The sequence below is a fragment of the Neomonachus schauinslandi genome, chromosome 3 (genome assembly GCF_002201575.2).
Source record: "Neomonachus schauinslandi chromosome 3, ASM220157v2, whole genome shotgun sequence".
Classification (NCBI taxonomy): Eukaryota; Metazoa; Chordata; class Mammalia; order Carnivora; family Phocidae; genus Neomonachus; species Neomonachus schauinslandi.
In genome coordinates, this window is record NC_058405.1 from 51,787,971 (window position 1) to 51,903,158 (window position 115,188).

At 39.7% G+C, this 115,188-nt stretch overlaps 3 protein-coding genes and 1 pseudogene across 3 annotated transcripts; 1 reads left to right on the top strand and 3 right to left on the bottom strand.

Annotated features, from left to right (window-relative positions):
- Positions 1-42,917: 42,917 nt before the first annotated feature.
- KBTBD7 (kelch repeat and BTB domain containing 7) lies at positions 42,918-45,475 on the bottom strand. Its single transcript, XM_021697913.1, has one exon. It carries the CDS (start codon positions 45,192-45,194, stop codon positions 43,155-43,157), a length of 2,040 nt encoding a protein of 679 aa, XP_021553588.1. The 5' UTR covers positions 45,195-45,475; the 3' UTR covers positions 42,918-43,154.
- Positions 45,476-48,363: 2,888 nt separating this feature from the next.
- LOC110587632 lies at positions 48,364-50,999 on the bottom strand (annotated as a pseudogene).
- A 4,488-nt stretch (positions 51,000-55,487) lies between these two features.
- MTRF1 (mitochondrial translation release factor 1) lies at positions 55,488-101,599 on the bottom strand. The gene is made up of 9 exons (XM_021697899.1): positions 101,114-101,599; positions 96,683-96,774; positions 95,200-95,281; positions 94,894-95,001; positions 83,999-84,171; positions 77,338-77,455; positions 63,665-63,801; positions 61,109-61,207; positions 55,488-56,025 (listed from the first exon to the last, which is right to left on the bottom strand). Exons 1-9 carry the CDS (start codon positions 101,526-101,528, stop codon positions 55,912-55,914), a joined length of 1,338 nt encoding a protein of 445 aa, XP_021553574.1. The 5' UTR covers positions 101,529-101,599; the 3' UTR covers positions 55,488-55,911.
- On the top strand, positions 83,191-83,589 carry LOC110587690 (U6 snRNA-associated Sm-like protein LSm3). The gene has a single exon (XM_044913175.1). The coding sequence runs from the start codon at positions 83,191-83,193 to the stop codon at positions 83,521-83,523; it is 333 nt and encodes a 110-aa protein (XP_044769110.1). The 3' UTR covers positions 83,524-83,589.
- Positions 101,600-115,188: the final 13,589 nt, after the last annotated feature.

Below are 115,188 nucleotides of genomic sequence, written 5' to 3' on the forward strand. Positions count from 1 at the left end.
CCCCGCATCGGGCTCCCTCCTCGGTGGGAAGCCTGCTTCTCCTTCTCCCACTCCCCCTGCTTGTGTTCCCTCTCTCGCTGTCTCTCTCTGTCAAATAAATAAATAAAATCTTAAAAAAATAAAAAAACAATTATAAGTCAGCAAATTAGACAACCTAGAAGAAATGGATGCATTTCTAGAACGTAAGACCTGTGACTGAACCTATGACATAGAACCTATGACTGAATCAGGAAGAAAAGGAATATCTGAACAGAATAAAAACAGGTAAGGAGACTGAAGCAGTAATCAAAACCCTCCCAACAAAAAAAAAGCCTATATCCAGATGGCTTCGTTGGTAAATTCCATGAAACATTTAAGGAATTGATGCTAATCTTTCCTAAACTCTTCCAAGAATTGAAGAGGAGAGAACATTTCCAAACTCATTTTATGAGATCATCTTTACTCTCATACCAAAGCCATATAAGGATACTATAAGAAAGGAAAATTATATCAATTTCCCTGACAGACCAATATCCCCGATGAACATAGATTCAAAAATCCTCAACAAAATTTTAGCACATTCTAGCATAATATACTGAGTTGTGAAATCACTGTTATATGCCTGAAAAGAATGTAACATTGTGTCAGCTATACTTAAAAAAATACTAGCACACTGTATTCAAAGCACATTAAATAGATGATTATTTATTTATATACAAGGGAATTATCCCTTGTATATAAGCCAGTTAAAGTTGGCTTATACACAAATCAATAAATGTGATACAACACATTAACAAAATGAAGGATTAAAGTGATACGATCATCTCAATCAATATTTTTTTGTCAAAAAAAAATTTGACAAAATCCAATATCCTTTTATGATAAAAACTTTCAACAAATTTGGATAGAAGGAATGCTCCTGAACATAATAAAAGCCATATATGACAAGCCCACAGCTAACATCATATTCAATCATGAAAAGCTGAATGCTTTTTATTTAAGATCAAGAACAAGACAAGAGTGCCCCCACTTATCACTTCTGTTCAAAATAGTACTGGAAGTCCTAGCCCGAGCAATTAGGCATCCACATTGGATAAATAAAAGGCATCCATATCAGAAAGAAAGATGTAAAACTGTCTTTGTTTTCAGATGACATGATCTTACATATAGAAAACCCTAAAGACTCCACCAAGAACTGTTAGAACTAACCAACAAATTCAATAAAGTTTCAAGATGCAAAATCAACATACAAAAATCAGTTGTAAAAAAAAACAACCAGTTGTATTCCTATATACTAACAACAAGTTATTTTTAAATGCAATTAAGAGGGGTGCCTGGGTGGCTCAGATGGTTGAGCGTCTGCCTTCGGCTCAGGTCATGATCCCGGGGTCCTGGGATCGAGCCCCATGTTGGGCTCCTGGCTCAGCGAGGAGCCTGCTTCTCCCTCTCCCTCTGCTTCTCCCCTTGCTCATGCTCTCTCTGTGTCTCAAATGAATAAATAAAATCTTAAAAAAAAAATGCAATTAAGAAAACAATCTCATTTAAACTAGCATAAAATGGGACACCCGGGTGGCTCAGTCAGTTAAGCCTTTGCCTTCGGGTCAGGTCATGATCGCAGGGTCCTGGGATTGAGCACCGCATCGGGCTCCCAGCTCAGCGGGGCATCTCCTTCTCCTTCTCCCTCGGCCTGTCTTCCCCCCCCGCCACTTGTGTACTCTCTCTCTCTGAAATAAATAAATAAAATCTTTAAAAATAAAATAAAATAGCATCAAAAACAATAAAATACCTAGGAATAGATTTAAACAAGAAGGCAAAAGATCTGTACACTGAAAGGTGTAAGATACAGATCAAAGAAATTCGAGTAGGCATAAATAGGTGGAAAGATATTCTAAGTTCAGGGATTAGAAGCATTAATATTGTTAAAACGTCTATACCACCCAAAGCAATCTATACATTCAAAGCAATCTCTATCAAAATTCCAATGGCATTTTTCACAGAAATAGAAAAAACAATCATAAAATTTGCATGGGACCACAAAGAACCCCAAATAGCCAAAGCAATCTTGAAAAAGAAGAACAAAGTCACAGACATCACATTTCCTGATTTTAAACTACAGTTGGCCCTTGTACAACACGGAGGTTAGGAGTGCCATGCCCTGTGCAGTCAAAATCTGAGTATAACTTTTGCCTCCCCAAAAACTTAACTACTAATAGCCTACTGTTCACTGGAAGCCTTACCAATAACATAAAGAGTCAATTAATACATATTTTATATGTTACATATATTATATATTGTATTCTTAAAGTAAGCTAGAGAAAGGAAAATGTTATTAAAAATCATAAGGATAAGAAAGTATATTTACAATACTGTATTTATTTTAAAAATTCTGTGTGGGGCGCCTGGGTGGCTCAGTCATTAAGTGTCTGCCTTTGGCTCAGGTCATGATCCCAGGGTCCTGGGATCGAGTCCCGCATCGGGCTCCCTGCTCAGCGGGGAGTCTGCTTCTCCCTCTCCCACTCCCCCTGCTTGTGTTCCTTCTCTCGCTGTGTCTCTCTCTGTCAAATAAGTAAATAAAATCTTTTAAAAAAAAATCTGTGTATAAGTGGACCTGTGAAGCTCAGACCTATGTTGTTCAAGGGTTAACTATATATTACAAATGGTATGATACTGGCATAAAGACAGATAAACCAAGGGAACAGAATAGAGAGCCCAGAAATGAACCCCTGCATATATGGCCAACTAATCTTTGACAACGGCAGAATACATAATGGGTAAAGAATAGTCTCTTCAATAATTTGTGTTGGAAAATGCATAACAACATGCAAAAGAATGAAATTGGACCCATACACAATTAACTTGAAAAGGATTATGAAGCTAACAAAGGATTAAATCCATTATGTCTATGTTACACCTTTTGTATTTGTCCCACAGTCCTTGGATATTCTATTCCATTCTCCCCCTCCTTTCACACCCTACCATCTTTTTTTCTTTGGTTTTCAGTTTTCAAAATTCTACTGATACATCTTCAAACTCAGAGATTCTTTCCTCAGCTGTGTCCAGTCTACTAAAAAGCCCATCAAAGGCATTCTTTATTTCTCCTACAGGTTTTTTGATCTCTAGCATTTCTTTTTGGGTCTTAGAATTTCCATCTCTTCACCTTTCAGTTCTTACATGCTGTCTACTTTATCCTTGGAGCCCTTAGAATATTATTTATAGTTGTTTTCAATTCCTGGTCGACAGTTTCAACATCCCTGCCATGTCTGTTTCTGATACATTGTCTCTTCAAATTGTGTTTTTTGCCTTCTAGTATGCCTTTTAATTTTTTCTTGGTAACCAGACATGATATACTGGGTAAAGAAAACTGTTGTTAAATAGGTCTGTAGTAATGTGGTGGTAAGGTGTGTGTGTGTGTTGGGGTAGAGGGGAGTATTCCATAGTCCTGTGATTAGGTCTCAATCTTTTAGTGAGCCTATGCCTCTGAAGATGATCTTCAAAAGTGTTTTTTTATTGTTTCCCTTATTCCTAGGTGGAATAGAATGGCTAGAGTGGGCTGGAGTTGGGTATTTCCCTTCTCCCACATGGAAGGTGAGAACTGAATGGAGTTTGGTATTTTTCTTCTGTTAGGTCAGTTAGGCTGTAGTTAACTAGTTTCTCCTGAGAGCAGACCCTTCACCATTAATAGAGCAATCTGGCATATTTCAAAATAATTCTTTTTCACCTCCCTCTGCCAGAAGCACAAGGGGATTCTCCATTATTTACTGTGAGAACCTAGTCCAGTTCCTGGAGGTAAAACTCACGAAAGTGAGGGGTCCCCTTTATGACTGGGTCCCCTGAAGTTTTAAAACTCTTGGGCTTGCCCATACCTAGGAGGTTAGGAGTGCCATGCCCTGTGCAGTCTTATAGATTTTTATTATTTAGGTCTTCTTTAATTTCCTACCCCTGCACTGATTCTTATGGTGGTTTGTGCTCCAGTATTTGTGAATCTCTGTATATTTGGGGGATAATAGTTTGCCCTGTGATCTCACTTCACTTACAAATCTAAGAAGAGTTGTTTTTCAATTTGTTCATCTTTTTCCTTGTTGTTAGGAGGGAGTTGTGACTTTTAAGTTCCTGACATGTGGAACCAGAAGACTGGAGGATCATTTTTTGCCCTCCTTAAAGATATTCAATTGGTAGAGCACCAGTTGGTTAAAAGACCATTACTCAGCTGCACACTTGTCAAAACCATTTCAGAATATTAGTGTGAATCTATTTCTATTCCATGGATCTTTATTCTGTTTCATTGATCCATAGACTGGGTGGTCCTCTGCTGGGACCTGGGATCCTGGGACTCCAGGATCATGACCTGAGCTGAAGGCGGTTGCTTAACCAACTGAGCCACCCAGGTCCCCCCATGTGTTTTAGTTTTAACTCATGTCCAAGTATCTTCATATTAGCCTTGTTGATTTCTTCTCTGACCCATTGATTATTTAAAAGAGTGTTGTTTAATTTCCACACATTTATGAATTTTCCAGCTTTCCTTCTGTATTTGATTTCTAGCTTCATTCCATGGTGTTCAAAGAAAATGCTTTGTATAATTTGTGGCCTAAAATATCTATTCTGGAGAATGTTCCATATATATTTGGTAACAATGTATATTCTGCTGTGGTGAGTGGAGTGTTTTATATGTATGTTAGGTCTAATTGATTCTGATTTTGATTTTATTATTTTTTTAAGATTTTATTTATTTATTTAACAGAGAGAGAGACACAGTGAGAGAGGGAACACAAGCAGGGGGAGTGGGAGAGAGAGAAGCAGACTCCCTGCCAAGCAGGGAGCCCGATGTGGGGCTCAATCCCAGGACCCTGGGACCATGATCTGAGCTGAAGGCAGATGCTTAACAACTGAGCCACCCAGGCACCCCGGGTCTAATTGATTTTTAGTGTTGTTCAAGGCCTCTATTTATTTATTTACTTATTTATTATTTAAGATTTATTTATTTATTTTAGAGAGAGAGAGCATGAGCAGGGGGAGGGGTAGAGGGAGAGGAGAGAGAGAATCTCAAGCAGATTCCCTGCTGAGTGTGGAATACAACCTGGGGCTCGATCCCACGACCCTGAGATCATGAGTTGAGCCAAAACCAAGTCTCTCACTTAACTGACTGAGCCACCTAGGTGCCTCGAGACCTTTATTTATTTCTAGACCTTTTATCTAGATGCTTCATCCATTATTAAAAATGAGTTATTGAAGTCTCAAATGATTATGTAGAATTGACTATTTTTCCCTTTAAATTTCCCTTTTAATGTTTGCTTCATATATTATGAGGCTCTGCTAGTGGTGTGTATATTTTTTAAATTGTTGTATCTTCCTAATGAATTAACCCTTTTCTCAATATATAATATTCTTCTTTTTCTCCTGCATTAATTTTTGACTTAAAATGTATTTTGTTTGACATTAGTATTGCCACTCCTGCTTGACTTTGGTTACAATTTGCATGGAGTATTTTTCCCACTCTTTCACTTTCAATGTATTTGTGTCTTTGTATCCAAAATTAGTCTCTTGTAAACATTATATAATTGAATTATTAATTTTTAAAATCTATTTGAAAATCTCTGCAAACCTCTGAACTCTGTGAGTTCAGTCTCTTTACATTTAAAGTACTGGTAGGGAAGCACTTCCTTCTGCCATTTTGCTGTTTTCTATGAGCTTTTTTGTTGTTCATTTTATTTCTTCCTCAATTTCTTTTTTGTTGATTTTATAGTTATTTTCCATATATTTATCCTAGTGATTACAATTAATGTGCTAAATTTATAACAATCAAGTTTGAATTAATACCAATTTGGTTTCTTTTTTTTTTTTAAGATCTTATTTACTTATTTGTCAGAGAGAGAGCACACGAGAGAGCAAGTGAGCACAAGCAGGGGGAGTGGCAGGCAGAGGGAGAAGCAGACTCTCCACTGAGCAGGGAGCCCAATGTGGGACTCTATCCCAGGACCTGGGATCATGACCTGAGCCGAAGGCAAATGCTTAACCTACTGAGCCACCCAGGCATCCCAACCAATTTGGTTTCAATAGCATACAGAAACTCTGTTCCCATACTGCTTTGTCCTTTGTGTTGTTACAGTCCCAAATTGCATCTTTACATATTGCATGCCTATTAGCATAGATTTATAATTACTGTTTTTTGCATGTGCTTTAAATAATATAGGAGGAAGGAAAGTGTTACAAACCATTAACAGAATATAATAATACTGGCTTTATATTTACCTATGTAACTATCTTTACCAGAGTTCTTTATTTTTTGGTATGACTTCAAGTTACCATCTAGTGTCTTTCAGTTCAGCCTGAAGGATTCCTTTTAGCATCTCTTGTAGGGCAGGTATACTAGCAACTAACTCCTTCAGCTTTTGTTTATCTGTGAATGTCTTAATTCTTAATTTCTCATTTTTTAAAAGATTCATTTATTTATTGTAGAGAGAGAGAGTAGCGGAGGGAGGGGCAGAGGGAGGGAGAAACTCTAAGCAGACTCCACAATGAGCATGGACTGGACACGGGTCTCAATCACACCACTCGGGATCACCACCCAGCAAAACCAAGAGTCAGTTGCTTAACCCACTATCCCCCCCCGCCAGGTGCCCCTCTCTCTAATTTTTGTAAGTAAGTTTTGCCAGGTAAAGAATTATCAGGTGACGGTTACTTTCCCCTTTCAGTACTTGAAATATGTTATCCTACTGCCTTCTGGCCTCCATGGTTTCTGATAATATATTGCATAGTAATTGTTTTGAGGATCTCTTGTATGTGACAAGTTGCTTCTCTATAGTTACTTTCAAATTTCTCTTTGTCTTTGTCTTTCAAATATTTGGCTGTGTCTCAGTGTCAATCTCTTTGAGCTTATCCTATATCAAGTCCATTAAGCTTCTTGGATGTGTAGATCAATCTTTAATCAAAGCTGGAAACTTTTTGGCCATTATTTCCTCAAGTATTCTTTCTGTCCCCTTTTCTCTTTTTTATTTCTGTCTGGGATCCCAAAGAATGTTGGTATTCTTTATGGTGTTGCAGAGATCATTTAGGTTATGTTAATTTTTCTTCTCTTCAGAATATGTCATTTCTATAGTCCTATCTTCAAGTTTGCTGTTTTTTTTTCTTCCGCCTTCTCAAATCTGTTGTTAAAACCCCCTAGTGAATTTATCATTTCAGTTATTTTACTTGTCAACTCCAGAATTTCTATTTGGTTTCATCTTATAATCTCTACATCTTTATTGATATTTTCATTTTATTCATACATCGTTTTCCAGGTTTCCTTTAACTCCCTGAACATAGTTAAGATAGTTCCTTAAAGTTTTTGTCTACTATATCCAGTGTCTGGTTTCCTCAGGGATTGTTTATGTCAGTTTTTTTTTTCATGCAAATAGACCATATTTCCTGTTTCTTTTCATGTCTTGTCATCTTTTGTTGAAAACCAAACATTTTGAGTATTATAATGTGGTAACTCTGGAAATCAGAATCTCCTCTTCCACATTGTTTTCTGTTGTTGATTGTTGAGGTGAGCAGTTGTCTTTCTTGTTTAGTGACTCTTCCAATCCATCTTTGCAAAGACTGTTCAGTGTCATGTGTGGTCACTGAAGTCTCTTTTCTGTTATTTCAGCAGTCAGCCGAGAAGGCTGACAGATATCCTTAAACACCTGATGCCAAAAGAAAAAGAAAAACAATACTCAACTGATCTTTGTAGATTGAGTCTAAGCTAGGGCACTCCTTCAACACTATACCAACTTGCCTTTGCCTTTACCTCCTGTCTGTATGGAGCTCAAAAAATCAGCCAGAGGTGCAAGACAATGGTCATCTCAAATCTTTTCTGACCAAACAGCTGACCCTGGGCATGTGTGTTGAACTTTGTATTCCATGGTATACACAGTAGCCCTTCAAAACTGTTATTCCCCAAGAATCTTCCTCCAAACCATCTTTTTTCAAGCTCTGTATCTTCCCAGGCCTTGCTACCTCTGCTTTCTCTTGACTCAGGAGTGGTATACACCTATAAGTGTTTTTTTGTCACATGTCTCCTGGATAGTTGCTCCCACCCAGTGGGGGTAAAACAAAAGTCAGCCTCTATGCTGATCACCAGGCAGACCAAAATGCATTACTACAATTTTTTTTTAACAAGGTCCAAATTGCCGCCATACCACCAGCAAGGTGCACCTGGATTTCAAGCTGCTATTTCCATAGCCACCGCTTAGCTGGGGAATGGGGATGATAGGTAGGTAAACAAGAACATAATGTTTTCTTACTGAAGTTTATCAGTCTCTTTCTTTATAAGCACTTTCCTGGTTGCCGTAAGATTTTGCTTAGATGCCAGAGTTCCAAAGAAGTTGATTCTGTCAGTTTTTGTCAGCTTCTTGGTGGCTTCAGTGGAAAGATGGATTCTTAGATCTTCCCACTCTGCCATTTCCATGATACCACTCCTCAGATTTTTTTTTAAAATCATTAATGGGTGTTGGAATTTGTCAAATACTTTTTCTGCATCAATTGATATGATCATATAATTTTTTCTTTTTAGCCTGTTGCTCTGGTGTATTACATTGATTTTTCAAATTTTGAACCAGCCTTGGGCGCCTGGGTGGCTCAGTCATTAAGCGCCTGCCTTTGGCTCAGGTCATGATCCCAGGGTCCTGGGATCGAGTCCCACATCGGGCTCCCTGCTTGGCAGGAAGCCTGCTTCTCGCTCTCCCACTCCCCCTGCTTGTGTTCCTGCTCTCGCTATCTCTCTCTCTCTGTCAAATAAATAAATAAAATCTTTAAAAAACAAAAAAACAAAAAAACAAATTTTGAACCAGCCTTGCAAACTTGGAATAAATCCCACTTGGTCATAGTGCATAATTCTTTTTACACATTGTTATGCTCACTCTGCTAATATTTTGTTGAGAATTTTTGCATCTATGTTCATGAGAGATATTTGCCTGTAGTTTTCTTTTTTTGTATTTGTTTTGTCTGGTTTTGATATCAGGGTGTTATTGCCCTCACAAAATGAATTGGAAAATGTTCTCTCCTCTTCTGGAAGAGATTGTGTGAAATTGGTGTTAATTCTTCAAATGATTGGTAGGGGGCGCCTGGGTGGCTCAGTCGTTAAGCGTCTGCCTTCGGCTCGAGTCATGATCCCAGGGTCCTGGGATTGAGCCACGCATCGGCTTCCTGCTCCATGGGAAGACTGCTTCTCCCTCTCCCACTCCCCCTGCTTGTGTTCCCTCTCTGGCTGTGTCTCTCTCTATCAAATAAATAAATAAAATCGTTAAAAAATAATGATTGGTAGAATTCTCCAGTGAAACCATCTGGGATTGTAAATTTCTTTTTTGAGGAGCTATTTAAATAAATTCAATTTTTAACATTGGTATAAAGTTATTGATTTAATCTACTTCATCTGAGTTGAATTTGATAGTCGTGGTTTTTGAAAAGAAGTCCATTACTTCTACATTGTCATATTTATGAATGTAATGTTTTCTGTAATATTCCTTTATTTCTTAGTGGCTACAGCATATGTAGTGACATCCCTTGCTTCAATACTTATATTGGTAATATGTGTTTTCTTCCTTTAGTTTTTTTTTTTTAAGATTTTATTTATTTATTTGACAGAGAGAGACACAGTGAGAGGGGGAACACAGGAGGGGGAGTGGGAGAGGGAGAAGCAGGCTGCCTGCTGATCAGGGAGCCCGACGTGGGGCTCGATCCCAGGACCCTGGGATCGTGACCTGAGCCGAAGGCAGACGCTTAACGACTGAGCCACCCAGGCACCCCTTCTTCCTTTAGTTTTTGTCAGTCTTACTAAAGTTTATCAATTCTATTGATTTTAAAACAAACCAGTCTGTTATTTCATTGATTTGCTCCATTGTTTTATTATTTTCAGTGTAATTAATTACTGCTTTGATCTCTACATTAGTTCTTCCTTATACTTACTTAGATTTATTTTCCTCTTCTATTGCTGGTGCCTTAAGTAAAAACTTATTTTATTTATTTAAGTAATCTCTATATCCAACATGGGGCTTGTACTAACAGCCCCAAGATCAAGAATCACAAGCTCCACCTACTGAGCCAGCCAGGCATCCCACCTTAAGTAAAAATTTACATTATTGAGTTGAGTCCTTTTGTCATATCTAATGTAAGCATTTAGTGCTACCAACCTCATTCTCAACAATGCTTTAGCTGCATCCAACAGATTTTGGTATGCTGTATTTTATTTTCAATCAATTCTATTTTAAAATATTCTTTGAGATTTCCTCTGATGCATGGTTATTTTAAATTACGTTGTTTAATTTCTGTGTGTTTAGAGATTGTCTTGTCATTCTGTTATTGGTTTTTAGTGTGAATCCAATATGGCCAGAAAATGTACACTGTATGATTTCAATTTTACATTTGTCAAGGTTTGTTTTATGGTACAGTATATGATATATCTTGGTAAGTGTTCCCTGGGCAAACAAAAAGGTATGTATTGTTATTATCTGGTGCGTTTAGTCCATAGGTCACTCTGTGACTGGTTGTGTTGTTCACATCTTCTCTACCCTTTTTGGTTTTCTACCTAGTAATTCTATCAGTTGTCATGTTGAATTCCCTACTGATAACTGTACAGTTGCCCACTTTTCCACTCATTTCCATCATTTTTCAGGTATTTTAAAGTTCTGGTTTTTTGGTGCATACACATTTAAGATCATTATTTCTTCCTAGTCTGTAGATATTTTTTTTTTAAAGATTTTATTTATTTATTTGAGACAGAGAGAATGAGAGGGGGGAGGGTCAGAGGGAGAAGCAGACTCCCCGCTGAGCAGGGAGCCCGATGCGGGACTCGATCCAGGGACTCCAGGATCACGACCTGAGCCGAAGGCAGTCGCTCAACCAACTGAGCCACCCAGGCGCCCCATGTAGATATTTTTATTATGTAATATTTCCTTCTATCATGTCCATTCTACTTTAGTAATTTTGTTTGCTCTACCATCTACTATTTCAGATGTTAATGTAGCCACTTATATTTTTTAAAAATTAATGTTTGTGTCATGTATGTTTTTACATGCTTTTATTTTAACCTAGCTATGTCCCTGAATTTGAAATGAGTTTCTTATCATGACATATCATGGCAAAAATTGCAAAATACACAGATAAAGAGAGAATTCTGAAAGTAGCTAGGGACAAAAGGTCCTTAATCTCAAAGGGTAGACACATAAGGTTAGCAGCAGACTTGCCCATTGAAACCTGGCAGGCCAGGGGTGCCTGGGTAGCTCAGTTGGTTGAGCTACTGCCTTCGGCTGGGTCATGATCCCGGAGTCCCGGGATTGAGTCCCGCATTGGGCTCCCCGCTTAGCGGGGAGTCTGTTTCTCCCTCTGACCCTCCCCTCTCTCATGCTCTCTCTCTCTCTCATTCTGTCTCTCAAATAAATAAATGAAATCTAAAAAAAAAAAAAAAAGAAAGAAAGAAAAAAAAAGAAACCTAGCAGGCCAGAAGGGAGTAGAAGGAAATATTCAACGTGCTACTACTGGGTATTTACCCCAAAGACACAAATGTAGTGATCCAAAGGGGTACGTGCACCCCGATGTTTATAGCAGCAATGTCCACAATAGCCAAACTATGGGAAGAGCCAAGATGTCCATCAACAGATGAGTGGATAAAGAAGATGTGGTGTATATATACAATGGAATATTATGCAGCCATCAAAAAACCCCCCGAAATCTTGCCATTTGCAATGACGTGGATTGAACTAGAGGGTATTATGCTAAGCGAAATAAGTCAATCAGAGAAAGACAAGTATCATATGATCTCACTGATATGAGGAATTCTTTTTTTTTTTTAAAGATTTTATTTATTTATTTGAGACAGAGAGAATGAGAGAGAGAGCACATGAGAGGGGGGAGGGTCAGAGGCAGAAGCAGGCTCCCTGCCGAGCAGGGAGCCCGATGCGGGACTCGATCCAGGGACTCCAGGATCATGACCTGAGCTGAAGGCAGCGGCTTAACCAACTGAGCCACCCAGGCGCCCCGATATGAGGAATTCTTAATCTCAGGAAACAAACTGAGGGTTGCTGGAGTGGTGGGGGTAGGAGGGATGGGGTGGCTGGGTGATAGACATTAGGGAGGGTATGTGCTATGGTGAGCACTGTGAATTGTGTAGACTGATGAATCACAGACTTGTACCTCTGAAACAAATAATACATTATAGGTTAAAAAAAAAAGAAGAAGAAGAAGAAGATAGTAGGAAGGGAAAAATGAAGGGAGGGAAAACGGAGGGGGAGATGAACCACGAGAGACTATGGACTCTGAGAAACAAACTTAGGGTTTTAGAGGAGAGGGGCGTGGGGGGGGTGGGTTAGCCCGGTGATGGGTATTAAGGAGGGCACATATTGTATGGAGCACTGGGTGTTACACGCAAACAATGAATCATGGGAGACTACATCAAAAACTAATGATGTAATGTATGATTATTAACATAACATAATAAAATAAAATAAAAAAAAGAATACTTTGTTTTCTTCAAAATCACTTATAGACATTTTCACTTATGAATTTTAGCAAACACATTTCTCTGGTGAAGAGAAATATAGACGTCATTATTTTTCCTATCAGTATTAGGATCCGTATTACTGCTGATTGCAATCATTTTGGTGTCATCATTTCTACAAAATCTCAGAATACTAAGCTATTACTAGCCTGCTTTATAAAATGTTATTTCCTATAAAAAATAGGAAATTTGTGCTAAGTGGGAAAAATATGCAAACAAAAATACTTTATCCAGCAAAGCTGTCATTTAGAATAGAAGGAGAGGTAAAGAGTTTCCCAGACAAACAAAAACTAAACAAGTTCATGAACACTAAACCAGCCCTGCAAGAAATATTCAAGGGGACCCTTTGAGTGGGAAAGAGAGATTAAAAGTAACAAAGACTAGAAAGGAATAGAGAAAATCTACAGGAATAGCGACTGTACAGGTAATACAATGGCACTAAATTAATATTTTTCAATAATTACTCTGAATGTAAATGGAATAAATGTGCCAATCAAAAGACATAGGATATGGGAATGCATTAAAAAAAACAAGACCCATTGAAATGCTGCCTCTAAGAGACTCATTGTAGACCCAAAGAAATGTCCAGATTGAAAGTGAGGGGGTAGAGAACCATCTATCATGCTAAAACATCAAAAGAAATCTGGAGTTCTTTATCATACTTACATCATAAGTATATAAAACACACTAGATTTTAAACCAAAGACTGTAACAAGAGCTGAAGGAGGGCACTATATCAATAAAGGGGTCTATCCAACAAGAAGATCTAACAACTGTAAATATTTATGCCCCCAACTTGCAAGCACCTAAATATATAAATCAATAAATATCAAACATAAAGAAACTCATTGATAATAATACAATAATACTAGGAGACTTTAACACCCCACTCACAGCAATGGACAGATCATCTAAGCAGAAGATCAATAAGGAAACAAGGGCTTTGAATGACACACTGGACCAGATGGACTTAACAGATATATTCAGAACATTCCATCCTAAAGCAGCAGAATACACATTCTTTTCGGGGGCACATGGAACATTCTCCAGGATAGATCATATAATGCGTCATAAATCAGGCCTCAACCAGTACAAAAAGATTGAGATCATACCACGCATAGTTTCTGACCATAATGCCATGAAACTTGAAGTCAACCACAAGAAAAACATTTGGACAGACCACAAATACATGTAGGTTAAAGAACATCCTACTAAAGAATGAGTGGGTTAACCAAGAAATTAAAGAAGAATTAAAAAATACATGGAAGCAAATGAAAATGAAAACATGACAGTCCAAAACCTTTGAGACAAAGCAAAGTTGGTCCTAAGAGAGAAGTATGTAACAACACAGGCCTACCTCAAGAAACAAGAAAAGTCTCAAATACACAACCTAACCTTACACCTAAAGGAGCTGGAAAAAAATGAGCAAATAAAGCCTAAAGACAGCAGAAGAAGGGAAATAATAAAGATTAGAACAGAAATAAATGATATATAAATCAAAAAACCAGTAGAACAGCTCAAAAAAGACTAAGCTGGTTCTTAAATGTATTAACAAAATTGATAAACCCCTAGCCAGACTTATCAAGAAGAAAAGAGAAAGGACTGAAATAAATAAAATCATGAATGAAAGAGGAGAAATCACAACCAACACCGCAGAAATACAAAGAGTTATAAGAGAATATTATGAGCTATTATATGTCAACAAATTAGGCAATCTGGAAGAAATGGACAAATTCTTAGAAACATATAAACTACCAAAACTGAAGCAGCAAGAAATAGAAAATGTGAACAGACCCATAATCAAAAATCTCCCAATAGAGTACAGGTCCAGATGGCTTCCCAGGGGAATTCTACCAATATTTAAAGAAGAATTAATACCTATTCTTCTCAAAGTGTTCCAAAAAATAGAAATGGAAGGAAAACTTTCAAACTCATTCTATGAGGCCAGCATTATCTTGATCTCAAAACCAGACAAAGACCCCACTGAAAAGGAGAATTACAGACCAATATCCCTGATGAACATGGATGCAACAGTTCTCAACAAGATACTAGCTAATCCAATCCAACAGTACATTAAAAGGATTATTCTCCTCAACCAAGTGGGATTTATTCCTGGGCTGCAGGGGTGGTTCAATATCAGCAAATCAACCAAGGTGATACACCATATTAATAAAAGAAAGGATAAGAACCACATGATTCTCTCAATAGATGCAGAAAAAGCATTAGAAAAAATACAGCATCCATTATGATAAAAACCCTCAACAAAGTAGGGATAGAAGGAACATAACTCAACATTATAAAGGCCATATATGAAAGACCCATAGCTAATATCATTTTCAATGGGGAAAAACTGAGAGCTTTTCCCCTAAGGTCAGAAACATGACAGGGTTGTTCATTCTCACCACTGTTGTTCAACATAGTACTGTAAGTCCTAGCCACAGCAATCAGACAACAAAAATAAAGAAAAGACATCTGAATCAGCAAGGAAGAAGTCAAACTTTCACTCTTCACAGACGACATGATATTCTATATAGAAAACCTGAAAGACTCCCCACAAAAATTGCTAGAACTGATACAGGAATTCAGCAAAGTCACAGAATATAAAATTAATGCACAGAAGTCTGTTGCATTTCTATACACCAATAATGAAACAGCAGAAAGAGGAATTGATCCCATTTACAATTGCACAAAGAGCCATAATATACATAGGAATAAACCTAACCAAACAGGTAAAATGTCTGTACTCTGAAAACTATAGAACATTCATGAAAGAAATTGAGGAAGACACAAGGAAGTGGAAAAACATTCCATGCTCATGGATTGGAAGGACAAATATTGTTAAAATGTCTATACTACCCAAAACAATCTACACATTAAATGCAATCCCTATCAAAATAACACCAACAGTTTTTACAGAGCTGGAATAAACAATTCTAAAATTTGTATGGAACCAGAAAAGACCCCAGTAGACAAAGTAATGTTGCGAAAGAAAACCAAAGCTGGAGGCATCACAATTCCAGACTTCAAGCTGTATTACAAAACTGTAATCATCAAGACAATATGGTATTGGCACGAAAACAGACACATAGATCAATGAACAGAATAGAGAACCCAGAAATGGACCCTCAACTCTATGGTCAACTAATCTTGAACGAAGCAGGAAAGAATATCCATTGGAAAAAGACAGTCTCTTCAACAAATGGTGTTGGGAAAATTGGACAGCCACAGGCAGAATGAAATTGGACCACTTTCTTACACCATACACAAAAATGAATTCAAAATGGATGAATGACCTAAATGTGAGACAGGAATCCAGAAAAATACTAGAGGAGAACACAAGCAGCAACCCTTTTTTTTTTTTTTAAAGATTTTTAAAATTTATTTGACAGAGAGAGAGACACAGCAAAAGAGGGGACACAGGCAGGGGGAGTGGGAGAGGGAGAAGCAGGCTTCCTGCTGAGCAGAGAGCCCGACGCAGGGCTCAATCCCAGGACCCTGGGGCCATGACCTGAGCCGAAGGCAGACGTCCAACAACTGAGCCACCCAGGCGCCCCAAGCAGCAACCTTTTTGACCTCGGCTGCAGCAAGTTCTTATTAGATATGTGTCTGGAGGCAAGGGAAACAAAAGCAAAAATGAACTATTTGGAATTCATCAAGATAAAAAGCTTGTGCACAGCAAAGGAAACAATCAACAAAACTAAAAGGCAACCTAGAGATATTTGCAAATGACATATTGGATAAAGAGCTAGTATCCAAAATCTATAAAGAACTTATCAAACTCAACACCCCCCCAAAAAAACTCCAGTCACAAAATGGGCAAAAGACATGAACAGATACTCTTCCACAGAAGACAAAGAAATGGCTAACACCACACATGGAAAAAAATGCTCAACATCACTTGGCATTAGGGAAATACAAATCAAAAGCACATTGAGATACCACCTCACACCTGTCAGAATGGCTAACATTAACAACTCAGGAAACAACAGATGTTGGCGAGGATGTGGAGGAAGGGGAACCCTCTTACACTGTTGGTGGGAATGCAAGCTGGTGCAGTCACTCTGCAAAACACACAAACACAATGGAATACTACTCAGCCATCAAAAAGAATGAAATCTTGCCATTTACAATGACATGGATGGAACTAGAGTATATTATGCTAAGCAAAATATGTCAGTCAGAGAAAGACAAATACTATACAGTTTCACTCATATGTGGAATTTAAGAAACAAAACAGATAAACAATGAACATAGGGGAAAGGAAGGAAAAGTAAGATAAAAACAGGGAAGCAAACCATAAGAGACTCTTAACTATAGGGAACAAACAGGTTTGCTGGAGGGGAGGTGGGTAGGAGGAAGGGGTAAATGTGTGATGGGTATTAAGGAGGGTACTTGTGTTGAGCACTGGGTGTTATATGTAAGTGACGAATCACTAAATTCTACCTCAGAAACTAATAATACATTATATGTTAACTTACTTGAAATTAAATAAAATCTAAAAAAAAGAGGAAAAATGAAATTAATTTCTTATGAACAATATATGATTACATTATGTTTTTTTATTCACTCTGCTTATCTGTCTCTTTTGATTGGTATATATAGACCATCTGCATTTAAGGTGATTATTGATATGTTAGCATTTAAGCCTCCCATTTTATTATTTATTTTCTCTGGTTCTTGTTCCTCTTTTTCTCTTTTCTTGCCTTCCTATGAGTTATTTGAACATTGTTGGGGATTCATCTGTATTTATTTGTAGTATTTTTTAATGCATATATTTGTATGTTTTTTAGTGGTTGCTTTGGTATTAAAAAATATATATGTGTTGGGATGCCTGGGTGGCTCAGTCATTGAGCATCTGCCTTCAGCTTGGGTCATGATCCTGGGGTCCTAGGATCGAGTTCTGCATTGGGCTCCTTGCTCAACGGGAAGCCTGCTTCTCCCTCTGCCTGCCTCTCTCTCTCTTTCTCTTTCTCCCCGACAAATAAAGAAAGAAATCTCAAAAAAAAAAAAAAAAGACTAGGAATAAAATGAGAAAAAAAAGTATCTTTTAGTATTAGTAAGGAAGAAGGAACAATAGAATGACCAGAAATAGGAATACATACAAAAGTATGTTATTAATTAAACAATGGTATGCTTTATAAATCATAATGTTTATAAATCATATTTGATTATTGAAGTGAGAGCAAGCACAAGCAAGGGGAGTGGCAGGCAGAGGGAGAAGCAGACTGCGCACTGAGCAAAGAGCCCCATGCGGGACTCGATCCAGGACCTTGGGATCAGGACCTCAGCTAAAGGCAGACGCTTACCTGACTGAGCCACCCAAGCACCTCTCTTTTCTAGTCTTTAAGAATAGTTCTGCTAGCGGGCGCCTGGGTGGCTCAGTTGGTTAAGCGACTGCCTTCGGCTCAGGTCATGATCCTGGAGTCCCAGGATTGAGTCCTGCATTGGGCTCCCTGCTCAGCAGGGAGTTTGCTTCTCCTTCTGACCCTCCCCCCTCTCATGCTCTCTCTATCTCATTCTCTCTCAAATGAATAAATAAAATCTTAAAAAAAAAAAGAATAGTTCTGCTAGCAACAAATTCTTTTATTTTTCTTTCACCTGAGAATGTCTTTATTTCCCCTTCATTCCTAGAGGATGGTTTTGCTGGATGTGGGCTTTGCAGTTGATAGTTCTTTCCTTTTCATATTTAAAAAGTGCTGTGCCACTTTCTTGCATTCTCCATGATTTCAGATGAGAAATCCACTGATGGATTGATGTTGTCCTATAGGGAATCTGTAGTTTCTTTCTGGCTTCTTTTAAGAGTTTTTGTCTTCAGTTTTAAGAATTTTTTTGACGGGCGCCTGGGTGGCTCAGATGGTTAAGCGTCTGCCTTCGGCTCAGGTCATGATCCCAGGGTTCTGGGATTGAGTCCCATATCGGGCTCCCTGCTCCTTGGGAGCCTGCTTCTCCCTCTGCCTCTCTCTCTCTGTCTCTCATGAATAAATAAATAAAATCTTTAAAAAAAAAAAAAGAATTTTTTTGACAAGATTTATTTATTTTATTTGAGAGAGAAAGAGTGTGTGTGCAAGTGGGGGAAGGGGCAGAGGGAGAGAATCTCAAGGAGACTCCCTGTTGAGCTAGGAACCCAAGGTGGGGCTGGATTTCATGGCCCATGAGATCTTGACCTGAGCCAAAACTTTTAGCGACTGATGCTCAACCTACAGAGCAATCCAGGTGCCCCTAGTTTTAAGAATTTTAATTATGGTGTGTCATGGAATAGATTTATTTAGGTTTATCCCATTTGGGGCTTACTCAGCTTCTAAATTTGTAAGTTTGTGTACAAATATGGGAATTTTTCAGCAATTATTTCTTCCAATTTTTTTCAGTTCCAGTCTCTTCTTCCCCTCATGGGACTTTAATGACACAAATGTTGGCTATTTTGTCATTGTCCCACAGGTCCCTGAAGCTCCATTCATTTTCTTCCTCTAGTTTATTTTCCTCTCTGTTTTTCAGATTGGGTGAATTCTATTGATCTCTCCTGAGGACACTGATTCTATCTTCTGTTATCTCCACTATAGTTTTGGGCCCATCCAGTAGAATAGTTGTTTTGCATCACTCAGCATCAGGGAAATATAAATCAAAACCTCGATGAGATACCACCTCACACCAGTCAGAATGGCTAAAATTAACAAGTCAGGAAACGATAGATGTTGGCGAGGATGCAGAGAAAGGGGAACCCTCCTACACTGTTGGTGGGAATGCAAGCTGGGGCAGCCACTCTGGAAAACCGTACGGAGGTTCCTCAAAAAGTTGAAAATAGAGCTACCCTACAACCCAGCAATTACACTACTGGGCATTTACCCCAAAGATGCAAATGTAGTGATCCGAAGGGGCACATGCACCCCAATGTTTATAGCAGCATTGTCCACAATAGCCAAACTATGGAAAGAGCCTAGATGTCTATCAACAGATGAATGGATAAAGAAGATGTGGTATATATATACAATGGAATATTACCCAGCCATCAAAAAATGAAATCTTGCCATTTGCAACAGCATGGATGGAACTAGAGGGTATTATGCTAAACAAAATAAGTCAATCAGAGAAAGACAAGTATCATATGATCTCAGTGATATGTGGAATTTGAGAAACAAGACAGAGGATCATAGGGGAAGGGAGGGAAAATCGAAACAAGACGAAACCAGAGATGGAAACAAGCCATGAGACTTTTAATCTCAGGAAACAAACTGAGGGTTGCTGGAGTGAAGGGGGGGTGGGAGGGATGGGGTGGCTGGGTGATGGACACTGGGGAGGGTATGTGCTATGGTGAGCGCTGTGAATTGTGTAAGACTGATGATTCACAGACCTGTACCCCTGAAACAAATAATACATTATATGTTAATAAAAAGAAAGAACAGTTGTTTTGTTATTGTATTTTTCAATTTTATAATTTCCACTTGGTTCTTTTTTTATAATTTCAATCTCTTTGCTGAGATTTGCTATTTTTTCCAGTCATTTCAAGAGACTTTATAATAAGTTACTGGGGCAATTTAATTTCAACTTATGATTCATGTATGTTGATTTCAGTTGATTATCTTATTCAAGTTACGATATTCTTGGTTCTTAGTATGACTGACACCTGTTATGGTATGTTGAACATTTTGTCTATAATATTATTAGATACTCATCTTTATTGATAATATACTTCATGGTAAACATTGCATTATATACTACATACATTATTTCATTTAAAAGGTTTTTAAAAAAGATTTTATTTCTTTATTTGAGAGAAGAGAGAGAGAGCAGGAGCAGGGAGGAAGGGCAGAAGGGAGAGGGAGAAGCAGACTCCCCACAGAGCAGGGAGCCCGAAGTGGGGCTGAGTCCCAGGACCCTGGGGTCATGATCTGAGCCGAAGGCAGACATTTAACTGACAGAGCCACCCAGGTGCCCCCCCGTTATTTCATTTAATGAGACGAAGATATCTGAAGATAAATTTTGCTGAAACTTTAACAATTTGGATAAAAAAACACAACCAAATTCACAGATGCTTGTGGAAAGGTGGAGAACCTGGAGGAAATATGAAAAGTTAGGAACGGAGATGAGGGTCATACTGTTATTTGTTTTTTCCCTACCATATATTGGATTGAACAGATTTTTTTCCCCTTTCTAGTTCTCGGCCATCTCATAAAAGATAAAGAGAAAACCTCTCAATGCCTTTTTATAGTATGACAAATGTGATTTATAACAGCGTCATTATTTCAAAACTGAAAATGCTGTTTGGTCTTCTGGGAAAATAAATATATCAGAATTAACTTGTAGCTCTGGAGGTCAGTGGGTTGCTATAACAACCAGAAAAAATGGTGCAATAATAGCTCTCTCCCTCAAAGATAGGTAATTTACTAAAGGATGAGATCTGTAAATGCAGATGTTTGTTATATAAATGCAAACAAGCACCAAACTCATTCGTTTCTTCAATAATGAGCACCAACTCCATGCATGATGCAATGCCAGGAACAGGTGAAAAAAATAGACATGGCTTTGCTTATGATGGAGTGCATATTCTAGTGGAGGAGACAGAAAACAAAGAGCATGTATATACATCAATACACTAAATATTTCCAACATGTGAGAAAAGCCCTATCGGAAAAAAAAACAATGGACCCTGATACTGGACAAAGCAGAGAACTGCTCTTTTCTCTATATTCCTGTATAGAATATGGATATCATAAATAGTGAGTTTAAGTGTATATGAGCTTTAGTAAAGTGAAGAAATAGAGAATGGAGTCTTACAGGCTATTTATAAAAATTATTTAAGACACAAAATTGCTGGGGGGCGCCTGGGTGGCTCAATTGGTTAAGCGACTGCCTTCGGCTCAGGTCATGATCCTGGAGTCCCTGGATCGAGTCCCGCATCGGGCTCCTTGCTCAGCGAGGAGTCTGCTTCTCCCTCTGACCCTCCCCCCTCATGCTTTCTCTCTCTCTCAAATAAATAAATAAAATCTTAAAAAAAAAAACTGCTGGGGCACCTGGGTGGCTCAGTAGGTTAAACATCTGCCATCGGCTCAGGTCAGGATCCCAGGGTCCTGGGATTGAGCCCCTTGTGGGGCTCCCTGCTCAGGGGGGAGTCTGCTTCTCCCTCTGCCTCTGCCCCTCCCCCCTGCTTGTGCTCTCTCTCTCTCTCTGTCAAATAAATAAATAAAATCTTAAAGAAAGAAAAAAGCTGCTAACTGAAGCATTATTATTATTTTGGCTCAAATTCCTGTCAAACTGGGTGGATTCAACATGAGAATAAGAGTTGTTTGTGGTGGCGCCTGGGTGGCTCAGTCAGTGAAGTGTCCGCCTTCGGTTCAGGTCATGATCCCAGGGTCCTGGGATTGAGCCCCGCATCGGGCTCCCTGCTCGGTGGGGAGTCTGCTTCCCCCTCTCCCTCTGCCCCTCCCCCCTGCTCATTCTCTCTCTCTCTCTCTCTCAAATAAATAAAATCTTAAAAAAAAAAGAGTTGTTTGTGTATTTCAAAAATGGGCATTTCTTCATACTAAGCAATCATTCCTTTATTAGTAATAGGCAAAAATTGGCAACACATCTAAATGTCCTTCAGTGGGTGAATGGTTAAACAAACTGTGGTACATACATTCTATGAAATACTATTCAGCAATAAGAAGGAAATGAATAATTTTTTAAATTACAGCTTTATTGAGATATAAGTTCACATATCATAAAATTCATGGTATTTATTTATTTATTTATTTAATTTTAATTCTGTGTGACGAACACACAGTGTTGTATTAGTTTCAGGTGTACAATATAGTGATTCAATAATTCTGTACATTACTCAGTGCTCATCAATGTGTGCTCTTAATCCCCTTCACCTGTGTCACCCATCCTCTATCCACCTCCCTTCTCATAACCATCTGTTTGTTTTCTATAGGTAAGAGTCTGTTTTTCGGTTTGTCTCTTTTTTTCCCCCTTAAGTTCGTGTGTTTTGTTTCTTAAATTCTACATATGAGTGAAATCATATGGTATTCGTCTTTCTCTGACTGACTTATTTCACTTAGCACTATACCCTCTAGACCCATCTAGGTTGTTGCAAATGGCAAGACTTCATTCTTTTTTATGGCTGAGTAATAGTCTATTGTGTATACACACACACACATATATATCTACCTCTTCTTTATCCATTCATCTGTTGATGGACACTTGAGTTGCTTCTATATTTGTCTATTGTAAATAATGCTGCTATAAATATGGGGATGCATCTATCTTTTCAAACAGTGTTTTCATATTCTTCGAGTAAATGCCCAGTAGTGGAATTACTGGATCATATGGTATTTCTATTTTTCATTTTCTGAGGAACCTTTATTCTGTTTTCCAGAGTGGCTGCACTCTTGTGAGAGTGCACAATTTTCACTCTCACCAACAGTGCATGAGGGTTCCTTGTCAACACTTGTTATTTCTAGTGTTTTTTATTTTAGCCATTCTGACAGGTGTGAGGTGATATCTCATTTTGGTCTGGATTTGAATTTCTCTGATGATGAGTGATGTTGAGCATCTCTTCATGTGTCAGCCATCTGTATGTCTTCTTTGGAGACAAGTCTGTTCATGTCTTCTGCCTATTTTTAAATAGATTTTATTTATTTATTTGAGAGAGAGAGAGAGAATGAGTGGACAGAAGAGCAGAGGGAGAAGCAGGCTCTCCGCTGAGCAGGGAGCTTGATGTGGGGCTCGATCTCAGGACCCCGGGATCACGACCTGAGCTGAAGGCAGATGCTTAAATAACTGAGCCACCCAGGCGTCCCATTCTTCTGCCCATTTTTTAATTGGATTTCTCTTGCTTCTATGTCATTTATTTCTGCTCTAATCTTTATTATTTCCCTTCTTCTGCTAGCTTTAGGCTTTATTTGCTGTTCGTTTTCTAGGTCCTTTACGGGTAAGGTAAAGTTGTATATTTGAGACTTTTCTTGCTGCTTGAGATAGGCCTATATTGCAATATATTTCCCTCTTAGGACCACTTTTGTTGCATCCCAAAGGTTTGGACTGTCATGTTTTTATGTTCATTTGTTTCTATGTATTTTTTAAATTTCTTCTTTAATTTCTTGGTTAACCCATTCATTCTTTATTTTTTTTTTAAAGATTTTATTTATTTATTTGAGAGAGAGAATGAGATAGAGAGAGCATGAGAGGGGGGAGGGTCAGAGGGAGAAGCAGACTCCCTGCTGAGCAGGGAGCCCGATGCAGGACTCGATCCCGGGACTCCAGGATCATGACCTGAGCCGAAGGCAGTCGCTTAACCAACTGAGCCACCCAGGCGCCCCCATTCATTCTTTAGTAGGATGTTCTTTAACCTACATGTATTTGTGGTCTGTCCAAATTTTTTTCTTGTGGTTGACTTCAAGTTTCGTAGCATTGTGGTCAGAAACTATGCATGGTATGATCTCAATCTTTTTGTACTGGTTGAGGCCTGATTTATGACCCATTATATGATCTATCCTGGAGAATGTTCCATGTGCCCCCGAAAAGAATGTGTATTCTGCTGCTTTAGGATGGAATGTTCTGAATATATCTGTTAAGTCCATCTGGTCCAGTGTGTCATTCAAAGCCCTTGTTTCCTTATTGATCTTCTGCTTAGATGATCTGTCCATTGCTGTGAGTGGGGTGTTAAAGTTTCCTACTATTATTGTATTATTATCAATGAGTTTCTTTATGTTTGATATTTATTGATTTATATATTTAGGTGCTTGCAAGTTGGGGGCATAAATATTTACAGTTGTTAGATCTTCTTGTTGGATAGACCCCTTTATTGATATAGTGCCCTCCTTTAGCTCTTGTTACAGTCTTTGGTTTAAACTTTAGTTTGTACTCTGGCTTTCTTTTGATGTCCGTTAGCATGATAGATGGTTCTCCATCCCCTCACTTTCAGTCTGCAGGTGTCTTTAGGTCTAAAATGAGTCTCTTGTTGGGAGCATATAGACCAGTCTTGTTTTTTTAATGCATTCCTATACCCTACGTCTTTTGATTGGCACATTTATTCCATTTACATTCAGAGTAATTATTGATAGATATTTAGTGCCATTGTATTACCTGTAAAGTTGCTATTCCTGTAGATTGTCTCTGTTCCCTTCTAGTCTTTGTTGCTTTTCATCTTTCTTTCCCACTCAAAGAGTCCCCTTGAATATTTCTTGCAGGGCTGGTTTAGTGTTCATGAACTCGTTTAGTTTTTATTTGAGAAACTCTTCATCTCTCCTTCTGTTCTGAATGAGAGCTTTGCTGAATAAAGTATTCGTTGCTGCATATTCTTCCCATTCAGCAGGTTGAATATATCATGCCAGTCTCTTCTGGCCTGCCAAATTTCTGTGGATAGATCTAACCTTATTTGTCTTTCCTTCTTTTCCCTTGCTGCTTTCAGGATCTTTTCCTTATCTCTGTCTTTTGCAAATTTTACTACAGTATGTCTTGGTGTTGGCCTGCTTTTGTCGAATTTAATGGGAGTTTTCTGGGCCTCCTGGGTTTGGATGTTTGTGTCTTCTTCCAGATTAGGGAAGTTTTCAGTAATTTGCTCAAATAAATCTTTTGCCCCCTTTTCTCTTTTCTTCTTCTTCTGGGACTCCTATAATATGAATGTTATTATGCTTTATGAAGTCGCTGAGTTCTCTAAGTCTACTTTCAAGATCCAATATTATTCTTTCCCTCTTCAGCTTCATTTTCCCCCACCATTTTGTGTTCTCTATCACTTATTCATTCCTCTGCTTCTTTCATCCTTGTCATCATTACATCCAGTTGTTTTCACATCTTGGTTATAGCATTTTTTATTTCAGCCTGACTAGTTTTTAGGTCTTTTATCTCTGCAGTAAGGGACTTCCTGGTGTCTTCTATGCTTTTCTCAAGCCTAGTTTGTATTCTTATGATTGTTGTTTTAAATTCTGGTCAGGCATATCACTCATGTCTGTTTTGATTAGATCCCTGGCCATGATCTTTTCTTGTTCTTTCTTTTGGGATGAATCCCTCTGTCTTGGCATTTTGTCTGGGTCTCTGTCTTCTGTGCATAAGGAAAGCCTGTTATTTTTCTTGCTCCCGAGAGTAATGGCTATTTTAAGAAGAGGTCATATACTGTCCAGGGCCTGGAGCTTTGGGAAGTGTTTCTGGTATATGCTGTGTGTACTCTATTGTGTTTTGGCGGCTCTTTACCTCAGGTCAGTCCTCTGCAGAGTTTCTCCTTGCCTGTAGTGGGGAGTGTTTGGACCTTGTCCAGTGTGTGGTGAGTTTTATTTTATTTTTATTTTTATTTTTTTGGAGGGGGCACCTGGACTTGAAGTATGGTGAGTTTTAAATAGGTGTGCTCTGGTTTGCTTGTTAAAAGAGGCTAGATCGTATTTCCACTAGAGCTGAAGCTTTGCATCACTCTATAGTTAGTAGACTTGGTGCATGTGGGGCGTTTGTGCTGGTCTTTTGAGGGAGGGGCCCATTGCTGCTCTGGCTCTCAGGCACACATGTCCTAGTAAAAGAAACACCTGCGGAGCACAGGGGGGCGGGGCTTGGGGTAAGCAGTTCAAGCCTCCGCGTGGGTCCTGTGCTGCTCACTGAAGTCCCTCTGTGCTGCTGGGCAAGGGGAAAACGACATCAGCCCGGCCTCTCATCCCGGAGAGGGGAGTTTGTGCCTGCCATTGTTCAGGAAGCCCTCACAGAAGAATGAACAATTTCCATTTGTGTGTTCCAGGCGTCCCTCAGATCCCTGTCTTAGCCCTGCCTGGGTCCGAGCTCTCTGCCCACCTGGTGGCGCAGTGCTCCTTTGTCCTGCCTCAGGTGCACAGGCTGAGTTTCAAAACTCCAAAGTCCAGGCACCCGGCTTGGCCTGGAGCCACGCTAATCCTCTGGGGGAGGGCCTCCCTGCGCTGTGGCTGGTGCCGGTCTGTCCCAGAAGGGCATTCCATGAACTCGCAGGGGCTTGGAGTTTATGGTAAAGTGCGGCAAAAAGCTGACATCCAGGTTGGCTGTCCTCAGCAGGTGTCTCTGCTCGTATGCTAATGAATGGGCAGTGCAGTGGCATCCTCTGGCTCTTTTGTCCCTTGAGAGGCAGGGTCACCTCTCCTAAATGCACTCCAAGAAGGGGAACAGTCTCTCCCAGTGTGACCCATCCTCAGACCACTCTGCCCACTCCCAGGCCTCCGCCCTCCTTCTCCACAGAAGGACTGCTATGCCCCCTAGGCTCCGCCCAGCAATGGCTTCTAAAACTTCAGTCTTTGACTCACTGCTTGCAAAACATAATCAGCCCTTCTCGTTTCCCATCAATGGCTTTGGGGAAGTGTTTTTCTTGTGCAATCCTCTGCACACTGCTCTCTCTTTCTCTTCCTCTCTGTCATCTCTCTGTGATCAGGGCTCCCTCCCTTCTGCAGCATGGGTGATTCGTTTGTCCCCTAAATCATGTATCCACACCTCCTGCCTTCCACAATGTGGCCTCTTTTCTTCCTCTAGTTGTGCAGTTTGTTCTCTCAGTCCTCAGATGGATTTCTTGGGTATTCAGAATGATTTGATATGGATCTAGTTGTTTGAGGGACAAGGTAAGCATAGGGTCCTCCTCCTACTCCACCATCTTAACTCCACCATCTTAACTCCTCTTAACATAAAAGAAGAGTTCTTTTATGTTGAGTGGTAAAAGTTCTTTTTTATTTGGATTTTAACCATTTATCGGCTATGTCATTGGCAAACATCTTCTCCGATTCATTAGGCTCTCTTATAGTTTTGTTGGTTGTTTCCTTTGCTGTGTAGAAGCTTTTTATTTTGAAATAGCCCCAATGGTTTATTTTTGCTTTTGTTTCCCTTGCCTCAGGAGACGTATCTAGAAAAATGTTGCTAAGGTCGAGTCAGAGAAATTACTGCCTGTGCTCTCTTCTAGGATTTTTATGGTTTCAGGTTCTCACATTTAGGTATTTAATCCATTTTGAGTTTATTTTTGTGTGTGGTCTAAGAAAATAGTCCAGTTTCATTCTTTTGCGCATAGCTATCCAGTTTTCCCACACCATTTATTGAAGAGACTTTTTCCCATTGCATATTCTTGCCTCTTTAGTGAAAGATTAATTGACCATAAAAGCGTGCGTTTAAATAGCCAAACTGTGGAAAGAGCCGAGGTGCCCTTTTTTTTTTTTAAAGATTTTATTTATTTGTCAGAGAGAGAGAGAGCACAAGCAGAGGGAGTGGCAGAGGAAGAAGCAGGCTCCCCGAGGAGCAGGGAGCCCGATGTGGGACTCGATCCCAGGACCCTGGGATCATGACCTGAGCCGAAGGCAGACGCTTCACGACTGAGCCACCCAGGTGTCCCCCGAGATGCCCTTCAACAGATGAATGGATAAAGAAGATGTGGTCCATATATACAATGGAGTATTACTCAGCCATCAGAAAAGATGAATACCCAACTTTTACATCAACATGGATGGGGCTGGAGGAGATTATGCTAAGTGAAATAAGTCAAGCAGAGAAAGTCAATTATCATATGGTTTCACTTATTTGTGGAACATAAGGAATAGCATGGAGGACATTAGGAGAAGGAAGGGGAAAATGGGGGGGGGAATTGGAGGGAGGGATGAACCATGAGAGACTATGGACTCTGAGAAACAAACAGGGTTTTAGAAGGGAGGGGGGAGGGGGGATTGGTTAGCCCGGTGATGGGTATTAAGGAGGGCATGTACTGCATGGAGCACTGGGTGTTATACGAAAACAACGGATTGTGGATCACCACATCAAAAACTAATGATGTATTGTATGGTGACTAACATAACATAATAAAATTTTTTTAAAAAATTGTGCCTTTATTTCTGAGCTCTGTATTCTGTTCCATTGATCTATGTCGATTTTTATGCCAGTACCATACTGTTTTGATTACTACAGCTTTGCAGTATATCTTGAAATATGGGATTGTGATGCCTTCATTTTTATTCTTCTTTTTTCAGATTGCTTTGGTTACTCAGGGTCTGAGCCTGGATGGGGGTGTTATTTAGGTGTATTCATGGGACAAGGTAAGTCTAGGATCCTCCATTCCACCATACTCCTCAGAAGTCTCCATAAAGTTCATCCTTTTAAAGTTTACAATTCACTCATTTTTACTATAGTCATGATATAAAAACTAGATATCTAGGGGTGCCTGGGTGGCTCAGTTGGCTAAGTATTTGACTCTTGATTTCAGCTCAGGTCTTAATCTGGGCTCTGTGCTGGCCATGGAGCCTACTTAAGATAAAAACAACCAGTATCTAAACTATTTAAATGTTATATAACAATCACCACAAATTTCAAAATATTTTCATTGCCCCCCCCAAAACTCCATACCTATTAGCAATGAATATCCATTTCCTCCTGACCCTCCATATCCCCAGTCCCCGAGTCCTCAGTAACCACCAATCTCCCTTCTGTCTCCATGGTTTTGCCTATTCTGTTTTTTTCATTTAAATGGAATCACACCGGGGGCGCCTGGGTGGCTCAGTTGTTAAGCGTCTGCCTTTGGCTCAGGTCATGGTCCCGGAGTCCTGGGATCGAGCCCTGCATCTGGCTCCCTGCTCTGCGGGAAGCCTGCTTCTCCCTCTCCCACTTCCCCTGCTTGTGTTCCCTCTCTCACTGTGTCTCTCTCTGTCAAATAAATAAAATATTAAAAAAAAAAAAATGGAATCACACCGGGGTGCCTGGGTGACTCAGTCAGTTAAGCATCTGCCTTCGGCTTAGGTCATGGGGTCCTGGGATCAAGCCCCACGTCAGGCTCCCTGCTCAGCAGGGAGTCTGCTTGTCCCTCTCCCTCTGCCCCTCCCCCCTGCTTGTGCTCTCTTTCTCTTTCTCTCCCTCTCAAATAAAAACAAAAGGAATCATACAATATGTTTCCTCTATGTTTGGCTTCTTTCGCTTAACATAATGTTTTCAAGGTTCATCCATGTCATAACATGTATCAGAACTCTATTTCTACTTATGGCCAAATGATATTCCATGGTGTTGATTTTGACATTTTTTCATCCATTTATCACTTAACAGGCATTTGATTTTTTTCTACTTTTTGTCAGTTATGAATAATGCTTCTATGAACATTTGTGTACCAGTTTTTTCTAGATGTACATTTTCAATTCTCTTGGGTATATACCTAAAAGTGATATTCTTGGGTCATATGGTAACTCTATGTTTAACTTTTTTTTTTTTTTAAGATTTTATTTATTTATTTGAGACAGAGAGAATGAGAGAGACAGAGAGCACATGAGAGGGGGAAGGGTCAGAGGGAGAAGCAGGCTCCCCGCCGAGCAGGGAGCCCGATGCGGGACTCGATCCCGGGACTCCAGGACCATGACCTGAGCCGAAGGCAGTCGCTTAACCAACTGAGCCACCCAGGCGCCCTATGTTTAACTTTTTGAGGAACTGCAAATGGTTTTTCAAAGCAACTGCACCATTTTTTTTATTTTTTAAAATTTAAAAATTTTTATTTTTAAAAAGATTTTCTTTATTTTAGAGAGAAAGAGAGAATATGAGCGGGGGAGGGGCAGAGGGAGAAGGAGAGAATCTCAAGCAGACTCCACACTGAGCCTGACATAGGGCTTGATTTCACAACCCTGAGATCATGACCTGAGCCAGAACCAGGATTTAGAGGCTTAACTGGGTCACCCAGGCACCCCAGCCACTGCACCATTTTAGATTTCCACCAGCAGTTAGGAGGATTTCATTTTTTCCATGCCCTTCCCAGCTCTTGCTATTTTTAAGTTTTTTGTTGTTGCTATTTATTTCATTTTGTTCTTTTTTATTTTAAGATCTTATTTTTAGGGCGCCTGGGTGGCTCAGTTGGTTGGGCGACTGCCTTCAGCTCAGGTCATGATCCTGGAGTCCCGGGTTCCAGTCCCGCGTTGCGCTCCCTGCTCGGCGGGGAGTCTGCTTCTCCCTCTGACCCTACCCCCTCTCAAGTGCTCTCTCATTCTCTCTCTCAAATAAATAAATAAAATCTTTAAAAAAAAAAAAGATCTTATTTTTAAGTAATCTTCACACTCAAAGTGGGGCTTGAACCCACAATCCTGAGATCAAAAGTCACAAGCCCCACAGACAGAGCCAGCCAGGTGCTCCTCATTTTGTTTTTGATTTTAGCAATCCATGTGGGTGTGAAGTGGTTTTGATTTGCATTTCCTTTAATGACTATTGATGTTGAGCATCTTTTCTTTGCTTGTTGGCACTTGTATAGTTTCTTTGCAGAGATGTCTATACAAATCCTTTCTCCATTTTCAATTGGGTTGTTTGTATTTTTGTTATTAAATTGTATGACTTCTTTACATATAGTAGACACGAGTATCTTATCAGATATATAATTTGCCAATATTTTCTCCCTTTACATTGTCTTTTCATATTATTGATGGTATCATATGAAGCACAAAAGTTTAATTTTTATTAAGACCAATTTATCTATTTTTTCTTTTGTTTTGTCACCGATTTTTTTTTTTTTTTTTTTTACAAAAGCCCTGTATGTCAAGCTTTTTTCACAGAGTGTACTCTGAAATAGGTCAAATGAAGACAAGTCCTGATAATGGAGCTTTTAGGTAAGCCATGAGAGAAGCAAATCTCCAGGGATAGGGCTTTAGGGATCTCCAAATCCATTATGTCTCCTCCAGTGGCTGCTAAACTGCTATTTTTTATAGGCACTATAGTCGTGAAGCTGTTAAATTTTAAGGCTCCCATAAAGCTGAGGTGAAAAGGATGGGATTAGGGCATGTTAAAATGTCACAAGGCTTACTGCTTTTACCAAGATTCATCTGTTTTTTTCTTGAATGAATACTTCCCGGCCTTTAGTTAATTTCCATAGTTCTAATAAATTTATTTTAAGTGTTTTTGCTAGTGTTTTCATTGCTTTTATGGAAAGGAAGATTTTGGGGGGATTGTTACTACACCATTTGGAATGTCTACATCTAGAGGTGAAGTACTCATACACAGAAAACTTGGACAAATCTCAAGAGAATTATACTGAGTGAAAAAAAAATCTCAAAAGGTTACATACCATACGATGCCATTTATATGACATTCTTTAATTTAAAAAAAACCCCACATATATGGATTACAGACTAGGGTTGGTGTGGATTAGGGAAGAGAGGAGGGAAAAGGCCTGTGATTATAAAAGCATAGCAATTATGAAAGTCCTAGATGACATCTTCTTCCAATAGAAGGCTTTTTAATCTACACTGAAAATCTGTTGTTTAGTGTAGCTATCTTCATTAATGATCTTAGCCAGATCTGCACTTGATCTTAGCCAAAAGGCCAAAAAGTGATTAGCCAGATCTGGATAACTTGCTGCAGCTTCTATATCAGCACTTGCTGCCTCACCCTGCACTTACATGTTATGGAGATGGCTTCTTTCCTTAAACCTCATGGACCAACTTCTGCTAGCTTCCAACTTTTCTGCAGCTTCCTCACCTCTCTCAGCTTTCCTAGATTGAAGAGAGTTAGGGCCTTGCTCTAGATTAGGCTTCGCCTTAAGAGAATGTTGTAGCTGGTTTGATCCTCTATTCAAACTTTCTCCATCTCAGCAATAAGGCTGTTTCACTTTCTTATCATTTGTATGTTCCCTGGAGTAACACTTTTAATATCCTTCAGGAACTTTTCTTTTGCATTCAAAACTTAGCTGTTCGGTGCAAGATACCTAGTTTTTGGTCTGTTTTGGCTCTTGACATGCCTTCCTTGTTGCACTTAATGATAATGAGCTCAAGCTTTTCATTTAAAGTGAGAGACATGCAACTCTTCCTTTCACTTGAACACCTAGGGGACACCATAGGGTTATTCAGTGGCTTAATTTCAATATTGCTGTATCTCAGGGAGTAGGTAGACCCAAGGAGAGGAAGAGAGACAGGGAAACAGCATCAGTGGAGCAGTGAGAACACATAAAACATATATTCATTAAGCTTGCCATCTTTTTTTTTTTTTTTTTTTTTGAGAGAGAGAGAGAGCACAAGGTAGGAGGGGCAGAGGGAGAGAGAGAGAGAGAATCTTAAGCAGGCTCCATGCCCAGCACAGCATCTGATGCAGGGCTTGATCCCACGACCCTGAGATCATGACCTGAGCTGAAATCAAGAGTTGGCGCTTAACTGACTGAGCCACCCAGGTGCCCTTAAGCTTGCCATCTTATAGGGTGTGGTTTGTGGTACCCCAGAACAATCACTATAGTAACTCAAAAGATCACTGATTACAGACTACCATAACAAATATAATCATGAAAGGGCGCCTGGGTGGCTCAGTCGGTTGAGCGACTGCCTTCGGCTCAGGTCATGATCCCGGGGTCCTGGGATCGAGTCCCGCGTCGGGCTCCCTGCTCTGCGGGTAGCCTGCTTCTCCCTCTCCCACTCCCCCTGCTTGTGTTCCCTCTCTCGCTGTGTCTCTCTCTGTCAAATAAATAAATAAAATCTTTAAAAAAAAAAAAAAAACCAAATATAATCATGAAAATTTGGAAATATTGTGAGAATTACCAAAATGTGACACAGAAACACAAAGTAAGCAAATGCTATTGGAAAAATGATGCCAATAGAATGGCTCGATGCAGGAGTGCCAAAAGCTTTCAATTTGTAAAAAGCAAAAACAAAACAAAACAAAAAAACCCCAACACAATATCTGTGAAGTGCAATAAAACAAAGCACAATAAATCAAGGTGTGCCTGCATTACACAACTATTATAATTATAACAGTAGTCACTGGCATAAAGAGAGACACATAGATCAATAGAAAATAATAGAGAGCCCAAAAATAAACTCCTGACTATAAGGTCAATCGGTATTTGACAAGGGAGTCAAGAACAGCCAATGAGGAAAGAACAGTCTCTAACAAATGGTGCTGAGAAAACTGGACAACCACATGGAGAAACACGAATAGACCCTTAGCTTACAGAGATCTTATTTTAAACACTTGGTTGTGCCTCACCTTTCTCCAAATGTTCTGAGTCTCATGACAAGCAATTCAGTTCGTTGATTCCAGCTCTCCATCTTGTCTCTTCTCTTGAACATTCACAGAGCCAGCAGACAGTCAACATGGGGGGGAACAAGGACTTGAGTTCCTAGAAAATCAGAAATTGACTATATTAAAAGTTCTTGACATTTCAGAGACCTCAAGCATTAAATCATATGGTTATTTTAATTTTGATTCCAGCTGTAATTCAAAATTTCATGATGAGAAATGTGTAGACTTTTTAAGATAAATTTATTGCATTTTGAAATAAAGTGACATAATCATATCTTTAAATCTGAACCTTGATACTGTGCAATTTGATTCAAATGTAGACTGTTTTATTGCTTCTCACACTTATATTCAAATGGTATTCAGTGAGTACACAGAGGTAGTATTTGAGAAAGTATACTTTATCGTTACCTTGACATATTTAATATCATAACTGAATTTTAATATAAAAAATCTTTGAAATTTATTAAGTTAGCTCAATGCTCTGATTTGAGATTACTGAAGTATATCTGAACTGAAATGTCAAAATATAATACTAAAAATATAAATAGTATAAATACCAAATACAATATTAAAAATAAAAGCATAATGTAACACTAAAAATAATACTGTGCATTTTATTTTATTTTTTTAAAGATTATTTATTTATTTATTTATTTGTTTTTGAGAGAAAGCGAGAGAGAGATTGAGAATGAGCAGGGGGCGGGGGGAGGGACCGAGGGAGAAGCAGACTTCCCACCGAGCAGGGAACCCAGATGAGGGACTCAATCCCAGGACCCTGGGATCATGACCTGAGCCAAAGGCAGATAGCTTAACTGACTGAGCCACCCAGGCACCTCTAAAGTTCTTTAGGTTTAAATAAGAAAAGTGGGCCCTAGTATTCTATGACTCTCATTAACAAAAAATCTAGAATCACCTAGTGATCAAGAACAATATACAGAAATTCAAGCTATTTCTTAAAATAAAAATTTTAGTAATATATCTTATATTGTTAAGATCTGGGATATGCGCAATCCTATTTTACAGTAACACCTCCAGTCTTAAACTTTTTTTTTCAACTCTGTTCAAAGCACTTTGATTGGTGTTATGAGAGATGTAAAGATGAAGTAGACCCTATCCCTACGAGAAGGAACCTGTCAAGTTTAACTCATGAAGCTTACCAGTGAATAGGTACACTCTCTCCTCCAAGCCACTCCCTTTCTTTCAGAGGAAAACCTTGCATCCTAATTCAAAGAAAGAATTAAGAAATTCATCTCTATCTCTATGAGCCTCCTTTTCTCCCTCCAGGTTTGGAAGAAGAAGGGTCGTGTTCCAGTATGGTCCTGACCCTTGGGCTTTGGTCCATCTCCTCCCTTCCCCTGAGTTTATGGGCCTAGGCTCTTCATTATTCTCTCAATAGATTTTGCCTGAGCCTAGTAAAGTGTTGAAGACTTAAAGCAACCAAAAACACAACCTGAGGTATTCTTTCCTTCACTAGGTCCTGTCTATTCCCTTCCAAAGAGTAGCCCACTCCTGCCCTTCCACTTCCTCACATCTTACCATGTGAGGGCAGAGAGTACTGTTGACATTGTGTTAGCTGTCCCGCTGAATGCCCCACATTCTGGATTTGGCTGATTGCTTCTTCATAGTGGTTTTACTTCGTCCTTCTGGCCGGTCTCTCCTGTAAACTGGAAGTTTGTTCTAATGGCTTAATTAGATTCAGGCTGAACATTTTTGGCAGCACATATTCTATAAAAACATGAAGTTTTTTATGTTACAGGAAGGGCTGTGAGGCTTGAACTCGCCTGTGCCCTTTCGCGGCTGGGTGGGTAAACCTGTCTTTGGCAGGTGGCTAATTAAAGCTTCATCTCACTCATTCTAATTCATTCTTTCTAGGCTTCGTGCCCCCAAGCAAACCTTCAGATTGAAACTTCTTTGCAAAATACCACCAATGGCCAAATCGTTTCTGCGATGTGACCCGGTTGGCCATACCCTGAAAGTGACACAGGGAAGAGGTGTTGCTGAATTGATTACTGTGGTGGGAGACTGGGGTTCAATCCAGCAAGGGACCCTCTGAGGTTCCATACAGAATGCATTTCAGAGCTGTCTCTTCTTAAAGTTGGGGTCCTGCAGCATGTATCTACCAAGTCCCATCCTCTCTTGCCCTGGGGTCATTAATTTCCCCTTGAACTCCTGTGCTGTTGCAAGAGCATTGCCCAAGAGAATGATCTTTCAGAGAAAGCCTCAAGCCAGAAAAGTAAAGTGGACTGTTATCATGGTCTGGGAGTATCTGCCATAGCTGCAGCTGAAATCAGAGGTGGTTGTGATGTGGGACACCACATGCATCTACTAATGTCTCCAAATCTGATCTGACACCTAGATTCTCAAACGCATTGACAGCACTATCCACTTAGTCAACCGTGACAGAGTCAGCTAATTGCCCCTCTTCATACTTCTCTTTTTCCTCTTAGTAATAGTGAGAGCTGTTGGGGTGTGGGAAGAGTGAGGGGGCTCAGCAGTAGGTTCCCAGAAAAGAGGGGAGTGGAAAAGAGCTTAGGCCTTCAGGGAGAGAACTCTGACACTCTGAAGGCTTAATTTCTGCCATTTCTAGGAATACTTGTCTTGGCAGAGACAGAACTGAATGACAAGGATGTGATGTGTGTGTGTGTGCGCGTGTGAGAGAGAGAGAGAGAGAGAGAGAGGAGAGTGTGTGTGTTAAAGGCATCTCAGGGGCACATTTGTTTGTGAAAATTATTTGGGATTATATGGAATTTAACTTTTGGGTGTGAATTTATTGTGGAAGGAGGATTAGGGAGATTTGAAATGACCATCATGGCAATAAAGCCTGCATGGTGTTGTGAATTGTTTGCATTTGAATACAGGAAGCCTGGACATGTCTATATTAAACTATATTAGTTTATTAGTCTATTTGGTAATAAAACACTGAGTTTTAGCTGGGTACAGAGCTACCCCTCTAATGACTATTTCCCAGTCCACCTTGCAGCTGGATATGGTGGTATTATTAAATTCTCCCCAGTGGAAAAATGGCAAAATTATGTAAAAGTCCACTAAAAAAGGAATTTTTTTGCATTTCCTCTCTTTCCCCTTTCCTGCAGGCTGCAACATAGATATAATTTTGGTGAGTGTGCTTTGCCTATGGGGATGAGGATGACTCACTAGGAATTGGGGGGAAAATGATACAGGAACCTGGGCTCATGAAGAATCTTCCTGGGCAGAACCACCCTGCCAGCATATGACTACTCACTTCTGGACTCAACGGAGAGAAACAAGTTTCCATCTTTTATCTTAGGGCCTCTTTGGCACAGAAGTTTGACTTATACACGAACACAATATCCAAGCAAGAATCTTGGGAAATAGCCTATAGTCCTTCCTTTCTCAGATCCCTACAGCTCCTTCATCCCCAAACATACAGTTAGAGGTCCAGCTCGATCTCTGCAACCTCTCATGTCTGCTCCTTCCTCATCAAGCCCACAACTACTGCCCCTACTGAGGACTGGATCACCTCGCTGGATTGCAACAGCATCCCTTTAACCGTTCTTGCCCCCACAGTCTTACGCTGTCAATATATTCAGAAGATGAATCCAAGTGTGTCAAGTCACTACTTAAAAATTCTCAGTGAATTCACACTGTATGCAAAAACAGTCAACTCCTTGGCACGGCATATAAAGTCTCCAAGATCTAATGCTAACCAACATTGCCAGCTTGTTCCCATTCCAAACCTCCCCTCCTATCCTAGGATCCGATCAAAACAAAATACATGCCGTAACTTGAACATGCCATCATTGGAACTCTTACTGTCTCCGTGGGAACTATAACTCTTTATTGAGGTTATTTCCTTATCGGTCTTCCTCAACATTCCCATCCCCCAACTTTATCAATTACAAGTGACCATCTACAAGTGGATACCCAGAGTCCCAGGTCCTCCAGGAATTATCTGCCAGAGATATCAGAAAATACTGCCTTGGGCGCCTGGGTGGCTCAGTTGGTTAAGCGACTGCCTTCGGCTCAGGTCATGATCCTGGAGTCCCGGGATCGAGTCCCGCATCGGGCTCCCTGCTCGGCGGGGAGCCTGCTTCTCCCTCTGACCCTCCCCCCTCTCATGTGCTCTCTCATTCTCTCTCTCTCAAATAAATAAATAAAATCTTTAAAAAAAAAAAGAAAGAAAATACTGCCTTTTTCCACTGGGGTTTCCAACCTGGTAGGATGTGGGTCTTGGGTGTCTTGGTAATCATTTTGACTGCCACGTCATAAAACCTAGCTTGACTGATGGTATAGTAGAGATTGCTATTTATACAGTATCTTTCCTCAGCATTCTACAAGAAGGAACCTGTGAAGTTTAACTTGATAAATGTTGACCCAGAATAAAGACTACCTCTCCCAGGCACTCTTGCAGTTAGGTGTGGCTATGTGGTTAAGACCTGGCCAGTGTCATGTGCCTGGAAGTGATGTACACACTTTCCCTTACAGGGAAGGGTCATGTCCTCTTCCTCTCCTCTTCCTTATAGCTTCTTCCCCTTCCTTCCTTATATAGTCATGGACATGAGTGTGAACTAGCTTGGACCATGTGGACCAGAACACTCTAGGGATAGCAGAATGGGAAGGCAGAAAGCCTGTTCTCAGGTGACTTTCTACATGAGGGGAGACATAACAGATTGTGGGATTTATATGAGAATCTTCTATCTTATTAAAACAACTATAGGGTCTCCACATACATACAACCACAGATCATAACTAATGTATAAGATGAGAGGAAAACATCACCCCGACATCTTCTCTACACAAAGAAAGCCATAAGGACGTGGAGACTCTGACCAGACTGTGCCTTGAAGTGAGGGCCATTGCTCTTTGCTAATTACCCAGGAATTAAGGAATAGTTTTCTCCCCAACCCCCAATATTCCCAATATATGGTGGTTTCAAGCAGCTATAATTGCTTTGGAGGTGAGACTCTAAAAGGTTGGTTCCACTGGAGAGGTGACTGTCCAGAGTAGGAATGGTTACAGAGGAAATATGTCTCAAAATGGGGGAAATGGTATGAAACAATGTCCGTCCCTTATTCTCCCTATGTCTTAGACCATTGTTAGTCCATTAAGGTTAAAGAAGCAAGGAACTGCACCTGATGGAATAGATATGGGTGACAGAATGGCCCAGAGTCAGGGAAAGGGCACAAACTCTATTGCCTATCTGGTACTCTAAGACTTGGCAGCTTCTGTGAACACTATTTTTATTTCTTCGTTAAATAAATAAATAAATAAATAAACCCAAAACAAAAAACTGGTTTGTATATATTTAACCACCTTGATGGTTCTAAAAACAGCTCATCAATTCTCTTAGGATTGCTAGTCACATTTTCTAGGAATAATTTTGCCTAATACTTCCCTGCTTTATCATATTTGCTATAATGAATATTCTTTTAAAATTAGTTGTAATGATGAAAAGGTGTTTAAGATGTGGGCGAGGTCTGATGAGAGGACAGAGGCAAAGTAAAACACCTAAGAAGCACACAACATAAAATGATTCCAACAGTTCAAATGTAAGCAGACTAAGGATGTCTACATTCTGGTTACCACACTTTAGGATTTCAAAGACAAACTTTCTTTTAAAATTTAGTGGACTGATATAGAGTTGCAAATTTTTTATATTTCCAACTTACGAACGTTAAAACAAATTCAATTAAATAATTTTAGTTTACGACTCATTTGTCATGTTTTATGTATTTTCCTTATATCAGCACAAATTGACAAAAATGACATCAGGCAAAGCACTGGTTCCTAGTTTAATGAGCAGCGAGTAGCAAATTGATTATATTTTAAATAGATTCCTTATGGTTAAAGGTCCTTTTCCAACCACCCGTTAACCTGGTCATTATGAGATAAAGAACTCTTGCCACTTAGGTGTATGTCTAATAAACAGTCGTGATGTTGGCAGTTTGAAACATCTAGAACCTGTATTTTGCTTTGAATTCTCATTATACAATCTTCCTAGACAGTAATCATATACATAACATATATGCATAACTCTTCAAGTCAAAGCTTTCAAATAGATTAGCTCATTTGATTAATTTCTTTTGATTCATTTCTTTAAATCAAATTTAGTTATTTAACTATTCTTGTGTTAATCGATCATGGAGAAATTTGAACTGCAGAAATGTCAACTCTGTCTCAGTTCTGAGGTACCCCTTCATATTCACATCCCTTTCAGATGGTAAATGTATGTAATTTCTTTAGCTCTATTTTAGGAATGACGTAATAATGCTCTTCTCCCTCTTACAAACATTTGAGCAATATGCCTTGTGAAAAAAGGTGAATTCCTTTTTGTAGAAGTGTTCTTGGGACTCTGTCACAAGTGTTATCCTGGGTGTGGGGAAGATCTTCAGAAGTGTCATAACACCCTTGAAATTATAAAAACATGAACATATACATTTTTCTGGGGAATAAGTCAAAAGCTTTCATCAGATTCTCAGTAAGATCCAGGTACAAAACAGAAAAAACACTGCAACAACAGAAGGGAACTATAATTTAAATTTAATCCTAAACCCAAATTAAACAAGTTATTTGCTAACTTAGTTTTTTATCTTTCTGAAAATGCCAACGACACTTACCATTTGAACTGTATAAGTATTTTTTTTTTTTTTTAAAGATTTTACTTATTTATTGATTAGAGAGCGCGCGAGAGAGAAACAGCATGAGAGGGGAAAGGGTCAGAGGGAGAAGCAGGCTCCCCGCCGAGCCGGGAGCCCAATGTGGGACTCGATCCCAGGACCCTGGGATCATGACCTGAGCCGAAGGCAGACGCCTAACCATCTGAGCCACCCAGGCGCCCCTGAACTGTATAAGTATTGAAAATAATTTGGGTTCTCTGAGTTTTTGACTATAGGCATAAACATACAAAAAAAAAAAAAAACCAATTAAGATCTTTCTAAATCCTACACAGAACAGCTTTGCAAACAATATTGTATTGAGCATTTGCTAACAGGTGTAATTGTAAAACTGAGACGAAGCTGCTTTCCTGTCAAGAAGGGATTTCAGGGGCGCCTGGGTGGCTCAGACGGTTAAGCGTCTGCCTTCGGCTCAGGTCGTGATCCCAGGGTCCGGGGATCGAGTCCCGCATTGGGCTCCCTGCTAGGCGGGGAGCCTGCTTCTCTCCCTCTGCCTCTGCCTCTCTCTCTCTCTCTGACTTTCATGAATAAATAAAAAAAAAAAAAAAAAGAAGGGATTTCAACATTGCTCGTTGTGTCCCTCTCTGCACAAGCAAGGGTTTTATACATTTAGCAGGAACACTAATTAAGAGGTCAGAAGGCCTGGGTTCCAGTGCCATTTTTATTTGTAACTAACCATATACAAATCACTTATCTATGAAATAATGGTTAACATCTATCCCCTAATTCACAAATATATCATGAAGCCAAAGGCTTCCCCAAAAAACTTCTTTTTAAAACCACATTACTGTTAATTAGCTTATACTTAACTCAAACGATGAAAATGGTAAACTGAAGAATTTGTCTTTTATCAATCAGTTGCATACTTTAATTCTGCAGATGGATAATCTGATTGAGATCAGCACTGTCCTATTTCAACCTTACAAAACAAAAAGCTATCAACAAGAAGTTACTGGTGAAGAAAAGCTGGCCAAAAAATAACACTACGAAGAAACAGCTTTCTAAGTTGAGACCAGTGCTTTTAGCTTCCTGATACCAAATGGAACAAAAGTTAGCCTTAGGCCACTAAAGCATGTTTGCTGTTTTGAGGGAACACTTTCTTAAGAACACACTGCTAGAGCAACAATCTTATTTCACTAGAAATAATGTTAAACAGGAATGTCTTATGAACTCTTCAGATGCCCAATCAAAATGGCTAAGAAAACATTTGTGTGCTTGTTTTTTTTTTTTTTAATCCTTTTCTCTCTCCCTCTTTTTTTCATTCAAAATTCAGTTCCCTATCCTGAGGCACACTCCTCAGTACTCTGATGTGGTGTAAGAAATGTTAGCATTATCCTGGGTGTGGGGAAGATCTTCAGAAGTGTCATAACACCCTTGAAATTATAAAAACATGAACATATACATTTTGTTCACTAGAGAATAAATATATAAGAGGAATTAACATTTTGAACAAAGATGCAAAAAGAGGATTCTAAGTCAGTATAGAAAAATTTATAGACTATAAGCATCTGTGTATGTACATCATTTATCATGGATATGTGTTGTGACAGTCCTATGTATTAACAGACCCTCAAAAGGTAAGCACCTCTATTTCTCTGTATTCAACAACATCAATTTTGTGTGATTTAGTCTCTAATTCTGGACATTCCCTTACTTTATGGTGACACAAAAACAAACAAAAAGACAAAAAACAAAGACTGGAGCATGGTTCACAGAGAAATACAGAACAGATACAAATACCCTAATAAAATAACCATGTATACCATTGCTAGGGAAATATTTTAGAGGAAACATATGTTCACTATTGGCCCCAAATGCCATCATCCACTTACGTTCTTTAACTATCAACTTTTAATACAAAAATAACTTTGAGATGATAATCATATACAGTGACTTACAAAACTTGACAGAACATTTCAATGCTACACAAAACAGTTCCATACACAGTTTGAAGTTTTAAAGTTCTCTGCTGACACTTGATTTTATAGTTGATAGATGCAGTAACTACTGACCTCAATGAAATACCCTTTTTAGCTTAAATGTATTTTCAAAACCAGTATTACCTCACAAAAACGGTAAACAAAAATCACTTCCTGCTGAAGAATCCTCTAAGATGAACACCAAAACTATACAGCCAAAATATTTTAGGGAAGCATATAAACTTTTTAAGACTAGGTATGACCAATAGATAAAAATGTACATTACTCAATCATATGTCCAGTGAAAAAAAGGATTGTTCCTTTGATTCGATGAAGCATGTATCAGGTACAGATGAAATATATGATCTCACAAAGCAAGTTACTTTTTTTTTTTTTAGTTTAGAAGGGTGTTTAAATAATTGGTGACACTACTGGAATGTTTTTTAAAATAGAAAAATGGTCACATTTAGCAACTACATGTTATATTCCAAAATTAAAAGTGAAATTTCTTTTAAAACAGTGGAATCCTGATTTTTTTTGCTTTCTGTGAGTTCTTAAGACCATTCTGCACATTATCAAAATGAAATCCCATTTTATAACACATATATATATCCAAATTTTTTTCTGTGCAGAAGGGGTGAAAACCAAACCAAATTTAACAAACTATACTAACTTATAATACTAAAAACTGGCTAGCTCAAAATTTGGGAAATCTACTACTTTCATTATTCTGAAGGAAAAGATAAACCTTCAAAACCCTACCAACAATTTCTAGTCCAATTTTCTATTTTTAAAAATTAAAAAGTTAAATTCTTTGTGGCACTAAATAGAATTAAAAAGTTAAAAGAAGACTAAAATAGATAATCAAAATATAAAGAGTATAACTAACCAAAACAATCCACTGGTGCAACAAATACTTAAAACAATGAAAAAAACCACCAAGCATTCTAATTAATTATATAGTTCATTTTTGCATATTTTAATCTCGACTTTTAGCACAGTAAATTATTATATAGGTTGATTTCATGGACTGTTTAAATTTTGTAACATTACATTAGTAATTCAAACATCACCCTTTCCAAACCAAATCTGCAGTCCTAATCAACATTTTTTTTTTCAAGAAAAGGACATCTTTTAAAGATACATCCATAGCAGTAGAAACATTTTAGTGCTTCAAAATATTTACAAAGAACCCTGCTGATCCTGTGCATTTCGCTGAGGTGCTACCTGCACCCAGACTTCATCATCAGAAAAAGAACTTGAACTTCCTGACTCTGAGTCCAGCTCACTGAATCCATCTAAGTCCCATTCAGTACTAGACTCACTCCGTGCATCATCTTCCTCAGTGATGAAACTCTGTCCAGGTTCCAGGCAGGAAGGATACACACGAGCACAGAGGCAAATAAAGCCAGAGTCAAATTGCAAAAGGCCTAACATGGTACCTATATTAATCCACTGGTCTTCCCTAGTATCGTATTCATAAACAGTCACCCGGTTTTTTTTCCATTGAGGGGTGGTAGAAGTGATGAGAAGCAACTTTTGGCCATGATTGACAATCTGGTAGTTGTGGGTCTCTGAGTCCAAGGGAATATTACTAATCCGCCTCCATTCTCCCCTGGCTGGGTTATAGACCTTCATGACTGGGATGTCACAGATACAATAGATCTCATCATTGAAGACACAGGCTTCCTGAAAGTCACTACGTTTAAGAGAAGCACAGTTCAGCCACGTATTGTGGCTAGGATCATAGTAGAGCATGCGCTTACTGTTCACAGCATAAAGATAGTTTTGAACCACTATTAGTTCAAAGGAATAGAAGGAATGGGGTACAGGAGCCACCAGTGCCCACTGGTTCCTCTGGACACTGTAGCATTCTACTTCCTTCAGTTTAACTCCAGTAATCGGGTCTCGCCCACCCAAAATGTAGATGTAGCCATTGAGGTAGGCCACATCCATGCCCTCCCGACACAGCAGGCGGTCGGCAAGCTGCTGCCAGCTGTTCTGGGCTGGCTTGTACACCCACAGGTCCTTCCTGGGCTGAGCGGCCAGGTAGATGTCGTGGTCTGGAGAGACACAGACAGCTGAGGAGGTGATAGTCTTAGTGTGAGCCAAGCTGGTTAAAGGGGATGGCATTGTGTAAATGTCCCCTGAGTATGGGTCATAGCAGAGAAAGGGATCTCTAGGATGTCCAAAGAAGATCACCATCTCCTTGGCACACATACCCAGTCTCTGGGGGGGATTTTCTGCTGTGGGTACAACAGAGCTGTTGCTGCTATCTGGCTTCGGCACCAGGGACTTGCACAACTTGTCACCATATCGCATCTGCAGGGCCCCTTCAATAAGGTCCAGACAGTACTTCTTGACAATGGGCTTGGTTAACAGCCCTTCCAGGTAATCCTGATCTTCATCTCTGAAGTGCGTCCAGCGGACACACTTGAAGACTTCCGCAGCGCTGGGGCCCCGCTCCTTGGGAGCCGCCTCCAACCACTGCACCGCCACATGACACACGGTCCGCTCACTCTCGATATCTAGACTATCCAGACGCAGGACGGCCTGCAGCTGGGCCAAGCTCAGATCTGCCAGACTCTCCTCCCTTACTGAACCCATTCGGCTGAGCTGCTTGAAATTGTGGGCTATAAAGGACTGGGCCTGTGATCGCAGCTTGTGATGGTCAAAGGCGTCGGCAAACTTGAGGATGGCGGTGCAGTTGGCCAGGTCAAGGCGGCGGGCTAGGAAGGAGGCACAGGCTTCCCGTACGTACTCGAGCTGTAACATGTCAGAGGCCGCGTAAAGGCGTTGCACGTTGGCCTCACTTAGCGACACGCGACCGGTGTAGCAGTAGTCGACCAGCACCTCGAAGGACTCAGCATCCACATCATGCATGGTCACGCTCGCCTGCTGGCTCTCGTACATGCCACCGGTGAACATGCTCTTGAAGTAGGGACACGCGGCAGCCAGCACGTTACGGTTGCAGGAAAAAAGGCGGCCGGTGCCAGGCCCGCTACCAGGCGTCACCACCTCGATGGTCACATCACATAACAGCCGCGAGTCGTAGAAGGACTTCAGCTGTGCCAGGAGGGCTGCAGAATGAGCCGTGTCCTTCAGCTCCTCCGGGCCCGTGAAAAAAGCTGAAACAGAAGGTTTGGAAATTCTCTTGGGCCGCCTTCCGCCGCGGGGACTGGCCAGGCGGCGAGAGCGCGGAGCTTCTTCCCGGGACTGCATGGTGGAGATGGCGGCGGGGTACGAGGGCGAGAATGGGTGCAAGGACCGGGTTCTGGCTCCTCCTCGCCCTCTTCTCGCTGGCGCTAGATCGCGGCGTCCCTGAATAGACTGCAGGGGCCGCACTTACTCAACTCAGCGCTGCGCCGCGGTGCTGCCTCCCTTTATCGCGTAGACAGTGCCTGACTCACCCTCTTCCAGTTCCGCGCCCTTTCTCCGCCTCAGCTCGTTTACGGGACCCGCTGGACGGAACCAAGAGAGCCACCACTGCCGCGCTGGCAAGACCGGTAGGCGTCCAAGAGAACTCCGGCTCCCAGGCTGCTTTTCGCGCCTCGAGGCATGCCGGGGCCCTCCAGACTCAAGGGGATCAGCGGACGGACCCAAGCCGCTGCGCATGTTGGGAGTGGTAGTTTGAGTAATATCGCGAGGTTTCTGGGGGAGGACTGTTTTAGCTAACAGAATTTGAAAGCGTTAGTTCTCCTGGATTTGTTGGTTTGGAGGATTGGCTTTGAAGTTCCAGGGTAAAATCTCCGTTTTAGTATTCGTTAATTGTGTGACATCTCTTTGAGAACTTTTCCCTCCTTGTGAAGTGGGGATAATAGTTTTCATGGGATTGTGTGAGTGGAATGAGATAAATTGCATAGGACACAGGGCGCTTCAATAAATATTTGTTGGTTAGAATAATTACATGCTTACACCGTGCCTAGAATATAAAGATTCAATCTTTGTTAGCTTTTTTTGGGGGGGGAGGAGGAGAATTTATAATAAAAAAAAATGAGGTACCCACAACATGTGAAACCATGAGCAATTTCTGCAAAAAAACTTCCAGTTTTTAATGTTGCTTCTTTTGAAGGGTTCTGAAGGTTATTACAATATTTTCAATACTAAACAATATCCATAAGTTCATTGGGATGTCTTAGACAAAGATGAGGTCCTAGAGAACAGCATTTATAGGTGAACTCAAAAAAGCATATCAGGCATATTACACAGGTGGGTCTCCATGTCTCACCAAATCAATACTTCCTCCAGGGGAGCAAGATTATTTTCATAAGCACTTAATATGAGTGTTTTTGTGTCATCTAACACTGCTCATTTGACTTCCTTTCCACAAATCAGTCGAAGATTATAGAGTTGTCTTTATCAAGGAGTTTAAACGGGAGTTTTAACACACAGACCTTGTACAAAAGCACAAGATCCTCAAAGCTCCGTATTCATGCATGCCCTAATATTTTGAATTAATATAGTTCAACCTATGCTTTACAAAAGTGTTTATATATGTATTGATCAATATTCTTAGTTAAATCATCAAAGTCAAGTGCTTAGAGGTTGGGTTTTGTGTCGTTTTTAATTTTTTATTTTTAAAGATTTTATTTATTTGAGAGAGAGAGATTAAGAGAGAGAGAGAGAGCACATGAGAGGGGGGAGGGTCAGAGGGAGAAGCAGACTCCCTGCCGAGCAGGGAGCCTGATGTGGGACTCGATTCCAGGACTCTGGGATCATGACCTGAGCCAAAGGCAGACGCCCAACGACTGAGCCACCCAGGCGCCCCTTATTTATTTTTTTAAAGATTTTATTTATTTGACAGAGAGAGACAGCGAGAGAGGGAACACAAGCAGGGGGAGTGGGAGAGGGAGAAGCAGGCTTCCCGCTGAGCAGGGTGCCTGATGCGGGGCTTGATCCCAAAGGCAGACGCTTAACGACTGAGCCACCCAGGCAACCCTGAATTTAACATTTTAGAAACCTAGCATTGGTATCACTGCAATTCAACGGGAAGAGGAAAGTCTGTTCAACAAATGGTGTTAAACAACCAGTTCACAATGTAAAAAAAAAAGAAAAAAAGAACTTTGACCCTTAGCTTATACCACACACACAAAATTCTAAATGGACCTTAACATTAAACAGAGAAGTGAAAACTATAACACTTCTAAAAGAAAATACAGAAGGCTATCTCTGACTCTGAGGTAGTCAGACATTTCAGGATACAAAAAATACTAATCATAAAAAAATGATAAAATGAACTTCAACAAAATTACAAGCTTTTGCCTATGAAAAGGCAGTGAAAAAAATAAAAAGACAAGCCATAGTCTGCAACTTATTTATTTATTTATTTATTTATTTATTTATATTTGTAGGGGTGCCTCGCTGACTCAGTCAGAAGGGCATGTGACTCTTAATCTTGGAGTTGTGAGTTCAAGCCCCTCACTGGGTGTAGAGATTACTTAAATAAATGAAACTTAAAAAAAAATATTTGTGATACATTATCTCAATAGTCACTAAAAACATGAGAAAGCTGCTCAATGTCATTCATCCTCAGATGAATGCAAATTAAATTCATGAGAAAACACTGCATACCTAAGAGAATGGCTAAATTTAAAAAGGTCAAAAATGCTAAATGTTGGTGATGATAGGGAGCCTTTGGAACCTTCATATATATACTAACAATAGGAATATAATTTGGTATATCTATTTTAGAAAATTGGTAGTTTCTTTGGATGTTAAACACTCAGTAATTTCCCCTAAGCATTTATTTGCCCAAGGGAAATTAAAACATATGTCCGCAAAAGACTTGTGCAAGAATGTTCATAGTGCCTTCATCTGTAATAGCCAAAAACTGGAAACAATCCACATGTGCATCAATAGGAGAATGAAAAAAATTAATTCTGGTATAGTCATACAGTGTAATACTACTCAGAAATAAAAAGATACCTTTGATATGTGCCAGTGTGAGGTTTCAAAACTTTTATGTTGATCTAAAGAAGCAAGATATGCAAGAGTACACAGTGTATGTGAAGTTCCAGAATAGTGAAAATAAGTTATGGTGACTATAAATCATATAAGAAAAAGTCGTATTAGAGGCTGCCACTGTTGGGGGAAGGGGTCTGGGCAGATTGCTGGATCAACTGGAAAGGAATGCAAGGGAAGTTTCAGGGGTGAGGCAAATGTCCTCTTCTTGCTTGGGCTGGTGGTTACGCGGGTGAAAGCAATTGACAAACTCAACTGTCTCTTAAGGTCTGTGCATTTAATTTACTATAAATTATACCTTCTCTTAGGAGCCACTTCATAATTGCTGGCACTAAAAGTTGCAAATTCTTTGCCAGGATATTGTGAAGATCATTCAGTCATTAAGAATCTCTTCTTCTAGAGTGTATCGATCAACACTGCTCAGGTTCAGTCAATGTGGCACTCCATATAAATGGGACAAAGGTGACTCAGGGCAATCTTTGAGGAATTCACACACTGGGGTCTTTCAAATTTGTAGAGTAGCTGAGTGCCCAACATTACATGCCAATTTTTAAAATTCCTGCCACAACTTCATTAATAATTAGCATAGTCCTTATTTTCTGTGTTTCCTCAAGATTTCTTATAATTTGCATAATCCTTTACAATGGAATCCATATTCTTCTTGACAGGAAGATAGAACTGTTTTTGCCTGGTAATTATGCCTCAGTCATTAACAATCCATGGTTTTATTTTTTTTAATTAAAAAAATTTTTATTAAAGATTTTTATTTATTTATTTGAGAGAGTGAGAGCGAGAGAGATCACAGAGGGAGAGGGAGAAGCAGACTCGCTGTTGAGCAGGGAGCCCGATGCGGGGGCTCAATCCCAGGACCTTGAGATCATGACCTGAGCTGAAGGCAGACACTTAACCTACCGAGCCACCAGGCACCCCAACAATCCATGATTTTAGTTCTTCAGAAATCTTTAACTTCAACTCTGTTCATGTTTCCAGCAGCAGGATCTACTCTGGCCCTTTTCTTCTTCTGAGGCTGAGGCTCACTGGTACTGCTCCCGTTTCCATTTCTGGGTGACTTCAATGTTCTTCTTACAGATCAGACATCCTCTTTCCTGGGGCAACCCCTCTCATCTTCCCCTCTGAATGTTGCTCCTTATTGACATTTATGTGTGTGTTTGTGTGTGTGTGTGTGTGTGTGTCTGACTTCTTGAAGTTCTGTTTCTGCACATGGTTTCCATGCATCTGAGTACTCGCTTTCTGGAACCCCTTCATCCCAACCACTGTAATGAATATAGTATTTCACTTGTTTGTTCCTCATGGCAATTTTTACACACTTTGTTTCATAAAGGAGCTCACACAAGCACAGCACTCACTCACCTCCCCAGAATTTAGGCTTCATGCAATTTATAAGTCTCCACTGCCACCTCCTCCCACCCCGCGAAAGTATAGCCCCTTTCCCTCTACAACCTCTAATTCAGGCCCGTTGTGCGCTCAGGGGCTGCTAGTTTGTCATCCTGTGCCCCATCTGTATTGTTTTTCACTCTCATTTCTATTTCTATTTTTTTTAAAAGATTTTTATTTATTTATTAGACAGAGAAAGACACAGTGAGAGAAGGAACACAAGCAGGGGGCGTGGAAGAGGGAGAAGCAGCTTCCCGCCGAGCAGGGAGCCTGATGCGGGGCTTGATCCCAGGACACTGGGACCATGACCTGAGCTGAAGGCAGATGCTTAATGACTGAGCCACCCGGGCGCCCCTCACTCTCATTTTTAAATAGAGTCTACAAACTGTTCACTCTTTTATTTATATACCCAAAATAACTTGCACTGCCCTGAGTCACTGGCTACTCTAAGAGCTTTTGATGGGTCCACTCTTGTTCAAGTGGAGAGGGCCTAGTGAGTGCGCAGCCTTGGACATGACTTGTGTTCCACATTATTTGGTAGCAACTAACTTGTTTCAAATCTGTTTTAAACTGAAACAATTTTAAACTTTTTTAAAAATTTGAAGTATAGTACACGTACAGAAAAGGGAGCAAATAAAAATTGTAAATGCAATAAATTAAAAAATTTTTTCTATTAACATATAATGTATTATTTGTTTCAGAGGTACAGGTCTGTAATTCATCAGTCTTACACAGTTCACAGCGCTCACCATAGCACATACCCTCCCCAGTGTCTATCACCCAGTCACCCCATCCCTCCCACCCCCCACCACTCCAGCAGCCCTCAGTTTGTTTCCTGAGATTAAGTCTCTCTCTCTCTCTTTTTTTTAAAGATTTTATTCATTTATTTGACAGAGAGAGACATAGCGAGAGCAGGAACACAAGTAGGGGGAGTGGTAGAGGGAGAATCAGGCTTCCCGCCGAGCAGGGAGCCCGATGCGGGGCTTGATCCCAGGACCCTGGGATCATGACCTGAGCTGAAGGCAGACGCCTTATGACTGAGCCACCCAGGCACCCCAAGATTAAGAGTTTCTTATGGTTTGTTTCCCTCTCTGGTTTCGTCTTGTTTCATTTTTCCCTCCCTTCCCCTATGATCCTCTGTCTTGTTTCTCAAATTCCTCATATCGGTGAGATCATATGATACTTGTCTTTCTCTGATCGTCTTATTTCGCTTAGCATAATACCCTCTAGTTCCATCTACATCATTGCAAATGGGAAGATTTCATTTTTTTGGATGGCTGCATAATATTCCATTGTATATATATACCACATCTTCTTTATCCATTGATCTGTTGATGGACATCTAGGCTCTTTCCATAGTTTGGCTATTGTGGACATTGCTGCTATAAACATTAGGGTGCAGGTACCCCTTCGGATCACTACATTTGTACCTTTGGGGTAAACACCCAGTAGTGCAATGCAATGAATTTTTTAAAAAGATTTTATTTATTTGAGCTAAGCAGGGAGCCCGGAGTGGGGCTTGATCCCAGGACCCCAGGATCATGACATGAGCTGAAGGCAAACGCCCAACTGACTGAGCCACCCAGGCACCCCATAAATGCAATGAATTATCACAAAATGAATACACCTGTGTAACACCACTCAGGTTAAGAAATAAGACATTACCAGCATCCCAGAAGCACTCTCCTCCCCATCCTCCTAGTCACTATTGACCCCTAACACAAGAGTAAGATGCTTTTTTTAAAATATTATTTTATTATTTATGTTAGTCATCATACATTACATCAATTTTTGATGTAGTGTTCCATGATTCATTGGTTGCATATAACACCCAGTGCTCCATGCAATACGTGCCCTCCTTAATACCCATCACTGGGCTAACCCATCCCCCTGCCCACTCCCCTCTAAAACCCTCAGTTTCTCAGAGTCCATAGGCTCTCATGGTTTGTCTCCCCCTCCGATTTTCCCCCCTTCATTTTTCCCTTCCTATCTTCTTCTTTTTTTTTTAAAACATATAATGTATTATTTGTTTCAGAGGTACAGGTCTGTGATTCATCAGTCTTACACAATTCACAGTGCTCACCATAGCACATACCCTCCCCAGTGTCCATCACCCAGCCACCCCATCCCTCCCACCCCTACCATTCCAGCAACCCTCAGTTTGTTTCCTGAGATTAAGAATTCCTCATATCAGTGAGATCATATGATACGTGTCTTTCTCTGATTGACTTATTTCGCTTAGCATAATACCCTCTAGTTCCATCCACGTCGTTGCAAATGGCAAGATTTCTGGGGGGTTTTTTTGATGGCTGCATAATATTCCATTGTATATATATACACCACATCTTCTTTATCCATTCATCTGTTGATGGACATCTTGGCTCTTTCCATAGTTTGGCTATTGTGGACATTGCTGCTATAAACATTGGGGTGCAGGTACCCCTTCAGATCACTACATTTGTATCTTTGGGGTAAATACCCAGTAGTGCAATTGCTGGGTCATAGGGTAGCTCTATTTTCAACTTTTTGAGGAACCTCCATACTGTTTTCCAGAGTGGCTGCACCAGCTTGCATTCCCACCAGCAGTATAGGAGGGTTCCCCTTTCTCCACATCCTCACCAACATCTGTTGTTTCCTGACTTGTTAATTTTAGCCATTCTGACTGGTATGAGGTGGTATCTCATTGAGGTTTTGATTTGGCTTTCCCTGATGCCAAGTGATGTTGAGCACTTTTTCATGTGTCTGTTGGGCATTTGGATGTCTTCTTTGGAAAAATGTCTGTTCATGTCTTCTGCCCATTTCTTGATTGGATTATTTGTTCTTTGGGTGTTGAGTTTGCAGAGTAAGATGCTTTTAAAGATAGTTTCTTTTAGTTTTTTGACTGTAGTAGTTTGTTGATCTTAGATTCCTTGACTAAATTTTAAAGTCAATTAAAAATATCTCGTTTATTTTCTAAATAAAGTTTATTATTCTTTGGTATTCTAAAGGTGCTGTGCATATGAGGCAATAAACTTTGGCTTTTCAAATTTTTTGCAAGAACCCTGATTTATCATTGGCTTATAGGTTGATTCCTAACATTTTTTTCTTTTTTTATTTATTTGACAGAGAGAAATATAGCGAGAGAGGGAACACAAGCAGGGGGAGTGGGAGAGGGAGAAGCAGGCTCCCCGCCAAGCAGGGAGCCTGATGCGGGGCTCGATCCCAGGACCCTGGGATCATGACCTGAGCCTAAGGCAGACGCTTAATGACTGAGCCACCCAGGCGCCCCGATTCCTAACATTTTTCTACTAACAGTTAAAAGATGTCAACTTTATCTTCGTAGTTTGGGAGATAAATTTGTCTATCTGAATGAAGTAGGATTACAAGTTTAACTGAAACTCATTATACAAAAATATGTATAACAACTGAAAGTACTCATTGAATAATAGGTATCCTATATCTTTGCCACTCCAAGTGCTGTTTGTGAGTCAGAAGTATCCACCTTCATCTGGGAGCTTGTGGAAATGAAATGAATTGTGGAAATGCAGAACAGGCCCCAGAACTTCTGAATTAAAATCTGCATTATGGTGAGATCCCCAAGTGATTTGTACATATACAGAGGTTTGAGAAAAAACACCACCCAAGATTTTTATAGGTTCATAGTTCCAACTTTTGTTTTGATTTTTTTCCCTCCAAATAAAGTGTGTGCTTTAGGGGAAAGCCAGAGCTGGAAAACGAGGGAAGGGCAAAGACCTTGGTGGTGGTAGGAAGCTCTGGACTTCCTTCCAGGAAGGCAGAGCCTCTCTTTGGCTGAAGAAGCACTTTTCCTTTTGTTCTCGTTCCCTCTTAGAGCCTGCCCTTCCTTGCCATGTATAGAATGTTAATACTGACCATCAAATGAATGAATAGAACATCAATGCCCCTTTCTCTTGCTTTCCCTCTTACAATTTTTCACTTTCTTAAATTAATGAATTTTTTGCAGACATCATATTTTGAGGTTTATGTATTGATTTTTTTCTGAAAAAAAAATTTAAAAATGACATGTCTCACATTTGACATCATATAGCAAATTAGACTATCTTCATTTTGCCTTGATTCATGCAGTATTTTAATTTACATTTCCTTGGATAAATGTTTCTTTTAAAAAATGTTTTTAAGTTTATTTTTTTTTTTTAAGTAATCTCTATGCCCAATGTGGGGCCCAAACTCATGACCCCTAGATCAAGAGTCTCATGTTCTTCTGACTGTGCCAGCCAGTCGCCCCAGGATGTTTCTGTTATGTAAACTACCCGACAATAAAAATCAGTTTCTAATGCTTACCCTGAAACTCTCTATTTAATTGAATGTTATTTCAAATTAAATCAGATTCTCCAGAAACATCAATTCTTTTAGAGGGCAATGTTTACCCCTGGGGGAATAATAATGATATTGATCCAAACAGGATTAAATTATCTCTCAACTTAGAGAAAGTGAGAGGAAAAACAAAGGAAAGCTTTCTTTAAAGAATGCCAGCTATTAACGTAGAAAGAACAAGAACATCACCATTTTTTAACCCCAGTGGAACAGGGCAAAGCAGGAATCATTAACTGATGTTAAATCAATGAGATGAAAGGCCACTGGGTATATTCATTACATACAATTTGGTATAACAAATTACCCCCAAATTTGCAGCAAAAACCATTAATTTACTCAATTTCTTAGAGTCAGGTATCCTAGAGCAGCTTAGTGTTGTGCCTCTGGCTCAATGTCATGTGGAAAAAAGGCTGGGGGATTAATCCAAACACTAAAGACATACAACCAAATACAGTGTATGAATCTTGGTTGGACCGTGGATTGCATAAAACTAACAAACAAAAACAGCTAAAAAAGACATTTTAGGGATAACTGAAGAAATTTTAATATGTGATAGATATTAGATCATATTATATAATTATTATTATACAATTAAGTGTAATAATGGAGTTTTGATTTGTAGGAGAATGTCCTTATTCTTAGGACATGCTGAGATATTTTGGTGTGGAGTTACAACGTCTGCAACTGACTTAAATGGTCCAATAACCACCACACATATGTTTATATGTACGGAGAGAGCAAAAGACAACTGTAGCAAAATGGTAATATATACTGTTCATTCGCACTATTTTTTTCCTTTTTTTTTTTTTTTGGTTTGGCTCTATTTCCTTTTTTTTTTCTTTTCAAATTTTTATTTAAATTCTAGTTAGTTAACATACAGTGAGATATTGGTTTCAGGAGTGGAATTCAGTGATTCATCACTTACAGTGCTTATCATAACAAATGCCCTCCTTAATGCCCATCACCCATCTAACCCATCCCTCACCCACCTCCCCTCCCTCCATCAACCCTCAGAATGTTCTCTATTGTTAAGAGTCTCTTATGGTTTGTTTCCCTCTCTCTTCCCACCCCCATATGTTCATCTGCTTTGTTTCTTAAATTTCACACATGAGTGAGATCATATGGTATTTGTCTTTCTCTGATTTATTTTGCTTAGCATAATACTCTATCTCCATCCACATCTTTGCAAATGGCAGGATTTCATTTTTTTGATGGCTGAGTAATATTCCATTGTATATATTACCACATCTTCTTTCTCTATTCTTTGATCTCTTTCCATAGTTTTGCTATTGTTGATAATGTTGCTATAAACACTGGGGTGCATGTACCCTTTTGAATCTTTATTTTTGTATCCTTTGGGTAAATACCTAGTAGTTCACTGCACTATTTCTTAAAAATTATTTTAAAAACTTTTTCTATGTGCTTGAAGATTTTCAAAATAAAAAACTGGGGAAAAATAATTTCACTTCTATGTTCACCTCCTAATTCCATTGGTCTTAAAACTATTTTAGGTAGTCTTTCCTGGGCACATAATTTCCTTCTGAGGAATGTCTAAAATAATAACCCCTTTCTTTTTTACTCAAGAAACTTCCTGAGAACAAGTACTAAATACATCATGTCACTTGGTATTACAGCTCATGGTTTCTATTTTGGCTCTGTCATTCAACTGGAAGCTCTGTAAGGTAAGGACTGGGTTCTATGTACATCACTGCACAAAACCAGGCATAGAGAATTACTCACGTTACACCTCATCTGTGGATGCTCATGTTAGGCCAAAGAAAAATGAGAAATAAAAGCCAAGCAGACAGTTCACTTTAAATACTGGTTTGTAGTTTATACTGTATAGAATTTGTTCCACTCTCAAAGAGCTCTACAATCTGTATCCTGGAGATGCTCACTGTTATTGACTCCTATTCTTCACAATTTTTATTTATTTTTTATTTAAAAGTACCAGTTCAAAACCTAATTTTAACATGATTAACAATACTTTTTCTTGAAACAGGGGTTTACAGAGTTTATAAACTTGTATCACATAGTCAATTCTCAATACTTTATTTCTCTTCAACAACGCATGCTTGTTTTCTGCTTAAAGAGTTGGATTTACTTTATAAGCTCTTAGGTCAAGAAATGTGACTTATTCATTAAAAAATATATTTGTACATACCGTGTAATTTTAGCTATACTTTATGAACAGCTTGCTTCTTGAGATAGGTCCCTTTCATTTATATAATAATAAATAATAAATCTGCATTTATTTTGCTGATTTAAGGTTTTCATCCAAAAATTCAGTAATGGCTTCTTCATCTGCTGAATGAAGCAGTCTCTGAATTAGCTGATCCAGACACTTCTCCCCACATAAAAATTCCTGGTAAAAGAGTTATTATTATTATTATTATTATTATTATTTTAAAGATTTTATTTATTTATTTGACAGAGAGAGACACAGCGAGAGAGGGAACACAAGCAGGGGGAGTGGGAGAGGGAGAAGCAGGCTTCCCGCGGAGCAGGGAGCCCGATGCGGGGCTCGATCCCAGGACTCTGGGATCGCAACCTGAGCCGAAGGCAGACGCCCAACAACTGAGCCACCCAGGTGCCCCAGTAAAAGAGTTATTATAAAAACCTGATTACTAGAAATAAAGGAGAAACAAAGCAAAGAATTAAATGTGTATTTACTTTGCTTCCTTAGAGTCACTATTTAATAGCAACAATGGATTACTAAGGTGGTTCTCTAATATAATGAACAATCTGCTTACTTGGGAGGATCCCCGGTTATATTGGCTTCTTATAAAAAGTGAATCCAAAAGAGTAAATGGAATTCTACTCTCTTTTAATTGTTTACATTAGCATTTTGTTTAAAAATCAAGCTTCTGGGAGTTGGATCTTTCCAACAACTCTGGAGACAACAACACAAAGGAGATCTGAATCTCTCTTTAAATTCCTTTGCTTGACGTTCCTGACAACAGGGTTCTAGGATCTCAAACCATCTTTGGGAGGATATGTTTGCTGAATCCCTTTTGTTCCCGAGAAGAGATAAGGCTTTTTTACTCTTGTCCTGAAAATTCCACCCTTGTCATTCATAACACATTATTTCCCCAGGGTAAAAAAGACTGAAATGCCTCAATCAACACCCCAGGCAGCTTGCTGCCACTTGAACCCGCACACCTACCACTCCCTGCCAATCTCTGCTCCCTGCCAATCTCTGCTCGCCAAATCCTCTGGACATCCCCGGGGCCATTCTCGCACTCGCACTTGTCATGCCAACCTTCAAATTTAGATTTTATTTCATCCAAAAGGGGCTTATACTAGTTCTGGTTCTTCTTAAATTGGAAATATGGCAGTTTTAAAATCTAGAAGCTCTGTGTGACCCCCCCCCCAAAAAAAGATTTATGCCAAAATATTTAGGGGATAAGCGTTTTGAGGTCCACAACTTGCTTTCAAATGGTTCATCAACACCACAGGCGGTAGAAGAGGAAGAGAAGGCAAATGTTAACAACTGCTGCATCTAGGTAGAGGGTGTATACTGCACCAGTCTCAATATATACTTGAAAATTTCCAAATAAAAAGTTCAGAAAAATAAATGCTCTTATGGTTACCCCAAAATAAGTCCTTTGGGTTAAAAGTGTTGTTAGACTTCCCTGTAGTCTTCCCTACAGTTCTTCTCTGTAAGTCACTAAAATAACGTTTAGTACCTGTGTTTTTTTCCTGTGTTATAGAAGTTCTGTGTAACAGAGTTGGGCACAGTGAATTAGCACAGTCTCGTATTTTAGAAATGTTCAAAATCTAGACATTGGCCTAATGGAAATATTTCTGTGTCAACATCTGGAACACAGAACATTTAAAGTTTTGATGTCGGCATGTTTAAGATTTTATTTGCCTTAGAGAGAGAGAAAGAGAGCAGGGAGGAGGGGCAGGGTGAGAGGGAGAAAGAGTCTCGAGCAGACTCTGTGCTGGGCTCGATCCCAGGACCCTAAGATCATGACCCAAGCTGAAACCAAGAGCTGGGAGCCCAACCGACTGCGCCACCAGGTGCCCTGGTGTGAACTAAACTTGTGTTTGGTCTTTCTTGAATGATCTTAAAGTTGAATTTTATTTTTTTTTTAAGATTCATTTATTTGACAGAGAGAGAGAACAAGCAGGGGGAGCAGCAGAGGGAGAAGCAGACTCCCCGCTGAGCAAGAAGCCTGACTGGGGGCTGGATCCCAGGACCCCAAGACCATGGAGGCAGAGGCTTAACTGACTGAGCCACCCAGGTGCCCCCTTTAAGTTGAATTTTAGGTTAAGTATATATATTCATCTTTTAAGTTAAACTGTAGCAGAAAAGATGCCTTAGTATCTTTGTATTCCACAAAACACCAGCATATATTAAAACCAATCAAAATTTAAAAGTAAAGCAAAAGCCCTATGATGAAGTTTTGAAATTAAAATTTATACCATTTTGAGCATAATATGGGGAATTGCTTATAAAATCAGCAGGCCCAGAGCTCAAATTATCATGGTATTGCCAAGGTGATTTCATCATTTGGAAATTATGTTAAAAGGATTATCACTCTTAACTGATAATCACATCACATTTAGAGTTTGATTGGATTAATCAGAGTGCTAGAGACACAAAGACCAAAGTTGAAGGATTTGGGATTCCTAATCTTCGGAAGCTCATAATCTAGTGACAGAGCTAGGCACCACTATCAGTGCAAGAAATTTAAAAAGAAGCAAGTGAGGGCTGTAAGGTTAATTTTAAGAAGAAGGTAGTATCAGGGAAGAGTTTAGGAAGGAAGAACGAGTTTGCATTAGATCTTAAAAACAGAACAGTGTTTTCTCCAAATAGAGACAAGCAGAGCATTTCAGTCAAAAGAATGAGGGTGAAGAAAGGCACAGAAACAAAGTATAAAGGGCAAGAGGAAATTTCCAGTGCGAGAGGAATACAAGGCAGGAGATAGGCTGATGTTAAGGAATTTGCACAAGGACTTTAAGAAGCAGAATAAAAACATAAAACAGTATATTACAGGGTAGTCTGTGCATATGATCTAGATGAATAAAAGTAAAAATACAATTACCTACAGGAGAACTCATACTAAGAATACGAGGTATCTCAGAGAACCCAAGGATAGGAATGGAAAGGCTACTGCCACTGCCCTGGGAGTGAAGCCGGCCACAGGAACAGATGAATGTGGGGATTAGTATCATCAAGATTCTTTCCATCTAGTTCTATTTTTGCTCCTTTCAATATCAGCTTCATCTCTTACTGAACATTGCCTTCCCCTCATGGTTTGGAAATGTGGCTTCTAACCTCATACATTTTACATATTTCAGTTTTATCTGAGAGAATGGCCCTCTTTGTCTCCAGTTTAAAAATGCTAGGAAGGAACTCATTGGTGGGGGCTTGTTCTGATTTCCTTCCCAAACAAACCAATTATTGTCTTGGGTCAGGACCATGATCCTGTAAGAGCAGAGCAGCTTCATCAAGAACTATGTAAATGGAGTAGGGAGAGGGCAGCCTCTAAGATAAAGGCGCAAAGCTGAGCTTAGCTGAGCTGGGTCCTGCAGACATCCACTTTCTTCCCTCTCCACTCCTTCCATTCTGTCCTGTGGCCATTGTCCCCGGGGTTAAGGCCCGTATCGCTCTCCCTGCCTCATCTACAACTATTCTCTTCCTAAGTTACTCACTCCTACTCGTCTCTTTACTGTCCTTCATACAGATTTTAATGTTTTACTACATTTTTTTCATGACATTTCCAAACTTTATCCTTTCACTAATATGGGATGCTTTTTTTTTCTTTCCAATGGGCTGGTTAGTCATTATGAGAGCACACAAGTATAATTTCCCTAATTATTTCTGAATCTGGCATGTTAGTTTAGTTAGTAATAACATGTTAGCATTCAGGTCAAAGCCAGATATTTTATAACTATAAAAGCCACTTAACCTCCCTCTGTTTCAACACTGAATACTAACTTGGGACCTAAGGGCTATTCTAAAAAATATTACTGGTCATAAGAATGCAGCCGTCTCAAGGAAAACCATCACCACTACCAGAAAAACAACTGAAAGAATATGGTGTAATCAGAACAATATGGCCAAACATGTTTGGTTATTACTGTGTGTTTCCTGAGGAAAGGGAAGTTAGCAAATATTTTCTCCTTTTTGACAAGGCTATTATGTTCCTATTCGAGACAGTCTTAAATTGCTAGGAAGACAGGGGAAGTGGCATAAGATACAAAGAAATTTCTAAATATTTTAAAAACACAGACATTTCCCTTGTAAAATTAGGACTTTAATTTTGAATATAGAATGGGACAGAATCAAGTGAAAGAAGCCCTAGGTATCACATGACATCAAGGAAAAAAATCAAAACCATCTACCTCTTGTCTTTTGTATATAGTCCTTTATGAGAACCAGTTCATTTTCCCCTTCAGGGGAAACAAAAGGGGAATTTTCTTGTGCTTCATCATTAATGTATTAATGCCAATGGTCTGGCCAAATGGGATTTAGTTAGGTTAATGTTCAAACCATGCTGACAGGGTCTTTACCCAACAGCATAATTGTAACTCCTAAATCTCATGAATAATTCATCGTGGTAGGCAGAACTCTAGGACGCCCCCTAGTGTGCACACCTTGCAGAATTCCCTCCCTTATGGGGAGGCAGAAGCTGTGAATATGATGGAATATCACTCCAGTGATATTAATCAGTTGATGTTGAGTCATTCAAAAGGAATATTACCGGGGTGGGCCTGACCTAAACAGGTGAGCCCTTAAAAAGGCTTGAGCCATTCCTGCAAGAAATTCAAAGTGGGAGAGGGTATATGGAGGGGCCACTTAGCAAGCAACTTGTGGGTGGTCTTTAGGACCCGAGGGAAGAGAACCCAGCTCTGCTGTGCCCAGATTTCTAACCTACTGTAACCATAAGATAATAAATATTATTTTAAGCCAAGAGGTTTGTGGTAATTTGTTACAAAGCAATAGGAATCTGATACATTGTATATATGTATATTGAATATACCTTAATACACTGTGATTGCACAGCAAAGAATTTGGACTTCAGAGAGAACTGTTTCAAACTGGCACTAAGACCCCATTTCTTTTTTTTTTTTTTTAAAGATTTTATTTATTTGAGAGAGAGAGAGACAGCAAGAGAGGGAACACAAGCAGGGGGAGTGGGAGAGGGAGAAGCAGGCTTCCCGCAGAGCAGGGAGCCGGATGTGGGGCTCGATCCCAGGACCCTGGGATCATGACCTGAGCCGAAGGCAGACGCTTAACGACTGAGCCACCCAGGCACCCCTAAGACCCCATTTCTTACCAACAAACTAATATGAATGTTTGCCTATTTGGGGATACTACCTTAAACAGGCTTAATGATTTTAAATTACTTGGTAATATTTTAGATATAACTCTCTAAAATTTGAGTACACTTTCTTTGAAAAGCAAAGGTACATAAAGCATATTGTTATATTACCTTAATATCACGAACTTCATATGCTATCCTGTGGTCAGTGACTCTATCCTGGGTGAAATTATATGTCCGAATTCTCTCTGACTGGGCTCTTGTTCCCACCTGTGCCATAACAAAAAGGTAATTCATATTTTAACTTTATAATTACCTTTATTACAATGGAAAACATACTTATAAATGACTTTCTATTATAACAGTTTCAGTTTTTTGAAAAGATTTTATTTATTTATTAGAGAGAGTGAGAGAGCATGAGAGGGAGGAAGGGCAGAGGGAGAGGGAGAAGCAGGCTCTCGCTGAGCACGGAGCCCGATGCAGGACTCGATCCCAGGACCCTGGGATCATGACCTGAGCCGAAGGCATATGCATAACCGACTGAGCCACCCAGACGTCCCTCACTTTCACTTTTTAAGGCTAAAAAGACGTTTCTGTAACTTATTTTCTTAGCCCCTCAGGCAAATGATATGAAACTGAATTAAATATGGCTGACCATCAGGAGAATTTTTTAAAATTAAAGATTTTAAAGTCTAATCTCGGATATACCAAAGCAGGGATCATGGATTTTTAGAACATTCCTCATGCCATCCATCTGCAACCAGCCAGGTATGGAAACTACTATCCCAAAGCACCATATTATTGCCCAGGCTCCCACCCAAATCAATTATGTCAAACTCCTGGGGGCTGGGGCCTGAGGCATATACAAAGCTCTTTAGGAGATAAATGGAGCCAGGGTTGAGAACCTGGCATAATGCCTACCTTATAAAAGCTACTATATGTATTAGTTGAAGCAAAAACTTCAACTAATTTTTTTTTCAACTGCAACTAATAGTTTTTTTCAACTAAAAAAACTAAGCTTAGAAATACCTACTAAAAAGTTTCACACAGATGAACAAGTTAATTGGGAGGCATGGAGGTCTTTTCTGGCTCTTGAAACCAGAAATTTCTGAAGAGGACACACACACATAGACACACACACACACACACAATTTGCACCAGGCCAATCTTGAATTACTTACTTTAAAAATTACTATGTGAAACATTTGGTACTAAAATGCCAAACAGCAAGTAAATCCCAATGTCTTTTTTTTTTTTTTAAGATTTTTATTTATTTATGTATTTGAGAGAGAGAGCACAGAGGGAGAGGGAGAAGCCGACTCCCTGCCGAGCAATGAGCCCGACATGGGGCTCGATCCCAGGAGCCTGAGATCATGACCTGAGCCGAAGGCAGACGCTACACGACTGAGCCACCCAGGCGCCCCAAATCCCAATGTCTTTTATTAATTCAAATGTCATTGAGTTCTTAGTGTTTATGTTATCACTTATGTGCCAAGAAGCAATGGTTTGTTAATGACCATTCCTATCTGTAAATGTATATACTGATGCTAGACAACAATCTAGGATTACCACAGAGGATTAATATTCCATTAATCCTGTCACTTTTACTACTTGGAAGTTAGAATGTGGGTAAGGAGAGCTAGAAGGGCAAAAGTGTGAGAAGATCAGGACATCTAGGCAAAAAGAATAATTAATGGTTAAGTTTATATAATTCATTATCCTAAAAGGCCACAAAGTTTTCCAAATTTAGTGTAGCATACCCATCTGCAAACAACACAAAAGCACAGTTATTCCACTTTCTCTTCCAACCTCTCTCAAAGACCAACTTTACATTTCTTAGGATTTAAAATCCTATAATTTGTTTACTTAAAACAATAACATTTATTCATTTTGCTTAGCGTTTATCTACATATTTGAATAAATAATACTAGACATTTATATAGTACAAAATTCAGAAAGTACAAAAGGTATATATAGTGGAAATAAATCTCTCTTTTACCCCCTGCCCCCACATCCCATCAGTAACAATCATCATTACCAGTTTTTTGCAGTGCCATTTACTTTTCACCCCAGAGTTTTAATAAAAAAGCATAGGTTTTTAAATAAAAAATCTGCAAATCCCTTAATTTCCAGGTAATTATTTTATTTTAACCTAATCTCCTCTCAAAACAGTCATGATACAAACACTGGAGGGAAACAACTGGGAAATATTTCTGAGTTTACGCATATCTCATGTATTCATTTGCAAGCTGGCATGTCTAAATTTAGCCATAATCAGTTAGTCCATGTGCATGAAATTATTGCTTATTTACAAATAAATCTGTTTCCCCCCTATGCTATAAGATATTCCCATTTGATCAAGAACAAATGCTACATTTTCTACATAAAATGATGACTTTGGGGCGCCTGGGTGGCTCAGATGGTTAAGCGTCTGCCTTCGGCTCAGGTCATGATCCCAGAGTCCTGGGATCGAGTCCCGCATCGGGCTCCCTGCTCTGCGGGAAGTCTGCTTCTCCCTCTGCCTCTCTTTCTCTCTCTCATGAATAAATAAATAAAATCTTAAAAAAAAAAATGATGACTTTGTGCAAAGGTATTATTTTTTATTTTAAGCAATCTTACATCCAACATGGGACTCAAACTCATGACCCCGAGATCAAGAGTCACATGCTCTTCTCACTGAACCAGCCAGGGCCCCGCAGAAGTATTATTATGCTATATAAATCTTACCTGCAGTTTTCTAGTACTTTGTTGCTGACACCTGTCTTTCTCAATCATCTGCTGGTAGAGTCTAGCTCTCAACACACGCAAAGCTATTTCTTTATTTTTAATCTGTGATCGTTCTTGTTGGCATTCTACCACAAGCCCTGAAAAATAACAAGGATCAAAGGTAAACTGTAGCCTCCAGAAGCCAAATTAAGATAGAACTGAGATCTCAACGATATATCACAAAACTGGAAAAAAAAGATAGATCTCAGCAACATTTGAAAGGGGGAAAGGATAATCAGGAAAAGATCACAAAGGATTAAACACAATTCAGACTTAGCATACTTTAGAAACTATACCTGAATCATGCTAATAAAAGCAGTAGATGGCTATTTCGATTCTGAGATCTGAAGGAGATATTTCAGATGAGAAGACTGGAAGCAGTAGCATCCACAGATGGTTACACATACTTTCACACCCACAGCTCTGCCTCTCCCTCCCAGCTCATTTGGACAGACAGCCCAACACAGAGTCCCACCACACGCAGTGCTGCTCCATTCTCTGTTTTAGTCAAGGAGCACTCAGCTTTCTGCCCTTAAGCCACAAATTCGCACAGAGCTGATGTTTTAAAAATGACTTGATACAACCCTAGTGTCCATCAATAGATGAATGGATAGGGCCGCCTGGGGGGCTCAGTCGGTGAAGCGGCTGCCTTCGGCTCAGGCATGATCCCGGGGGCATCGGGCTCCCTGCTCAGCAGGGAGTCTGCCTCGCTTTCTCTCACTCTCTTTCTAGTAAATAAATAAAATCTTAAAAAAAAAAATAGATGAATGGATAAAGAAGATACGGGGAGTGTGTATGTGTATAGATATATATTTATAAATGTATATATTTAGGAGTTGAGTTAAGATGGAGGAGTAGGGGACCCTAAGCTTGCCTCATCCCTTGAACACAGCTTGATAAATATCAAATCATTTTGAACACCCAAGAAATTGATCTGACGACTGAGAGCACAAACTGCATATCTACAGGTAGAAAAAGCCATCTCATGGAAGGTAGGAGCTGTGGAGAGTTGATTTGGGGGAGAGAAAAGCTGGGGGTGCTGCGGAAGGGAGGGAGCCCTGATTATGGGGAGAGAGGTGGGGGGGGAGAGAGAGAGAAAAGCAGCAGGCAGGGGATTGCACAAAAACAAAACCTATTCCCCAAAACCAGTGACTGGGAAAAGGAGAGGGGCTGACTACTGCTAGTTTTTATAAGCAGCGAAGCCCGAAGGCTGAAGTTTTAGAAGCTCTTGCCATCGATGGGGCTGTGCCTGGCGGGCTTAGTGCTGCTCTGGTGGGAAAGGAGGGTGGAGACCTGGAAGTGGGAGGCGTGGTCTGAGGATCCCCTGGTCCCCTTTTTGGAGTGCATCCGGGAGCGGTGGCATGGCCTTTCTGGGGACAGAAGAACTAGTGGCGCCGAGGTGCGTGCCTGTTCCCTATGTAGGAACAGAGACACCGGCTGAGGGCAACAAACCTGGGTGCTGGCTTTTAGCTGCGCTTTACCATAAACCGCCGTGTGGTTGTGCGACTGCTTTTCTGGGACAAACCAGAACCAGCTAGCGTGGCGAGACCTTCCCCAAGAGGATCAGCGTGGGTCTGTGCCATGTGGATCCCTAAAATTTGGAGTTCTGAAACAGCCATGTGCCTGAGATAAAACACAGGAGTATTGTGCTGCCTAGTACGCAGACAGCTCAGATACAAACAGGGTGATGGCAGGGATCTGACGGAAGCCGGGGACACAAGAGGGGTGATGGTTTGCTCATCTGAAGAGTGCTGGTGCAAACTCCCTGCTCCAGGAGAGCGAGCAGGGCAAGGCCATTTTCTCCCTTGCCCATCCGCACTGACGGACTTCAGAGAGCAACACAGTGCCACCCAGTGGAGGCTGAAGCCACTTACACCAAGCTCACCAAGCTCACCAAGCTCTGGCCCCACCAAACCCTGGAGGTACATTTCCACTAGGGCAAATGGGCCTGCAGCACAGCAGGCCCCACCCTAGACCAGCACAGATCCTTTACAGGCACCAAGTCTACAAATCACAAAGTGCTGCAAAACTTCAGCTCTAGGGGAAATAGGATCTACCTTTTTTTTTTTTTTAATTTTATTTATTTGACAGAGAGAGCACAAGCAGGGGGAGAGGGTGAGGGAGAGCAAGAAGCAGGCTCCCCGCTGAGCAGGGAGCCCGACGTGGGGCCCGATCCCAGGACCCCGGGATCATGACCTGAGCCAAAGCCAGATGCTTAACCGACTGAGCCACCCAGGTGCCCCTGGATCTAGCTGCTTATAACAAGCAGGCCAAAACACAGCTAGTTAAAACTTGCCACACACTGGACAAGGTCCAAACACCCCTCACTGCAGGCAAGGAGAAACTGCAGAGGACTGACCTGAGGGAAGGAGCAGACAAAACACAACAGCAGAGTGCACACTCTGAAACACCTCCTGAATCTCTAGGCCCAAGACAGTATAGGACCTCTTTTTTTGGGGGGGGGGGGGGGGGAAACACCTCTTCTCAATATAGCCATTACTCTCAGGAGCAGGAATATAACAGGCTTTCCTAACAATCACAAAAAAACAGTGACCTAGACAAAATGACAAGACGGAAGAATTCACCCCAAAAGAAAGAATAGGAAGAAGTAATAGCCGGGATTTAATCAAAAGAGATAGAAGTAAGATGCCTGAATGAGAATTTAAAACAACAATTATAAGGATACTAGCAGGGCTTGAGAAAATCATAGAAGATACCAGAGAATCCCTTACTGCAGAGAGAAAAGAACTAAAAAACTAGTCAGGCCAAAGTAAAAAATGCTATAATCAAGATGCAAAATTGACTGGATGTGATGATAACAAGGATGGATAAGCACAGGATATAGATGTAGATGATAAAATTATGGAAAATAATGAAGCTGAAAAGAAGAGGGAAAGAAAAGTACTGGATCATGAATGTAGACTTAGGGAAATCAGTGACTCTTCAAAGCGTAACATTCGTATCATAGGAGTCCCAGAGAAGAAGAAAGAGAAAAAGGGGCAGGTTTATTTGAGCAAATTATAGCTGAAAACTTCCCTAATGTGGGGAAGGAAACAGACATCAAAATCCAAGAAGCACAGAAAATTCCTATTGAATTCAACAAAAGCTGGCTATCACCAAGACATATCACAGTCAAATTCACAAAATACACAGACAAGGAAAGAATCCTGAAAGCAGCAAGGGAAAAATGTCCTTAACCTACAAGGGAAGACATTTCAGGTTCCCAGCAGATCTATCCACAGAAACCTGGCAGGCCGGAAAGGACTCGCATGATATATTCAACATGCTGAATGAGAAAAATATGCAGCCAAGAATACTTTATCCAGCAAGGCTGCCATTCAGAATAGAAGGAGAGAGAAAGAGTTTCCAAGACAAGCAAAAACTAAAGGAGTTTGTGACCACTAAACCAGCCCTGCAAAAAACATTAAAGGGGATTCTTTGAGTGGGGGGAAAAAAAAGACCAAAAGCAACAAAGACTAGAAAGGAAGACAGAACATCACCAGAAACACCAACTTTACAGGTAACATAATGGGCACTAAATTCATATGCATCAATAATCTGTAAATGGACTAAATGCTCCAATCAAAAGACACAGGGTATTAGAATGGATAAAAAAATAAGACCCATCTATATGCTGCCTATAAGAGACTCATTTAATTAATTTATATATTTTTTAAAGATTTTATTTTATTTCAGAAAGAGAGAGCAAGTGTGAGAGAGACCACAAGCAGGGAGGAGGGGCAGAGAGGGAGAAGCAGACTCCACGCTGAGCAGGGAGCCCAATGTGGGACTCATCCCAGGATCCTGGGATAATGACCTGAGCTGAAGACAGATGCTTAACCAACTAAGCCACCCAGGCACCCTTTTTAAAAAAAAAATTATTTACTTATTTGAGAGAAAGAACAAGAGAGAGAAGAAACTCATTTTAGACCTAAAGACACCTGCAGATTGAAAATGAGGGTATGGAGAACCATCTATCATGCTAACAGACATCAAAAGAAAGCCAGAGTACAAACTAAAGTTTAAACCAAAGACTGTAACAAGAGCTGAAGGAGGGCACTATATCAATAAAGGGGTCTATCCAACAAGAAAATTTAACAATTGTAAATATTTATGCTCCCAACTTGCAAGTACCCAAATATAAATCAGTGAACAACAAACATAAAGAAACTCACTGACAATAATACAATAATAGTACTTTAACACCCCACTCACAGCAATGGACATAGGCAGAAGATCAACAAGGAAACAAGGGCTTTGAATGACACACTGGACCAGATGGACTTAACAAATATATTCAGAACATTCCATCCTAAAGCAGCAGAATACACATTCTTTTTGAGTGCACATGGAACATTCTCCAGGATAGATCACATACTGGGTCACAAATCAGTCCTCAACAAGTACAAAGAGACTGAGACATACCATGCATAGTTTCTGACCACAATGCTATGAAACTTGAAGCCAACCACAAGAAAAAATTTGGACAGACCACAAATACATGTAGATTAAAGAACATCTTACATGAATGGGTTAACTAGGAAATTAAAGAAGACGTTAAAAAAAAATACATGGAAGCAAATGAACATGAAAACATGAACATGACAGTCCAAAAACATTTGGGATGCAGCAAAGGTGGTCCTAAGAAGGAAGTATATTGCAATACAGGCCTATCTCAAGAAGCAAGAAAAGTCTCAAATACACAACCTAACATTACACCTAAAGGAGCTACAAAAGAACAGCAAATAAAGCCTAAAGCTAGCAGAAGGGAAATAATAAAACTTAGAGCAGAAATAATCGATACTGAAGCAAACAAACAAAGAACAGTAGAACAGATCAACGAAGGCAAGAGCTGGTTCTTTTTTTTTTTTTTTTTAAAGATTATTTATTTATTTATTTGACAGAGAGAGACACAGTGAGAGAGGGAACACAAGCAGGGTGAGTGGGAGAGGGAGAAGCAGGCTTCCTGTGGAGCAGGGAGCCCAATGCAGGGCTTGATCCCAGGACCCTGGGACCATGACCTGAGCCGAAGGCAGACGCCTAACAGCTGAGCCACCCAGGCTCCCTAAGAGCTGGTTCTTCGAAAGAATTAATAAAATTGATAAGCCCCCACCTAGACTTATCAAAAAGAAAGGATAAAGGACCCAAATAAATAAAATCATGAATGAAAGAGGAGAGATCACAAGCAACACCACAGAAATATAACCAATTACAAGAGAATATTATGAAAAATGATATGCCAATGAACTGGGCAATCTGGAAGAAATGGAAAAATTCCTAGAAACATACAAACTACCAAAACTGAAACAAGAAGCAGAAAATTTGAACAAACCTATAACCAGTAAAAAACTGAATCAGTAATCAAAAATCTCCCAACAAGGGGCGCCTGGGTGGCTTAGTCAGTTAAGCATCTGCCTTCAGCTCAGGTTGTGATCCTGGGGTCCTGGGATCGAGCCCCACGTTGGGCTCCTTGCTCGGCAGGGAGCCTGCTTCTCCCTCTCCTTCTGCCCGTCTTCCCGCTCATGCTCTCTCTCTCTCTCTCAAATAAATAAATAAAAATCTTAAAAAAAAAAAAAATCTCCCAACAAATAAGAGTCCAGGGCCAGATGGCTTCCCAGGGGAATCCTACCAGGCATTTAAAGAAGAATTAATATCTGTTCTTCTGAAAGTGTTCCAAAAAATAGAAATGGAAGGAAAACTTCCAAACTCATTCTATGAGGCCAGCATCAACTTGATCCCAAAACCAGACAAAGATCCCACTAAAAAGGACAATTACAGGTCAATATCCCTGATGAACATGGATGCAAAAATTCTCTACAAGATACTAGCAAATTGATTCCAATAGTACATCAAAAGGATTATTCTCCACAACCAAGTGGGATTTATTCCTGGGCTGCAGGGGTAGTTCAATCTCCGCAAATCAATTAGGGTGATACACCACATTAATAAAAGAAAGGACAAGAACCATACGATCCTCTCAATAGATGCAGAAAAAAAGCATTTGACAAAATACAGCATCCATTCTTGATAAAAACCCTCAACAAAGTAGGTATAGAGGGAACATACCTCAACATCCTAAAAGCCATATATGAAAGACCCACAGCTAGTATCATCTTTGATGGGGAAAAACTGAGAGGTTTTCATCTATGGTCAGGAATAAGACAGGGATGTCCACTCTCACCATTAGCCTCAGCTCTGATCTTGATGAAGTCCCAATAGTTTATATATGAACTATTTAGCCTCAGCAGTCAGACAACAAAAAGAAATAAAAGGTATCCAAACAGCAAGGAAGAAGTTAAACTTCCACTATTTGCAGACAATGTTATACTCTTATGTAGAAAACCTGAAAGACTCTACCAAAAAATTGCTAGAACTGATACAGGAAAATTCAACAAAGTCACAGGATATAAAATCAATAATGCACAGAAATCTGTTTCATTTCTATACACCAGTAATGAAGCAGGAGAAAAAGAAATCAAGGAAGATTTCAAAAGAAATCAATCAAAAGAAATAAAAAATAAATTTACAAGTGCACCAAAAACCATAAGATACCTAGGAATAAACCTAACCAAAGAGGTAAAAGATCTGTACTCTGAAAACTATAGAACACTTATGAAAGAAATTGAAAAGGACACAAAGAAATGGAAAAACATTCCATGCTCATGGATTGGAAGAACAAAAATTGTTAAAATGTCTGTATTACCCAAAGCAATCTACACATTCAATGCAATCCCAATCAAAATAACACCAACATTTTTTTACAGAGCTAGAACAATCCTAAAATCTGTATGGAACCAGAAAAGACCCCAAATAGCCAAAGCAATCCTGAAAAAGAAAAGCAAAGCTGGAGGCATCACGATTCCAGACTTCAAGCTATATTACAAAGCTGTCATGAAGACAGTTAAGATACTGGCACAAAAACAGACACATAGATCAATGGAACAGAGCAGGAAACCCAGAAATGGACCCACAACTATATGGTTAACTAATCTTCAACAAAGCAGTAAAGAATATCCAATGGAAAAAAGAGTCTCTTCAACAAATGGTGTTGTGAAAACTGGACAGCCACATACAGAAGAATGAAACTGGATCGCTTTCTTACACCATACAGAAAAATAAGCTCAAAATGGATGAAAGACCTAAATGTGAGACAGAAAACCATCAAAATCCTAGAGAAGAACACAGGCAGCATCCTCTTTGACCTCGGTCATAGCAACTTCTTACTAGACACATCTCCAAAGCAAGGGAAACAAAAGCATATATGAACTATTGGAACTTCATCAAGATAAAAAGCTTCTGTACAGCAAAGGAAATAGTCAACAGAACTAAAAGGCAGTCTATGGAATGGGAGAGGGTATTTGCAAATAATGTACCTGATAAAAGGTTAGTACCCAAAATCTATAAAGAACTTATCAAACTCAACACCCAAAAACCAAATAATCCAGTTAAGAAATGGGCAGAAGACAGGAATAGGTATTTTTCCAAAGAAGACATCCAAATGGCCAAGAGATACATGAGAAGATGCTCAAAATCACTCATCATCAGGGAAATACAAATAAAAACCATTAGATAACATCTTACACCTGTGAGAATGGCTAAAATTAAGAAGAGGAAACAACAAATGTTGGCAAGGATGCGGAGAAAGGGGAACCCTCTGACACTGTTGGTTGGAATGCAAGCCGGTGCAGCCACTCTGGAAAACAGTATGGAAGTTCCTCAAAAAAGTTAAAAATAGAACTACCCTATGACCCAGCAATTGTACTACTAGGTATTTACCCAAAGAATACAAAAATACAGAGTGGAAGGGGTACATGCACCCCAATGTCTACAGCAGCAGTGTCCACAATAGGCAAACTATGGAAAGAGCTCAGATGCCCATCGACAGATGAATGGATAAAGAAGATGTGGTGTATATATATATGTATATATATATATATGTATAATGGAATATACTGTACTCTGCCATCAAAAAGAATGAAATCTTGCCATTTGCAACAATGTGGATGGAGCTAGAGTATTATGCTAAGCAAAATAAGTCAACCAGAGAAAGACAAATACCAGATGATTTCACTCTTGTGTTGAATTTAAGAAACAAAAGAGATGAACATATGGGAAGGGAAAAAAAAAAGAGAGGGATGCAAAGCATAAGAGACTCTTTTTTTTTTTTAAGATTTTATTTATTTATTTGAGAGAGAGAGAATGAGAGAGAGCACATGAGAGGGGGGAGGGTCAGAGGGAGAAGCAGACTCCCTGCCGAGCAGGGAGCCCGATGCGGGACCCGATCCAGGGACTCCAGGATCATGACCTGAGCCGAAGGCAGTCGCTTAACCAACTGAGCCACCCAGGCGCCCACAGCATAAGAGACTCTTAATGATAGAGAACAAACTGAGGGTTGATGGAGGGAGGTGGGTGGGGGATGGGCTAAATGGGTGATGGGCATTAAGGAGGGCACTTGTGATGAGCACTGGGTGTTATATGTAAGTGATGAATTACTAAATTGTACTCCTGAAACCAATATTACACTATATCTTAACTAGAATGTAAATAAAAACTTGAAAAAAAAATATATTTATATATATAATATATCCGTACTGGCATATTACTCAGCAGTAAAAAAAGAATTAAAAAAAGAATGAAATCTTGCCATTTGCAATAACATGGAATGTAGAGGGCATAATGGTAAGTGAAATGTCAGCTAGAGAAAGACAAATACCAATGATTTCATTCATATGTGGAATTTAAGAAACAAAACAAACACACAAAGAAATATGGAGATGAAAAAACAGACTCTTGGGCCGCCTGGGTGGCTCAGTCGTTAAGCGTCTGCCTTTGGCTCAGGTCATGATCCCAGGGTCCTGGGATCGAGCCCCACATCAGGCTCCCTGCTCGGCGGGAAGCCTGCTTCTCCCTCTACCACTCCCCCTGCTTGTGTTCCCTCTCTCGATGTGTCTCTCTCTGTCAAAAAAATAAATAAAATCTTTAAAAAAAGCCCCCAAAACCCCAGACTCTTAAATATATAGAACGAAATGGTGGTTACCAGAGGGGAGGTAGGTGATGGGGATTAAGAGTACAGTTATTGTGATAATAAGAGGTGCCTCCTTCCTTTTGATTTTCTTAGTAACATTTTCTTTTCTCTAGCTTAATTTATTATAAGAATGTAGTATATAGGGACGCCTGGGTGGCTCAGTCAGTTAAGCATCAGCCTTCGGCTCAGGTTATGATGCCAGAGTCCTGGGATTGAGTCCTGCATTGGGCTCCTTGCTCAGCGGGGAGCCTGCTTCTCCCTCTGCCTGCCTCTCTCTCTCTCAAAAAATAAATAAAATTTAAAAAAAACTTAAAAAAAAAGAATGCAGTATATAATACATGCAACACAAAATGTGTTAATCACTGTTTATGATATTGGTAAGGCTTCTTTCTGGTCAACGGTAGGCTATTAGTAGTTAAGTTTTGAGGTAATCAAAAGTTATTATGTGTATTTTTGACTGCAAGGGGTTGGAGGGTTTAGCACCCCTAATTTCCATGTTGTTCAAGGGTCAATATATGTTGTATATATTGTTGTTATGTATAGAAACGAATGAAAACAAACTAAACTCTTTATAAGGAGGAGTTTAGAGTGAATGTTTCTCAGTTGTCCTGGCTCTAAATTCAGCTAATCCCACATCTAATCATACATGTTTTCGTTAGCCAACTTCTGGATTTGGGTGGGTTTTGCCCACTGTGTAGCCCAGTTACTAGCCCAAATCTAGACCTGACATAGTGACCCTTGAAACTTCAGGCTGCACTGTTCTTAACTTTGCACCTACCACTCTAAAGGTCTATGTCCAATCCTGCTCTCAGGTACATTACAGGTGAAAAGTACTTTTCTTTCTGAACCACAAAACCCAAAAACCATATTCGCTTAGGCCAGCTGAACTGATATAGTGGCAACTATTCTGGTGGAGATTTAAAAAATTCCTATAAAATTCTACTGTCCCAAAACAAAACAAAATTCTACTTTCCAAATTATGTTTTCACCCTGTCTAAATAAGCTACAGTCTACACCTGCTAATACTTTTAGTAGGAACACCTAGGTTTCACCTCTATTAGTTTATTCTTTTTTTAAATTTTAATGATATCTTTTTATTTTAACCATCCAAGATATTATTATTGCTGTTTTATATAGTTTTTTATTTAATTATTAACGTATAATGTATTATTTGTTTCAGGGGTACACGTCTGTGATTCATCAGTCTATTAGTTTATTCTTTTTTTAAGATTTTATTTATTTATTTGATAGAGACACAGCGAGAGAGGGAACACAAGCATGGGGAGTGGGAGAGGGAGAAGCAGGCTTCCCGTGGAGCAGGGAGCCTGATGTGGGGCTTGATCCCAGGACCCTGGAATCATGACCTGAGCCGAAGGCAGACGCTTAACGGCTGGGCCACCCAGGTGCTCCATTAGTTTATTCTTGACTGCTTTATTGCAGCCACGTGGGCTGGGGCACTTGCTTTCATCTTCAGGCATTTGCCTGGAGCTGTCTTGGATCTGCTATTCTTTTTTCACCACCCAAAAGGATATGAAAATATTCATTTCAAGATGGCTAGACATTCATAAGCTTTCCTCCAAATTCCTCTTCTCAGCTGACCGGCAGTAAGCTTGGCTTATACATTGGCACTATTCCTATCCAGTGGCTCAGGTCAGAATTTTTAGCTTAAAACTCTTACTTAACAGCTCAGTAATTTCCAAGAGAATCACCTAATCATATATTTTAATATACTTTCTATAGAGGAGTATTTAATCATTAAGTATTCCCTTAGGAATAGAGGATTAAGGTAGAGGGAGGTAATCTGAATAATAGAAGAGCTGTTGAAATAAGATGCTAGGGTTGTTAAAAAACTCTAAAAGGGCTTTAAAAAAGAAAAACAAACTTTTCTCAGTGTTGTTTCAATACTCTATGGGAGATTCCAAAATTCCAGGTAGCAATTGGACCAAGTGGGTATTTAATATATATTTGCTAAAGAACTACATTTATTATTTAAAAGATTATCAATTATAAATGAAAACAAATATACCATATTTTATTCTAAATAGCCCATTTAAAAAAAATGAACATCTCTGAACTTGAGAGGCATCTTACCCTCACTGGCATACGATAGCTTAATTGGTAGTGTTTTTTATATTTCTTCATAGTAACAAAATAGTGATGTGTCATTCAGTTAATGAGTTCTTAGATTAGATGAAATAAATTATACATAATCATAGGTTTAATAAAAATCCTGTAATCTTAAAAGTGCAAAATATGGAAGAATTAGGTATTATCCATAATCTACGATGATGAAGTAATACAGTGTAACAATTACAGAGGCCCACTTTCACTAACTGGTAAGAAACTAAAAAGCTTGCTTTTTTTTTTTTTTTTAAAGATTTTATTTATTTATTTGAGAGAGAGAATGAGAGAGAGAGAGCACATGAGAGGGGGGAGGGTCAGAGGGAGAAGCAGACTCCCCCGCCAAGCAGGGAGCCCGATGCGGGACTCGATCCCGGGACTCCAGGATCATGACCTGAGCCGAAGGCAGTCGCTTAACCAACTGAGCCACCCAGGCGCCCTAAAAAGCTTGCTTTAAAGCACAAAATATTCATGTCTTCATCTTGATTTGATAAATTTTACAAAAAAAAGTAACTTTTCCTTGAACAAACATTTAACCATACCCCTATGGTACTACTCTTACAATGGTTGAAAAATGGAGTTCTATAGAAGCAGTGGGTTAGAAAAAAATGTGAGTCTTCAGAATCCATGTGCAAGAGGGTAATGGAAGAATGACCTATAGCTCTCACTTTGAAGTCTAGCAGGGACACAGTTCCCATTCTAAGGGTCGTGGAATGGACAGATTAGAGGAAAGGCTGAGTTTTCTTTGCAATAGATGCTGAAATCACGGTACACCTCAAAGTACACGGTTGACCCAAGAAATCACTTGCTCATAACAACATGGATTCATAAAAGTCAGTAGGCCTTGTAATGCATTGCCTAAGGGAAGGTTTGAGGGTAAGTCCTCTTAAATCAAGTCTTTAAATCAAAGAACTAGATCTAAGTGGCTAAAAACTAATTTGGCACAAGGTAAGCTTGGCAACAAAAACATTGATCATTTTTTGTAAAGTCAGTAATTTATGGCTGCACAAGGCTATAGGTTTTAAAATATTTTGGTTCGTTCTTGTCAGAATTTTTATCACTTTTACCTGACTTTTTCTCATTTTAATTTTTAATTCAGCTTCAGCTCATTATTACTATTCTGGACAGTTTATAACAGAGAACAGTATCCCGCAATACAAGGCTGAGGTAAAGCACACTAAGTATCCAAAAATTTGTGGATTTCTTAGGTAAATTATGGTAAGTTACAAAGATTATCACCTCATTTTTGGTGAAAAAGGATATTATGAGAGCCTAATCTTCATCTACTACATTAAGATGTCAGTATGTATGTAATCTTATAACTAATTGATCAGAAGAGCATGATCTGCCTAATATGAGGTAATTACCAGAAAAAATAGCTAAGAGTTTAAACTGGCTGCCTGTGGGTAATGGGGCTTTAGGGGCAAGGAAGGAGGGAGAGGGAGGAAAGAGAGGGGCAAGGAGCTGCTGGTTTTTGTTAGAGGACTTTCCCACTGGCCTTTAAAACCATTTAATATTTAATAACATAAAAAATAATTTTAAAAGGGAAAGAAATTTTTTTCTTTTTTCTTTCTTTTTTTTTTAATAATTATTTTTTTTTTAAAGATTTTTTATTTATTTATTTGAGAGAGAGAGAATGAGAGATAGAGAGCACGAGAGGGAAGAGGGTCAGAGGGAGAAGCAGACTCCCCGCCGAGCAGGGAGTCTGTTTCTTTCTCTCCCTCTTCCTCTCCTCCTTGCTCTTGCTCTCTCTATCTCTCTCAAATAAATAAATAAGTAAAATTAAAAAAAAAATAAAATCTGAAAAATGATAGAAGTATTTAAAATCACAGGAAGGGCTGCAAAACTACCTCAGAGTATACCAAAATTCCAATATTCAAAATAACAGCATTAATGCAACACGGAACAGTGGATCTAGTGGTCAGTCTGTAAGAGGACAGAAGCTCCATTGCAGGTGCATGTCCAGCACTGTTTTCGTGTTTGTTTTTAGGCTGGGGCACCTCTGGTTGCTCACCACTGTCCAGTATACCTGGGCAGCTTCTCTGAATAGGTCCACTCAGTGTCTGCATCCTTTAAGAGAGGTGCCTTTTCCAAACAGAAGTGGAATATGAACACATTGGGGACTGCAGACCCACGACTCCAGTGTCACCTTTTAAAGGGTTTGTGCAAGAAACGAGACACTAACATAAAACTATTTTCTTCTCAATGTTGAATAGTTTGTTTTTTTTTTTTTTTAAGATTTTATTTATTTGACAGAGAGAGAGAGAGACAGCGAGAGAGGGAACACAAGCAGGGGGAGTGGGAGGGAGAAGCAGGCTTCCCGCGGAGCAGGGAGCCCGATGCGGGGCTCGATCCCAGGACCCTGGGATCATGACCTGAGCCGAAAGCAGATGCTTAACGACTGAACCACCCAGGTACCCTCAATGTTGAATAGTTTTATAAGACGTAAAAACAGGTCCAAAGTACAAAAGCAAACAGACTTGATTACCTGTGGGGATATGGACAAGTCTGACAGCACTTTCAGTTGAATTAACATGCTGCCCTCCTGCTCCTTTGGCTCGAAATGTATCTATTCGCAAATCCTTGGGGTCCACCTTCACATCTACCTAGAACAAAAGGGACAATGGAAGTCAATTCTACACTCAACAAACACTTTTTTTTTTTAAAGATTTTTATAATTTATTTGTCAGAGAGAGAGAGCACAAGCAGGGGGAGTGGCAGACAGAGGGAGAAGCAGGCTCCCCGCCGAGCAGGGAGCAGTGTGGGATGCGATTCCAGGACCCTGGGATCATGACCTGAGCCGAAGGCAGACGCTTTACTGACTGAGCCACCCAGGCGTCCCAACAAACACTTCAACACTAAATTTATTTCAAGATTTTTCGAATAAACTGTGCTGTTTTGTTCTAAGTCATAGCCATTAGACTAAGAAATAGCTTCTACCAATGAAAGAACCGTAAACTCCCTATTCCAATGGATGCTATTTTTTGATGCTATAAGATCATTGAGTTATGCAATCTTTCAAGTTTCATCATCCATCATCCCACAAAGCCACAGGATAGAAAATATACTCTCTCTCTATATATATATGTATATGTGTTTGTGTGTGTGTGTGTATAATGTACACATTATTCCCCAATTCTGTATTTGCAAATTCACCTACTTTATTTGTTCCTCAAAATCAATTATTGCAGCATTTTCACAATTACTAGCGAACAGGTGCAGGGCAGCAAAAAATCCAAGGTGCACATTCCCAGCTGACGTCCAACAAGGTGACAGTTTGCTTTCTTTTTTCAGTCTGATCAGAGAATGAAGACAAGAGGGGGCAGAGCAGCATAGTACAAGAAGCTCTGGCTCTTGGGTCAGCTGGATGGGGTGTGAACCCTAGTTCTGGCATCTGGTAGTGAAGTGGCCTCAGGTAAGTCACCTAAACACTTCTGAACCTCATTTTCTCTTTGTAAAATAAAGAAAATAGAATCTATTCTAAGTAACTAGGATGGGTTACTTTTTTCGGTTTTTAAATTTTATTTATTTATTTGGATAGGTCACTTTTAAGATCTACCTGCGATACATAGATACAGAAATATATATAGGTATATAAACATATGTATACCTGAGTGTGCACACACACACACACACACATATTTCCCCTAGGGGAAATGATAGTTCAGTATTTGCTAAATCAGTGTTCGCTGAGTCTTTACAGAACATAACCACTGTGAACAATGAGAACCGACTATTAGTGGGACTGAATGGAGGCATCCAAAAAGATATGTTCACATTCTAACTACTAGAACATTATTTGGAAAAAGAGTTGTTACAGCTGTAATTGAGTTCAGATGAGATCATCCTGGATTATTCACATAGGCCCTAAATCCAATGAGAAGTGTCCTCAGACAGCCAGAGGAGAGATAAGAGGAGATGAACATGTGCATTCAGAGTTATACAGCTTCAAGCCAACGGACACCTGGAGACACCAGAAACTGGGAGAGTCAAGGGAGCATTCCCCACCAGAAGCTTTGGAGGGAGCACAGCCCTGGCGATACCTTGAATTTGGACTCCTGGCCTCTAGAACTGTGAGACAATAAATTTTTACTGTTTTAAGCCCCTATGTTTGTGGCAATTTGTTACACACACCCACACACACACACATGGTTACAAAATACACTGTTTTTCAGGGGAGAACTAACATCTTATTTCACATTTATCATTCATTCCTATGAATGACAGATAGCAAGTGTGACTCTTCTCTTTGTAAAGCACATTCAGGGTCAGCTTTAGAATCCAATATACAACGTGGTTATTCTTTTGTTTCCTCTAAAATGAGCACTATACTGTGAAGAAAAAGATTATGCAGCTTTTGTTAAAATATGCCAGTGTCCGCTACCTTAAAATTTCAATAGACACTAAAGAGATCAAGAGCAATTTCCCATTTTTTGTGGTTTCAGTATATTAAAGTTATATAGCAAATATATGTATATTATATGTCATATTCTCCCAAATGTTATCGAAACTATCTAATGACTGTTGGGAAATTCTCAACAAAGAAACAGTGACTTAATAATATAAAATAACTTTAGGGATGCCTGGGTGGCTCAGTCGGTCAAGCGTCTGCCTTCAGCTCAGGTCATGATCCCAGGGTCCTGGGATCGAGTCCCGCATCGGGCTCCCTGCTCCGCGGGGAGCCTGCTTCTCCCTCTGCCTCTCTCTCTCTCTCTCTCATGAATAAATAAATAAAATCTTAAAAAAAAAAAATATAAAATAACTTTAAATGTCAATTAAGAGAATAATAAGACTTTGCTCTTTTATGAAAATCAAACTCCACCACATGGGTTTAATTTTCAAGAACATGAAGAGAATAAGGGGATGGGTGAGAACAGTGGAAGGAAGAAAGAGGGAAGCAAGACAACCCAATAGCTTTGATTTCCGAGTGACATAAATGCTTCCATACACCAAAAATGAAATTAGATAAAAGAGGAAGGAAAATTCAAATCCTAATATTCAATAGGAAAAGAAAACCTATGAATCAAAATATTTACCATAATGATATCATAATCACATAGAAAAACACTATTTCAGATGGTCTTTGAACATCATGTTCTGACTATGCTTTCTTGGTGGACTACATTCTAAGTACAGAAATCAATCTTAAACATTACTCAGTAGTTTACTAAGTAATTTTATTTTATTTTATTTTTTTTTACTAAGTAATTTTAAAACAGATTATTTATTTATATATGCTATATAATAAGGGAAAAAGTAAATATATTAATGTGATTAAGAAATAAAATTTTGGGGGCGCCTGGGTGGCTCAGTCGTTACACGTCTGCCTTCGGCTCAGGTCGTGGTCCCGGGGTCCTGGGATCGAGCTCCGCATCGGGCTCCCTGCCTGGCGGAGAGCCTGCTTCTCCCTCTCCCACTCCCCCTGCTTGTGTTCCCTCTCTCGCTGTGTCTCCCTCTGTCAAATAAATAAATGAAATCTTTGAAAAAAAAAGAAGAAAAAAAAAAAGAAATAAAATTTTTACTCTAAGTGGAAAGAGATATAAATACAAAATGCAAGATGGTGAGGGGGGAAAAACTTCCCATAATGTTAAATTTGAGTTGGTAATCATAATTTGAACCAGTGATTTAAAATGATATGTATCTCCTAGTTCTGTCCACTGAAGAATCTAAATATAAGCACACTTTAGTAATAATGAGCACACCTACGACCTAGATCTTGATTTTTGGGTACATTTCTCACCAAAAGAAATGAGATCTGACTCCAAGTCTGAGGCACAAAAGCAGAAGGTGGGCTTAGGATATCTAATTATACCAGAAAGCAAGGATGTGCTCAAAAATTGATGGGGTCATTGCAAAAGGGACTGCCCTCAAAAGGCTACTACTGGCCAAATCAGGGACAAGGTTGAACATCAAAAACAGTAGTGATTCTAACTCACAGAATTTAAAAAACAAATGTGTAAGTCTATAGTGAGGTCAACAGATGGAACAATATTGAGTTTATGATGAGGTAAAATAAAAGAGAAAGCAAGCAAGAAGGAAGGAGGAGAGAAGGTAGTAGGGAGGAAAGTTCTTGACAGAAAAGAATGCCAGTTAATAAACATAGAAGAAATGACAGAGTTACAAAATCACCATCTTCCACCCCCAACGAAGTAACTGATTCAGGCAAAAAAGATCACTAATGGATGTTTAGATCGTGGAAACAGGTTATATGTGGAAACAGGCTATATGTACCCTCGGGATTACACAGTAACTGCAAAGACAAAAATATACTTTTACAATGGAGACAGTTTTCTGGTCACCATGTTTAAACTAATCTTCACTAAATCTGATATTATGTGCCTTCTGATAAATGCAACTTGAATATGACTACACCTATAAGTATTCTTGCTCAAAACGTGTGACCTGAATGCGATACAGGAACAAGTTAAAGAGTACCAGGAGGAAACAAATGAATCCAAAATGTGGGATACCTTACAAGACAAAGGCTCCAGACTCTTCAAATAATTAATGTCATTAAAAAAAAAAGGTTGAGGGGCACCTGGGTGGCTCTGCCAGTTGAGCATCCAACTCCTGATTTTGGCTCAGGTCATGATCTCAGGGTCATGGGAGTGAGCCCTGCATCAGGCTCCACGCTCAGTGGGGAGTCTGAGTTCTATAATCCGGCTTTAGTAAATTATTGAGCCCAAGGAGGGGGTTGTGGAAACCTCTCAATTCATAGCCACTTGGTCGGAAACACAGGTGAGAACCTGGACTTGTGACTGGCCTCTGAAGTGGGAGGGGAGGAAGTCTTGTGAGGCCCAGCTCTTAGCCTGTGGGGTCTGATGCTATTCCCCAGTAGATGGTGTCAGAATTGAGTTGAATTGTAGGACACCTACTTGGTGTCCACACACAACTGAAGAACTTGCTTGGTGAGAGAAAAAACTTGACACATTTAGAGTGGAGAAGTATTCTGTGAGTAGACAGAAGCACAGGAGTTTTTCCTAGACAATAATATTACAGACTTATGGTTGATTTTCACAGATAATGGTGTTTTTTTCCAAATAATTTTTCAATCTTATTATTGATATTATAACAAAGGTCTCCAATCTATTGGTTCCTGGGAATAAGCGCATTTAAATCCTATAGAAAAATTATGGGGTTGGGCACTTGGGTGGCTCAGTTGGCTAAGTGTCCAACTCTTAATTTCGGCTCAGGTCATGATCTCAGCATTGTGAGATCAAGCCTCACATTGGGTTCTGCACTGGGTATAGGGTCTGCTTAAGATTCTCTCTCTCTCCCTCTCCCTCTGCTCTTACCCACCCCCTAAAAAAAAAAAAGAAAAATTATGGGGTTGGAGGTATTATACCCATTTTACTTATTTATTTTTTTTAAGTTTTAAGTTCCAGTTAAGATATAATGTAGTATTAGTTTCAGTAGAATTTTGTGATTCATCACTTACATACAACACCCACTGCTCATCATACAAGTGCCCTCCTTAATGCTCATCACCCATTTAGCCCACTCCCCATCCACCTCCCCTCCGGCAACCCTCAGTTTGTTCTCTGTAGTTAATAGTCTCTTTTAAAGAATGGTTTGTCTCTCTCTCTCTTTCTCGCTATGTTCATGTTTTGTTTCTTAAACTCTACATATGAGTGAAATCATATGGTATTTGTCTTTCTCTGACTGACTTCTTTCACTTAGCATAATACTCTTTAGCTCCATCTATGTCGTTGCAAATGGCAAGATTTCATTCTTTTTGATGGCTGAGTAATATTCCATTGTGTATATACACCATGACTTCTTTACCTGTTCATCAGTTGATGGACAGATAATGGTATTGTTTAGGTAGAAGAATGTCCTATTCTTAGGAGATGTGAAGTTGAAGATTTGAGGGATAAAGTCTCACAGTGTCTGCTATAGTCTTTAGTTATTTAAACAAACGTATATATACACACACATATAGGAATCCAGCAAATGTGGCAAAATGTAAATAGCTGTTGACTCCAGGTGGAAGTTATATAAGTTTTTAGTGTGGTATTCTATTTTCTGTATGTTTAAAATAAAATTTTAAAAAGTTAGGAAAAAAAATATAGGCAATATGGCTGTATTCAATAAGATAGAGACCCCATACAGATATTCTATCATTGACCCCAACATATTATCTGTGGAAATCATATTTTTCTTAAGATAAAACTTAAGCAACAACATTTTAAAAGCTTTGTGAATTCTATTTTATGAAGAGAATAGATTTCTATTTAAACAAACAAAATAAAATATCTTGGTCAGGCATAAGAAGGGCAACTTTACCTGCGGAAGAGTTAAGAACTTCCTAGTAGAGGGGAAAGGGTGCAGGGTTTGAAACATGGCGGACAACGTGGACCAGCAACAAACTACCAACACTGTAGAAGAGCCCCTGGATCTCATCAGCCTCAGCCTGGATGAGCGAATTTATGTGAAAATGAGAAATGACAGAGAGCTTCGAGGCAGATTACATGCTTATGATCAGCATTTAAATATACTGGGAGATGTGGAAGAAACTGTGACTACTATAGAAATTGATGAGAACCTGAATACAGCCATATTGCCTATATTTTTATACGAAGAGATATATAAATCAACAAAACGGAATATTCCAGTGCTTTTTGTTCGGGGAGATGGTGTTGTACTAGTTGCCCCTCCATTAAGAGTTGGCTGAAACAAAGAATTTATCATGTATGGAATATAGGAGCTTTTGTATGATTGCCTCTTTAAATGTAGAAGACATTCAAAAGAGAAACCTGCGTAAATTTTGATATTAAGAAATGACCAAGGATTCTTCCACTCCTGAAATGAGTTGATTTGCGGATAACTCAAAATTTCTTAAGCTAAAGGGCATTTTAATTTTTTCCCAACCCTTTCAATAAATGTGATCACCAAGATGCAGAACGCTTTTTTTCAGGAATTGATTTGTTCTGTTGTTTTCTCAGACAATTTCTGATTTTTTCCCTTTAAATTAAATTTGATGTTTCCTTTTTTGGAAAAAAAAAAAAAAAAAAGAATTTCCTAGTAGAGACTGCAAAGTTCAATGGGGAACCCCGAAAATCAGGAAATCAGTTTGCTAGAAGCTAAGCTTTCTGAGCACAACCCCCATTAAGTCAGAGTAAGTTTTCAATGCCTCCGGGTGAGGTTACCTCATCTGGTTGAGGGAGGACAATAACGGACATGGTTCCTGTGTGAATGCGCTGCATCCTTGACGACAGGCCCACTTCAGGGATTCGCTGAACTCGGTGAATCCCACCTTCATACTTCAGATGCTTATAGACACTGTCACCAGAAATTCGGGCAGCTGCGTGATGCAGCCCACCTAGGAACATAAAATCCTAAAATGTTAATGAATTAATTTGAAAGGGATCTGGATTTTAAATACCTTTAATCTCAGGCCTGAATGCAAGTATAGAGCCAAAGATGAGAACATAAAGTAGGTACAAAACTGTATTTTCCCAATGTCAATATATTCATATATAAAAGGAAATCTACCAAAACATTATTTATGCTTATCTCTGGGGAACAGAATAACAGTGTATTTTTTGTTTTATTTTTTATACTTTTTTTGTTTCTAAATTTTCTGTAAACAATTTTTTTTTTTTAATAAAAAAAACTACTAGAAGAAAAATACTGGGACAGTTTCTGTATTGAACTGCCCTCTGTAATCTTAGGCTGATATGGTGCCTATATAAAAGAATGCTCAATAATGTAACAAGTTAATAATGATGGATAACTCTGAAAGTCCTCCCAAGTTTTCAAGAATCTATTGAAATTTACTCTTGCTTATCTGTGGAGTGTGCAGATAAGCCCCCCAAAATCTTAATGCCTAGGCTAGTCTCTTCTTATTGGACATATTTTTTTAAAAAACGTTTTATTATAAAATAACATATAGACATAAAAAAACCCACATGAATCAAATGGTTTAATGACCACAAGATCAAGAAAAAGAACTTTGCCAGTCACCCAAAAGCTCTCCCATATGCCCCTTCCCAGTTATAATCCTCTCCCTTTCTCACAAGTAACTGTGATCCTTTTATTCCTTTGTTAAAATTTTATTACCTAAATCTGCTACAGTTTAGTTTTGTCCATTTAAAAAAGTTTGACGTCCTCTTTTTTTAAGTTTATTTACTTCTTTATTTTAAGTAATCTCTACATCCAATGTGGGGCTCGAACTCATGACCCCAATATCAAAAGTCACATGAACTTCCAACTGAGTCAGCCAGGCGCCCCCTAAAGTCTGATGTCTTTTAAATCTCTTTATCTTTATGTTCATCACCCATTTCTTTTGTTGCCTGCAAATCATCTCTTGAGGAACATGGATGTTGACCTGTAAAATTTCCCACAGTATGAATTTGCTGACTGCATACTCCTGGTGCAATTAATTGAACCTGTTCTTCTGCCCTCTGTACTGGCTACGATTTGGCAGATGGATCCAGAGACTGGATCAGACACCAGCTTGAGCTCCTTGGCAAGACTACAGGAGGCACATAATGACTGTTTTCTTTCTTTTTATAGTCTTGGCAGTCTTTGATATTTAATGTATCATGGGTTATAAAATAGTAATAGTCTAATTCTGTAATTTCTTTGTCACGTATTATTAGCTAAAATACATTTATAAAGAGACATTTCCCCTTGTCTACTAGTTGATTACCCTGTGCTAGAGTTACACAGGAAAGGCAGGATAAATGTTTGATTCTGTTCCTTTACCTGTTTTACCAATATACGTATTTTATAATATAATGAATTAGGGTTATTTAATCATCTGAAGATGACTAATTATTTTTAAAATATCATTATAAATTCAAAGATTTGAATACATCTAGCATGTTTAAACCAATTGCAATTATTATGATTGAAGCTCAACTTATCCATCTTGGGCTACAGCAGGCGCCTCTTCAAGTTAATTTCTGAGTTCTTTTTGACACGCCTCTTGTTACGGTATAACAAAATATTCCAGGATTATCCTGAACTTTTCTTGCCCCAGACCTGAAATCAGTGATCTCTCCAAGAAGTCTTGGTTCCTTTCAGAGAGAAATAATAGTTCAATTTTTTTGCCCCCCCCCACTCACGTGCTCTCTTTCTTTAAAATAAACACATCTTAAAAAATAAAAATTCAAGATCCCTAAGCTCAGAGTTCCTCTCATATAATGAAACCTACTGCATAGGCAGGTATCGTCTGGCCTTTGAGTTGCCTTGTAGGACCTGGGGCTCATGCAACCAGCAGAAAAATGCTGATATTCTGGTTACTGTTTCTATGAGGAATAAACTGTCCTCCACCTCTGACCCATGAAACTGTGGCACGCTAACTTGTTAGCTTGTAGGCAGGGTAAAATCTCAGACCATTTGCAGTTCTGGACAATTGATACTTCCGGTATAAATTCAAGATGACGGCTTCTTCTCTATCACCCTTGTCTTCTATACCAAGAATCTTGGTTCTCAGGGACAGGCAAGATACTACAATTAGAATATCTCGTAACTACTCATCTACTTTACCCGTAGTACACATACAAAAGTCTCCGAATAACAATACGAGTTCTGCCACAATATGATCACTAAAAACATTAAAACTTTTTTACATATGCTTTTCCTGTTCTTCCCCTGTTTTTCAAATGGCTGTACTCTATACTGTCGAGCTTATAGTTGTTACATACTGTATTCTTCCCTCTTACTACCTCGTTCTACAGGTAGCCACATATTTCATGCTTTCCCCTACTCCTTATGTCAGTACTTCATATTTTAGCTGTCTAACGTCCTGTTTTCCAGTAGATTCCTCAGAAAGGGACCATGGGAAAAGTGTGTCCTGAATTCTTGCATATTGGTAAGTTTGTACCCTTGTACTCATAAGTCAGTTTTGCTGCTTATAAAACCCTTAACTCAGATTTCCTTTCCTTGAGTTAACTATGCTGCTACTACCGCGGCCATGTTCCTAATGTGCTTCTAATGAAGACTCAGTGCTGTGATGTCAGAGCTAACCCACTTGGTTTCTAAAGTCAGCATGGTGGGGCCCTGGGGGCTCAATCGGTGCAGTGTCTGACTCTTGGTTTCGACGCAGGTCGTGAGGTCATGAGATTGAGCTCTGCGTCGGGCCCTGAGCTCAGCGGGGAGTCTGCTTCTCTCCCTCTCCTCTGCCCCGCCTCCCACTCACACACACTTGCTCTCTCTTCCTTTCTCGAATAAATCAATCTCTGAGGAAAAAAAATAAAGTCAGCATGGTGGATAAAAATTGGGCATAGTTTTATTTTATTTTTTTAAAGATTTTATTTATTTGACAGAGACAGACACAGCGAGAGAGGGAACACAAGCAGGGGGAGTGGGAGAGGGAGGAGCAGGCTCCCCTCTGACCAGGGCATCTGATGTGGGGCTCAATTCCAGGACCCTGGGATCATGACCTGAGCCTAAGGCAGACGCTTAACGACTGAGCCACCCAGGCACCCCTGGGCATAGTTTTAAATTACCCTAGAAAATACCTTAGATAAGTACCTTATCAGAGATTGACCTACTGTCTCTTAAAAAGTCCAACCCAGGGACGCCTGGGTGGCTCAGTCAGTTAAGCGTCTGCCTTCGGCTCAGGTCATGATCCCAGGGTCCTGGGATCGAGCCCCACATTGGGCTCCCTGCTCAGTGGGGCGCCTGCTTCTTCCTCTCTCTCTGCAGCTCCCCCTGCTTGTGCTCTCTCCTTCTCTGTCAAATAAATAGAATCTTAAAAAAAAATAAGTCCAACACAGCTGGTCTTCCTCCAGTGGTGGAACAGATTACTGTTTATCTTCTTGAATACCAGATAAAGAAGCTGACAAGCATTGGGTGCCTGGGTGGCTCAGTTGGTTAAGCGACTGCTTTCGGCTCAGGTCATGATCCTGGAGTCCCGGGATCGAGTCCCACATCGGGCTCCCTGCTCGGCAAGGAGCCTGCTTCTCCCTCTGGCCCTCCCCCCTCTCATGTGCTCTCTGTCTCTCATTCTCTCTGTCTCAGATAAATAAATCAAATCTTTAAAAAAAAAAAAAAAAGAAGCTGACAAGCATTTAGGGTCAGACGACGTGAAAAATGTAATTGTTTACCATTCATACTCAGTATAGTAAGATGGGTCAATTATGAAAAATACCCAGAAACAGAGACAGAGTGAGGCGAACAATAATTAAAATTTTCCATCTCACAATCATTCTGTACTTTTAAAATGATTCCCCTCACCTCCTTTACCTACTTCATGTGGAGGATGCATATTTGAATTTATATGACCTGAAAGGAGAAGGCTGCAGCTTTACTGTAGAGATTACTAGAGCCAATCTTAGGCTGCCTGGGTTCAAATTTAAGCTCTTCTTCCTAGTTGTGTATCCACCGGCAAGTTACTTCATTTGTTCATGCCTTGGTTTCCTTTTCTCTAAATGGTAATCATAACTAGGGCTACAGCACTGCACATCTGAATGAAAAGCCATTCACACTGCAGATCATGTGAGTAGTGCTTCAAGGCACGTGTAAGCACACGACACAGCCCTGAATTCAACCTCCATTCCTCCAAGGGTTGTTGGGAGGAATAACGGAGATAAACACTCGTATTTAGCAGTGTTGACATTTACCATCAGTAGGTATCAGTAGTAACTGGAACTATATCATTGGCTCTCCTGGACCAGTTTGATATCCTGTGGAAGAGGATGACGATCAAGATCCCTGTAAATTAAATTACGATGTACGGCAGGAGAGCTGATAGACCTCTGAGGTAGAGGACAGTGAGGTGCACTGCTGGCCTTGCTAGCTGAAAGAAGGCTGCCTCTGGTGGTCCTCACTGACAGGTACGGAGAAAAAAAGCATTTGTCAGATCAACAGCTGCATACCAGGTGCCAGGGGGTGTGAATTGCTCAAGCAATGAAACCACATCTGGTACAGCAGCTGTACCAGTTGAATGGGGATGTGGTAGGAATCACAAACTTTGCATCTTTCAAGTCCTCAATGGTGGCATTTATCTCTGCAATCTCTCCAGGAAGGCAGTATTGCTTTTGGTTTCTATTTTCCTGGGTAGAGGCAGTTCTACTGGCTATTTGGCCTTTCCCACCATAATAGTCATCACTCCACAGGTCAGAGGAAGAACATGGGGAATCTGCCTGCTGCTGATTGTATCTGTTCCAATTATGTATCCAGAACTGGGGAAAACACCACAGGATGGGTTTGGGAGCCCACTGGGCCCACTGTGAGTGGGACCTGAGCTAAAACTCTATTCATCACCTGACCTCCACAAGCCCGTTCTCCAACGGATGGCCACAGAGATGTTCTGGGTCTCCTGGAATTAGTATCAGTTCAGAGCCAGCGTCCAGCTGTCCCTGCAAAGTCTGGTTATTTCCAGACTCCACGGTACAGTTACCCTGGGAAAAAGCCACAGATCCCTTCTGGGAGGAAGCTGGGAGTAAGGTTAACAGTATAAATATTTGCAATATATTGGGGTCCTTCCTCATGGGGTTTGGGCCCATAAACTGGCTCAAGTCTGAGAACTGATTGAAGGGCCATGACTTGTTTCTGTGATTAAAGTTACATTTCTGTTCACTTGATCTAGAACTTTTCTGCTCATACAGGTAAGTAAGAATTTACTAGGCTTCCTATCTATTTTACTTCTAGGGACAGCAGGATCAACTAGCCAATGGCACAGGGCTGCACAAGTCAGACCACTCCGATTGCTGTTTTGGCTCTGCCGTCTGTGACAGTGACCAAACCCACCTGGCCTTTGCCTGTTGAGTGCTACCCCTTGACCCCTGCCACCCTGAAATCCAATGACTCCCAGTGCATTTAGGTTTCCCAGTTTAGTTACCCAGAGTTCCTACTGTCAAGTGTGGCCCACAGAGAAGAGCCAGCACAGAGCTCTTCAAGGATGCCAGGGCTCCCCTTACAAATTTATTTCTCACACTTGTGGACACGTAAAATTAACCATCACATTACTCGAAGTGACCTCTCCCTGAATTTAACTAGCAGGCAGAAAATAACAAGACATAATTATAAACATCAATCTGTTGGGAGGGAAGAGATAACATAACTTTTCATAGAATCCCTTTAGTTTGGAAGAGATTTCAATTTATCAGATGCCAGGTATACAGAATAAAAAGTGTCGGACCGGGCGCCTGGGTGGCTCAGTTGGTTAAGCGTCTGCCTTCAGCTCAGGTCATGATCCCAGGGTCCTGGGATCGAGCCCCGCATCGGGCTCCCTGCTCAGCGGGAAGCCTGCTTCTCTCTCTCCCACTCCCCCTGCTTGTGTTCCCTCTCTCGCTGTGTCTCTCTCTGTCAAATAAATAAATCAAATCTTTAAAAAAAAAAAAAAGTGTCGGACCTGTACTTCATATCCAGAGCTATCGCCCTCCCCTGCTGCCACAAAAACTATCTTGTAATCATTTAGCTTGGACTATTCATGGAATGCTTGAGTACTGTCCCTATCTGTACCTCTAATCACAAAACTACAAGGCTTTAAGTCACCTGATGTCTGAATTTTTGCCTCAAAGTATGTTTCTTTTCAACCTTAGCTTTTAGTGCTGTGTGAATCTCTGTGAGTTCCTCTCCATTTCAAGTAAACATTAAAATATATACACATATTATTTAGTATGCATACTTTACAAGATAGGTGTTTTTCACCCCTTCTCTATGTTAGTCTTCCTATTCATATCTTTTTCTTCTCCCAATTATAAATAAATCAATTTTAAATATTATTTTCTAATTTTAATGAGTAGAGATTTATTCTTAGTCTTTTTTTTTAAAGATTTTATTTATTTATTTGTCAGAGAGAGAGCGCGCGAGCACAAGCAGGGGGAGTGGCAGGTAGAAGGAGAAGCAGGCTCCCCGCTGAGCAGCGAGCTGACGCGGGACTTGATCTCAGGACCCTGGGATCATGACTGAGCTAAAGCCTGAGCCGAAGGCAGATGCTTAACTGACTGAGCCACCCAGGCGTCCCTCCTAGTCTTTAATTTTAAAAATATAGAGTAAAATATTTAATTTTTCCTTCCTTAAAAAAAGTCCTTTTGATTTTTTTTAATTAGAAAAAAAAAATTTTTTTTTTTAAGTAGGCTCCATGCCCAGTGTGTAGAGCCCAATGCGGGGCTTGAACTCACAACCCTGAGATCAAGATCTGAGCTGAGATTGAGAGTCGGATGCTGAATCAACCAAGCCACCCAGGTGCCCCTGTCCTTTTTACTTTTTTAGTACCATTATTTTATTTTGCTAGTAAGCCAGTCTATCTAAAAGACAGGTTGCCCAACCATTGTCTAGTGATTATTTAGGCTGCTCTACGTCCCTGGCACAGAATCTCTCTCCCTGTAACTACTGAGTTCATCTTTCGTTCTTAAAAACTGGATTCAAAATATCTGAGAGAGGTCACTGCTGACATTTGCCACTATTCTCTCTTTTATAATGTTGCTGTTTCTAAAGATTTTATTGTTTTTTCAAGTAAGCTCTGCACCCAACGTGGGGCTCGAACCTATAACCCTGAGATGAAGAGTCATATTCTCCACCAACTGAGCTAGCAAGATGCCCCAAAATGCTGCTGTTCCTGATTTTTTGAAATTTTATTGTTATGTTAGTCACCATACATTACATCATTATGCTGTTCCTGATTATATTTCCCTTAAAACTCTCTCATCTCTAGCTTCCATAATATTATACTGTACTCATCCTTTTCCTGCTTATCAGACTCCTCTCTTTCGTTTGCCACCGAGTCAATCTTTCTCAGTGTGGCCGTTCCCTAAGGTTTGGCGCCCTGAATGTTCCCTCTCCCTAGACTCTCCCTCACATATTCTCTCGGCGTCAGGTATTACCTCTGTGCTAACGGCTACTGAATCTCTCTCCTTAATTGTGTTCTCTCACCAAAGCTCTGCTGACACAACAGCATTTACTGGATATTTCTAAATGGGTGTTCACAATAACCACAGAGTTAGTAATTCAAAAACAACTTACCATTATTCTTCCCGAATGGGCTCTGCTCTCCAACTTGAATGAATATCAGTCTTTCTGGCTAGGAAGATTAGAATCCCCGTGGCTCATCTTGTTTGTGTCAGAACAGACTATTGGGATGTAGTGTGGCTCTGGATCTGACAAACATAAGTTCAATCCCAGGACCACCATTACTTAACTGTGTGATCTTGGATTAGTCACTTACTCTCTGAGCCCAGCTCCTCATCTGTAAAATGGGGTTAATACTATCTATCTCACAGGGCTGTGAGGATCAGATCACCTACACTGCATGCAGGACACAGGGGCCAGCACTGGCCCCTCTTTTGTCCGTTCTTCCTGTGAAGGTCTGCCACAGGTCTATGCCAGGTCTAAGTCTTAGTCACACCTGGATTGCTCTAGTAACCTCTCTGCAGTTTGCCTTAAATCGAGCCTCTTGATCCATCCCGCACACTGCTGTCTAAATAATCTCCCTAAGATATGTATTTATCAAATCATGTGCTTATTTTTTTTGAAGATTTATTTATTTATTTGAGAGAGAGAGAGCAAGTGAGCGGGGGATGGGGAGGCAGAGGGAGAGAGAGTCTGAAGCAGATTCCTCACTGAGCACAAAGCCGGATGTAGAGCTCAATCTCACAACCCTAAGATCATGACCTGAGCTGAAACCAAGAGCTGGACGCTTAACCGACTGCAGCAACCAAGTGCCCCCAAATCATATGCTTACTGATAAAATCTTCAACAGGTCTCTACTCTCCAACAATCAAGGCCTGTTCTGCTTTTAAGCCTGTTCAAACTCTACCCCCTTGAACTCATTTCCTATGTCTTCCCATCACATACTCCAGTTTCTCTTCCAATCATATAGATCTTTTACCTTTTACTATGTCTTCCCACCACAAATATGCTCTGGGTAGACTGGCTTCCTCATTGTCCTACACACACACCAAGATCTTTTCCACCATGTGGATGCTCTGGCTGTGTCTTCCCTCTGCTATCAATTCCCCTTCCTGACCACTGACCGTATTTAAAACCTGTACCAAGGGGCGCCTGCATGGCTCAGTCAGTTAAGCGTCTGCCTTCGGCTCAGGTCATGATCCCAGGGTCCTGGGATCGAGCCCTGCATTGGGCTCCCTGCTCTGCGGGAAGCCTGCTTCTCCTTCTCCCACTCCCCCTGCTTGTGTTCCCTCTCTTGCTGTGTCTCTCTCTGTCAAATAAATAAAATCTTAAAAAAATAAAAAATAAAAATAAATAAATAGAAGTTTAAGGACTTGAGGTGCCTAGGTGGCTCAGTCAGTTTAGTGTCCAACTCTTGGTTTCGGCTCAGGGCATGATCCTGATCAGGGTCTTGGGATCGAGCCCCATATCGGGCTCTGTGCTCAGTGGGGAGTCTGCTTGGGATTCTCCCTCTCTCTCTGTCCCTCCCCTTGCTCATTCTCTCTCTCTCCCTCTAAAATAAATAAATCTTTAAAAAAAATAAAATAAAAGTTTAAGGACTTGTATTGTTTGATATTGTGTACATTGTGTAAGTTTTTATCAGCCCAACTTAAAAATAAAGACAAATGATTAACTTTTTCTGCATTTCCATAAAAATCGAATACATCAAAAAAAAGGACAGTAGATGAAAAGTCAAGAAACTCACACATGACGCTAAAAGGGAAGATAGAAAAAAATGCTAATAAGGACAATCAATAAAGAAGTTGAGAGAATAAAAATGTGAGGAAAATTTTTATGAGAGAATATGAAATAGGGAGATTTTTTTTTTAAAGATTTATTTATTTTAGAGAGAGCGTGCACAAGCAGGGGGAGGGGCAGAGGGAGAGGGAGAAGCAGACTCCCCGCTGAGTGTGGAGCCTGACTCGGTGCCACTGGGTCTTGATCTCAAGACCCTGAGATCATGACCTGAGCCAAAATCAAGAGTCGGCCGCTTAACCGACTGAGCCACCCAGTGGCCCCGGGAGATTATTTTTAACTTCAACATTTCAATGATAAGAATATAAGACAGATAGAATATATTCAAAAGAGAGTTTAAAAAAAGTTCATAAAATCCTTTATGAAGAATGATTTCAGTGGATTTGGCAGAGTGATGAGGAGAGGCGTAAGGCTGGAACACTGGCAAACCAGATCCTTGGAAAGATTATTCTGTTATGTGCACTTTGAGATTTTAAAAATTTAAGAAGTTAGGGGCTCCTGGGTGGTTAAACATTCAACTCTTGATTTCAGCTTAGGTCATGATCTCAAGGTCGTGAGAATGAGCCCTGCATCAAGCTCTGCGCTGATCGTGGAGCCTGCTTGAGATTCTCTCTCCCTCTCCCTCTGCCCCTCCCCTCCCTGTCCCTCTCTCTCTAAAAAAAAAATTTTTAAGAAGTTAAAAAAAAAATCTAATATATCATTGGCCACTTAGTCTAAATGATAATACTTTCAGATTGTTATCACATAAATGATAAAGTTCTTTAGAGTAAAAAACCTTAATATATCTTTCTTTGAATACAGAGAACAATGATTTTCAAGGCAAGGTACCTATCTATCCTCCCCAGGGAAATTTTCTCTAATTCAGACATTCCTTCCTTCACTACCTCCCACTTTCTTCTTGCATTTAAGACCTCTACTTTGGTAAAGCTGCTGAGATTGATGAGCCTGCATTACAGCATTTAGTAGATATAGATAAAACGTTTTAAAAAATGGGACAACAGGGGGCTCCTGCCTTCTGCTCAGATCATGATCCCAGGGTCCTGGGATCGAGTCCCACATTGGGCTCCCTGCACAGCAGGGAGTCTGCTTCTCCCTCTGCCCCTCCCCCAACTCGTGCATGCTCTCTCTCTTGCAAAAATAAATAAAATCTTTAAAAAAATGGGACAGGGCGCCTGGGTGGCTCAGTTGGTTAAGCGACTGCCTTCGGCTCGGGTCATGATCCTGGAGTCCCGGGATCGAGTCCCGCGTCGGGCTCCCTGCTCAGGAGGGAGTCTGCTTCTCCCTCTGACCCTCCCCCCTCTCATGCTCTATCTTATTCTCTCTCTCAAATAAATAAATAAAATCTTAAAAAAAATTAAAAAATGGGACAACACAGTTCTAACCAAGATCAGAGGTAAAATAATTTTCAGCATCATCTATGGACAAAATCCTCAAATATGCCTACCATAATCAGCTGGTGTGTAATTCAGGAGTTCAAATTTCCAGTTTTTATAGCTTGAATAATTCTGGTACATATCAAATATTTCCCGAGTAAACTGCTGGCAGATATCACCTAAAAAAATACAAAAAATATTCAGTCAGCACAGATTTTTTAACAGAGCCATTCTTAGGTACAGGCCCTTTGGGAAATAGGGAGTAACTGTTTCCATAGTGAAACACATTTAGTGGACTTTTAAAGTTATAGTGTGTCAAACCAAGGTAAAATTTAAGTGTTTTTTTAGATCATTTATAATAAAATTATTTAACTGACCTCCAGTAGTTCTTCCAGATGTCACCTCTAAAATAACATCATTTTTGTCATATTTCTCCTTTGGCACTAGACTCTGGAAAAGCTGAAAATGGAAAAAAAAAATCAGCATTTGTGTGTATATTTTCCATGATATACTACTGCTTGATTTTAGACAAAAGACCTCCAAACATTAAAAAAAAATCAGTAATTAACAAAATCATATAGCATCCCAATGAGGTCTAGTCATTAAATGCTATAATAAGTAGACTGCATTAGACCTAAAATAAGTGATCACTTCATGCAAACAATGGAGTTACTTGTCAGGGTATTCTCCACAATGCTATCAGATTATCTTAATTTTCTAAAATGCCCAAGTTTAGATCAAAGTCTGGAGTGTTCCATTCAATTTTTTTCAGATTTTGCCTCTTATTAGTTCTGAACAGTAGCTTCTTTCATCTAATGAATGAAGTAAAGCTTTGAAAGTGTTCACTTGGAGAAAATGAGGACTCTTTACATATGATTGTGTATTCTCTCCTGCCACAGATGACAGTGGGCCCCAGGTCGTGCCCTGTGTTCTCAGTAACGCTGTTCTGCTTAAAGAATATATTGAGGACTCCCAGGATAAGGCTTAAATAGTTTCTGAGCTGTGACAAGAAAACAAGGGGCTTCCTAAAAAAGTAACTAGCTTCCCTCTAAAGAAGAAAAGGGATGCAATTTTATTTTTTGTTTATTACTAAAAAGTTTTTCAAATCAAACTACCTACGTGTCATGACTCTCCCTACTGCCAATTTTTTAAATACTCCATCTCTGTTAGAAATGGTAGTCTGTGGGAGGGAACATCAGACCAAGAGTGACACCATTCTTCTGCCTTTGACTTGCTAGTTAGATCAGTGATAACAGTAACTGAGACCTCCACCTCCTTCTCCTCAACAAGCCCCTCTATGGAGTAGGGGGACTGAAGGCAGGACAATGGCAAATAGGACAGAAGGGTAGAAGATATAGATGCTATACGGCACTGTGGTTTTCGTTGGTCTTTTAGACAAATCACCCATCGAATTACAGGGAGCTAAAGACTTGAGTGAACCAACAGTGTCTATACATTTGGATTCATTCCACTCTATCCAGAAAGCAAATTTTCAATCCTTAATTAACACAATCACTATGAACCACTCCCCTTTTCTAAGGCTTAAGAACCCCTGATTCTTCCTCTTGGTGAACTAAATTTCTTTACCAGCATCTGTCTCCTCACCTGGCAAGTTAACAGCTTTGGAATATAGTTACTCATGGGGGTGAGGGGGAAAGTGATGTTTTATTCTTCAGCATCCCAATGGCTTCAATCTCATTCTGTAGCAAATTACAGTACTAAACCCAGCTTAATCATTTATCTTAAAAGAAGATTTAATAAACTCGTGTTTAGAAAGTACTTTGAACACCAAAGCATAGCTCAGTAAAACAGTATTCTTTTATATTAACACAATTGAGTAGTTTACCTCCTAAAACATACCTCACTGTATAATATATGGATTTTTTGAGCAATGGTTTGCCTCTCTTCCAATGCGAGTTCTTGTAACTGCTTTTCATCTTGTTTATTTAGACCTACAAACCATCAACAAAAATTATAAATGTTTTTAAATACAGGGAAACTCTTAAATAGCTACCTAATTCTGTCTATAAATTTTATTTCAGTTGTGAAGGAGGGATTATACAAAAGAAGAGTTAGAATAGTTAAAGAATATTAATAAGTACTTGTGAAGCATATCTAAAAAAATTCATTGTGTAAAGAAGTATGATCACTGCCCCAAAGAGTTTATGATTTGAATGTCTAGAACTAATTACAGGAATCAATGATTAATAAAACAAGCTTGAAAAAGGACTGGTTAATTAAATATAAACTCAAATAAGGTAAGTTTTGGAGTAAATGGAGTGACCACTTCTTGTCTTAAAGGTAGCAGCCATTACTCAGCACACTGTGGGTAATCCAGGAGGGCTGGAGTCTCCATTTTTTTTTTTTTCCTCCAAAGTCAGAAATAAGAACTCTTAGAATTTTGAAATCTCTTGAAATATTTATACCTAGTAAACAGTTTTTAAAAACACCCTGTAAGTCAAACAAAACATCTTTGTAACCTCTGCTTTATGGAAACATTGGTCCTTTTCACATCATTTCAAAAGCGGAAAGTTAAATCCTGGAACTCCCAACAAAAAAGCTAACAATGAGAGATAGTAGATCTCATAACCTTTGACTCCATTGCTCTAGATACCTAGACTCCATTTGTTAGTGGTGATGCTTGCAAGGTGATATAGAAATGTTTGATTCTTAATAGTGAAGAAGAAAACAGAAATGAAAAATCATAATTATAAAACAGAGAAGGCTCTTTGAAATTTCTTTCCTGGTCATGGAAGTCATTAAGGTCTGGTGGGATTCTATGCCTCATTCATACTTTCAACATCTAACACTTACTATGCACCAGATACTCTGCCAGTTGTTGGGGACACAGGGATGAATAAAACATGGTTCCAGGCCTTAAGGGCGCAGTCTGGTAGGAAAGATCGACATGTACACACGATCACAGTATGTGACAGGACAGTGCCATGAAGGCATAAAGGAGTGGGTCTAACCCAGACCTTAGCACTTGAGGAAGGCTTCCTGGATAGATGCCATCTGAACTAAATTCTAATTATGGATCATCTGTTGCAGAATTTTAATATCACTAGTGGCCCCACATTATGCACTTATACCACAAATGGAAACTAGGCTGACATTACTTCATATAGGTACCTGCTGGGTCAAAGACATCAGAAAAACCTGATGTGCAGTCACATAAAATTATTTTTGTGCCCTCTTATTATTTACTGATGTGTGAAATCTAACCTAATTCAATTTCATTATATCAAGAAAGGTTTGAGAGTCTATTATATCCTATGTTTGGTGCTGCAGGAAATCTAAAAATGAGTAAGACATAGGCTCAGTCTTTGAGGAACACATAATGAAGGAAGGGACAGAAATTAAGACAATTATATAAAGGATCAAAATTCAAAACAGAGAAAGGTAACATTTTTGTTTTGCAGAGGGGATTGAAGCCAAAGTATGACATCCAAGCCACACTTTATAAGTGAAATGAATTTTAACAAGGTAAAATTGGTGGGTAACAATGTGTGCAAAGACAGATATGGGATGACATGGGTATGTATATTCAGGGAACAGCAAGTTCTCTATTTTTCTTGGAAGGTAGCATATGCAAAGGGAATTAATACACTATACAGAAAGGCTGGTGTCACTTTGCAGAAGCTCTTTTTTTTTAAGATTTTATTTATTTATGAGAGAGAGAGAGAGAGAGCACAAGTGGGGGGCAGGGAGAGGGAGATAGAGAAGCAGACTCAATCACAGGACCCCGGGATCATGACCTGATCTGAAGGCAGATGCTTAACTGACTAAGCCACCCAGGGGCCCTTCTGCAGACGCTCTTAAATAACAAATCGAGAAATCTATATTTATAGGCAATGGGAGCTACTGAAAATTTTGAGCAGGGGAGTAATCTGATTACAGTTGTACGTGGACTGGGAAAGCCTGGAAGTGGCATGACAAGTTAGGAATGTATTGTAACTATCCAGGATGAGATATAATAAAGATATAAGAAGGGGACTCATGAAAGGTACACTACAGAGGCAGACTCTGTTGGAACTGGACTCATTGTGCAGTGGCTAAGAATAGAGGCTGTGGAATCTCACTGATTGGGTTCAAATCCTTGCTCCTTGCCTGATTGGCTGAGTGACCTTTGGCATTTTAAGCTCTCAGTTTCTTCATCAATAAAATGGGGACATTAATAATAATTCCTACCTCGTAAGATTATTGTGAATATTCAAATGAGATAATATTTGTAAAATACTTAGCTTAGTGCCTAGCACATGGTAGGGCTGTAAATGTTGCTTTTATCACTGTTATTACAGAAGAGCAGACTTTTAGACCTAGAAGAGACTTCAGAAACAATCCAATCCAATCTCAGTTATACTGGTGATACAATGTATACACCACTGTATACTGGTGATACAACCAAGGCTGAAAGAGATTATGTCAATTTAATTTATAAGCATTTAGTAAGTTCCTATTATATGCAAAGAACCTTCCCCAAACTAATTAATTACAAATTTGAGTGGCATAATGCAGAGTAAAAAAAAAAAAAAAAATCCTCATTAAGCATAGTGAGAAACTCATGGTACCACCAATAGAAGGTAGGAAATCCAGGACTTTACAGGTATAACTGTGACTAGCCTTGACATTGCTTAACATCTCTAACACTTAATGGAACAGGATGGAGCACAGAAGAAAGTTTAGAAACTAAAAGCCTATAGCACTATCGGGATAAATGTTGAATCCCAGGTTAGTCCATTGTGTTTTTCTCTCAACTTCTGTACATTTTGGAAAATTGTCATATGAGAAAAAATGTTAAGGCAATAGCAATACTAAGAAATATCAAAACTAAAAATAAACACCTCTCACACAGATCAAAGAATTAAATGTAAGGTTAAAAAATTTAACTCTCGGGACACCTGGGTGGCTCAGTCGGTTCAGTGTCTGCCTTCGGCTCAGGTCATGATCCTGGGGTCCTGGGATTGAATCCTATATTGGGCTCCTTGCTCAGGGGGAGCCTGCTTCTCCCTCTGCCCCTCCCCCTGCTCGTGCTCTCTCTCTCTCTCTCTCTCTCACTCTCTCTGTCAAACAAATAAATAAAATCTTTAAAAAAAAAATTTAACCTCAGAAGAAAACACAGATGTACCCTTTGTAACCGTGGGTTACACAACAGTTTCTTAGATGTAACACCAAAACACAAGCAACAGTAGAAAAAAAGGGAAATTTGACATCATCAAAACTAAAAAATTATGGTGCTTCAAAAGATAACCCATAGGAGAAAAGTTTTGCATATCATATATCTGATAAGGAATTTGTGGCTATAATATAAAGAACTCTCACAACTCATTAATAGGACAAATAACTCATTTTAAAAACGAGCAAAGGATCCGAACAGTCATTTATCCAAAGATGAGATACAAATGGCCAACAGGCACATGAAAAGATGCTCAACATCATTAATCAGGGAAATGCAAATCAAAGCCATACTCAGATACCATTTTATACCCACTAGGATAGCTAGAATCAAAAGGGCAGAGTAAAAATGGTGCAGCCACTTTGGAAAACAGTCTGGCAACTCCTCAAAAGGTCAAATGTAGAGTTATGATAGGCAATTGTAGCACCATTGTTCATAATAACCAAAAAGTGGAAACAACACAATATCCATTAAGTGATAAATGGATAAATAAAAATAAAATGTGGTAGATCCATACAATGGAATATAGTCCCACAATAAAAAGACATGAACTACAAATACATGCTACAACATAGATGAAACTTGAAAATATTATGCTAAATGAAAGAAGCCAGTCACAAAGGACAAATTATATGACTCCACTTATATACAATGCCTGAAATAAGTAAATCTAGAAAGTAGATTAGCAGTTGCCTCGGGTTGGTAGGGAAGGGGGAATTGGGGCAAGTGGCTACAAGGTGCAGGGTTCTTTCTGGGATGATGAAATAATACCTGGATGAAATAATACCCTTTGATGGGGTAGGAACTGTATTTTTGTGTCTCTGCTATGTACGTAGGAAAGTGCTCAGTAAAGGCCTGCTCAGTAAATTAAAGCTTTGGTAAAGGTCAATATTCAGTCTCCTAGACCCTAAAAACTTCTTGGCAAGCACCACGAGGAGTTTGGTCTCTTAGTAGTTGATTTTTAGTAGCCAAAATACATCAAACACCCAGGGTAGAATCCTGTCTTCTCCGAGTATAGAGTGTATTCATTCTAAGCTTTTTAAAAAACTGCATTCAAGAAAGCTTTAACCTATAAAATCAATTACATTCTTTACACACACATATCTTTTACCTACTTTTACACATTGAATCTAATTCTTCAATTGCTTGCTCAGCCTCCTGAATTTCTTGGTAAATGGCTGCAAGTGGTGCCAACTCAGCATGCCTTCGATTCAAGGACTTCCGGTCCCCTTCATTCACAGACATATGCTGCAAATACTCATCAAGCGTCCGGTACTCCTTATTCAGGTCCTCCATATATTTCTGTAGTGCTTTATGCTTCCACAGCATCTTGGACTGATGACAGTATCTCCTGGGACAATTCTTATTTAGCAGATGATGGAGAATGCGATTCCTGTTTTGTCTAAAAATCCACAGCCTTGTATCAAGATGGATCTGTGTAAATTGATGAGATTGGGGCTGGAGGTGGTACTGGCGGGGACCATTAAGAGATGAATGTCTAAAAAGCCAAGCACACAGGTGACGATTCATCTCAGCATCTGAAATATAATAAACACAATCTGAAAAAAAAAATCAACTCTACAAATACAAAAGCTGGAAGGAGCCTCAAGAAATCTTGTTCCATTCATGGGCACAGGCAGCTCCAAACACAGTCTGAAAATTCAGTAATTCATAAAAGGAAAATAATTCTTCATACCTCTGAATCTAACATATTAAAATAAGCGAAGATAGCACGGTTTTCTATTTACTCAATGTATATAATTAACGATGGCAAATGAGTAGAAGCATAATTAATAAATACATCAATAGACTGGGTTCAATCAGCTACTTCCTAGAAAGTATCCAGGATCTAGAATTGAGTACGTCAACAAGCACTTGAAAGGTATGAAATAATCATGCAAGTTTTAGGTGGTTCACATACACATAGATTTCTAAAGTTTGAAGGAAATACTAACTGTTTTCTTGTCTAATTCTTTAATTTTAGGTATCCAGGTGTCCAAGGAAGTCAAGTAACTTAATCATGATTATTTACTCAGCCAGACAGAGGCAGAGCTCATACTAGAATGCAGTTTGCCTGTTTGGAGCTCAGCGCTTTCCATTCTCAATTCTACAATCAGGTGCTTATCTTTCAGCTAAGATCCTGAAGGAGGAAAACTTCAGATATTAACAGACTAAGAAAGTAGGCCAGGTAAAAAGGGAGGGTGGCATTATTCACATTAAGTGAAAAAAGCAGAATGCAAAACAATATAATCTCAATTAGGTCTTCAAGATTTTCTATGATATATGATATATAAGTAAAAAAGGTAAACAGAATATTTTTTTGGGAAAAAAAACAACCTAAAAAACAAACATACCAAAACGTTAATAAGATGATTTCTAGTTGTGGGATTGTGGATACCTTTTGCTTGCTTTCTGTTTTTTCTACCTTTCGGTGTTTTTAATATTTTTATACCCACAGCACGTATTACTGTCACAATCAGGAAAAAATAGTTACTTTAAAAAATTACAAGTTAGGTGAAACTGGCTGTGTACATGAATTTCCTGTTCTTCACCCATCTAATAGACATGATCAAAAGCTAACAAAAGCACAGAATAGTTTTATTAAGAAAGGGAAAAGATAAAGTATTTTAGGAAAAACACTCTGCTCCTAAAATTCTGAGGTTCAAAGTTGAAATAAGGGTCAAAATTTTATGAGAATCAACTTTTACTGTTTCCCGTGTTCCTACTACACTAGGCGGTGCATTCATTTATTAACTCATTTGATCATTGTAAGTCAGCTAACTTGAATATCATTATCTCCTAGAAAATAACATATTCAGAATGGTCTCCAAAACATTCAGATTTTGCAGGATTCTGCCAATGAACTTTAGCATCTGAAGCCCATTTGGAAAAAGACTGTGGAAAAACGCACCAATGCCCAGCAGCCACACACGTTACAGTCCTTCAGCAGAAGTTCCCGTGTGTCTTTACATCTAGTCTCAAGCACATCAGAGAAGTGTGTCCATTTGAAAAAACAGACAAAAGGATGACACATTTTTGTTAGAACACTTCTAGCTAAAATTTCCATCCTAGAAACAGTAGTAGAATGAGTAACTCTTAAGATCTTGAACCTCAATGTTAAGAGAAAAAAACAAAAACACAACAAACCACTCGCTAGGGTTACCTGTGCGCGAGCACGGCCCGTCTTCCCCATCACCCACCGCAGTAGCAGCGTTACTCTGATACTCTAGGAACGATTCTCAGAGTGGGCAGGTCAGAAGTGACACTAAGCCTGCGCTACAGCAACACGTGTAAGCCACACTTTGTAACTCAGTATACGGAGTGATCCTACCGAGGCAACATGGAAAAAAAAAATGGGGGTGGAAAAATACTTTTTCTAAGATCAAAAAAAAGAGGAAAAAAATAATTGTGAGTACCTAAGAAAAAAAACAAAGGACGACAGCTTTCCTTTCTGAAGCCGGAACCTGCTACATTTCAGCCCGACAGACACTGTATCACTTTCACTTCCGGGTTCACACCTTCCGGGTTAACACTTGCTCTCAGGTTCTCCTCAGCAGTCGTCCTTGGGTGTGCGTAACAGCTAACAGGGGAAACACAACAGAAAAATGACAACTCGAGAAAGAAAAAAAAAAAATGACAAAGCAATAAAGAAAATTCCAGGAGATGACCATGGGCGGTACCCATCCGGAGTCCGAGCCCAGGGCACGGGTTGCGACAGGATAGGTAGGGTGAGCGGTAGCGGAATGCAGAATGAACCACAACTTCCGGGAGCTCCCACCCAGGAATCCTGGGAGTTGTAGTTTACGCCCAGGCTGGCCTCCGAGCCCTGGGTCAAAAGTGGACCTGTGGTTTCATAGTTACAGGCAAACACAGGAAAGAGATTCTCTACAATTCTGATTAGGAGATCAAGATTTACAGTATATTAATATGAAATTACAAGAATTTCCTCATATATGGAAATTATATAATGGAGCCACTAAAGAAGTGGGGGTTTTTTGTTTGTTTTTTAAGCAGTTGTTCTTTAATTTTTATTTTATTTATTTATTTATTTTTTTGAGGACTCCCTTTTCATCATCCCCAGATTTAGGGATTCTGCATGTTTTTTTGTTTTTGTTTTTATTTCTTTTTCCCATTTTTCCCCCCTATGGGATCTGCATGTTAATAGTTGTACTTTCAGCTTCCACTGCTTGTGAAAATGCCTAATAACTAAAGGAGGATATAAATTTGTATTTTTAAAAATCATAACAGGGTCCAAAAGATAGGAGACTATATATATCCACAAATTAATGACTTCATAGATGTTGCATGCATATATAGAATTTAGGGGCTCAAACTAGGTTCAGAGCTTGTAAACTAGTGATTAAATAATTATAAAAATCCAGCTAATAAACAATTCCAGGAAAATGCAAATATACTGCCTTACTTTAAATATCACAAGTCACATATCCGCTATGTCTCAATATTTCTTTATCAAAAGCCAAGGCAACCATCATCCCATATAACTGACTTCACAGGATATTTTCTTAGGTTGTGACTGCATATAAAAAGGACAATTAACCCTAAATGCAAATATCTAACTACCTACTTCAAGGTATTTACTTCTACCTAGTATATATTAAATCCTATACTAAATGGTTTAAACCTATTAATTAATTCTTAACACAACAACCCTGAAATACCCATTTTGCAGAAGAGAAAACGAAGGCACAGAGAGCTTAAGTAACTTGTCCAAGGTAAAAGAACTGGTAAGTAATAGAACTGAGATTCAATCAAGGTAGTCTGTCTTAGTGTTCTGTGACTCCTAAGCTCTGATACTGCCTCCCTCCTCCAAAAAAAGAAAGAAAAAAGAAAACATTCCATTGTTCATTCAATAAATAATGGGCACCAGTTATACGCTACTCACTGTGTTATGGACATGAGAATTTAGCAATGAAGAGAAAAGGCACAAATCTTTGCCCACATGGAGTTTATGTTCCAGTAGGGAACAAATTCCAAAGGATCCACAAAAATCATTCTCCTAAATTATCCAATAAAATCATTTTTTCGTTTGATTTGTGTATGCAGATATATAACTTAAGTAATATAGTATAGAAAGCTTTATTCTTCTTAAAAAATAACTTTACTACTATGGACTGAATTGTGTGCCTCCCCCCCCAATTTAACATGTTGAAGGTAACCCCCAGTGTGACCCTCCAGTGAGTGTGACACTGGAGACAGGGCCTTTAAGGTTAAGCGAGTCATAAAGGTGAAGGCCTGATCTAGTAATATTTGTGCCCTGCTAAGAAGAGACATCAGAGAGCTTGTGAGTGCAAGTTCTCTCTTCTCTCTTTTTCTCCAAGACAAAGATGCCTCAGGATGAAACCTACCTTGCCAGCACCTTGATCTGGGACTTCCCAGCCTCCCAAAGTGTGAGAAATAAATTTATGTTGTTTAAGGCACTCAGTCTATGGTATTTTGTTATGGCAGCCCAAGAAAACAAAAACATTTACGTGTGTAAAAATTTATTGGGATATACATGAAACTTTATGCACTTTATGTATTTTATTCCTCAATTTAAAAAAAGTCACTAAAGGGACGTCTGGGTGGCTCAGTTGGTTAAGCATCTGCCTTCGGCTCAGGTCATGATCCCAGGGTCTGGGATCAAGTTCTGCATCGGGCTCCCTGCTTCTCCCTCTGCCTGCTGCTTCGCCTGCTTGTGCTCTCTCTTTCTCTCTGACAAATAAATAAATAAAATCTTTTTAAAAAAATCCCTAAAGACATTTATGCTTAGTACTATAAATACTGCTTTCTCCTCTATGCTTTTTAAAAAAGAATATAATATGGTATATCTATATTTATGAATATGCAATGATGTCCACAATCCATCATTAAATGAAAGACATTGTTAAAAAAAAAACTAAGCAAACAAACAAAGAAAAATAAGAAGGGAGGCGGCGGGGGGGGGGGGTTGTTGTTCAAAAAAAACACAACTCAGCAAATTGAGTTCCATTTAAAAACATATGATGCATGGAGCACCTGGATGGCTCAGTTGGCTAAGCATTTGACTCTTGTTCTCAGCTTAGGTCTTGATTTCAGGGTCATGAGTCGAAGCTTCATGTTGGGCTCCATGCTGGGCGTGGAGACTACTTAAGAAAAAAATATGTGTGATGCATATATATTTAAAAGTCCAGTGGAATTATAGGTAATCCTTATTTTCTTCTTTGTTGTATTCTGGATTTCCTGAAGTTTTGTGATGAGTATTATTGTAAACAAGACAGGTATAAAAGAAAAAAAAGGACAGTAAAAAAAGATTTTATTTATTTGAGAGAGAGAGAGAGCGTGAGCACAAGTGGGGGTAGGAGCAGAGGGAGAAGGACAAGCAGACTCCCTGCTGAGCATGAGCCCAACACAGGGCTCGATTTCACCGACCCTGAGATCATGACCTGAGCCAAAATCAGGAGTCAGATGCTCAACTGACTGAGCCACCCACATGCTCCAAAAAGGACATTCTTTAATGTTTGATTGAAAAAGCCTATGGGAGGGGCGCCTTGGTGGCTCAGTTGGTTAAGCGACTGCCTTCGGCTAAGGTCATGATCCTGGAGTCCCAGGATTGAGCCCCACATCAAGCTCCCTGCTCAGCAGGGAGTCTGCTTCTCCCTCTGACACTCCTCCCTCTCATGCTCTCTCTCTATCATTCTCTCTCCCTCTCAATAAATAAATAAATAACTTTAAAAAAAAAGAAAAAGCCTATGGGAGTTATTATTATTGAATCATTTTATGAAGTTAAGCTCTACTTCAAAGAGTCTGATACATTACAGGAAGCATTTTTCTAGAGGTAGTAATAAAAAGGTTGATTCAGTGAAAAATAATAGCATTTGATTAAATTAGCACTAAGAGCTCCTCTCTGAGGTATTTCTCACAATAAAGTTGATCTCATAAGTTTCTATTATGAACGTATGTGTAATGGGCACTGACAATTGGGTATTCCCTTATAAATGAAATGACCTATGTCCCTTTCCTCTGCCTTGGAGCAAACAACAAAATACTTGCAGCTATTTTTCAGATTGATTTACAGCAAACTTAGCCCAAAGTCAAAGGGGTAGAGAATGGGGATTTTCACTTCGCTTCTTCTCAGAGGCCTCCGGATCGATCCAAAGATGCTAAGGACACGCTTGTGTCTATCATATGAACGGAAGGTTGATTTGTGTCCTGCTGCGGGGCTTCTACATCAGAAAGCATCCACTTAGGGCTTTCCCTGAGAGAAACAGAGCACCACGACTTCCTCAGCCCTGGACATTCTTCAGGGAGCTGGACCAGGGTGGGTGGAGAGATTGTCCCAGGCTGAAACCTTCAGTCCCACTTGGGAAACTTTCAGAGGCACTGAAAGCAACATAAAGTCCCAGGACGCAAGCCATAAAGCATGATGGGTCAGAGCACCCTGTGAAATGCACTTTGGCTTTCTGGCTCACTGAAGTTTAGGGTCTTGACCACGTCCTGAGGCATCCCACAGTGTAAAGATTGGCAGCCACTTGAGATTTTAATCAGCTATGTTTTATTACAGAAAAAGTGAAAGGAGGGGGCGCCTGGGTGGCTCAGTCGGTTGGGCGACTGCCTTCCGCTCAGGTCATGATCCTGGAGTCCCGGGATCGAGTCCCGCATCGGGCTCCCTGCTCGGCAGGGAGTCTGCTTCTCCCTCTGACCCTCACCCCCCTCATGCTCTCTCTCTCAAATAAATAAATAAAATCTTTAAAAAAAAAAAGAAAGAAAAAGTGAAACGAGGAATTATTTGACAATTTAACACAAAATCCAAGCCTTCGCTAAAGTGGAAAAGAAACAGCAAAACAAAGATTATTCTACTTTTATTCTTGTGAAGTATTTACCCTGAGAGAAACAGAATACGAAGGATGAAAAGGCAGCATTTCTTCTTTTCATATGTTCATACTGGTTCTCAAATTTTTCTTAGCTTGGGGGGAAAACAGCCAAAAAATGCGCCACCTGCTGGCGTTATGGAAACTAGATCACTCATTATTTTCAGAATCCGTGTAAGAGGTCAACCTACTCTTTTCCCTTTACTACTACTACTAAAAAACAAACAAACAAACAAAAAAAACCAAAGCCAGGTCAAAGACAAACTGATCCTGGAAACTCCCTTTATTCCACCCTAAACTGGTACCGAAGTCGGCTTTGACAAGCTCTCCTAAAACTCCTTGGTGATTTCATCTCTTCCATATATCATCTTAAATTTCAGGCTAAATATTTTTCTTAAATCATTTACATCGGATTCGAGTTGTATATTTTAAAATCTTTGTTTCAGTAAATTTTATTTTCCCATCTTTTTCTCCTAGCAGTAGTATTCAAATACCCTTTATAAGCATTAAAGTCTTTTTTAAGATTTTTATTTATTTATTTGAGAAAGTGAGTGAGGGGAGGGAGAGAGAGAGAACACGTGCTGGGGGGTAGGCAGACTCCCCGCTGAGCAGGGAGCCGATGAGGACGTGGTGCTGGATCCCTAAACTCCAGGATCATGACCTGAGCGGAAGGTAGACACTTAACCAACTGAGCCACCCAGGTGCCCCTAAAGTCTTTTCCAACTTAGATCCCAAAGTGGTCTACGTGGAGGAAATCTATACTGTGTGTATGTGTAGATATATCTCTTTCCATTTCTTCCCTCTTTATTACAACAATTTTCAAACATGTTCAAAAATAGAGAGAACCATGTAATGAACCACCATGCTCCAGTCACAAATTCTGAAGTTATCAATGCAGGGTTTCACCTACCCTCCTCCCTCTGCCTGCCATCCTCACTGGATTACTTTGAAGCAAATAAAAACATCATATCTTTTCATCTATAAATATTTTGTATGTAGCTCTAGAAGATAAAGACTTTTAAGAAATATAATCACCTCCCCAAACTAAAAATAGCTTCCTACTATTACCAAATACCTAGTTCATGTTCAAATTTCTCTCACTGTAGCAGATTTTTTTCTTGTTCTCTTTGGCAGTTTGTTTGTTCATATTGGTATTCAAATAAGGTCCATATAAATCATAGGAGACTCTTAATCTCAGTAAACAAACTGAGGGTTGCCGGAGGGGAGTGGGGTGGGGGGATGGGGTAGCTGGGTGATGGACACTGGGGAGGGTATATATTGTGGTGAGCACTCTGTATTGTGTAAGACTGATGAACCACTGACCTGGACCCCTGAAACAAATAATACATTATATGTTAATAAAAAAAATAAAAAATAAAATAAAAATTTCAGGAAAAAACCCAAATAAGGTCCATATATTGCAGTTTCTTTTTTTAAAAGATTTTATTTATTTGAGAGAGAGAGAGCTAGAGAGAGAGCACACACAGAGGGAGAGGGAGAGAGAGAAGTAGACACCATCCCCCTTGCTGAGCAGGGAGCCCAGTGCAGGGGCTGGATCCCAGGACCCTGGGATCATGACCTGAGCGGAAGGCAGATGTTTAACTGACTGAGCCACCCAGGCGCCCCCATATATTGCAATTCTTTGCTATATTTTGGTTTTAATCTGTAGGTCCCTAGCCCCCTTTTTCCCCCCTTGCAATATATTTGTTGAAGAAACCGGGTCTTTTGCCTTGAGAAGTGTCACACAGTCTGGATTTTCCCAGCATTGTGTTGCAATGTTTATCATGTTCCTTTGTTACCTGTATTTCCTATAAACTGGCTTGATCAGATTCAGATTCAAATTTTGGGGGCAAAAGTACTTTATAGATGGGTTAGATACTCCTAAAGGGAGGTGCAAAATATATAGTCGTGTTTTTAAAATGCTACTAGAAACTCTTCATTGCCTAGACCCATTATTTCACTAGAGGTTGCAAAATGGTGATACTTTATCATCCCTTCTTCATTTATAATAAAGGGAAAATGTTAGCTAGGATGCAATGGGATGATACCAAAGCTGGAGGTTGAAAGCCAAAAGTGGAAAAGGAGGAGGAGGATGGGACAAAGCCAGGGATGGAATGTGTTTTGTTTTGCAGAACCAACAGTTTCAGCCAAGGAGATACCCAACTAGGTGTTTAACCTGCCCTTACGTGAGCTTGTTAGAGCCGGATTGGGGCTGAGGACCTGCTCAGATGACCTCAAGCTGTCCTGAGGTTGCCTTTAGCTCATTAAAATATTAAGATCTCCCATCAGTGGAGTTTTCTGCCATTTTTTGAACAGAAAAGTTGTATGCCTAGTGTGTTGACATGCTAAGCATGCACACTTGAACCAGTGTGCGGACACAAGCTCCCTACCCCGTCGTCCCCGATACACTGACTAAAAGCTTCCTGTACTAACCCCATGGGGAGACAGTGCTTTGAGAGCTATCTCCCTGTCTCCTTACTTGTGACAAGTAATAAAAAGTTCTTTGCTTTCGACACCTGTCTGGGTCGTGTTCAATTTGATGCACCCCAAGTGGTGAACCCCTTGAGTTTGGTTACAAAACTTGCCCTTCTCAACTACTGGTCTCCCTTGCTTTGAAATTTTTATTTTTATTTTTAAAGATTTTATTTATTTATTTATTTATTTGACAGAGAGAGAGGCACAGTGAGAGAGGGAACACAAGCAGGGGGAATGGGAGAGAGAGAAGCAGGCTTCCTGCCGAGCAGGGAGCCCCACACATGGGGCTCGATCCCAGGACCCTGGGACCATGACCTGAGCCGAAGGCAGACACTTAAACGACTGAGCCACCCAGGAGCCCCGCTTTGAAATTTTTAAAAGGAAAAATGAAAACTTTGCCAAAGTGGAGAGGTGATCAAATTCAAAAGCTTGCTTTCTGGGGTGCCTGGGTGGCTCAGTGGTTAAGCGTCTGCTTTCAGCTCAGGTCATGATCCCAGGGTCCTGCCACTCCCCCTGCTTGTGCTCTCTCTTTCTCTGTCTAATAAATAAATAAAATCCTTAAAAATAAAAATAAAATAAAATTTTAAAAAAGCTTGTTTTCTGAACAATTTCCGGGATTCCAAATTCTATTTCAATTTGATCTTTTCTTACTTTGTTAATGTAACAGTTGTCTGCAATTCCTGAGTCCCCAAAGCTCTGAAAATCCTTATTTTCAATTCAAAAATTTCTGAAAACTGAAGTTTTGGTAAATTATTTGAGGGGCAAACCTCCCGTAACCCAAATCAATGTGGCAGGCAATCCTGACTTGGGCTGCTATGAGGCTATTTATATCTGTATTTATCTCACTTGGAATAAATATTCATATATATTACTGAAGAAATATTTATGTATTGGATTACAGGGTGCTACCCCAGATCCCATTGAGAGTCTTATGCCACATACAGTGCACACATTTTCCTTTCTAAATCCAAAATATTCCGAAGTTTGAAAACATGTGCACCCAACTACTTCAAAGAACTGTGAACTGTAACAATAGTATAGTGGTTAATAATCACTGAGCACTTATTCTTTACCAGGTAATGTTCTAAATGTCTTACATTGAACTAACTCACTCAATCTTCACAATACCCCTATGTAGTAGGTTCAGTTGCAAAGCCCAGTTTAGGAAACAGGCACAGCATAGCCAGATGACTTGCTCCAAGTTGTGCCCAAGGGACAGTATCTTGGCCAAAGGGAATTGAACCAAGATGGCTGGGCTGCACCATGACCTTGTTTCTGCCCCTTTTTCTGTCTCACTTAATGGTGCATCATCCCCTCCGGCTCTGCACAGTCTGACTCCAATCTAGCCTTTCTTCCATCGTGGTATCCTCCAAGAATCTCATGTTTCAGTTCAACCAGATGACTCCTTATTTCCCAAAAACACACTTTCAAACTCATCTTTTTGTTCATATTGCTAAATGATATTTTTTAAAGGTAAGACTATGATCCTTGTAGAGATATGAGATGTACACGTGTTAAAATTTTTTTTAAGATTTTATTTATTTATTTGACAGAGACAGACAGCAAGAAAGGAACACAAGCAGGGGGAGTTGGAGAGAGAGAAGCAGGCTCCCCGCAGAGCAGGGAGCCCGATGCGGAACTTGATCCCAGGACCCTGGGATCATGACCTGAGTCGAAGGCAGATGTTTAATGACTGAGCCACCCAGGCACCCCACAAAGAAAATCTTAAAAAAAAAGAAGATGAAAAGTTGGTCAATATATATATACAAGGCAATAATAATTTGCATCGCCATCATACACAATTTGCATCACCAGGGACAAGAATCATTTGTATCCTTAGCAGTTTTCTACAACTTAAAGGAGTTATAAAATAGCTCAAAGGCAAGGGAAAACAGTCCACTCAGCAGGACTGACCCATAACCTTTTTGTCCATTTCAAAGCCTCACGGTTTTTCTTCATCACATTAATTTCTCTGTCTGGAGTGCAATTCATTGGAATGGTCTTCATCAAACCGTATCGAATACCTCCTATGTGCCAAGCATGCTGCTAAGTGCTAGGTGTTCAGTGGTGAGAACAGACGTCATTCCTGCAATCGTTGTCTTTTATAGATCAGCTCATCCACCTAATCACAGTTAGTTCTGCCTCCCTATGAGCTCCCAAGTGATCTCAATTACGTCTCTTGTGATGCTGCTAAATCTTTTCTTGTATTATACTTAGCAATGTGTTGTTCACACCGGATTTTATAGTTCTGGGGAACAGGGCACAGATCCCAAATTCTGAGTATCTTTTGTATAAGATAATAAATTATCTTTCTATTCTTGAGGAGGTAAAAACAACTGTAGTTCATTTTAACTAATATGTTTTTGACTCTCTGCTATCTGTAGGATGCAATGATGCTTTGTGCTACAAGGAGATGACTAATTGAGCACCAAACTGTAAAGTACAGAGAATACACAGTCAAATAAGACATTGTGTCCAATCCAGAGGAACTTCAGTCTAATGGAGGAAATGGACATGTAAGACATGTGGCGTGAGGAGTGCTATACGAGAGGCGAGTACTGAGCATTCTGAGAATGTGGAAGAGGTGCAGCCACATTGGAGTAACGAGCAGGGATGGCTTCTGGGAGATGATGTGTAATCTGAGTTTTGATGGACAAGTTGGAGTTAGCTAGGCACAGAGAGGAAGGACATCACAAATATATACTCAGGATGAGAAATGACCAGTAGTGTGGTCTGGCTGAGTAAGGAGACGTGAGGTTATAAAGATAGGCAGGAACCAAATCATAAAGGGCTTCACATACCTCGGTAAAGAGGCTGAGCTTTCTCCTAAAAGCCCTGGAAGGATTTTAAGCCATAAGTGTCAGTAGAGTTGTAGTTTACCAAGATCACATGGTAGGCTAAATGTTCACATCCTAATCCCTGGAATCTGTGAATGTGTTACCTTGCATGGCAAAAAGGGACTTTGCAGATGTGACTAAGTTAAGGATCTTGAGATGGGGAGACTACCCTGCATTATCTTGGTGGGTGTAATCACAAGAGTCCTTACGAAGATGAAGATGTGAGGAGGAAGCAGAGGTCAGATGAGAGAGAATCTATGGTGTTGGCTTTGAAAATGGAAAAAAGGGCCACAAGCCCAGGAACATAGGTGGCCTTGAAAATGAATTGAAGGAAGCTGGTCAAGTATCCACGGAAACTAGCTGCGGGACGCAGTTTAGCGTAGTGGCTAAGTGCAGGAGCTTCAGCAAGGTGGCTCTTACTTCTCAATTTTGTAATTTAGTGCAAATTTACTTTTTTTTTAAACTTCAGTTCTCATTTGTAAAAGTAGGATAATGGTATTTTTGTCATAGGGTTTTCATGAGGATTAAATACAAAATAGCACATTACATATAATGCCTGGACCAGAGTAAGTATTTAATAACAGTTATTATGAAACGATTACAGTAATTTATTTATTTAAGTAATCTCTACCCCCAACATGGGGCTCAAACTCACAACTCCAAGATCAAGAGTCAGGTGCCCCTAAATGATTACAGTAATTAAGAAGAGAAGAGAGAATAAGGAAAGAGCAGTAAAATCTCCAAAGGAGGTAGAAATGTATTCCCTTCTAAGCATAGATGGAGGAATTAATTCTGCAAAGGCCAGAAGGCACTGTTTCTGCTGAGAAGAGAAGAAAGAAGAAAATAATGGGTGCAGATGGGTGCTCAACCACTGTGAGTTGAAATGAGTGAATAGACAGGGAGATAATGGTGTGATCCAGACACTGGCAAGTGAGATGCAACTGAAGAATAGGTGTATGGAGGATAGAAGAGGGGGTGAGTGAACCTAGATCCCCTGCATCTTGAAGAGTGAATGGCACTGACAAAGGAATCAACAAATGTTTGTTTAAAGAGTGATAGGAGATTGTCATCAGAACATGGATTGTCCCCAAAAGAATCTGATTGGAGTCACTAACATCAGAAATTATAGATGTACATAGAACAACCCTCTGAGAGCTATAGCTTTTGGCTTCCCGCTAAAGGCAGGAACCTGGAGCTTCAGTGCAACGGCAAAAAGACTTCTCTCAAGGGGTGCCTGGGTGGCTCAGTCGGTTAAGCATCTGACTCTTGATTTTGGCTCAGGTCATGATCTCAGGGTCATGGGATCGAGCCCGGCATCGGGCTCCACACTCAGCACGGATCCACTTGTTCTTCTCCCTCTGCTCCTCCCCACACCCTCTCTCTCTCCCAAATAAATAAGTAAATGAAGACTTCTCTCAATGTTACACTGGCAGACTACTAATCCCACAAGCTGGGATCTCACCTCCAATAACAGGTATACCATGCCTACTGTAGGAAGTCTCCTTAGAGTTCAAAAGAATATTGGCAAATCTCTTGTAATTTAAAAATAATTAGAAAAATAAGAGTTGATTCCTGGAATTTCCGATTTGAGATGTAGGGCAAGTGTCGCTGATTCAAAATTTGGTCAAAACCCTCTAGGCCTTGAAAAATGTATAATGACATGTATCTACAGTTATAGTATCATACAGAATATTTTCACTGCCCTAAAAATCCTCTGTGCTCTGTCTATTTATCCCTCCTTCCCCCAACCCCTGGCAATCATGGATCTTTTTACTGTCTCAATAGTTTGATCTTTTCTGGAATGTCATATAGTTGGAATCATATAGTATGTGGCTTCTTTCACTGAGTGATATGTATTTAAGATTCTTCCATGTCTTTTCATGGCTCAATAGCTCATTTCTTCTTTTTTTTTAGATTTTATTTATTTATTTATTTGAGAGCGAGAATGAGAGAGAGAGAGAGCATGAGAGGGGGGAGGGTCAGCGGGAGAAGCAGACTCCCCGCCGAGCAGGGAGCCCGACGCGGGACTCG

Coding starts and splice junctions, on each gene's coding strand:
- LOC110587690 (XM_044913175.1), top strand. CDS start 83,191: ATGGCGGACAACGTGGACCAGCAACAAACTACCAACACTGTAGAAGAG.
- MTRF1 (XM_021697899.1), bottom strand. CDS start 101,528: ATGAATCGTCACCTGTGTGCTTGGCTTTTTAGACATTCATCTCTTAAT. Junction 77,456..83,998: donor TCCTCCCTCAACCAGATGAG/GTAACCTCACCC, acceptor CTTTTGTTCTAG/GTAGATGTGAAGGTGGACCC. Junction 61,208..63,664: donor AAAGTACTAGAAAACTGCAG/GTAAGATTTATA, acceptor GTTATGGCACAG/GTGGGAACAAGAGCCCAGTC.
- KBTBD7 (XM_021697913.1), bottom strand. CDS start 45,194: ATGCAGTCCCGGGAAGAAGCTCCGCGCTCTCGCCGCCTGGCCAGTCCC.